Source organism: Aythya ferina (assembly GCF_964211825.1).
Source record: "Aythya ferina genome assembly, chromosome: Z".
Classification (NCBI taxonomy): domain Eukaryota; kingdom Metazoa; phylum Chordata; class Aves; order Anseriformes; family Anatidae; genus Aythya; species Aythya ferina.
This window is the reverse complement of record NC_140299.1, coordinates 54,083,353-54,227,531: the sequence shown is the minus strand read 5'-3', so window position 1 is coordinate 54,227,531 and position 144,179 is coordinate 54,083,353. Positions and strand designations below refer to the sequence as shown.

Sequence of the window (144,179 nt, the reverse complement as noted above, 5' to 3'; positions counted from 1 at the left end):
ATTTTCATTTATTTTGCCAAACAGACTCTTCCCCTATGACATCACATATGTAAAGAACTTAAAGTAGTTGGCTTGTCCCAGGCTATGACATAACTCAGTTCTTGTTACAGACTTTGTAGTCACACCCTTTATTATTAATTACATGTCTCAATTAAAAAGTTAGCAACTATCAAGACAAATTCTTCCAAGTACACAAATTGTTTCTTTCTGATTCAAAGTTCTCAGTCCACGAAAAAGTATCCATATATGACTGCTGACAAGAAAGGACAAAAGCTGTGGCAAATTATTATTCTTTTGGAGTCTCTGGAGACTATATTTTTGATTCCAGCAGTAATTTGGTAGGAAGTGCTTTTCTGCTATACCTTCATTGCTACAAAAGCTGCTAGGTAGGTAAGCACTGAGATCCTAATTTATACAACTTCAATCATCACAAGTTTAATGACTTCATTTTTCTAGGACTTCCAATATGCAGTGGCTGACTTATCAGCACAGAGACATACATTTAGTCTGGAAAGGGTGTTATGTGATATTCATGTTTCACTCTGCCTTTTCTGACTGAAGACTGCATATGGACATTTCCTTTCTACATGGACTTTCAGAACTTTCAAAAGAAAATATATTCCTTGCTGTGCTGTCACTCAGCAAAAGGAGTAGAAGGAGAAATAGAGTTATATGCTTCTCACTGTGGAGTTTTGTTTTGTCAGGGCAGGAGGAGTGTTTGCCTCACATTCTGTCTCTGCCAACACAGAAGATCTTTTTAGTCCAGAGAAAAAGATACTTTTTTTTTTTTTTCCTTAATTATTTTATTTTATTTTTTGAAATTGTTGTGGTACAATGCAAAGTCATGTAGTATACAGTCAAATGTTCAGTCACAAAATTGGTGCTATCTCTCAGGGAAAAAGGTGAAGACAAAGTGTTGGAGAGTACAGTTTCTTAGCTGAGATTTGAAAAATGAAACAAGGAATTAGATGTGATTCGTGTCCTCCTGATGCCACCTGCTGGGTAGGTAGTGAAGCAGTTAACTGCAGTCCTACAGACACCACCTCCGTGGGACTGCACGTCTCTTCATACATCAGTTCTACTCACTCCTTATTCAAAGTGTGTCTTTCTTTGGCTTTCATAAACCTGGCTTCTGTAATTTTTCTTTCTTGGCCTCTTTCTCCACCTTAGAATGTTTCAAGAGGCTTTGAGAACATCTTCATTCCCTCTAGTCTTCTCTGTGGATTGCCAACAGCAATATAACGTCACATAGCTCTGCTGGCCTATCATAAAATTCATCTCCATCCTCCAGGTCAATTTCCTTTGGTCTGAATCATAGTCTTAAGCTCTGGAATTTCCTCATGTTTGCCTCATCATCTCTTTGATAAAGCAGCAGTCTACCCTTTCCTTTCCCTCCCTCCCTCCTCCTCCTATCTCTACCCTACTACTTCCTTTGCTGCTCCATGTGAGTAATAACTTGCCATTGATCCGGACCTTAATCTGTATTTTCTCTTCAGCATTGGATTTTTTTATTATTTTTATTTTTAGACGCATATCTTATAAGGTATATTTATGTCTTTCTGATTCTTTTTCCTTAGGATCTTTGAAATGAAGTAATTTCTTTCTACCTACACATTTCATATCCTCTGGTACCTCAGCATTGTTTCTTTTCATGGGCTTGATGAATATTATCTCTGAGGACAGCAAAGAAAATTACTGCGACATTCCTATGCAAGACAAGGTATAATTATGAAGAAAAGGTGATAATAGAATTTTTAAAGGAAATAAGCTGTTTTCTGATTTTTTTCCTACAAACTAAATTTCTTGCGCTTATTTCCCACACATATCATATTTCAAATGGAATACAATTTCCTGAAGGGAAAGCAAAACAGAACAAAAAGATATTACTGAGTCATGGTTCTATATGTTTTTAAAATCCCTCTCTATCTGTTAAGCCTCCTCAGATGATAATGTCTGCTCCTGCCTCAGTAAAATGTATAGCTTTTATCCAGTGATTTGGGATTTTCAGCTTTATGTTGCCTACACTTTCCTATTGTAGATCATCCAAACCAAATCACAAATCTAATGTGAAAAGAGAAATGGTTTGAGGGAAGTTCCAGTGGACTATGGTCTCCAAAGCTAACATGTTCTGGTAGCGGTCACATTGCGTGATGCAGTTCATTCTTCAATTAGACAGAAAAGAAATGGGAATCTGAACACTCCTTCTGGAATGATTTGTGCATTTGCACATAGTAGCCTTAGCAAAATCTTGTGCTCTTCTGTGCATCTGTTAGTTGTTTAGCTTCATCTATTCTTACCTTCATTTTAGAGGCCCTGTAGACAGAACCTTGAAGAGGTGCTGTAAAGCTATTTGGTGACAAAGACGTAATATTCCTCTTCTAGGGCAGAAATTTGATCCTAAGGCATTTACATTACCTGCAATTTGGAAAGATTGAAATGTAAAAATTACATAATAGAATGGTGTGTTTCTTGAGACACTTTTATCACTCACCTAATTTTAAAAAATATGGACCAGAAATTTCCACTGATATTAAGCTCTCTAGTCGAATTTGCTTCACTGTGATCTATTGCCATCAGAAGGCCATAAAGTGGATTAGCAAATGAAATGTTGGTTGCTTCACCACATTTCAGAGAAGATGGCTGTCTGAGACTGTATTAATAAGAACTGAGGCTGAGGATCCTTAGTCGGTAATGTTGAAGATCACACGTACAAACAATATAAGGAAGTCAGAGCCCTCTGCTAAGTAAAGAAACTTGTCCAGTCAAATGGCTTTTATAATGAAAGTTTCTGTCCTGTCTTTAAAACCTACTGGTAGCCATCGTTCCTATACCGATAGCCATCTTCTCTCGTATTTATATTTGTCAAACTTTTAATTTTCAAGATCTTATTGAAATTTGACATGGAGACATCCAGTCTCTTCTGGACCACAATGTTGAAAAAATTCATCTTAACATTACTCTGTCCCCTCGCCCCTGGAATAAAAAAGCTGGCAGTATCACTGCAAACACATGGGTGGGTCATGTTGGTGATCCTGCCTCAATAAAAAGGTCCTCTATGGCTCTTCATGCAGTTTCTTATGTGGTACAAATGAGATGCACAACATTTGCGCATGTAGGCTGGAGTAAATACTGTCAAATATAAACTTGCCAATAAGTTACATAATTGAATGCAATAACTCAGCTTTTCATGACTAAAATAAATTCTGGAAGAAATAAATCATGTAAGATAAAGTGAGTACTTGTGCAGCACTAATTTTTTATCTTGTTGGTTCAACCTATTTGATCATGTTACAGTACAAATCCACAGCTCTTGCCCCCACACACATAGGCCTGCATGTTCTTGAAAACATTTCCACTTTTTCAGGGACAGAATATGGCTTATTGATGCATCTCTGCAACTTACGACCATATTTCAGGCTTTTATTTATTTTTCTATTCTATTCTATTCTATTCTATTCTATTCTATTCTATTCTATTCTATTCTATTCTATTCTATTCTATTCTATTCTATTCTATTCTATTCTATTCTATTCTATTCTATTCTATTCTATTCTATTCCAAAAGCTTTCTAACAAAACTGGCATCTCCAAGAAGCTGCTTTGCTGTTGCCTAGTCAGGCTTAAGAGTTGGAATTTAAAAAAAAAAAAAAAAAAGTGACAGAACATTAAAAAACAGTGTCTTAACTGACACAAACATCCATATTTTAAGTGATTTCATGTAAAGTGATTTATCACAAATGCTTGCTGAAGATAGAGATCCATTTTTATTTATTTAATTTCACACTTCATCTGAATTTATTTATATATACACACATATATACATACATATACACAGTATACATATATATATTATATACATTATATATATTCTATCTATATATGTGTGTGTGTATATGTATACATATATATGTATATATGCTTTTAGGATATTTGGAAGCCAAGGAACAGCTCTCTTCCTGAGGAAAATGAAGGATACTATATACAGCAAGACAGCAGATGTGCAAACAGGGAAAAAGTTCAGGCTCTACTGCTTCATAAAAGCATGAATGGAATTACAGTCATCAATCACCTCTATGGGTTTTAATTAATCTATGCAGACATTTCAAAGGCAAACTACCTAAGCTGTTTTGTCACCAGCAGAATAGTCATTATGGTTTTCTAATAATGAAATTTCAGGCAAGTCACAGTAGTTTTGAATAAGTAGTTTAATTTCTTGAGACAATCTATTAAAGTTTTCATGAATTGCTTATTGTGCTTGACACAAAGGAGAAAATAAATAAGCCATTTTCCATATTGAAAATTATGGAGTTAGTCTTTTATACAAGTTCTTTAAGACATTTTAAAAACTAAATAGGCTTATGTGAAAAAATAAAGGTCATCCTAATAACACTGGCAGAATTGTGAGAAATGCAATAAGCAAGGCAAACAAGTAACCTCATCTTATATTAAGTTTCACAGTTGGTGTATATATAAAAATAATAGCAGTATGTACTTTATGAACTGGAAAAATATTCAGTTCATAATATAAGCATATATTTTTCGAGTAAGAAGTCTTAAAAAAATAAATGTAAGAAGCCTTAAAAAAATAAATGCACAGCTACATATATTTTCAAAGGATCTTTTACAGTCCCTGATTTCTATTGTCCTCAGTTTTATAAAATGAGTATTGTTAACCGTATTACCAATTAAAAGTTATGCCTTCCCTTTGGCTTATAATGACATTTTCTGACTGAAAAGGTTTGCTTACTTTTCAGATGCTGGTTATAATTTTTTCTTAAGACATTATGTCAGTACATTCCCAAATGACTGCTGATTTGGAACACAAAATTGGGACTGGGTGCACATCAATCAAAGTGTAAGACAGTTTGAAAATGTTATGTATGAAAATGAATCAAAATGTGACAAGCCAAAATATAACAAACATCATTGCATATCATGTGCATTTAATTTTTTTAGGCTACATTTTTTGTTCTTTCTTAATACTAGAAATTAGACAGGGAAGTAAACCAAAAGGTTACAGCTTGCTCTGAAAGTCTGTGAAGTTCTGGAAGACTGCATATCTGAGTGAGGCTAGTCAGACATGCTAAATGTCAATACTCAATTTCTTTTAAGTTCAAAGGTATTCTTCATGGGGATTCTGATCCAGGAACATCCATTTCATAAATAAATATAGTGTGGTGAGAAGAACACCTTTCATTTAAAATGGTTAGCAGTTATTTTGTTTGAGGAAAAAAGAAATATGAGTTTTGCAGTGAAAGGTGTTGGTAGACACAAACAGAACACTAAATGTAAAGATGCTTGACCAGTAAGAAATAGAGGAAAGTAATGAACAATGTTGAACAGCTTATTCAGCATGTAAAACATCGCAAGTCAAGGTAAGAACTGGTGGTTTAGAAAAACTTCTATACTCCAGAAATATATGCATTCTCTAAGGAGTCAGAAGTTTTAACTCCAGCCTACAGAGCTTGGATAGCTTCATCCAGATCTTTCTGAGCATCAACAGATATTGTTTGAGTCTCTTCTGCTTTCACTTTAGCAGTAGCTTCATCTTCCTGAACAACAGCACAAATGTTAAAATAAATGTGCTGTCAAATGTTTTCATAATGCAGTATATTTCAAAACATTTGATTCTTCGCTGTTAACATTCATCACTACACTTAGAGTGTACAGAGAGAAATGGGAAACCATAGTTTTCTTTCCATCACATGCACAGAGACTGTGAATTAGGATTCTAATTCTAATTCTAATTCTAATTCTAATTCTAATTCTAATTCTAATTCTAATTCTAATTCTAATTCGGATTGTGAACTCTCCAGACCACTGGAGAATTAGGATACAATGCTGTTATTTTGCAACATTAGCTGCTCTCATCTGGTTAGCTGGTCGTGAATTTTGTTTTACTCTTTATGTGAGTGGGTCTGCAAATATAAGATCATAGAAATATAAGAGAACATTATTACATGAAAAAAAAAAAAAAAAGACAAAAAGACAATGCAGGCTACTCATTTGAAGATGGTATTAATGCATGGAAGGCTACGCGAATTGTTCAGGAAAGCAGCATGCTGATTCTGTTGTTCTTTCAGACCAACAGTTGTGTGGATAGAAATGGCAGCACAGAAAGGGGTGATCTGGCTGCCTTTCCCTGCCGGACTCCCATTCCAATGTTTTTCCTGCTTTGTTGACTTTCTCTTCTACCATGTTGCACAAAGAAAAACATATTGACTAAAATTAGTGTTCCTTAAATATAAGGTTTCAACTGTTAAATACTGAGCACATTTCTATTCACATATCTGTTCCTGAAATTTAATTGAAAGTACATCAGTAAATTATGAGTGAAAATATTTCAAAACCTTTAGATTTTTCTCACTCATTGGTACCAAATATGTTGAAATCTAGTTTTGTAACTTTACAAGCTCCATCAGTATGCATGGTATGTAGCAATTTCTGATTTGTATAATAACCTGCTATTATAAAACTTCAAGAGATGTATTCACTATTGGACATTGTGATGCATTTACTTTAGTATTCATTCTATTAAATGTTTTATAATGACTGTTACTAGGGATTCTTTTACATTAGCACTCATTCTGTTAAATGTTTTATAATGACTAATACTGGAGAGAGCTTTGTGTTAAGTTCAAAAAGTCAAAATTGGGTTTTGCTTCTTTATCTGATTTAGAATTTGAACTTCTGTTCTAGGGCTGTACTTTAAAGTTTTAGACCATAGGACAAAACATAACAGACATTAAAAAGGACTGTATTTTTCTACTAATAGTTGCTGACACATAAAAATAAATAAATATATAAATAGATAGATAGAAAGTTACTTAACTATATTACAAAACTGTAGTCATTTTTGATATTTCATTTATGGGTACCTCTTTTCAAATTGCAGCAATGCAACTGAAGAATAGTAAAAAAACTGTACAGAAACAAAACAGAGAATTATATTCAGTAAAATTACACTTACCAAAAACAATTGCTACTTTTCCTCCTTCAACATTGGCTAGTAGAGATCGATTAATTCTAAATATGAAGTAGGAGCCATGTAATATTTTCATCAGATTTCTGTATAATATCATTCTATCATTTCAGTTACACTCATATGGATATCCACAAATATTAAAAAAAGTTTCATATTATTATTTCTTAACATCAGCATTTATCTAAAATTTCATTGATACAGAAAAAAAATGCTTTTCTTGACCACTAAAGGGAAGAAAATATCTCAAGAACAGCTCTTGTCATGTGCATAAGCTCAGAGAATACTTGGTTTTCATGACATTTCTTAGAGAGAACAAGATTCATAAATTAAAAATCAACTGTCAGAAAAATAAAATACAGTTTCTTAAGACATTCTCATTAATCAGCTTGCAAGAAATGAGTAGGTGAAGAATATGACATATTATGGCTGACATCTTGGGTCCAAATATTTATTTATTCTGTTATAAACACAAATGCATATATAATTTAAATGTTAGCTGTTTGGACAACTCAAACATTGTTGGATCACAGTAACCACATATCTGCATGAACCCATCTACTGCACAGCCTAGTTCCAAGGGGTGAAAACGTTTGACATCGTGCAAGGACAGTGCCTAATAGTGCAAGGACATATTGGCCTAATATGCAGAGCCAGGTTATAAGTCTGAAAAATTGTATTAATAACGAATTGAAATACATGTTCAAAAGCAAGCAGAAATGTTCATGGACAAAACAGGATGGTAATAATTGTCTGATCTGCTCAGATTAAATCCTGTCCAGCCACACACAGCAACGAGTAGTAGCATGCTGACTCATTGTCTAATGAGCTGCTTATTATTGTCAACATTTAGGATGGACTTAGATCCCACCTGTGAACTACTGTTCACCACTTAATTCATATAAGGTATGATGAATAAATTCCGAACAGACAATGTTTGATCATGATTTTTCCTGTCCAGAAGAAAATTGTCAACATTTGGTGACAGACAGACAGGAATGACATTTAAAGAAGTTTTATAGTTCTATCATATTAAAAAAATAATACATAAAAAGAAAACATCAGCTGCACTTTTCCTATCATGACTTAGACAGCCATGAAAAGTTTTGTTCTAACATTTTATGCCTAGTAGAATGAAAAACAGGATAGCACATCTCTGAGAGAATATTCAACTCCTTCCAAGCTTCAGTGTACACAGACACGAACAACGCAATTTTCTCTTCTGTGGGTGATTGTTTAGACATGGAAAAACTATTTATATTATTTCCATGCAGGACAAAATCTTTGGTCTTCACCACAGATGAGCTCTGTCAAAAATGAGTTTGGTTTTCAATCTGTATCAATAACTCATTCAATGAAAAAAAAAAAAAAAAAAAAAGAATTCTGTCCCCTCAAGTACTTTTAAAGGAAGATGTGGAAAATACTTCTGTAATGAACTACTCTTTTGGTGTAGTGTGCCTTGTAATAATAATATGAATGTATATGATATGATCATACTTGGACTACTGTCATGGAGAAGCTGACATCATAAGTAGAAATTTTACTTTTTCATTAACTTAGGAACCAGTCTAACAATTCTTTTCATAATACACTCCTATATGCTTTCCTGATCCAACAGACTTTATAGTAACAATGACGATAGTTCTGATTTTTTATATATATATGTTTATTGGTGTATTTGTCAACAGATATTTAGCCAAATCAGAATCTGCTTGATGGTGTAAGCCCTGGCCTCACCTACTAAAGACCAAGTTCTCTGGATCCTGGTTTTAAAGACTTCAGATTTCAAAGTGTGCCACAACAACAACAGCCTTCTAGATTTTCCTAGCTGGCTTATATCAGACATTTCACACAATACAAGATGGATCTTACTCCAGAATATATATATTTTTTTTCTCTTGACTGACTATCAAATGATAATGCAAAAGAGAGGCAGATAAAATACGGACACCTAATTTTAGAAATCCTAATTTCACCACAATGTCTTAAATGTAGCCTGGCTCTCACCCACAGTAAGCCTGCAGTCAGCAATTTTTACCAAGGACAAATAATTATTGATCATTGGAATTGATAGGGAAAAATAATAAAAATTGGGTTGCATTTCAAAAAACAAAAACAAACAAACAAACTAACAAAACAAAAAAAAAAAAACATTACAATAAGAACAGGCAAGAGAAGAAAAAGAAGTATGTGGTTTTATTTTCATTAAGTGCACCATTCAAAGTTTATACGCAATGGTTCTCAGCCTCGCTGCACAAAACAAATTTATTTAAACAGTTTGGAATGTTTAAATTTTTGAAGAGTCAGAGGCAATTTGTAACATTTTGCTGCATTTCAGTGCATGGTAGGGGTATTTTTGATTCTGTACTATAAGTTACACAGTCCCCACTATGAACAGAAATCTCACATCACAGGAAAATAATGATTTTGAAACTGAGAATTTCAAGCAATCTAGTCTCTTTAATATTAAATGAGAGAACAGATTGTGGCATACTTATGTGATAGTTCTGCCCCTATGCTGAGGTTTTGACTAGTTTTTTAGTTTCAGCATAGAAAACAAAGTTTAAAAATGAAGACCAAGAAGCTGAGCAATGAGATCCTTGTTATTCCTCCAAAGGTATTCCTAACATTTCAACCATCAGAAGAGGAAGCAAACAGATATGTTCCTAGGGAGGATGCATACTTTGTTTGGTTTATCAAAGTAAAAGACACTTCTTTGATGAATAACAATAGTTTGGAAGCTTAACTCCACAGAAAAGGGTGGCACATATTGAACTTGTCTAATCATTTTAGTTTTTTTAGATTTAGTGTTGTTCAATGTGACATGTACTAATAAATCTGCTTGTATAGTTTTAACATCTTCCCTATCTTTCTTCTCAATGTTTCCATTCCAAAACCTGGCTTGACAAAATTAGCAATGGTTCGTGCCTAAGTAGGTTCAGATCTCTACATCTACTTTTCTCACAAAGGTTCTCCTTCATGATCCCTGCATACCTCTTCCCAGGGATGCTGCATGTCCTTGATTCCCTGTGCAGGGGCTAAACTGGCTAGATCTCACTGATCCAGATTAATTCAGATGTCTCAGCAACATGTACTTTTGCATCCAGTAAATCAAGAAATATATTAAAGATTCACAGTGACCCTTTTACTTAACATCTGTTAGGCAGAGATAATTATCTTGAGTTCCTGGAGAAGGATCGTTAGAAAAGTAAAGCAATGGCTAAACCACATATTTGGGAAGAAGAATGTTTCTTTCCAGCTCAAAACGTATTTATTCTAATCCTGTTTTGAGTTACTTGCTGCTCACTTAAATGGTAGCTTTTTTTATCTGCACATTCTTATGCCACATGTCATACGTGCACAGGTATACACATAAATTTATATTAAGTTGCATTTGATTTTTAATGTACTCCTGTGACTTTTCCTCTCTCTCTCTCTCTCTCTCTCTCTCTTTTTTTTTTTTTTTTTTAAGTAGTCGAATTGCTTTGTGAAGAGATGGATATATATATCCTCCAATTCCTTTTTTTCTTCCTTAGTTAAGAGCACTGATTCTGACATGGTAAAGTGAGTTTGAGGTTATTTGACTCCACCATAAAGTTTCAGAAGTTCATCCTTTCCAAATGATTAGTAATCATTCCTTTGATGATAACAGCAAGTAATTCAGTTTTGATCACACACCTGGTTGACCTTTCTGAAACACTTACATAGCCATTGAACTCCTCTCACTAAAAACTGGTTATGAATATTCTGAATATTCTGTCCACATTTCCGAGAACAGTGTACTCATCAGAAAACCTAGAAAGTGGTCTTTTCAGCTCTAAATCAAACATCAGCCTCTTTTCAAATTAATTAAATGAAACATGAATATAAGACACAATTTGACTTTTAATTTCTTTCAAGATGAGTATCTTGACTCCCATGGGAAATCCTATCTAGTATAATCCATTACACACACACAGAATCACACAGAATTTCTAGGTTGGAAGAGACCTCAAGATCATTGAGTCCAACCTCTGCCTTAGGTGATCTCTGCACGCTTCTGGTACTTCTATTTCTCTGCCTTTAGGCTTGTTAGCTGCCGGTATTTGATCTAATACATGATCCTTTTAAAACAGATTAGGTAATTCCCCAGAACTGAGAATACTGTTTTTGCCTTCCAAGGACTCCTCAATAACAATCTATTTGCAAGACTGTACATACATCAAATTAACACTTCAAACTCTGTTTACAATAGAAATAGGGAAAGCGATCTCAAAAATAAGAGCCAAATTGTTTAAACACCATAATCATCACTTTATAAACAAACTGAAGAGCAATTTAAAAAGCTGCTGTTAAATATTAGAAAAGCATTTCAATCTATAAAAAAGAAAAAACAATAACAACAACAACAAACAAATAAACACATTTTCAGTTTCCTTTTCATGTCTGCATTTTCCTCTTCTCTGCACAGGAGAAGAATTTTTTTTGCTTGACTGACATGTGCAAGTGACAACTCTTTAGAAATTCTTTTCTACCTAGTTACAGGAGATGCCTTATTATGGAGGTAGCTAGTTAAGGAGAATTAATTTGCCATGCAAGTGAAAATTGAGTATGAAAGGCAGCACAGGTGAGAGGTACAACAGCTGAATTATTTAGCTGCACTGGAAGAGTGATTTGGCAGAAAATGAGGCATGAAACACAGCTTAATTGTAACTGCTTATTTTGGTCTTATGTTAAAAAAATGTGGAGGTGGAGGAGGATATACATTGAATGAGTTGAAAATCTAAACTGAAAGGGAGATAAAGGTGTAAACCCAGTGGAAAAATAAAACACATATTAGACATGCATTTTTGGCACATAAAAATAAATATCTTTGTAAGCTTGTCATTAAATTTAAAATCTGAAAATATGAACTAGTATATTGTAGGAAAATGTAGGACTGTGCTGAATTACATACATTTATTGTACAAAGTTTTATTTTCTTTATATGAATCCTCTCAGTTTTGAACAGAAAAAGATGATAGAGTATCTGAAGATCTGACTGACATGTACTTTATGTGATGGATAGCTGGCTAACATTCATATTTGTCCTCTCACATAACTACATCCTGCTCTCTGATCAACTTAAGTAATGGCATAGCTGAAATTCCTTTTTAGTGTAATTGTTTGGCTAAAATCCTTGGCTTTCAAAACCAAAGGCAATGTCTTTTATTAAATCAGTCAGCATTGCTGAAAGATAAGTAAACCTCCAGGGGCAGGATACCTACTTTGTGCTCTCCTTTCATGCCTAGAAACATAACTGAGTTTTAACTAAAACGTAAATTGGTATAATAAAATGACACCCATCTTTTCTGACAAATTCTGCCCCGTTTATATCCTTACACTGTGGGTAGGCAGGCAGGCATGTTTAATCTGCATGTTATTTCAGCTTATGGCATTCCCCACACTAGCTCTGCTTCCTTCCTACTGTGAAGACTGTGTGTTATGCTACAGATGATATCAGGAAATAGGCATGCTTTAACAAAACAACCATCAAGCAAACAAGTAAACCAGTAGCAGCAACAACAACAACACATAGCAGAATGGGTAAGAACTGTTGGGGAGATGGGATGTGTAAGGTCAGCATTGCTGCTGGAGGAGATGCAGCATCAAACCCTTGCCATTACTGCTACAAATGCATTAAAACTACTAACACCACAAAAGCATTAGCAGCTTCCTCTATGAACAGATCAGATCCTGCTCTGAAAAACAGAATTTCAAACAGGAGATAAACTTCTACTTCCCTCTTCATTTCCAGGATTTTTGAGAGATAAAAGTGGGTCTTCTTAAGTCTTTAGATCCCTACGGCTACAATTACTACAGTTTTATATGTAGTTCAGTTTATTTACAAGGAACTTACTCTTTCATGGTGTATGACCAAACTTGGGCAAACCACACTTTTTCTGATGCAAGCATTTCATGAATGTGTTAAAGAATAATTTCCCTTCTAAATGTAATGCACAGGGCTGTGTCCCATTGTTTTGTAAGCAAATGTGGCTTCACTCACTTCTATTTTCCATTATTTCCACTTAATCAGATGTTTTAAAAGAACTGTTTTTATGATATGTTTACTGTAAGAAAACCACCAAATATAATTGGCTTAAATGTAAAATATTCTACTTCGAGAGGGATTCCAAAACACTTGGTTACAGATCAACATGCAAAGTTCAACAAGTGGGCCCAGGACATACTTGTATATAGGGTGTAATACAAATAAAATGAGCTGATTTCCTTACTGGTCATTTCAGACACCATGGGATGGAAATACTGTTGGTCTCCACAGTTGATGAAGTGGTTGTAGAAAACTCTTTGGCTTTCATTGCAACACAGTCTACATTTGGGCCCTTCCTACTGCAGAATCATGCTGGAGACCACTTATGTGCAAAAATGAGTGTTTTTCTGTTGTTGTTGTAATCAGAATATTTAATTCTACATTAACATGGCCTCTAAAAATCTTTAAAAGTGGGAAATGAATTTTTCAGGGCCATTTAGCAGTCCTTACTGGCAGCAAAGACTATTCAATAATCCAACAGAATCAAAGATAAGAATAAAAAAAAAAAAAAAAAAAAAAATGAAAAGTGAGACCTTATACAAAATTACAATGCCTGCAAAGGCATGTGGCATAAAACACAGGGAGGATAATGCTAAAGGAGGAAGAAAAGCAAGAGTGTGAAATGTTAGTATATTAGGAATATGTAAAATTCAAAATCAGAGATGAAATACTTATTCCTTCTTTTCTCCTGGAATGGAGTGAAGAACTGAGATGGGATGGCAGAGAAATTGTAACTGCACAAAGTGACCTGTTATCTGCAGCAATCATGTGAAGATAAATGTTCTGTCTAAACATCAAGAAGCATTTCACTGTGTGAGTGATGGAACAGTGGCACCAGAGAGGTAGTAAAGACTCCCTCCTTGTGGAGATCTTCAAAAGCTGGCTGGACGTGGGCCTGGGCAGCCTGCTCTAAGTGAAAACAAGGAAAAGGAAACAGCAATGTTGATGCATTATCGACATTATTAACATTTCAATATTACAGTGTGTGTTATGTTATTGACAAATATGTTCAGCTTACCTAATAAGAAATGTTATTTAAAATTTTTATAATGCTTATAAAAATACATGTAGTTCACAAACATAGGCAGGGAGGAAAAATCTATAATAATAAGTTTGGTCATGTAAATTGGATGTTTACTAAAATTTATTTATTTTTTAATAATTCTAGCCAGGGACAGATTCAAAGGAGCAGTAAGTTCCCACAAAGTATATTTATACGATACTTTAAAAATATATCCTTCTTAATTTCTACAACCAGTCTTTGAATGGCAAGAATTAAAACTAGATTATTTTAATTAGTTTGGTTTAGAGAACTAACCATGTTACTTGCAGTAATAAAACTGGTTTGTCATGACAGTATATGATGACTGGCTCCACTGTGAATACCACAGGTAGGTCATGGTCTGAATGAAATATTATTAGTTACAAAATATTTCCCATTTTGTTCTTTTATGACCACTCTTCTTTTAGCAATGAGACAAGGAGAAAACAAATAAATGATCTTTTTTTTTTTTTTTTTTTTTTTTTTTTTTTTTTTCAGTGTGACATTCAGAATTATGGGAAATTCAACTAATTTACACTGAGTGCTCTCATTTATCAACTAGATAAACCTTGTCCCTGCTAGCTAATATGCTATATGTAAATATAATCACATCACTTTCAGTATTCATTGTCTTTCTCTGGCATTTACCAGTCTGTACCACATAAGGATATTTTGAATTATATTATCCTTATGAATAAGGAACAAACTGAAGAGGCAGAATTAACTACAAAGGCAAAAAGGAGACAGATTCAGAAAAGGAAGCCCATGCCTTCCGTTTAAAGGCGTATTTGTTATTCCATTTACTCTGTGTGTATTCAGAGTGAATTTCTATTCACTCTGTGTGTACTATGTGGATAAACCCAGCAAGCAGCTAAGCGCCTCCCAGTGGAATGTGGGAGAGCACAAAGAAAAGAGAAAATAAATAAATAAATAAATGAAATTAAAAAATAATAATAAATAAACCTTGTGGTCTGAGATAAAGACAGTTTAATAGAACCACCTGTCATACCAGAGGGCAGAGAACTGGACACAGCACTCCAGGTGAGGCCTTACTTCACATTACCACTAGTAATGACTGCTAATAAAAAGATCTTAGAACCAGTTCCATCCTGGAAAACTCCTAAAATACAAGCACCTATATGTATGCATGCAAAAGACAGTATGACTTAAGTTCCTGAAGGAGTGCAAAACTAGTAGGAGTATTTCATGAAACACTACAAATAAAAATAAATAAATAAATAAATAAATAAATAAGGACACCGAGCAAGTGGAAAAAACACAGATTTAGAGAATTATTATCCAAATTCCACAATAATTGAAATAAAAATTTCAATGAACATCAGGGAGTGGTCCCTTTACCCAACTATATATTTAATTATATTGAATATGACATCACATTTTTAAGACCATTTTCTCCACCTTAAAGTAAAAGGTAAGTTGCTGCCAAACTGAAAAACTTGTTTCAGGTTATGCTCTGAAAGTGTTAAAAAGCACAGCAAAGTGCTGTAATAATACACGGATTTACAGAATTACAGCCACCACCTGGAGGGACAGAAGGTGGTGCCATTCTTACATACAAGAGGAAGAAACATCAGTCACAGTGTTAGTCAGGAAGCACTCTTCAGTAGTTACATGCAAACTGTTACTGTCATTGTAAGAATGATTCAAGAGAAGGCAGGTGGGAATTAAACATCACAGGCATCTTAAGCAAAAATCACTATGGTTGAGTGTACTTGTACTTGCTTTTTAAAGATAGTTAAAATAGCATAAGGACCCTGATAATTTTTCAGATCAATCTTTTGTTTGCTGCCAATGGTTTTACAATATGCTAAACTCATAACTTAATGAGTTAATGCTCAGATTGAATGACTGCACAAAGAGAAAGGTCCATTCATTTACATTAAGAACAAGGCAGAAATCAGAGAGAAAAAATCAACACCCTCGTTGATTACCCACTTCAGCTCTCAGTTTGGCAATAAGGTTACCCCTTCTCAAAATGAATTTCAAGCATTCCTCCACATCAGAAAGACGTAAAGCTCTCTTGTTATAGGAAAATTCTGAAAAACAGCTCCTGCACTTTAGCTTCAGCCTCATGTTACTTGTGTTATGAAAAAGAAAAAGCAGCTGATCGCTCACACTCTGCACAGCAGAGTGTGTTTTTCTGTCCTTGAAATTGTTACAGCATTTTTTACCAATCTTAACATTAAGCTTAGAAACAATAGAAAGCAGTAACCCCATAACTGCATAACAGTAAGGAATCCAAACATCCTCATCAGATTCAACACATGAATAATTTAGATGCTAAGGTGACCTTCATTTATTTCCAAACCCACTTATCCCTGTCATAGATACCTCCAAAATTGGGGGACTGTCAAAGCAGTTCAAGAGGAGGCTCAAAGGCATAATGATCCAATTTATGCATTTTTAAATCATTCACAATACATACATACATATATATATATATATATATATATATTATTTTCTGGGGTATCTGGGAAAGAAAGAAAGCAAAGAAAGAATGGATAGAGACATGTAATTTGGTAACATTTTGATTCATGAAATTAAAATTACAGCTATGGAGTAACACTTAACATTTTTTCTCTGGAACCCATGTGTTTTCATTGAAGAAGACAAATTTTATTAACAATGTATTTTTTTATCTTTGTATCACCTTTGTTTCCAGAATGTGACAAGGTGTGGTTTCAGACCAAGGGAATAACACCTGGCAATTCTTGTCATGAGGCAAGGATCCAGGTAACAGTTTTATTCACAGTCTCATGCTATGAAACTCGAGAGCAATATACTGGTCAATCGAAAAACACAAGGTACAACTGAAAGCATAGATTAAGAGCAGATAGGAGAAAGAAATCTGGATTTCATGGTATTTTATCTAAAAGCTGAAAGAGATGGTAACTAATTATATCAAACAATTAATTTACATCAATCAATCAAAATCATAGATAACCTGATGAATACTTTTGATGAATACTTTTTTTTTTTTTTTTTCCCAGCATTTCCTGCAATATCTGGTTTAGTTTTAGTAAATCAATTATTATGCCAGACATTTCAACTGTAGCCTAGCAATGTTGAACAAAACAAAAGCAGTTTCAGCTTTTGTTAAAAATAAATAAATAAATAAATAAATAAATAAATAATAATAATAATTTAATTTTACTATCAGGGTTGGCAGACCAGGAAGAATGTAAGAGGCAAGATGATTTGCCGAATTCTGGGAAACAAAACTCACCAACATACAAAGTTTATCACTTCTTTTATTCTGCTGCACACTTCTATTTTTTGTATATGTGTTCCTTGGCAACCTTAAAATGTTAGTTACTGTCACTTACCTGTTTATTGTATGCCAACGTATTTTTTGTGGGTAGGTATTTGTTCTTTCAATTATGCAGTGACTATACTTTGTGAAGAATTGGATGCTGCATTGCAGGCAAAAACATTTGAAATTAAAAACCAGACTAAAATTGTAAGATTATTAGTAACAACTATAGCACATTTCCAGCTGTGTATAGTTACACACATAAGCTTCATGCTTCATTACATGACAGTGTGCATAATATACACAGCTGAATGAAATTATTCAAAGGAACAAGTAAACCAGATGCCAGTCTTTCTTTTCAGCTCACCTTGCAACAGGCTGCTCTGACATTCCTCTCCACTCCCATCAGCTACTGTGCTGAATATTTTTCACGTTGCACCTGCTGGTGCCTGTTGCTTAGGAGCTATGAAATTCCACTTAAACTCAGTTTTTTAACAGAAACATGAAATCCAGAGGAAATAAAGCTGAGAAAGAGGTCTAAAGAATAAATTCTCCAAGTAATTTTCTTTTTTAAATTAAAAGAATTTGGATGTTTTTTCTACTTTAACATTTTTTCTTTTTGGTGTATCCTAAAATCATGTTCAGTCACACCATGGTGCCAAAGCCCCTTTCTCCAAGAGGCGTTCAAAGCAAGATGCATGAATAGAGAAAAACGTTGTAACAGATAGTGCTGTTCAGTATGTGTCAGCACTGCATTTCCTTTGGCATCATGTTACACTTTCCTAAGAATTGTAAATTCCTGTTTACAACTCTCCGGCGTAGTTTCTTTACTCAGTCCTCTCTAATTTTACTACACAGAAATCTGAACAACTATTTTCCCTTCAACTTCTAAGATCATTAATAAAAGTATTGAAGTTCAATGCCTGACAATTTCAAAGGACTGTGCTGTAAAATAAACTAATTTTGCAAGAGGTTTTTGTCTCACAGACAGTTTCTACCAATCACAGACTTATTTGTGTACCTCTTCACCAATAAACATCCCTTAACAGAACAACATCAGATAATTTCCCTGAACCATCAGGAAGCCTGGCTGCTAGAAACAGGACTGCAGGGGATGAAGAAGTCTCACTGCTATGGATGTTCTTCTGGAAAGTCTCTCTCAGACAGCATAAGGAGTGTGCAGCTGCAACCCAGCTTCATGGGCCATTGAGTCACTTTCCCCTGGCAGAGAAAGGATTCCGGTGTAGGGCAGGTGGTTCATAAACGTGCTCCCCAGAAGCTGCAGAATCACCACAGCTTGTTTTCTGGCCTATTTCCCTACTATCATAAATGCAGAGACTAGTGCTGTTGTGCTCTGCCAACAAGATAGGTGAGATGAAGTTAGGCAGGAGTCCTGGGTGCACATGTGGAGGAGGAGATAAACAATTCCACACTGTTATGACTTGTGCAGCTATATTGGAGTGCAAAAATAATGACATACATCAGCAGACCTTCCTACACCTATGAGATAGTCTGAGCAGGGTTTCAAAACAGATGAAAGAATCATGTCCTAGGGAAAAGATACATCCTAGAGGCGTATAGGGATCCATAAAAACACCACACATTGTACTGGTGCATAGAATCACCTTTGTCATATCATGACAGCCATCTAGCAGTACAAGCATAGGCATATGCAAAATGAATTACAGATAATCATAAGGTGACTGCACACCAAGTAAGAGTTCTCAAAAACAAAAATCACAACAGTAGACTGATAGGCCACTGCTCTACAATTTTGATTAATCATTTAACACCTGAAATGTGAAGTTGCAAATGTTGATATAAACTGTGCTTTTATAAATTGGCATTTGCATAGTGAAAGTGAATACACACCACACAGGCAATAAAGAACCAGTATGTGAGGGTTAAACAGAATACACGTCTCTAATGACTCAGGTACCTGAGGAATGGTATTTCAGTGAGAAAATACTCTTGGTCTGCATTCACAATTATTATTTTGACCTCCCAGAGTTCCAGTCTAACATATCACCTGTGTTCTTTATATTGGCATCGTTTCTTTCCTCTGGCAGTTGTCTCACAAATATGTCATTGAGTTTATTTTCCACCTACTGACCAAAAAAAGCAAAAAAGTCATGTAGGTTATACTATGCCTTTTTGAGCACAACAGTAAGATATAAATATTAGTAAAAAGTATTTTCAGTATTCTGCAGAGTAGCATTTGGAAAAGGTTCATCTATCATGAATAAAGTACTCACTTTTATCTACAAAGCAAATAAATTATGCAAATCCTCAAAGCCCAGGGCTGATGAAATCAAAATCATAAAGAAAACTACTGATTTATTTCTATGAATATTTTCAGTAAAATTGCAAAATACGATGTACAGATTTGCTCAGCAAGATACACTTTGTTTCCTTGATGCCTTGGAGGGGATTACATGCCAGCAAAAGCCTGTCTGGAGTGACTTTTGAAAACCTACACAGACCAAAAATTTGAAATTGACAAATGCCTCTACTTGTACTATAATCTTCCTTCTTGTGATTGAAGGACAATAACTATAATTCTAGTCTACCCTTAAATGTTAAAATCAACAGGAAAACATTTCTCTGAAATGAAAGCACAAACATGGCAGGCAAAGGAAATAGATTTCCACCATAGTTCTCCAACAAGTGGAAGATTTGTGTCCTTCTCCCTTAGATACCAAGACAGTTTTATCTCAGCTGACATGAAAGAAGGCACCACCAGGCAGTGTAATCCTTTCCTGACCACAATCTCTTCTGCAGGAGCATTTCAGAAAGTGCAGGAGCTACACTTTCAAGAACTGTTGACTCACCTCCTTCCAGCTGTAAAAGCATACACAGAGGTGCAATTCAGACACCTGTTTGCAACCCTCAGTGCTCTCACTGCAGAGGCTGGTGAGTAGGTTTGGATGTTGGAGTGTAACAGGCTGCTGGGGGAGGCTGCTGTCAGCTCCCTTTCCTCCAGCTGTTCTAACTGCATGTGCAAAATCTGAAATTCATTCTGACCTGAGGAGAAACCGCTAGTATCTCTCCAAGCAGTGCTATTTTGAAAATTTTCTTCTGTCTGAAACTAAATTCACAATAGATGAATTTAAGTACTCTTAAAATGAGAAAACTGTGATATTTATCTTAATTTTGATTGTCAACAGTTTTAGGAAGAAAATGGGCAAGATAGCAACAGATTCCAAGTCACCTGAGACACAGACTAGAGTTTTATCCATGTTTCTGCATCCCTGTTTTCATACCAGCCTTTCGAGTCCTAAAATGAAGTAGTTAGAATCCAGTCTTCTATTCACAGAAGTATATTGGTGCCTTTATGAACACTGCAGAACTTCAAATCAGATTAAGTCAGGAAAGGTTTTTTGAAGCAGTGGATAATCATGGTACCATGAAAACTGATGCAATGCACAAGCAAATATAGTCAAAATTAAGTAACAAAACTAACTCATTCATTTATTATCTTTTCAATGTGTGCGTTCTCTTAAAATCTTTCACTTATTTTTGTAGTGAGAGATTTTTTTTGTGTATGTTGTGTTTTTTCTTAAATAAATTGGAGAAAAAATCATGTGCAATTGTGAATTTTTTCTTACTTTATACAACATTCTAGTGAGTGGCAAAAAGTGGTAAAATGTTAGTCTTGACAATACACTTCAAACTACTTACATAGGAATGCAGCTTTGTGTATGACACTGTCAAGCGCACAGACCCAACTCTTTGAATCTCTTTGGTAACAGAGACTAAAAGCAGATATAGGTCAGGAGGAAACCTCCTTGCTATCACATTACAAAAAAACTAGGCCTTCAGTCAGTTGCTGAATGAGGCTGGGAGAGGAAGAAGGAAAGTTATACCTTCGCTTAAGTATGCAGGGATGTTGTGAAAAATAATTAGGCAATAGATGTACTAACATCCAAGCAACAGGAGAGATAAAGTCATTTTGTCCCTTTTTTCTAAACCATAAGCCTATTTGGTTTAAAAAATAAAATAAAACAAAACAAAATAAAACTGTATTTAAAAGGTAAAGAAATCTGCCTCTCGCATATAAACGATTTTCAGAAAATTGCGATGCAAACAATTTTAGCTAGACTGTTTTTTTAATGGTCAACAAAACCACACTTCCTTGATATAAAATTATATCAAAGATGAATTTGAAAATTTTGAACCAAACTAACAGTGCAGAAAAAAAGCTGGAAGAGTATCCATCCTTAATAAAACAACAACAATTTTTTTTGTTGTCGTTGTTTTAGTTTTTGTCACAAATAACTTGTTATTCAAAAGTTCTAAAATAATAAAAAAGATCTCAGAATCCAAAGATGAAAAAATACAGACCAAAATGACTGAACGGAGTTTTCCAAAGTTGTAACCAATAGATAAGAGTGTCAGACAGGGCTCTGTGAGATTAAATTTAACTCTCTTACTACCCATCACAGAAGTTAAACTGAACTATGAAACAAGTTAAACAAAACTCACAGTAACAGATTTAGTGTTGTTATGCTATGGTAACATTCATATCACAATTATATAATTTTAATTAAAGAATTATAATTTTGAAAGGGATAAATAACAGTATACCATCTGCAAGAAGCCTTTTAATTTTGGAGTCTCTTAAGGCCTTTGCTAACATTATGTCTTCTTGCAGCTCTGGACTTTCCCTCTTCAGTTATCTAGAAACACAGAAAAATAAATAATGAAAAAAGATGACTTAATTTTATTAAATCATTTGTTAACTAGGTGCACTATATTCATAAACATACAGTGGACTACTTGTCAAGAGAATGCATAAAATATCCAAAAAATGCATTTTATTTGAAATTTTACTTTATTTTCTTCACATACCTCCGTAATTATGCTGCAAATAGCCAGAAAACTACTTATATTTGACAAATTCCCATTTTTTACTCATAAGTGTTGTCTGTTGCTTAGTTCCTAATGTTAATGAACAAGCAAAGTTAGCTAACCTTGTCAGCAAAGCAAATCACAGCAACCTACCAGAATGCTGGGATTTCCACTAAGGTAAATGCTATTGATCTTTCCATTGGCTTCTAATTTTCTTCTCCTTTCTGATTATAGGAAATTGTATCATTTAACAAACAATCAGTGTCTGAGTTGGAAACATATTCAGAGATTTTCATGAAGTTATTACAAACTGCAGAGTATGGAGAAACTTATCATTGCTAATACAGACTTAGCTGCTTTCTTTTGATAGAAAAGTTCACTGCAGAGTTTCTATGTCTGGTTCATCTTCCTTGCAAGAGTTTAGCTAGATTTAAATTCTTCAGAATATGGGGGAAAGCATGCATCATTCTCTTTACATTTGAAACTTTTTGTAGCTGTAGATGGTGTGCTTTTCACAGTTTACCCTAAACAGAGCAAAATGTCAAATGAGGTAGATGAATATTTATACAGTAGCTGGAGATTTCACAGTTATTCATTCCAAAGGCATTTTTAACAACCATTAGTTATTCTTACATGTAGACGTACTAGGGTCGACAATAAAAAAAAATTATTTAATATTTTCTGCAAGAAAGCTGATTAATATTTAAACTTGAAAGTCAGGAAGTTACATGTACGTTTCAGGTTATCGTACCTAATAAATAAATAAATAAATAAATAAATAAATAAATAAAAAGAGTGTCAAAATTGTCAAAAGTGAAGGTAAATGTCCCAAAGTGCAACTGCAGAAGACAGAACAGTAAAAATAAGTCCTAATGCATTATAGGACAAAACAAACAGAAAACTTTTGGACGTGTATTTCTAAACTATATTTAATGCATTTTGTGCTCACAGGAAAATGGATTTTCTGAAGAACTAGGTCAGTTGGTTTTAACAAGTATCTTCAACTTTGAAGCAAATAGTAAGGAGATGATTATGGATAAGTGTAAATTCATGAACAGCACTTGTAAGTGTATAAAAATATACATGGAGAAGTAGGGAATAGTTTCAACACTTTGAGTAAATAATTAAAACTAAAAAACAATATTAACAAAAAATGATCTTGCAAAGTCCTTATTGTAGATATTTAGAGATACCTTAGGAGTTAAGGCACATTTTGGAACAACCATTTAAAAGAGTTTAGAAAGAGCTTTTGTGCTGCCAGGTAATCTTCTGGACACCAAATTCAGGCAGACACTAAGCTGACCATAAGCTAGAAATGAGCCTTTGTGAGAATGGTGGTCAGCAGTATCCTGGTCTTCATGATGACAAGAACTACCAGCAGTCAGGAAGATTATCCTTTTCCTCTGCTCATCACAGGTCAGACCACATCTGGGGTCCTGTGCCCAATTCTGGGCCACCAGTAGAAGACAGACATGGACATACTGGAGTAGATCCAGTTAAAGGTCACAAGGTGATTAAGACAATTGAGCATTTCATACACGGAGGGACTGAGAGACTTGGGAATATTTACTGTGGAAAAGAGAAGGCTCAATCAGTGTGTGTAATACCTGATGGGGGAGACAGGGAATAAAGACATGACCAGACTTTTCTTCAGTGGTGTCAAGTGAAAGGACTAGAGTCAGTCAGCACAAACTGGAAGAGATTAATTTTCCTGTACACACAAGAAACATATATATATATATATATATGTATATATATATATATATATATATATATATTTCACTGTGAAGTGGGTTTAATTCTGGACAAGGCTGTTCAAAGATGTTGTGGAGTCTCTGTCCTTGAAGATATTTGAAAACTCAACTGGACGAGGTCCTGAACAATATATGAAGACAGTTTTTATTTTGTTAGTGATAACAAATCAGCACAGAAAAAGAGGTCATGTATTTCTCCCTCAAGTGACAACATTGCTACAATAGCATTTTTGAAAACTTTTTCCTTTTCCCCCCTAGCTGGTACTGTCTTGAAGCTGAATCTGGACTGCCAGAAAATTAAGAATTTCAGCCAAAACTTCTAGTTCATTATTTGATTAAAAATAAAATCTGTTTGGTAAAAGATAAACTTCGGATAAAAAATATAGTAAGATAGAACATTCTCATACTGTCTTAGAATATTGCACTTAGAATGAATTTCAAAATACAATTGTATCATATAATATACTTACAAAGTTTGGGGAACCCCACATAGTCCTGATGACACTGAAAGAAAAATCAAGGAAAAAACAAGGGAAAATAATTTTCACATTACTAGTATACACCAACTCCCACTAACCTGAGAGAGCACTAGAAATGCAGGAAAGAAGTCAAAAATACATAGTGTAACAAAAAAAAAAAAAAAAAAAAAAAAAAAAAAGAGGAATGGCTGTAAGGCAAGAAAAGGAAGGAATCTGAATATACATGCAGTCATGCAGCAATGCTTATGAAAAAATAAAATAAAATAAAATAAATTAAAATACCACTTGGAAAAGAAATGGTGTTGTGAGATGAGTGAAGTATAGCAAATCAAATGTAAAAGTGAAATAATGAAAAAGATGATTGAAAATGCATGGTAACCAAAGACAAGTAACAATGAACAACATGCATTCCCTGCTCTCAGCTATGAAAAAAAAAATACTGTCATAAACAAAATGCACGATGGGTTTTTCATCCCTGATTTGTTCAGTCTGAAGGGTTATAGATTTTGAGTAAAGGTGAACACAACCTGCTTATATAAAGCACCCACCGGTATGTCATGCTACTGTTTTACACCAGGCTGAACAACAGCATGATGAAACTTTGGTAGATGAAAAACTGTCCACATTATCTCCTTCCAAGTTGTACCCATGTGTAAGAATATTTTTGCCTCTTCAGGAAGCTTGCTTTGAATATTAGGAGGATTAAAAATATCTTCTAAGCAGAGCCATTTTCTCTGACAGCTCTACCACTTTTCCTGAGGAAGGTTGAAAGAAGAAAAAGAAAGGGCAATTATTTCCTTTTTTTTTTTTTCTTTTTTTTTTTTTTTTCTGTCTTATGAAGAAAAACCTGAAAATAGAACTTGATTTCTGTATTTCTAGTATTAAGCATAAATTCTTTGTAGTGTTTCTGACAACTGATAGTGATGGGAGGCCTGCTAAAGCCCCCCAAACACACACACACACACACATAATAAAATAATAATAAAAACAAAAGTTTTGTATTTTCCTACATTAAAAATGTTTATTTTCCTCACCAACATTTTTTTTTCCATCACAGATCCTTCCAACTGCAAAATTCAGATTCACGGAACTGTTTTATTGTTCAGAACACAAAGTCCCTGAATACTCTTCTATCTGAGATATCTCTTGCAAAGCAGAATGTTTTTCTACTTTCTACTTTACTAACTCACTACTTTCCTATATAAATATTATGTGTTCAAACCACTTAACTTCCAAGAATCCCACACTTGAAAAACCTCTGTACCATGAAGCACTTAGTTCTTCATACTATCGAGTTTTTCATGGTCCACATCTCAACCATTGTTCAGTAAGACACCATTCTTAAAATACTTACATACTGTATTTTCAATTCAGCAGACAAGCCTAGCAATCAATTTCTGCACTCAAAAAGAGAAATGCACAGCATTTCTGCCTCCACAACCAGCGCATGCACCAGGTTCCCCCTGCCATTGGTTCCCACTTGCTTGCCAAGTACGAAAATTTTGTAAGATAAAATTTAACAGTAAATAATCTTTACATTATTTCATATGAACACATGCTATTAAAAGCATATTTTAAATGATGATTTGCTTTCTCCAGATGAAGCGGTTTCTTATGACCTGGAGCTTAGATGTAATACTCTATCAGCAAAAAAGAAAGTGCTGTCTTTTTCAGCCATCTCAATGAAGCTGGTTTTATGAACAAAGATGAACACAAGAGCACAGGAATCAAGAAGAGGGAGAAAGAGCAGATCAATTTCCTGGCCTTGGAATGACTCTGACCAGTTGGAAAGAAGCACCAACAGTGGGTCTGTGTCAGGGTCAGACTGAGCAGGACCAAATTTTAGCTGTCTCATAGGGGGCTTTAAGCCATCAAACTGCTTCTTGTTTTCCTTAGTGCAAATGTTACACAATAGTCATTACATTTCTCTTTGACTACAAAAAATGTCATATTGTGATAAGCAGTACAACCATTAATAAAGCAGCAGGACATGTGCAGAAATAAGTTTTGCCATAAGAAAATAATTTGTCATCATATAGTTATCAGAAAACACATGCATTTAAACATTGCATGTGACATTTTTCATCTCAGAAAATTTTTGCTAATGTTGTTACTGGATTATACAGCAATGTAATAATTACCACTGCTACTTTCATCTGACCTACTCTGAATGCAAGTTTTAAGTAAAACCATTTATTTACTTCAATATCATTGTGCCACCAATGATTAAGACATCTTCAGAAAAATGGCAAGGAAGAAAAAATCAGTTCTTTTCTAAGAATGTTCCACCTAGCAGACATCCCTTATAGGATCTCTAAATCTATTTAGAGTCTTTAAATGTTTAATTTTACAAATTATATATAAATTATTATATAGTTTTTTATTATAAAGTATTATATATAAATAACAAAATATCATTTTGATGACTGAAGCACTCCCTTTTTATCTAAACTGGCACTAAAAAGATTGCTATGCTTTCTCTTGTCAGAACACACAGTGGAAAATTACTGCTACCTTTGTTCTCTTTGACTGGGTAAGTACCTCATTGTTTTCTCATTTGCAAATGAAAGAAATTGCATGTGCTTTGTTTTTGTCTAATTGCAATAAAGTCAATTAATATTGGAAGTTCCTAGCCCAAAATGCAACTTTGACTTAGGCTTAGATGTACTATGGTGGTTTTGCTGCTCTAACAACTGCAGGAAACTCTGTTAATTAGTGTGCACTGCTAATTACACTGCACAACTACAAATTCAATTTGGGCTCTAGTAAGTCTCAAAATTTCTCTCCTAACAGCTTTGAGTACAGTAACACAGTGTGTCTTTTGTTTTCTATCTATTTAGCTAGAAAATCATAATATCAATGCAGTATTAACATTTTATAATCCAAAAAAGTGAAAATTCTAAAGATCAAAACCAAAGGTCTCTCTGCTAAAACTACTTTTTTTTTGAGAACTGTCTCTAGAAGGTCTTTTCCAGACACTTCCACAGAAATGTCCTCAATTACAAAAACTGAGCAAGTTTGTAAACCTTGAGTTCAACAAGCTGAGTTAAAGATATGACATTTTTTGAGAGCAAAGTGTTGTCCTATTTTTATTTTATTTTATTTTATTTTATTTTATTTTATTTTATTTTATTTTATTTTATTTTATTTCATTTCATTTTTGAGAGAGAGAGAGGGAGGAGTGGTGGTGGTGGTTTTTGTTGTTGTTGTTTTTAATTTTGGATCTAAATTACAAAAAAATGGCTTTCGAAATCTGACAAGTTGACAGGCCCGATTTTATAAGTCCTTGGAAAAGTTACATGCAAAAAGAAAAATCCAAAAATTCTTTAAATTACATTTATGTTAGTACATTTAAAAATACATTGTTCTCTTAATGATTTAAATTTCTATTTTCCATTTATTTTTCTTGAATCTTTTCTACCCTTGCTTTGAGCTGCAGCACTATGTGACAACCCTAGGTAGCACCATTGTAGGTAGTGTGAAAGCAGCTGATTCACAAATTTAGTGTATTTGGAAAATAAGGAATTTAGTTGTTCTGGATCCATGCTTTCAGACTTACACTGTGAAAATCAAACACATACATGAGCATATTCATTAATGGCCAATAAATAAAAATCACAACTTCAAATGGAAACTTTACTCACCAGAAAACAATAGATATCAATGCAATTACTCACAAAATGTGGTATGAGCAGGCTAAGAGTACCAGAAGTTGAAATTAGATGAATACAATATTTGTGATTCTGAGCCAGGACCTGAAATTCATAGAATCACAGAATGATTTGGGTTGGAAGGGATCTTAAAGACCATCTAGATCCAACCCCCCTGCCATGGTGTGGTGGTTTTACCTTGCTAGGCAGCTGAACTCCACCACCATTCTCTCATTCCCCCTCCTCAGAAGAGGAGGAGGAGAAGAAAAGAAAAAAAAAAAAAGAAAGAAAAAAAGAAGAAGAAGAAGAAGAAGAAGAAGAAGAAGAAGAAGAAGAAGAAGAAGAAGAAGAAGAAGAAGAAGAAGAAGAAGAAGAAGAAGAAGAAGAAGAAGAAGAAGAAGAAGAAGAAGAAGAAGAAGAAGAAGAAGAAGAAGAAGAAGAAGAAGAAGAAAAATAAAAACACAACTATTAACGTGTTGCAATAATGATAATTTAGTTAAAGGAAAAATATTATTAAGATAAAATTATTATTAAGAGAAAATTAAATAATTTAACTAAAGGGAGAAGGAAAGGGAGAAAAAAGGAAACAAAAATGAAAAGAAGTGTCCTGGTTTCAGTTAGGACAGAGTTGATTTTCCTCCTATTAGCTGGTAGGGTGCTATGTTTTGGCTTTTGATGAGATGTTTTAATTTTTTTTTATGCCGATGTTTTAATTGTTGCAGTGCAGTGCTCACACCAAGCTGAGGACGTTTCACAGCAGGCAGGCTGGGGGTGCAGCAGGACCTGAGACAGCTGACCCAAACTGGCCAAAGGGGCATTCCGTACCGTATGGGGTCATGCTGAGCAATATATAGGGATGGTTAGACTGGGTGGGGGGGCCAGGCTGCTCAGGGTTAGGCTGGGCATCGGTCAGTGCGTGGTGAGCATTGTGCATCACTTGTTTCGTACCCATTATTGTTAGTAGTACTATTATCATCATTACTGTTATTATTATTTTCCCGTCTTAATAAACTGTCTGTATCTCAACCCACAGGCTTCACTTTCCCGTTTCTCTCTCCCATCCCAAGAGAGGGATTGGGGGAGGGTGAGCGAATGGCTGTGTGGTGTTTAGCTGCTGGTCGGGTTAAACCACAGCAACAAGCAAATGCAATGCGGAAGCACAAAGAGAGAAGAAATAAATTCCTCTCTACTTCCCATCAACAAGCGATGTTTGACCATGTCCCTGAGGCAAGACCTCAACATGCACAGCCTTTGCTTAGGAGGATAGATGTTTTCAAAACTCACTGCTGCAGAAGCTTGGTCTTTCAAAATGCACAATGGGACAAAAGGGAGCCAGAAGATATTACAGTGGAACAACTTATTACTTTAGAGTACAATTGAGGGAAAGCCACCCTTACAAAAGTAAAACGCATGCTACAGGTTTCATACATTTCTCCCCTAGAGGTATGAAGTACCGAGTTATCAAGAAACACTGGACTGACACACTGAACTTACAATGTAAACAGCTGGAATAAATACCGCTTCTCCTCGACACTTAATTTACAGCAATATATAGGTGCCTCTCAAAGTTTTATATGGGTATGAATATGGTTTTGTGTTTTTCTTAATGACTGGGATGATGAGAGAAGCATTTTTAGCCAGTCTGTGGATGGCTGCTAACTGTCAGATGTGTATCTGATAGACTCAAAGACAAAGCTGTATTTTAGAGGGATCCTGGAAAGATGGAATTTTAGAGGGATGGAAAGATGGAATGACAGCAATCCCATGAAGTTCAAAAACTGCAAATGATAAACTCTGCACATGGGACAGAACACCTCGTGTGAAAAGACAGGATGGGTACTAGAAAATATCAGCAGAAAAGGATCTGGGGGCCTTGGTGCACAACAACTTGTGCATGAGTCAGCTGTGTGCCCTTTCAGCAGTAAAAATGAACTCCAACCGGGCTGTGCAGAGTGCAGACAGATGCAAGGGATATGATTGTTCTGCTCCGTTCATGCTTGTAAGACCACATCTGGGCTGCTGCTTCCAGTCAGGGCCTCCTCAATATAAGACAAATTTGATATACCAGAGAAAGTCCAGTGGAGGCCAACAGTGTGATGGGTCTGCAGAACACACAACGTGTAAGGAAAGGTTAAGACAGCTGTGTTTGCTCAGCCTGGCAAAGGGGAGGGTTTGGGGCTCTTCAGCTCCCTAATTGGGGAAGTAGAGGTGCAGAGTAATAGGTAACAGATAAAGGGCAAAACTGCAGAAAAAGCAGTATGTAGTTAGGGGAACAAAATATTTTATGGAAAAGATAGCCAAACTTTGCATTAGTACACCAGAGAGCCTGTGGACCACCATCCCTCAAAGTATTCAAAACTTGTACAAGTTCCTAGGTAACCTTCAAAGTTGACCCTCTGTGAAGAAGGGAGTGGGAACAGAGAACCTCCAATACAATGGCCTAAATTATTCTATGATACCAACCAGGCTTTAGCTATATTGATTAGTTCATGGAGAGAACCCAAGGAACATTTCTGGAAAGGTAGCATTTATTTTGCTTGGTAACGCAAAACCTTTAATAACATCGTACTAACACAGACTGGTGAGCCTCATGTCTGTGCCTGGGAAATTCATGGAACAGATCCTCCTGGAAGATGTGTTGTGGGATATGCAAGACAAAGAGGTGATCCGAGATGACCACTGTGGCTTCACCAAGGGTAAATCATGCCGGACCAGTCTGGTGGCTTTCTATAATGGAGTGAAGGACTTATGCAGTCCTTTGACATGAGTCCTCTACATGAGCCAGTAGTGTGTGCTTGCAGCCCAGAAGACCAACTGCATCCTGGGCTGCATCAACAGAGCGGTGGCCAGCAGGAGAGGGAGGTGGTTGTGCCCCTCTGCTCTGCCCTCATGAGGCCCCACCTGGAGCACTGCATCCAGGTGTGGGGCCCCAGCACAAGAAGGATGTGGGGCTGTTAGAGCAAGCCCAGAGGAGGGCCACAAAGATGATCAGAGGGCTGAAGCACCTCTCCTATGAAGACAAGTTGAGAGAACTGGGGACTTTCAGCCTGGAGAAGAGAAAGCTCTGGGGAGACCTTATTGCATCCTCTAAATACTTAAAGAGGACTTACAAAAAACATGGAGAGCAACTTTTTACTTGGGCAGATAGTGATAGGACAAGAGGAATGGTTTAAAACTAAAAAAGGGTCGATTTAGATTAGATTTTAGGAAGAAGTGCTTTACTTGGAGGGTGCTGAGGCACTGGCACCGGCTGCCCAGAGAACCTGTGAATGCCCCATTCCTGGAGGTGTTCAAGGCCAGGCTGGATGGGGCTTTGGGCAACCTGGTCTGGTGGGAGGTGTCCCTGCCCATGGCAGGGCGGTTGGTGCTAGGGGATCTTTAAGGTTTCTTTAGTCCAAACCATTCTATGATTCTGTGATTTTATGATCTTTGGAAAAAGAAGACATCCGTTTTTCACTTTTAAAGTAGAGCATAATTTTATATTACTAACTTCATTATACATTTTACATAATATTTCACTTAGGAATCATTGAAATTAATCAAGCTCTGTCCATTCCATGGAGTGCTCCCTACTCAGTAAGAGAATTCCAAGGCATAAGTTTCAGTTTCAGCTCTGCACATACTTTCTCTAAAGCATTCCAGCATCTCTTGAATCCGGACATACAATGGGAAGCATCACCAACTGGGCAAGTAAACTTCTTTAAGATAGGAAGGTTTAATATAATAATATTAATTTAATAATCTTACATTTAATAACGTAAGATTGTGCGCTAATGAACATGTCACTGAAATACAGAAAATAGAACTATTTATTTCAGTTTCTTAACTATAATATCAACTATTATGTTTATTTAAGTGAAGAATCACATCAAACTGGAATTAAAGCAGAAAACAGACACATGTAGTTCACAATAAACCAACTGGGCATTGTGACCTAGTAATAAATGAACACATCAAAACACAAGTTTGAAAAACTTCAGAAGCTTTAAGCTGTGGAAAAGTGTGAAAGGAAATCACATATATTAAAGGATAGAAACCCACACTTATTGCACCCTTTATTTTGGAACATACCCAAGCCATTCTATGACTCTGTGATTCTGTGATTCCGTGGTTCTATGAATCTATCATATGAGCTAAACTCTGCTCAGTGGCAATATTGTACACCAGAGATGTCCAACCTTACTGTTCCTGTGAGCTGCACACCATGGTCAAGAGGACTCATATAACTTATAGCATTTCAAGGAGACCAGTGGTGCGACTGAATGAAACCTGAGAAGACTCTGAGCCTCCATAGGAAAATACACACAGCCAGGTGGTTGCAACCCAGCAAAGCCCAGCTGCTCATGGTCATTTCCTTATACAGAAGGGACCCGTCACAGCCACCCAGCACTGGCAGAGGATCCATGTTAAAACTCCTATGCATCTGGAGAAAATTCATTTAGCTGGAGACCCTGAGCCCTAGCAGAACTGACATGCATTTTCTGTGCAGTTAGAAACAGAAACACAGGGCTCCAGAAGTCATCCAATCATACTCTGAAGCAGCCTGAGAAAAGCCAAACCATCTGAACATTTGTCTAGTATGTCAATAACAACAACAACATTAATAATGACATCAACAACTTTGGGGAACAAACATTCCATACTTTCCTGTGTGGAATTTCATCACCATCTCCACAAGGAAGATTTTTTCCTGGTAAATCAAGAGTTTCACTTTTTTAATTAAGCTGATTTCTTCTTATCTTTTCCCTAGCAATGCAGAGAATCATCTTTCACCATCCCCTCAACACAAGAAGGCTGACAGAAGACATCTGCCAGCTTTTGTGGCTTTATAAAAGATTACATTGATATTTACAGAAAAAGAAGAAGAAAAGTTTATTCTCTCATTTTTCCCTTGACTATGAAATTACTGCTGTGGGTCTTTATTCTCCTGCAGAGAGAGGCATGGCAGGACACTGGAGCACTGCATGAATTGGCATCAAGCACATTTTTCATGATAGTGTATTAGGATGATGGGAACAGGAGAGCTAAAAAGACAAGAATAGTTGTAAAAGGAGAAGGAGGAGAGCTGAGCTCAGCTACAATTTTTCACAGAATTTACAGAATTTTCTAGGTTGGAAGAGACCTCAAGGTCATCGAGTCCAACCTCCAACCTAACGCTAACAGCCCTCCACTAAACCATATCCCTAAGCTCTACATCTAAACGTCTTTTGAAGACTTCCAGGGATGGTGACTCCACCACTTCCCTGGGCAGCCTGTTCCAATGCCTCACAACCCTTTCTGTAAAGAAGTTCTTCCTAACATCTAACCTAAAACTCCCCTGGCTCAACTTAAGCCCATTCCCCCTCGTCCTGTCACCAGGCACGTGGGAGAACAGGCCAACCCCCACCTCGCTACAGCCTCCCTTGAGGTACCTAAAAAGAGCGATAAGGTCACCCCTGAGCCTCCTCTTCTCCAGGCTGAACAAGCCCAGCTCCCTCAGCCGCTCCTCGTAGGACTTGTTCTCCAGGCCCCTCACCAGCTTCGTCGCCCTTCTCTGCACCCGCTCAAGCACCTCGATGTCCTTCTTGTAGCGAGGGGCCCAAAACTGAACACAGTACTCGAGGTGCGGCCTCACCAGAGCTGAGTACAGGGGGACGATCACCTCCCTAGCCCTGCTGGTCACGCTGTTCCTAATACAAGCCAGGATGCCGTTGGCCTTCTTGGCCACCTGAGCACACTGCTGGCTCATATTCAGCCGACTGTCCACCATCACTCCCAGGTCCTTCTCTGCCTGGCAGCTTTCCAACCATTCCTCTCCCAGTCTGTAGCTCTGCTTGGGGTTATTGCGCCCCAGGTGCAGGACCCGGCACTTGGCCTTGTTAAACTTCATGCAGTTGACCTCAGCCCATGGGTCCAGCCTATCCAGATCCTCCTGCAGAGCTTTCCTACCCTCAAGCAGATCGACACATGCGCATAGCTTGGTGTCATCTGCGAACTTACTGAGGGTGCACTCGATGCCCTCGTCCAGATCATCGATGAAGATATTAAAGAGGACCGGCCCCAGCACCGAGCTCTGGGGGACGCCACTAGTGACTGGCCTCCAACTGGACTTGGCTCCATTCACCACGACTCTTTGGGCCCGGCTATCCAGCCAGTTTCTAACCCAACGAAGCGTGCGCCAGTCCAAGCCAAGAGCAGCCAGTTTCTTGAGGAGAATGCTGTGGGAGACGGTGTCAAAAGCCTTGCTGAAGTCAAGGTAGACCACATCCACAGCCTTTCCCTCATCCACCCAGCGCGTCACTCTGTCATAGAAGGAGATCAGGTTTGTCAAGCATGACCTGCCTTTCATAAAGCCATGCTGACTGGGCCTGATCGCCTGCTTCCCCTTCAAGTGCTGCATGATGACTCTCAGGAGGATCTGCTCCATGAGCTTTCCTGGCACTGAGGTCAAACTGACAGGCCTGTAGTTTCCTGGGTCTGCCCTCCGGCCCTTCTTGTAGATGGGCGTCACGTTTGCTAGCCGCCAGTCGATTGGGACCTCCCCCGATAGCCAGGACTGTTGATAAATGATGGACAGTGGCTTGGCCAGCTCCTCTGCCAGTTCCCTCAGTATCCTTGGGTGGATCCCATCTGGCCCCATCGACTTGTGCACATCTAAGTGCCGTAGTAGGTCACCAACCAGTTCTTCATGGATAATGAGGGTCACATCCTGCTCCCCATCCCCTTCCACCAGCTCAGGGTACTGAGTATCCAGAGAACATCCGGTATTGCCGCTAAAGACTGAGGCAAAGAAGGCATTGAGCACCTCCGCCTTTTCCTCATCTCTTGTAACTAAGTTTCCCCCCGCATCCAGTAAAGGATGGAGATTCTCCTTAGTCCTCCTTTTTGTGTTGATGTATTTATAGAAACGTTTTTTGTTATCTTTAACGGCAGTAGCCAGATTGAGCTCCAGATGAGCTTTGGCCTTCCTAATTTTGTCCCTGCACAGCCTCGCTACTTCTTTAAAGTCCTCCTTAGTGGCCTGCCCACTTTTCCAAAGCTTATAAACCCTCTTTTTCCTCCTAAGATCAAGCCACAATTCTCTGTTGAGCCAGGCCGGTCTTCTTCCCCGCCAGCTCGTCTTTGGGCACGTGGGAACAGACCGTTCCTGCGCCATTAAGACTTCCCTCTTGAAGAGCGCCCAGCCTTCCTGGACCCCTCTGCCCTTCAGAACCGCCTCCCAAGGGACTCCACCAACCAGTGTCCTGAGCAGCTCAAAGTCAGCCCTCCGAAAGTCCAATACAGCGGTTTTACTGGTCCCCTTCCTGGCCTCGCCAAGAATAGTGAACTCCACCATTGCGTGGTCACTCTGCCCTAGACAGCTCCCGACGATCACGTCCTCCACCAGTCCTTCTCTGTTTGTGAAGAGAAGGTCTAGCGGGGCACCTCCCCTGGTAGGCTCACTAACCAGCTGCGTCAGGAAGCTATCTTCCACGCTCTCCAGAAACCTCCTAGACTGCTTTCTCAGGGCTGTGTTGTGCTTCCAGGATATGTCAGGGAAGTTGAAGTCCCCCACGAGTACAAGAGCTGATGATTTTGCAACCTCTGTCAGCTGCCTGTAGAATTCCTCATCCGTCTCCTCATCCTGGTTCGGCGGTCTATAGCAGACCCCGACCAGGACACTAGCCTTGTTGTCCCTGCTGATCCTAACCCAAAGGGACTCGACCTTGTCATTCCCAACCTCGAGTTCTACAACCTCGAAAGACTCTCTAATATAGAGAGCCACACCACCACCCCTTCTATGCTGCCTGTCCCTTCTATAGAGCTTATAGCCAGGCATTGCAGCACTCCAGTCATGAGACTGGTCCCACCACGTCTCCGTGATGGCAACCAAGTCGTAGCCTGCCTGCCGCACGATGGCTTCCAGCTCCTCCTGTTTGTTACCCATGCTGCGTGCATTGGTGTAGATGCACTTCAGCTGGGCCATTGCCTTATCCTCCGGCCTTGCCATTGTTCCCCCTGGCACAGCCCCAACAATCCTAGCCTCAGCCCCATCCCCCTTCCTACCTAGTTTAAAGCCCTCTCAATGAGCCCTGCCAGTTCCTGGCCCAGGATCCTTTTTCCCCTAAAAGATAGGGACCCGTCTGCGGCCATCAGGCCAGGTGCTGAGTAAAGTGCCCCATGATCAAAAAACCCAAGATTTCTGCGTTGGCACCAGCCCCGGAGCCACGTGTTTAACAGGTGGGCTTTCCGTGTCCTCTCTGAACTCCTCCCTGCCACCATAGGGATGGACGAAAACACCACCTGCACTCCCGCTCCATCCACTAACCGACCCAGCCCCCTAAAGTCCCTTTTGATAGCCTTGAGGCTTCTCTCTTCGATGTTATCACTGCCCGCCTGGACTATCAAAAGGGGGTAATAGTCAGAGGGGCGTACCAGGTTAGGAAGCTTCCTGGCAACGTCCCTGACCCTGGCCCCAGGGAGACAGCAGACTTCCCTACGGGTAGGGTCCGGCCGACAAATAGGGCCCTCTGTTCCCCTAAGAATCGAGTCACCAACAACAATAACCCTCCTGTCTTTTTTGGTGGAGGCAGTCCTGAGGCGCGGAGTCGACCTCCTCGCTCCAGGCATCCTCCTGGGAACATTTGCTACCTCTTCCTCACACACCGGCCTCTCAATCTCTAGGGCCTCAAACCTGTTGTGTAAGGGCACCTGGGAAGGTGGGGCCGGAAGGGGAGAGCATCGCCTGCGATGTCGAGCAGGGACCTGTTTCCATTCCTCCTCAGCTCCCAGATCCCCTCCCTCTGCCCGACGGGGACAGGGCAGGGGGTCCGCCCCCATTTGGGGAGTCTCACCTCGGCACCTCCCCTTGAGGCCCTGCAGGGAGTTACTCCAGAAGTCTATCTCCCGCTCACACTCCCTGATGGCCCTCAACCTCTCCACCTCCTCCTTGAGCTCCGCCACCATGCGGACCAGGTCATCCACCTGCTCGCACCTCACGCACGCAGTTTCCCTGCCTCCCGCCGATGGCAGCAACAGGCTCAGACACTCCTTGCATCCGGTGACCTGAACTGCGGCATTTTTTAACGGGTAGTCGGTCTGCGTGTGTACTGACTTTCTGGAGAGCGCGCCGTGCCTGGTGGCGACCATTATCGCCTAGTTACGGCTGTTGTTAACGAGGTGTTGCTTGTGTGTAGGGGGAGCGCTCTGCCCTTCCTGCGCGAACTGCCGCGCGAACTGCCGCGCCACTCCCTTCTGACGCGCCACGCCCTGTTTGCCCGCCCTGGTCGCCGCGCTCCTGGTCGCTCGCGCTCCCTAGGGGCGGCTTTTGAACGGCTGGGGAGGGGGCGCTGCTGGCTCCGCCTTCGCCTCGTCAGCCTCCCTCACGAGGGCTGCCGGGTCCTGGCGGCTCCCTCAAGTAGGCTCGATGCCGGAAAAATTAGCCCTGCCTGGCCCGATCCCCCGCTCCGCTGCAGAACGCGTCTGCCCCGGAGCCGATCGCCTCGGCAAATGGCCTAGGTCTTTCTAGGTCTTTTTTTTTTTTTTTTTCTAGGTCTTTCTTAAAGTTAGAAGTTATGTAAGAAATGCTGGTGAAATGTCAGGGAGCACTTTTATTTTGTGGTTATACAGTACTGGTATTCAGTTTGGAAAAAGTGATTTTATGCATCTTGCAGTAGTAATGATTCACTGAGCCTGGCAGTCCCTTGCTGCAAACATGCAAACAAACAAGCAAACTGAAAGGTCATCAGTTTCAGAGTTCAGAGACAGGTAAAATTGTATACTGAAGAGTAATACAATACAAAAAGGTGGAGGTAGGAGACATTCCATTAGTTTATGGCTATATTATGCCATGTTATGGATTCATGAAAAAAATACATATATCCTACTACGAACTGGTCTGATATGGGCCTTCCATATGCAAGAGACTGGATGGAAGCTGATTTCCCTCTGGGTGACTCAAGAGTAGTAGCTAGCTAGTGAACTGCTATCATGCAATATAGAATGCGTCAAGTAAAAAGCATTGTACAATGTACACAATTCTCTAAGCCATTCTGAAGAGAGCAATTCCAGATGCAGTTTGGTTTCATATTAGTTTCACCATATCAGCATTAGCACATATGAGCCTATTATACCTTTTTGGATTGGGAAGTCATTTCTAATTCCATTCTTTCTACAGCACTGATCTTTATCCCATATTTGAAAAGAAGAATAAAGCAAATTATTAAAAATATGCTGTAGATTACCCTGCTCCTAAAGCAAGCTTCAACATTAGCTGAGGAAATTACTTGTAGGTTGATTTCTTGAAGTATGATAGCAGATCTCTTAAAACTTTTATATAGAGAGAGTTATGTATATGTATATTTATATGTATGCATATACACATACACAGTATTATTATGCATTTATTATATGTATATATTGGGCAATAAAGCCGCATTAAAACATTGGGGACTGAGGTATCATATTTGTGAATAACCACCAATAATCATCTACTGACCAGATGCATTTAGATGGGCAAGTAATCTTTAGATTTAGACTATGCCAATATTATTATTTCCTTAAGATATCAAAGATAAAACATTTCTAACCTGTATACCTACATTTTTAACAGGAGAAAAATAATAACAAAAAAACACCATAAAACAACAAGTTATCCAAAAGAATTGCCACTGGAAGTATAAACCCTTACCTCCAAGGGCTTGTTAACAGAAGTGGAAACTCTCACTGATTTCTCAGCAATCGTGTGTTATTACAGTGCTATGCCACTGCCTCCCAGGCAGGCACCCTCACTAGAAGAACCTCTGAGCACAGCTCTGAACAGCATTCCTCCTTCAGGATACCCTTCAAGAGGGTAAAGAGGACAGTTGCCTTAGCAGGCTTCCACATCCTTCTCTCAGAATCTCAGGATTCTGGCTACAGGGAAGAGCGGATTTTGGCATCCATTAAGATGACACATCTCAAGGAATAACTTTCACCATGTCATAAATAACTGCTCTTTGGGAGGGTTTAAATGGATTCCTCTGCTACCGACTAGTAAGCAGTTGTCTTCAGGCCCGAAAGTGAGATGTGGAAGTCAAACATAGAAAACAGCTGTAGGATCCAAAAAAGATAAATATTTAGTTAACCCTCTGTGAAAACTGACCTTCTATATAAGATTTGAACATACTTTTAAGGTGTAGACAAGAGGACTAAACACTGAAGGTATAACCCCATGGAAGCCAAAACTTCCATGTATTTCTGAATGGAAATGTGGATTTAGGAGAAAACTTTAGGAGAAACTTTAGGAGATTTCTAACAGACTTCAGTTAAAGAGGGAAAGATAAATGACAACTCTACTGCAGCCAAAAAAATTATGATTTTTTTTCCAGTGTGTTAAATTGGATCTAAATCATATTCAGAAGATTCTGCCTGAGACAGCAGCAATTTTGCTATGCTTTGCTGCCATCCAGAGACTTGTTTCACAAAAGTCAGTACAAGAGTCTCCTTTGGTTTTCCAGAAAAGATTGTGACAGATGTAGCACAAAAACAAAATATCTAGAAGACAAGTTTCTTGGGAAAAAAAAAAAAAAAAAAAAAGAGAGAGAGAGAGACAGAAAAAAAAAAAAGAGAGAGACAGAAAAAAAAAAAAAAAAAAAAAAAGGAAAAAAAAAAGGAAAAAAAAAAAGAAAGAAAACAAAACCAAAAACATTTCAATCCAGAATGCAAGAATTCTTCCATTCTTTGAGCTCAAGCACATATTTTTTTTAGAAAATTTTCATATGGCACATGTGATCTTCAAATACAACAGCAGAATGGGGAGGGAAAGTAAAATTTCAAATGTGAATTAAGTCTCAAAGCTTTCACACGGGCTAAATAATCCTGTCCATTTGATTCAATATCAAGCACTAGAGCAAATACACATACAAGTGAAAGATATACTGTAACTTAGCAAACACACCAGCAAAAAATTTCTCTGCAGAAACATTAATCAATATAGTCAGTGTCTTTTTGAACTTATGACTAAGGTGGATCAAAAGAGTAATGAATAATGATAGAGTTCATTATTATGATATTTATTTCACTAAATGAAACAAACAAACAAACAAACAAACAAAAAGCAAAAGTCATAAAGGCAAATCTGAAGCTATTTCACTTTTTTTTTTTTTTTTTTTTTATGAGCTTGAAAATTCTCAGTACTGAGCATACACTGATAGCATTGAATTTGAACTGCACTTGGTAGACTGAGATTTTGGCTGTTTGTGCAAAATAGCATAAAGAATGGAAACAGCATTTTCTATGCAGTCGGCAATTCTTGAGAAGTTTAACCTTACTTGATAAAAGTAGATTTAAGATAGTAGATATTAATATATGTATTATTGAGATGGCAAACATTTGAACACTTAAAATGTAATGTAAATAATAATATATAATTCGCTCACAGAATTCTGTGGTAAAATGAAGAAATAAAGTAAAAATTCCTCTGCAACTATGAGCTCAGTTAACAGCAATGTCAATGTGTTTTAGAATCTTGTTTCTTAACTGAGGAGATCAGGATGTAGTTTTCTCTCATTTACACCAGATTTGAAGAATAGGTTAAACATATGATGGGAGAATCTTTATGCTCTTTGATAAATCAAAAAAAATGAACATTCCCAGGTATTCAGTACTCAGTCTTTCCAGAGATTAATTTGATGTGTAGTTTGATGTACTATACATATTTAATTTATAAGTAATTATCTCAGCAGATACAATTCCAGTATTTATCAAGAACACTATGTTTACAATTCACTGATAATGAAATAGTTGAGGAGGAAGCACAATTATATACATAGAAATCATATGAAAAAGGAGAAGTATCAAATAAGTCTATATAATGAACTTCAGGATTGTAATTAGGCTTTTCAATCCATTAGACCACCACAAAATCTGTAAATCTCTGATTGACAATATGAGAGAGGAGTTTAGGAGCTTAGGGTATAATCGCTGTGGATATCACTGTTTGGAATAAGTCTTGATCAGCCAGATGTGGCAATTCAGGTGAGAGAACAGCAATGATATTCTCAGAAGTTTGTAAACACTCTACAGTGTCAATTTATTAGCACAGATGATGATGACTCTTGGTTTGTGAAGAAATCCCAGGTTTACCCCAACGGACACTTACTGACTGCAGCACTAATGACTGCAGCTCACAAACCCAAAGATAGATTGCTTGCCTAATTTTGTTTAAGTGGTTAAGTAAGCTAGAGTAGAAAAGAAGAAGCAAATTTCCCATGTCCTTTGGGGGGTGGGGGGAGAGGAGGAGGGGTGGAAAGGAGGGATAAGAAGCATTTAGTATTTGACATTTTTTTCCTTGAAACACACACACACACAAAAAGCTCTGAAAGCACAAAGTCACAAAGACCCCACCAACAGCTTTGAGGAAGCTCGCTAATTATCTTTTTAAAATCATTAGTACACCACTAGAATTTTCCAGAGAAGGAAAGCCTCTGTATCATAAAAAGGTGCACTGTTTGAAATCTGTAGCACTGCAGCTTAATGCAGTGAAGAAAAAAGACTTAGAATGTATCTGTTGAAGATAATATAGATTGGCCTGACTTTATCCTCTCTGTTTTTATCTACCTACCTCCTTTGTTCTCAGGCTTTCTTTAATCTTTCTGACTTTAATCTTACCAATTAACATTTCTCCTCACGTCAAATCACTCAGTTCCTTAGGGAGAAGCTAACTGAACTGAAGGAATGAATTTATTTTCCTTTAGTTTCTCTGGGTTTGCAATACAATACTCCAATGTGTCAAGGTTTTCAGCGGGACTGTAACTTACACAGCAACATACATCTTGGGACGTGAAGACCAACACTTTGATCAATTTGGGGTGAGGTTTAATTAAAATACAATTAATTGCAGTATATTATTAACATTTAATGACTAAAATGTTGTTGCTTAATCTCAAGATCTATTACAGCGTACATAAATGGGAAACTGTAAACTTCTGTTTTGTTTAGAAAATAACATTATTTTTGAGTTTGATAAAGAGACAGTGGGGAATGAAAAACCTTTAAATCACAGCACAAACATTTACTGCTTATATCAAGAGAGAGTTGCAAACATGGTCCTCTGTATGCACTAGGCAGTAGAGGAGGATGTGACACTTTGCTATGTTATACAGGTGTCCATGAGTTCAGTGTTCAGACCTAGAATTGTTTGTTTGTTTGTTTGTTTGTTTTGTTTTGTTTGTTTTGTTTTGTTTTGTTTTGAATTAAGCCTGTTCTTTTATTCTGGAAGTGCTTATCACTAATTGAATTTCTCCAATCTGCAACATTACAGACCTCTACCAGGTTTTTTTCTTGTTACTTACGCTTAAAGATGTTTTGTCTGTTGATGGGTCATGGCGTGTCTAAAGAAGGATTTTGCAGCACCTGGCTGTGTATAATGAAGTGAAAATATTGTTCGAGGGCTGTGCAGGAGGTAGAAAAGAGAGTGAACAGTCTGTTCTGGCTTTGGTGGCCCTTGTAGTGCAGAAACTACTAAAGGACATTAAATACCCAGAAGCATAGGATAGATCCAGCTTTTTATATCATCCCAGCTGCCAACAAGGTTAGGTCTTCAACCTTTTTTTTCTGAACATGATATTGTTTTTGTATACTTTTCTGAACCTCTGATAGATTTAGCTTCCGTAAATTTGTTCAACCTTTCTCTGAACCCTTGTCAGCTTAGCACCTGCAATATGTTTTGGCCAATTTTTCCACAAATCTACTTCCTCCTGTGTGAAAAAAACATAGTCTCTCATTTATTTTTAACCAGGCTCTTGATGTCTTCATCATATGCCTTAGAAATAGTTGAACTGTTTTCAAATTAAAATTTTCACAAGTAATTTCAGCTAGGGCAAAGAAAAAATGTAGGATATGCTCTGAAAGCAGTGTACCATGTTAACTTTGGAAATATTACAGCATTTGTTGGTAGAGTCTAATGGAGCGACATTAGAAATTTGACTATAATAAGTCAGAAGTTAGCAATGGTTAATTGTCAAATATTTGCCCTAACTCTTATTTTTCATTTGAAACTTGGATCTGTGCTGCTGCCAGTATCTGACCTTTTAACTCAGTCTCATAGAATTATTCATACAGTGCTACTCAAGCTTAAATATCTCCAAGGTAATGGTAAAGGTATAAAACCAAAAATTTACTATGGAAGTCTTAAACAGTATTGACTGAAGCTTTCATTATCAATTCTACTTCCTTATGTTTCTACCATTTGTAATGCTTACTATTTTTTAAATTTTATTATTATTAATAATATTTATTTATTAATGTTTTACAAAACCAACCTGTTTTCTTCATGCTGTACCTGAAATATTTTTGCTTGTTCCTTGCTTACCTAAGAAAGCAGTGTCTTCAGTGGGTCAGAATTTCAAGTTGTCACTGTAGGTCTTGTATGTATTCAAACAAGTAACACAGGCTGCAAGTTCTACCAAATAAAAGGGTCTACAAGCACAGAGGGTGGAGATGGTACCAGGAGATAGGCATTTATATCAAGAATTTAAAATTACTAGCTCCCAGAAATTAAATATGGATACATTATTTTGTTACCTTTTTTCTTTTCTTTTCTTTTTTTTTTTTTTTTTTCTCCTTTGTATAGTCTGACAGTTTTGCAAAATTTCTTCAGTTCAACTTAATCTTCATCTTCCTGTGTATTTTTTCCTCCTTCTAGCCTGCATTAAAAGACTGTTGGCATCATGAGCAGCCTGGATCCATATATCAAAGGCAGACAGAGCAGCTATTAGCCTGTGGGCTAGTACAGCCATCATCAGATAAAACATGGTATGCTCCTTTCAAACCATTGATTGGCCTATTATGCTCCTTTAGCTGAGCTTCCAGATGAGAGAAAAGTAGTTATCACATTACAATTGAGTCATTAACTATGATGGATTCCTGGTCTATATATTGTATCAGCATAGCTTTGCTGGAAGTAGGGAACAGAGAATAGGGTAGGAGACTATAATGGGAAGATTTATGCTCATCTTTGATAATTTTAAAGGAAATAGTGGAAGGTAACTGGGAATAGATGGATACAATGCTCATTTGGAAGGAACTGAGACCTGTGAAAATTTATAGTAAGGGGTGAAAAGGATGGAGGGTGTAATGGGAGATGGAAGGAAAAGACCTGTAGGAATAACACTTCAAAACAGGTAAAACAGGATGTTTACTAGAAGTCTGTTCCCAGATGACATGTAATACCTTAGAATCTGGTGAGAGCTGTGTCGTGTTACTTTGTTACTAGTAGTATATTATGGAAAATGAGCTCTTAGTATCCTGTAAAATATATTCTTTAGTGGCATATTAAATCAGAAACTATTTCAAATGAAATAAAAATGTCTTTTGCATACAAACACGACAGGCCCAGTTGAAAATTCCATTACGTAGTGGGTTTACATGGCAAGGATTTGGTAGTGGAGGGCTGTGAGAAGAATCTAGCAGCTGCCCCATGGCCAGTTTCAGATGGCTCCAAAGGTACGTGCTGCTGGCCAGAGTCAGGCCAATAAGTGAGGTTGTTTGTACCTCTATGAGAGCAAATTTAAGAAAGGGAAAAAAAATGCCAGGCAACAGCTGCTGGGAGAGCAAGGATTCAGAAAGCGCAAGAGAAGCAGCCCTGCAGCCACCAAGTGAGTGCCGCAGGAGGGCAGGAGGTGTTGCAGGCAGGCAGCAGCAGTTCCCCTGCGGGCTGTGCAGGGAGAGGCCCCTGGTGGAGCAGGCTGTCCCCCTGCAGCCCATGGGTCCCACATGGAGCAGATCTCCACGCTGCAGCCCCCCCATGGGTGGAGGAGCCCCCGGTGGAGCAGGTGGATGTGGCCTGGAGGAGGCTGCGGCCCATGGAGAGTCCCCGCAGGAGCAGGGGGTCTGGGGGGAGCTGCCGCCCAACCGTGGGGGACCCGTGCTGGAGCAGTTTGCTCCTGGGGGATGGATGGACCCCATGGGATGGAGGCATGTGGGAGCAGTGCTTGAAGCTTCAGAGACGAAGCATCAGGGACTGACCACAGCCCCCATTCCCCATGCCCCTGTACCACTCTGGAGGAGGAGGTAGAAGAGGGTGGGTGGGGGTTAGGTGTTTTTAGTTAGCTTTAGTTTCTCACTGCTGTAGTCTGCTAGTGATAGGCAATAAATTACATTAATCTTCCAATGTTGTGTCTCTTTTGCCCATCAAGGCACAGGAAATAAAAGCACCTGGGTAATGTCCATAAGTGGGCTGCAAGAGTGCAAGTTGCGTATGGCAGGGCCATTGGTGTGGGAGAGCCTCCCTGCCAAAGCACAAAGGAAAAGATATGCGGCAGCTCCTGAGGCAACTCTCTGGGGACTCCAGTTGGGTCTCTCATGGCAGGAGCAACACCACCTGCTTTGTGAGGGGCCTGGGCCACCTGTCTGCCCCACGGCGGCTGACTCTACATTACCTCGATCACACGTGGCAAGGATGTGTGGCAACAGTGTCTGGCATGTCCCTACAGCCTTTTCAGAGGGTCTGCTATCCTACAGCAACAGGAATGAAATGGTGGGCAGCACTTGTCAGTACCCAGAATGGTGGCAGCCCTGCAGAGCAAGGTGAAGGCCTTCACCACGAATGGTGGGTGGCTGCGGGCAAAGGCTAGTGAAGAAATAATTGCTGGCCACCACCAAAATGAGCAGAGTAGATCCTGCACATGCTGGCTGAGCAGAAACAGTTAAAAGGTGCATCCAAGCAAAGATCTGAAAAAATTCAACCACATCCACTTTCCTGTCCCAGAGAGAAAAATGTGACAAACAGAACAACAGACACAGCACAAAATTGTTCTCTGTGGTTTACAAAATAATGAGTATATTTTGGAGGCTTAGTACAAATTTAAACATATTGTCCTAAAGTGTACACCTAAGGTGTACGTATTTCCACCCTGCATAGCACTGCTTGGTAACAAATGACAAAGTAAATATTTTTAAAAGATTATTAAGAATTTCCTTCCAAATCACCATTCAGATGGGACTAGCCTGAAGAATAACAGAAGAAAAAGAAGAAATAGTTGCCAAATAAAATGAGGCAGAGAGATATTTTTACTGCTGACTGAAATAATTCTGGAATAAGATAGCAGTAGCTTGTGTATTGGTTAGGTGTTCCCCGTGTTCTAAAGCCCTAAAGCAAACTGCTTCCTTTGTCGTGATGATTGCCAGTTTCTAAAGCACATGGGCAACATCTAGTGTTAGCTGATGGATACTGCATATTCTGGAGTCCATGAATGGTTAAATATTTGAATCTTGCAAAACCAACGACTATGAAAGAGTTTCTATGAAAATCAGGCCCTCTTACCCCATGTCAAGATGGTATCCCAGAGATCAGTTAGACGTTACTACAAAAGGCATGCTGTATATTTACTTGCTTTTTCTCAAAGCCTGAATTCTGGTAATGGTCAGCTCTATCGGCATCCTGTTTAGACCTAGTAATAAATAAACAATCAGAAGCCTTGGGAAAACAGGTCAAAGAATGGGGATCAACTCAAAATGGATCTCTTTTAGATGAAGAAATTTCTTATCCACACAAGTAATACCATGTTGGATAAGCTAGAATGAATGGCAAAGATACTGTCTTTCAGTCTGCAAATTCTAGAAAGTCTAGGTAGAGGAATGCCTCCTGCCTTTCTGGAGAGGGTTATTATTGGCCATATCCCAGTCTGCTATCCAGTGTGGGTCCAGCCTTTTCCTTGTGTTCCAGAACAATCAGTTGTCTAAGATTGTGAGAAACTTTTCCTTGCTCCAGCTGGGGGCAAAGAACTAACACTAGGGGTAATATTTGCGACCCCAGAACTTTTACCCAGGCCTCAATACTGAGGCCATTTGTTCTGTCAGCAGCACATTATACTGTCAGTGCTGACCCAACAATGCAGTCAGGCCAAACACCTTGTTTGCTAGTTTTATATTGCAGCTCTCTACACAAATACAGAAAAACATGACCTTTGCTGTTTCCAGGAGAAAATTACTGGGGATGGAGGAGGCAGGATGCGATCAATTGGTATAATTTTCCCCAGCAACAAAATGTGTTTGTATGGCCGGAGACTAGCAGGTCCTGATGTCTACAGTCTATGGAGATGCCTGGTCCCAGCTCGCACATCCCATATGCTGCCTGTGGGGCACCTGCACTTGCTCCATGTCCCTAGGGAGATTTATCCCTATGTCTGTTCTGGGATCCAGCCAGCAGCCACACTTATAGCAAGCCAGAGATGCTTTGCAAGCTGAAAATAAACTAAATTTGAGTTCCTGAGATACCATCAGCCTCCTGCTTCATACCACCTTAATGCAGCCCCTTTGGAACACTGGAAGATGCTGGTAGCTGCAGCCACTGAAGGAGGTCAGATAACCTAACACTGTCAAGTGTCACGCTAGTCATCTCTACAGCATCACCTGTGGTTTGCTGCATTTCTAAAGACAAAGATACAGTTTTATTTCTTGTTTTTAGCACCATGGACTTGCTTTCAGCAATGGAAGCTTTAAAGGCTGAGTATGTTTTGCCCTGGACTTTGTTCTTGCTGTGACACAAATACGAACTGCCAGCATAAAAGTCACTTGTCAGACTGTCATCTGCCATTCTGTTTAGAGAATGTCCTGTGTAGTAGGAGTTGTATGGGTATTTTTGTCTGTGTGCTTCATGAATGTAATTTGCTTAAGGACTTTTTCACTGCAAAGGAGGTAGTGATTAAAAGGGGAAGTGGTAAGTAAGAACACACAAAGACACAAACATGTCAGGCAACACATAAAAGAGGTGATACCAATGATCAAAACTATCCAGTTACTAATTGATGGACAATTAAAAGAAACTCCAGGGACAGTTTTGTAGAGAGCCACCTGGACTTTGTAACTGATAAGAGAGGGAAAACAAGAGAAACAAGAGGATTTGGGGGATTCTGTAGGACTATGCAAAATTTACAAAGGAACATTTAGCAGAAAGGGACTGGGGAAGAACAAAAGATGAGATATGCATAAAAGGGCATAAAAGGGGATGGTCACTTGAAAAGCATTGCCAACCATTATGCCTGTCTGACTGAGCCCTGGGCCCAGTCACTGCATTCTGTCCTATCTCCTCATTAAATCCTTTCATGACAATCTTTCTGCATGATCTTACTCTTACCTCATGTGTGTGTTCATGTGTTGCAAGGACTAAATGTAAGCTGCTGGAGAGACCACGGTGAGAGGAGGCAAGGCCATCTGCTGAGGACAGGCCAGCCTGTGGTGCCAGTAACTGGAGCAAGTGGGAGTGAAAACTACTGGAGTGGGTAGGGGTTTGTCCACCAGCCACTGGGATGAAAACAGCGTGTTTGTCCTGAAAACCAGCTACCAGGAGGGACTGGGGAGAAGGAAGCAAGTGAGGGACTCATCTCCAGAGGCTGGCATGGGACTGTGCATCTCAGGTACACGTGCGTGGCACCAGCTGCTGTGAAACAAGTAGAGTGCCTGTACCATCTTCACCAAAATTGGTGTGTGGGTGTGTGGGGTCTGTGTGTGCAATTAGTTGGCAAATTTCAGGCTGGACCAGCTGGTGAGTGGAAGGCCCTGGTTCTGATTCTCCAAGCTCTGGATCTTTCTAGAGGTAGTGGCCACTCGTAACACCCTTTAATGCATGTCAGTAGATTTTAAGCCTAAACTCTTAACCCACCTGTTTATTTGGCTATTTGAAGGCTGATCTCAACATATCAGAGGAAATAAAACTCACTGAAACTTCCTTGATCTTTAATTTGCTAGTCTGGATTGAACCTTCATTCTTGCATATAGGAGGGGTCATGGAGTAATAGTTTCCCCAGGGAGATCTGGCAGGATATTTGCAGCAAGATGCAGGTGTTGTATGCATTATATTTTACTTAATGCATCATGTTTTACCACATAAAGAGCAGAGTGTCTTTAAACATCTTGGATTCTACAGTACACTTATTCTGAATTAGAAAGCAGAACCAATGTATCAAGAAATGCATATCCCCAAATTGCAAGAATGAAGAAATTTCAATACAAATTTGAGTTTTAATGAAGTTCAGGTATAGGAAACTGAGTCAGATCTTGAAAAAATTACCAAAGGAAATGGTCAAGACTAAACAAGTAAAAATTTCATTAAAGAACTGGATATTTGGAGAATATTTAGCATGTTGCAACTAATCACCACTGGAATGTTGGAAAGGATATTAGAGTCTTTTTTAAAGCTGTAAACCAATCTCTGTATGTAGTTCATCATGACACAGGTTCCTGAGAAGATTACTGTATATTTCTTCACTGTACAAACCTAACATTTTCCTGGATTACCTGCTCCTGTGTCCCAGGTGCTGAACTGTTGAGACAGAGTTGTCTGTTCTTCCATGGACAGCTTCATTTGCCTAATTTTCTCAATACACATTGAGTTCTTTGACTGATCACACGCAACATTTTTAGTATTCCTAATACAACTGATTTCCCTCAAATCTGAGTTTTACTATGTAAAACAACTCCAAGATTATGGCTTTATCCCCCAGGCAGATAATGGACAACTGCATTCACAATAATCAATACATGAGAAATGTTGTGAGTGCAGTCAAATGGAGTACTTTTATTCTGTTTAAGCCCCACACATCTAGGTAATTCAAGCTTCAGGCTTGAAGAAACCCAATCAAACTTGAAGAGGCTCTCCTGCTGTGCATTTTCTGTCAGACTGTCAAAAAAAAAAAGTGAATTGATCCTAAATCGTGTTTGGCAATTTTGAGTGGCAAAGACTTCGTATTTTCTTGCATCATTATGAATATGAAAAAACTTCTCACTGGTCCTGTGTCATCTTCTGGGGAAGAGTATCCCTGCAAAGCTGTATAAAAATGATCATATTCCCATGTCCCAAGCAGCACAGCTGTGACAGTGAGCCATGTAATCTAAAGAGGGAGTACATACTGCTGCAGAAAAGTAACAGGAAGTGCTGATGATATTTAAGAGAGTAACATTTCAGCATTCAGTCTAACATGTAGGGAAAACAGCCTGTGGACATGCATGTCTCACAGTAGCCTGTATGTGGGTTGTCTTCAATGGAAATTCCTGAGTACCTCAGAGTGTGTGGGCGGTTTGCACAGTAGCAAAGTGTTTAAGAACTTTACAGACCCATGACAGATGGCTGTTTTACATGCCCTGCTAAATTACAGATGTGTAACATCTTTCCACCTTTCATGACAGGGTTGGAGCCTGATATTCAAGATTCTTGTTTCTTACAGCATTTCTGCTCCAGTTCTTTACAAGGCATTGTCAGTTTGATCCACTTAGCATAAAAGCTTATCTGCTTGGTTGCAGATAATTACCCAGTATGTTATCAATGTTCAGCACAAAGCTGAACATACCACTTAATCTTCCATATGGAGCTGAGGCCAGGTACCCACCATCAGAAGGTCTGAGAAAGTTGCCTTGCCTGCTAGCAAGCTCTGGGGTGTGTCACTAGTTCATAATAATTTATAATATTACACTATGTTCAAATCAGATGTACTCCTGCTATGTTTTCAAATACCATGTTCCAGATGGACTTGGCAGGTCACCACAATAACATAATGTGTGCCTGCAAGCAGCAGCACATCTATTGCAATGTAGCCTGAAAAGACAGGGGCATGTTTTCTTCTGTTGCTCACCTGAACATAATCAAAATATCCGATTTCTTCCATTTTTTTAGTAGAGACTGCCTCCTCTCACTGAACTCTACACAAATGTTGATAAGACTATAGTCAATATTCACTAAATTAATCAGGGGCTTTAAATATGCATTCAAAGCTTTGGTTTCTAGAAGGTGGAAGAAGGAGATAAGCACTTTTATTTTAATTATTTATTTATTTATATTGACATGTCCACTACAGCCTGGTTAACAGCATAATTTCCCCATTAATCACAGGGCCAGAGCTGCTTTTTCTGTCTGTCTGTGTCTATACCACCTGGTGCAATTCCACAAAGGAAGCACTAGCACTTCCTCCTCCAGGAATCTGGCTGCACCAGCAGCCTTCAGCCTGTATCTGTGCATCCCACAGTGCTGTCCTGAGACGATGTACAGTCAGCAGAACTACCTCAGATAGAGAAGATACTCCACAGTGTACGCTGCATCGTGTGTGCTAGTCCTGAACACTAGTCACTGTGAGCATGCAAGGTTTCAGTCATTCAGAGGGATGATTGTCTGTATTGCATGCATCTTTTGAGATACTCTGCCACTACTTGATAGCTTTAAACATGCCTCAGGAGTGTTTACATGTTGGATGTTTACAATGGCTATCAAATGCACAGTACAGAAATGTCTGCAGGAAGGCATCGGTTCCACAGTTGGGTGAGCTGTCCCAGGCAGATGCTGGTAACCACAGTCCTCTTAAGTCCTGTTTGCCCTTTGCTTACAAAGTGTTTTAGTATTCCATGTACCCTAAACAGGTAAGGAGTATCTCCCCTCATTTAAATTCCACTGCGTGCTAGGGCCTGGTGGAGCTGTGGATTCAAATCACTTCCAGGAGAGTGCTGAAAATGAATACTCTTAGCTCCAGAGCTACCTGGCAACAAAAGGGTGCTAGCTCTGCTTCTTGTTTGCGGGGGACCCCAGAAGTAGCTCCCACAGTGGGTGCCTACATCTCGAAGGCAGTTGCCCTGACCTTGTGCTGAAACTGCCTAAAATTCCACAAACTAATTCAGAGCTGGGGGGGGGGGGGGGAGAGGTGGGGGAGGAAGGGACTGGCAGAGGGAAGAAGAGGATTAAAGAGAAACATGATGTTGCACATACAGCGACATTTGTCAGGAAACAAAGGCAAAATACATTTGTGTTTTTGTGTTGTAGGTTTTGTTGTTGTTGTTGTTGTTGTCAGCTGCATAAACATATAGTGACTTGAAGGGAGCGGTGCTAAAACAAAAAAAAAATGAAAAGAGATAATGCACAAACCACCTGTAGTCATTTGTCACAAGCATCAGACAGGAAGCTGTGAGCACACTGTATTTGTCATCCCGGCTATCCAATTACTTATGCACCTACTGACAAATGATATGAAGACACACACAAACAACGTTTTAAAATTCAAAGCTCTGCTTTTGTTTCATTTTGTTTTGCTTTTCAGTGTAGAAGGAGGGAATTAACTCTTCATTTTGTTTGTTTGTTTGTTTTTTTACCTGTAGGATTAAGTGACTTCAGATACAAGTTGTATGATTAAGGGTAATAATAAAAAGCAAATTCCTTTCCTTTTATCAATTAACATGGATTAGGTATTTTATTGCGATAAAGCCAGGTAAGGGTAAGTGACATGATTTGTCCGAATTTTCTAGAGAACAAGCCACTGGAGAAATAACATCTTCTAAAGCACATCCCTTGGTTATTCATGTGAGAGATGTCAGCGTGATTTCTACACACTGACTGTGCTGCAGTGTTTTAAATAGCTGATTAAAAAGGGCTACAACAACCCACTGAACTATGCCAGTTACACGTGGAGTAATGGCAGTTTAAACTCTACAGAGAAGAGAACAGGACAGTCGTAATACTAGCCTAGTGTCTGAAGACAAGTTTCTTCTCTTGCATTGCCCTGCTCTTATGCCCTGACTGAGGAGCACTGTATCTTCCCCTTAAGCTCTGTTGCAGAGGGTACAAAACTAGCACAGAAAAAAAAAGAAAAAAAAAAAAAAAGAAAAAAAAATTGGAAGTATGATTTTGCTATATTAATGATTTCAAACAGGAAAAACAAACAAACAAACAAACAAAAAAAACACAAGCAAGCAAACAACCACAAGCAAACAAACAAACAAAACAAGCAAACAAACAAAAGCCCAACCACTGCCACCACCAAAAAACTTTGTAAAGTTTCAGTGAAAAAAAGAAATGTGAATCACTGAGCAAGGTGTTCTTTTCTTTGTTCTTTCTCTTTTCTTTTTTTTTTTTTTTTCCCCCCATTAATTTGTGATCTTTTATGCCACCGCACCTTTAAAATAACCAAACCATGCAAGATTCTTAAGAAGTGTCAGAGGTTAGAGTGAGGTAATCCGCACAGCTCACACATCTCCTCTCACATTGTTAACACTAGCACCTAGGAGTGATGTGTACAGTATTTTTAGACCTTATCTGACGAACAATAATTTCATTTCTTTTATTTCTGTAATTTTGTTTTTCAAATCCTACCCTGAAAGGGTATGAAAATAAACTAGCACCGGATCCCCAGCTCGCTAAGGGGCATTCACAGCTCAGAGAAAAGCTGTGTCATAAAGGAGCACATTAACTTTTAAAAAAGCGCACGGAATGAAGTCCTGCCTCCCACAATGCTTCACAAGAAGTCCAAGTTGCTAATCAAATATCATACCAGAAAATAAAGCCTCTATGTGTTAAAAGCTACAAGGAGCAGAAAAGAAAAGCTGTGAAATTGCAGGAGGTGGTTGTTGGAAGGTGAACCAAGTTCAGAACAAATGGTGTTTAACGCATGGTCCATTTCACCAAAAAGTAGAGATAAAGTGCAAACGCCGACTATCTAAGGAAACACAAGAATTTATGGGCAAGGCCTTTTCCCAGAAAGGATGTTTGTCTGCCTTTTCCTCCTAGCTATGTACGTAAATGTGAAGTTTTATAATGATTAAATAGCATACCTGTCATAACACAGTAGTCCATTAGCAAAGCTTAGTCAAGCAACAAATATTCACAAGAAATCATAGTATGCTGTTGAACATCAGTGATGATTATAACTACTTAGGAGCACAGCAACTGCCAAAATAAAGAGAAGCCCTATATTTGCCAAGGCTACAATTTAATCCAAAGGGAAATATATTATCAAACCAGTACATTTTGAACCGAGTGGGTTTTCAAATTCTGTTAATAACTTCACAGATACCAACCTCCCAGCTGACAAAGAGATCTTGACCACGAGGAACCCATGGCAACAGTCTCCGTCACCTAAAAACAGCTTCAGGAAGGAAGGAGAGATCAGAGTGCACAGGTTAATTACTAAATACAACGGAAAGCAAATGGGGAAGGGAGAGTTGGATGTTCAGACATTAGAAAGTATGCCTAGAAGATGTGGAGGCATGTGGTTCAGGAGACAGCAGATTTCATTTCCTGTACTGAAGAAGGATGCACCTGTAGTTTCACAGTGATTTCTGAATCAAGTCTGCTACTCACCATAATCCTGAAAGAACCTCAGGAGAAACTGAAAGGCAACCAAAGCTACCTCAGATGGTTTGGAGGCACAGATAGTGAAGTTGTCTGGGGACATGATGGGAATGCTTGCTTTCCTAATGCTCTACAGAGAAAGTTGGCCACTTAGCAGGCCTTGGCCATTAGGATGGTAGCTCGGGCTGTCCCAGCTTCTAGCAAACTTTTCTCATTTTGGAACTGGAGAGAAACAGCTGGAGCCAAACCTAGCACTCCACAGTGGCCTCTGTTAGCATTGTTAGCAGCATGTGCAGTCGTCAGTCTGCTTTCCACACCTCTCACAGTTTCAAGACTTTAGTCAGCAACAATTGCTCTGGAAGAAAAGGTGAGGGGTATGAACCACTAGTCTAGACCATGGATGTCAAGTCAAGCCCATAAGGCCCTCAAAAATACTTTGAATGAATTTGGTTGCTTTACAGAAAGACTGTTAGGATGCAGCCTTTGTAAGTAAGTTGTCTGCCACAGTTTAAGGATATCTCTAGTAGTGAAGAAAAGACAGAATCGCTCCCTCAGTCCCTTCTTCCAGTGCTTCCAGAGCACTCTGAATACATCACACAATATCATGCACTTCTGAAGGACAAAGGACATAGGGAGGAGAAGCAATGCCAATGCATGGGCTAGCACGTGGCAGAACGCACTCTGACATCATGTTTTTGGTGGCCCCTCAGATACGCTGGTAAACACACAAGTATTTGCTCAGTTTGTTGGCCTTGCAGTGCATCATTGTAACTAAACTATCCAAACTCTCATCTGATCTGCTCAGCCCAAGGAAAACAGATGCAGACCGACTAACTCTATGCAAGTTTGTACCACTCAGCCAAAGAGAGAAAGAGAGGAGCACATCACCAGCCTGGCTGCTTTGTAATGCCAAGGAAAGCAGAATGTCTCTAGCATTCTGAGGCCTTGTGGTATTTCTATAAGAAGGAGTATGCAATGAGTTGGTGCTGTCTGCTACTCAAGCCCACATAAACTTATTTTCCCACTGTTCTGCTGCAAACTTCAATGTTCAGCTTCTGATTTTCTCCATTGCCTCAGCAAACTGAGGCTTTGTTTAGGTCCAGTCCTCCTGGAGCTGGACTCGAATTTGGGATCTGGGGGATGAAAAGTCTTTTAGGAAAGGCAGAACTTTCTGTACTCCTCCAGTGTATGCAGTAGAAGGATGAGGAAAAGAGGTTCTTTTTAGGGGCAATAAAAAGTAGTGAAGCACTTGTACATACATTGGAAGAGAAACTTGAAAAAATCATATCCTTTGTTGTCTCACTGGGGCAGGTGATTCTTGTGCATGCAAGACACCAGTCCCAAATTTGTTCTAAGCCCTTTTTACGTCATGGGTGAGGCAAAAACTCTCATGAGACCTTCCCAGGCTATGAAACCCTCCTAAAAAGAGGGAGAGATATGTTGCTCATAAAATGAGTCATTGTGGTCACAAGAAAATGTCCCGGACAGAGACAGAAAAGCATACATCACTACTTCCAATGCTCCTAGAACCACGAGTCAACGGCATGCCCTTTGCAAACAGACAGCAGAAGACTTAAAGCAATTTCAAAAGTCTGACAACAGAGATTTCCATTGTAATCAGTAGAAAATTTGCATGAATTTCCTGGAGTGGAGTCTAACTGTGCAGAAAAGTGGTACAAAGGATTTTTTTTTTCCTGAAGAAAGTGAATCCAACCGTAAAATAACAATATAATCTTGATTTAGAAAGATAGGGGAAACCTGAATCTGGTGTTCTCAAATCACCTCTCGAGAATTTATTATTTTGGAAGCAAACAGTGGTTTGCAGAATGTGAAGATCCCCAGGCAATTATTTTTCCTTGTATATGTGTTAGTGTTTAAGAGACTGGTCTGGCCATTGGAGGTTCAGGCGTACCCATCTTATAACAGCACTAAACAGACACAGCAGAAGCATTCTGTTCACAAGTCTTTACTGTTTTATTCTACTGTAGAAGGTGTTGTTGTAAACCTTTATATATAATCTGGAGCCCTAATAAGCAAGAATTAAAAGCGTTACCAGTAGAGACATAAAGTACCAAACTTTCTCCCAGCTGTGCTCATATGACCAATATACACCATTCTAATAAACAAGTTAGTGGTGTGTAAATCTTCACACAAGGCAACAAAGGTGAAAAAACTGTAATTCAGTCGGGCTCATACAGCTAAACAACAGCTATGTTATAGCGACATTATAAACTTCCCCAAAGCATTATGGGATAACATGAAATCATTCTTCTGCAAGAGAAGGATAAATAACACTTTCATTAAAATATCTTCTCCTGTATTGGGCAGGTCAAACCAGTTAACAGTGTTAATGATCCAGACTCAGGAAAAGGAGGCAGTATAAGAACACCCCGAAGAACAGGTGTCCCTCTCAGAAAGTCTTCTCTGTTTATTTTGTCACAAAAGTTCCTTTTCTGCTTCCTAAGGCGAGAGCCCTGCCGCTCGGCTCCCCCTGCGTCTCAATGCAGCCTTATCACATGCACTGCTGAAGTCAGTAGCGAGGCCAAGAGAGGGCAGAAAAGCCGGTGAGCGCCGCTGGTGTCCGTGCGAGCATGGCTGAACCGCCCGTGGCCCCGGGGCTGGGGTTCGACGGTGATGTACCCGTTGATGATACGGATCCGCGGAGGAGGGTCGGTAGTGCTGCAAGGCAAGCAGAGAAGGACATCAGCCCAGGTTGAGCACAGAAATGGCTGGTGCACACAGAGCAGGATATCTCCACCCTCTGCTCCTCAATTCCCACCTACCAGGATCCTGAGACACTGGGCATGGTCTCTTGTGCTGTCTTGGTGCTCACCAAAGGACTGTGTCACTCCGTGTCAGCGCTGCCTCTCCCCTGCCCCAAGAAGGACTCCCCAGTCAGCCTGCCCACCACTCCCACACAGTCATCAGGTGGGTAAGCACTCCCAGCACCCTGCAGCATGCCTCTCAGCTGAGCAGGAAGGAAGAAGGACAAAACCACCTGTACAGCAGAGCAGAGTCACTGCAGCAGCACTTTCTCTACAGGAGGAGGCACCTGCTTTCAGCTGAATCCATATTTCACAGACATACTTCTGTACACGCAGCTTAGCCTGGACCAGACTTGCTCTTATGCTGTGTATTCCCTTCCACAGGTCAGGAATTACAAAGCGTTTAAATAAAATGCTTTCAGGAGAGGAAGAGTTGCTGCCAGAAGCACTCCCTAGCGCCCAAGACAGAAAAGTCACAGGGAAAAAAGATCACTGCATCCCCGAGCATCTCTGGTAGTACTGAGGGCTCTGAGGCAGTAATAAACAAGAAACTACATTCTTGTTTAAACCCCATGTACTGCTACATTCCCACCATGACAGCACATGGGGGAGGAGGAGAATTTTACACTTTATGCTGCTGATACCAACTGCCTTGAGCCAGGTGAGCTCCGACAGTGTTGTGCTACAGGTCACGACTCAGAAGGGCTGGGTACTAAACAGGTGTTTTTCTCTTTGATCAATGGATTAAAGCCTTGTATTACCCCACATCTATAAGGCTGGCGTACATCCCGGGGCCTTGTGGTGCTATTTGGAAGCTGAAGACAACGTCTGACAAAGTTAAAAGCAAACCTGCCTGCCAAACACAAAGGAGTCATCTCTCCTGCACACAGTCCCTAGCTGCTGTGCTCCATTCCTGCCTTATTTTGGCTGACTGTTTAAAGCAAAAAAATGCTTTGGGAAATTGAAGGCAACTAGTACCCTCTTCAAAAACTCTTGCCCTTCCATATGCAAACGTCCCCACAGGAGGTTTGAACAGCACCAGCAGAGAAGCCAGCTGGCGGCACAACAAAGAAATACAGCTGTCAGCTGATACATGCATACAGGAGCACGGACCAAAGCCATTCAGCCAAGCCCACTACAAGATTGCATTAAATCACTCCAGCTACGCCTTTCACGTTTCCATGAGGAGAAGCCTGAAGTTACAAGCGACCCAGGCCCATGCATCAGAAGCCTGAGCACACTACCTAGCTGTGTCAGGGCAGCCAGGGCAGTGTGAGTAGGGCTGAGACCCGTGTCTGGATTTCCGTGGGGACACGGGGCGGCAGTGCCAGCAGATGGGGCTCTCAGCCCAGCCCAGGGCTGCACAGGCAGACGATGCAGCAAGGGCTGCCTGCACCCCTGGGATCTGGGGGCAGAGAGCCTGCCGATGCTCCCTGCTTTACAAAGAGCTGTGTCTAAGTGACAGCTGCCTCGCTGCCATCTAGCACCTGGGTATATTTCTAGCTCAAAGGATGACAGCTAGTAGGGGAAGATAGGAAACATCACAAGCAAACAGGAAGGGAGGTGTTTGCTGCTCCTGTATTTATGCCATAGTTTCCTAAACTGTCATCATTAGCTCTGCTTTTATGTTGCTATTGTCTTGCAGTACTTGCAGTCCACTATATTCCCTTAAAACACCTCTGATTTAGTCACAGTAACTCATCCTCCCATATTCTGTCACCTGAAGGCACCAATGCTCACATCAGGGCACCCATAGATGCTGCTGAACATCATAGGAATACCTGCATGTGAAAAACTGAACATGCTGGTGTGCAGGTAGGATGAGAGATTGAATTCAGAAAGACTAAACCATTATTTACTGTTTCAGCTAAACAAATTGTCAACAGAAGCTCCAAAAACCTATTCATTAATACCTGGTATCAGCTACATTAACAGAAATTAAATGTTAAACACTAAATCAGATGTGGTCAATATAATGATTCATTGTATCGGTGAATTTTGGACTGTGTATAGGTCTGCCAGTGAGCATGCAAATCTCCGTGTGCACTTGTCTCCCTTTCTCTCCAAACTGCTCACACTTAGGTTGCAAGGAGGAACAGAGAGAAAGTGCACAAAATTACTCTAGAAAAGAGGGAATGGAGTCTGGTCTAAAAAGTTTGACAGTGTTTGAATGCTTGGATCAGAAAAAAAACAGCTGCTGCACTTGTTTGCAGCCAGTCTGAGAAATTTTATTACTCAAGGCAGTGGTAGAGCTGGGACCAAGGGATAAGATATAACACAGCATAGGAGATATACTCAGCACCTTGGGGAACAGGAATACACTTTTGAGGGAGAATAAAATGAATATAAAAACTTCAGTCCCAGAACTGTAGGCTCTTCTCCATCATCCTGACCTCCTTGGTTATTTACAGCACCACAAAAATAAAATGTTTTCAACCTGAATGTGGCAGAGATATAAAAAGAGCCGAAATCAGGCCTGTGTGTTATCCAACAGGAGGGAAACATTAAGGTATACATTTAGCCACAGGCCTAAGTATAGCTTGTGAAGGAGAAGTAGACTTTTTTTCTTTTTTTTTTTCCCAGGCTGCTATAGTTCCTGTAGGTGAGTAAGCTCTTTGGAGTGAAAAGTAGGGGGAAGGTGTGAACCTTCTCCCCACAGCATACTCCATTTTTCATCTTAACTCAATCATGCATTGGGTTGTCATCCCCCTTTCCAGATCTCCAGTAATGCCATGGGGATTGCACATTCTTTAGCACTGGAAGAATACAGAGACTGTAAATGTTGAATAACAATCAAATAGATCACATAGCACAGCATGGATTGGAAGGGACCTTAAAGTTAACCTAGTTCCAATCCCCCTGCCATGGGCATGGATGCCACCCACTAGATCAGGTTGTCCAGGGCCTTCTCCAACCTGGTCTTGAACACGTCCAGGGATGGGGCAATATTTAAGGGGCATAAATATTGCACAAATGCAAGGATCACATACAACAGCTGTAAGAGTTTCCACATATGCAGCAGCTCTTGGATAGAGGTCCAAGACTGCAGGCTGTACCATCTACCAGCGGGCCCGGCCATGTGTGATGAAGCATACTGCCATATGCTCACAATCTCTCAAGCTCAAAGAGAAAATGGTTCAGGCAAGGCTTCCACCTGTATTATGGATAATTTTCCACAAACCTAACCATGCGTGAAAAAGCTATTTAATCACTAAAACCACAAGCAACCTTAAGTAAATGTCTCAGCAGGAATCATGGTGAGGGAAATGATCAGATCCTGTCCTCATCGTGTACCTAGCCTTTGCAGAAGCTTGGCCTACTCAGTCCAAGTTAAAATCAAATTGGTTTGACAAGCCCGCCTTCCCTGCCCCATTAGCTACCTTTCTTCAATGCGAACCCAGAGGTCATTAAACTGCCGCAGCCTTTGCTTCTTCTGCTGCTTCTTCTTCTTCTTTTTGTACTTCCTGTCCACCTTCTCCAGCACATCGATGCCGTCAGGGAGCAGCAGGTGAGGCAAAAGCTCTTCCTCCTCCTCTTTCTGGGGGTGCAACGGTGGAGGTAGCTCCTGCGACTCTACATAGGGGCTGTGTGCTGGTGAGGACGATGAGAAGGCTAACAAGCTTTTGGGTGGTTTTACGCTGGAAGAAGAAGGAAACATGGATAATGTTTGAAAGGGCTTTGAGGCAGAATACTTGTAAAGATACCATATATGAAACAAGTGTTTCTCCCTGCCATACAGACTGGGTGATTATTTCTTTGTGTTGTATTCCGACCCCCCTCTTCCTAAAGTAAATATTCTGATCAAAATGATTCTCTAAAATAAAAATCTTTGGAAATAGTTAAGCTGGACCTGAGTAAAGGATGCAGTCTGGCTCAAAGTAGAATAACGGTTGGGAATAACATTGCATATCTAGAAAGACAAGAGAGCAATCACCTTTTAAGTCAGAGAAGATCAAATCTTTCTCCTCTAGTTTGACCTCCTGCAGAATACATCCCAGACTATTCCTTTCAGCAGTTCCTGCACAGACCCAACTAACTTGGTGGGGAGAGGAAGGGGCAGGATGAGAAGGCAAGCAATGAGCTAGCAGAGACTGTGGTGGTCATGGTACAGAAATGCACCCTGCAAATGATTATCTTAGAAGGAAATATCTCAATATACCATTAAACAATCCTCTGAACCATCTAGTCTGCAAGTAACTGGCTGTAGACTAGCTACAGCAGTGCCAAAATTGCATTTTCTCTCCTATGAAGCCAGGTAGCATAGAGTAGTGAATACAAAGCATTTATAAAGCATCAGGTCAGGGGGCATGTCTGAGGCATAAGTGATCAGACTTCAACTCACTATTGCAGCATTTACTTCTAGTGTAAATATTGTCGCCATGCTGATCTGCAGAAAGAAATAATGCTATTCGGATAAGCTTACTGAGGAGCATGAACACGTGTCTTTTAAAGGGCTGTTTCAGAAAAGTATGGAGGTCCAAATGGGGTGTGGAGAGGAAGGAGGTAGAGCAATCACAGCTCTACCACAACGCAGAAGGAAGCTTTGCATGCATTTATATTAAGTAGTGAGGGAGTAGAAGTCAGGGCTTCAGCTTTCTAGCAGCATAGGTCCTAGACTTAAAAGTGTCTGGTTCGAGCTGGCAGTTTTATCTGGAAATTCACAGCAGCTACAGCATGCTACAGTGAGACTATATGCATACACAAGCTCTCTCACACAGGAAGTCTGTGAAGCCCAAGAGAGCACTCAGTCAAGCCTCCAGGAAAGGCTGTCGGGGCTGTTCTAACCCAGCTTAGTGTGAAGGTGATATGTCAAAGAAACAATCAGCTCCACCATTATTACTCCAGCTCTGTCTCATTATACTTTAAGCAGGCAACATCTCCCCATCCATACTCTGAGACATGCAGTCTGCATGCAGTCTCCTCTCCGGTCCTGGCTTTGCTGGCCCACGTCTCATTGTCGCTTGGAGTAAAGTGATTCCACCTCTTTGCTAATTTACAAGCTTCCTGATCAAACTCACATGCTCTATCCACTCCATAGATACACAGTTCACAACACCAATATCTGACTGATCTGTAGGCTATTTCATAAAGAGAAAAACTGCAGCAGTTTTCTGTAAGAGGACAAGGCTGGAGACTGGCTTGAACTGAAATCTGGAAAAGTAACAAAAGAGCAGAGGCCGCTGTGCAGAAGCATGGCTTCAATCACTGAAGCCTTTCCAAAATTATAAGCTGTGTTTCTTTTCTGCCCTGCAATGTAATGGACAGGAGGAAATCCTGCACACATTTCAGCATGGCTGAGTTTTAAAGCTAGCCCATCCCTGTGGACACATCTCTTTTATGGACAGTAAAGAGGGTTCATCCTGAAAGAGGATAAATGAGGTTGTGGACTAGACCACAAGGGAGTGAGCAGATGGAAAATGAAGAGAATCTGATCTTATTTCCTGCGAGGAGAATCACAGACAGATCATATGGTGAGCTTTATGTGACAAAGATCACTGCAGAATGGGTTGTGGGCTACTGATCTCTCAGAATCTTTGTGATTGTCACAGTTTCACTTTACCACCTCTGAGGTGTCACAACACTTCAGCTCTCCTCCACAACATCCTCATATCCCCCAGCTCCCCCTACTGAGTGACGCCCATACAGTTCTAGGGATGTACTTTGATCGCTTTAAAGGTCCTCTGCATATGGTTCCCTTTTATCTGATTTCTCTTCCCTGTATCTCTGTCCTTTGCTGGTGAAAATCTCCAGGTGGGCTCCACTGCACCTCCTCTGTTCACAGAATCACAGAATCACAGAATTTCTAGGTTGGAAGAGACCTCAAGATCATCGAGTCCAACCTCTGACCTAACGCTAACAATCCCCACTAAACCATATCCCTAAGCTCTACATCTAAACGTCTTTTAAAGACTTCCAGGGATGGTGACTCCACCACTTCCCTGGGCAGCCTGTTCCAGTGTCTAACAACCCTTTCAGTAAAGAAGTTCTTCCTAACATCTAACCTAAAACTCCCCCGTTGATAAGACTGCCTTACTGTCTGCATCATCCCTAACAAAATTTGTGGCCATGAGATGCTGGAGCTCAGCACTGCTATAAGCAGAGCAAGAATGACCTCCAAAATGCATGGCCAGACATTTATTCTGATACCTGCAGCCTCAGAGCACTATGAACAATGGACACTCAGGTACATAACCTCCTCTTCAACTCTTTCTACAGGTGATTCTTCCAGAGACCCTTTAAGCAACTGCAGGAAAAGGCACACAGATACAGAAGATACAGACACAGATACATCTTTCCCCCAAGGACTCTGACATACTCTTGGCACAGGTCCTACCCCAACCACAAATGTCCTCCTTCAGAACTCACATTTTTCTTGAAACTCCTTGCATATTCTTAAATCTGTTTCCAAGTCATCCAGAAGTACTAAAACCTTTTCTCAGAGAAAACACTCCAGGAAAGAGCTTCTGCCCAGTATTGCTGATATGCAATCAGTGCCAGAGTCCTGTCAAAGGCACAGCAGCAACTAGTTGGACAGGGAACTCGTAGGGTGCTGTCAGAGGACCTGGGTGCCTACTTACCCTAAGAATCATTGATCACCCGTGTTCCTGATGGGTGAATAAGCTTGCCCTCCTCTCCACAGTTGCCTGCCCTTAATTTCCTTACAGCTACTCCTTTACAGAGCAGCAGAAGATTCTGTTCATTCTCAATTACCTATTGAACTGTCTTTCATTAAGCTTTTAGAAGCTGCTATGGCTGTTTTAAGGACTATCTAAGCTAAGACTCTTAAAAACAAACAAAAGAACATCAAAAAATGAGTGCAGGTTTTTGATTATCCCCGTAAACACTGATATACTGGGCTGCCTAGCATGACTTCAGTCACTATTACAGGATTGTTATGTCTTGTGGGTAAGCACAGAGGGTTTCTCTATGTCAGATTGCCTACCCATTGGTGGCAACGGGGTTAGGGGAAGTGCTGATGTACTTATAGGGATGGATCTTGGCTAGACACTGTTTCAGTGCAAGTAGCCTTAATGATGTATGTCCACATCAGGAATCACAGCAAAAACCTGACCTGGCAGAGTTTGAGTATCATGGTCTGAAACAGGCAGCAAAAGTGCTGCAAAGAGAAGGGTGAAGCAACCAGAGCAGGAGAAAAATATCTGATATTATTTTGCACCACATCTTTCTGGAGCCTTTGGCATAGACCAAGACTCTGAATGTGCCCCCTGAACAATCCACATAGGAGTTAAGGGTCATCATTTTTCCTAAAAGCCCTGTATCAGAAGTGTGGGGAAGGAGGAACAGAGAGGCAAGAAGTGAGGGCACTATAACTGCAATCAAAACTTTCTTCCACTGTGGTCTTTTAACAGTGACTACAGTGAAGAATGAAGGTATCTGAGAGATGCCAAGGGCACATGTTTGGAAAAAGACCATAGAAGGGGGAGAAAATCATTGCAGATCCTAAGCTGGTGGCAAGATGTCCAGGAAGAGGTAAGTTGAGAGCACATGTAATTTTCTGCAGAGTGTGGAGGAGGAGATTTTTTGGCATTCTGTAGTAACTGAAACCATGGAGACAGATGAAGGCACCCAGTGAGAGAAAGAGAGGCACTAAGGGGGTAACCTGAAGGAGCTGCAAGATGAACCAGAGCAGCAAGTAGCTTGGCTTAAAAATGCAGAAAAGAGCAGGGGACTTGTGAGCAGTCATTTTTGGGGACAGCTTGGAAAGAGACTAGGTGGACTCTGGGCAGTCAGATTCAAAGCTGAGAGACAGCAATCAGAAAGAATGGAAAATGGCAGTGTAAGAGAAAGTGTTGAAAGGTAGGGCAACTGAGCACTTAAAAGCAATGGAGGAGAAGCCTCTCTCATACCAATGTGGTGTGAGACAGCATCCAGGTCTGCTACATCAAGCATGAGTGCTCTACAGCTGTTAGTTTAAGAGTTAAAAACTTACAAGGAAAAATATTTATTTTATCAAAAAGCACACAAGCCAAGCCCAATAAAATCTTGTTCCCAAATCTGCTTATGGGGGAGAAAAGTAAACTGCTTGGGAGCACAGAGAGAGCCTGGCTCACTGTTTGGTATAGTTTCAGCTGCCACTACCTCTTCGTGACTGTTTACAAACCCACCCTCCCCATGGCTGCTCAGCTACAATAAAAGCATGCATTACTTGTTGATGGCTTGTCCAGCTGGAGTATGTTCTACCTCGTACCCTTCTCTCCTCAAAACATCAATCACTGTGTTGTTGCCCATGAAGTGACCTGCAGTTAAGAAAAAAATGACATCAGAACTCAAGGAGCAAAGGGGAAGAGAGAGGACAGCAACAAAGTCCTTCCTGATCACAGGACCCATGCTGCACCCAGGGCAGGCAGTGCTTTATCACTCCCTGCGAGCACGTACCAGAAACACAGGATCTGCAATGAGTGATTACTGCACTTTCCCAAGGTCTTTTCAGTTACCACATTCTGCCATTTTAAATTGCAGATGTGATTGAAATGTCTCCCATCCAGCAGGCTGTTGCACTGTCAGGCCACTGTGGATTTCTTGGTACAATAAAGGATTAAGTTGTGAGAGACCTGGTCAGGAGCCACAGTCAGCCTACGACTGGGATGGTGCAAAGTAGGTCAGCATCTGGCCGCAATGTGTGCGCCATTTTAACATCCTCAGGCATCAGGAAGGCACTAACTGAGATGTCAGTCAACATCACTGACAATTTTTAATTGATTAAGAAGAGTATAACCGCAGCAAAGAGAAAACAGCTCTGAAAGCCCATGACTTGGGTCAACCCTTTTTCATTTTTTTCAGTGTAAGCCACTGGGGACAAAAACTTCACTTCAGTTGTGTTGACAAAAATTTGTGAAGGATTTAGCTAGCTCTGCTCTAATTCCATGATTTATGGCTCCATTCCACTTTCAGCCAGATGTGGTGGCTGGTCAGCCTGTGATTTGGCATCATCGTGAATAAATGATTACTAAAAAGGGTGTAGGGATTCTGAAGGACTGTGCGCTCTGCATGCTGACTGACTTTCACAATCACAATCAAACAAGGCTGCTGAGAAGCAACAGAGGGCTGGCACGGGCCCTCATAAATCTAGCATTTTGAAAGCATTTGTTCATTTAACAGCCTGCATTAATTAAAGCTAGGCTTGAGCAAATGACTTATTAAAGAGCTCCCTTGCCTTTGCAGATACAGGCAGCACTAAAGTTGGTAATTTCAGAAAAACTGTTTTTTTGCTAATATTCTTCAAAAATAAGTGGGAAAAAAAAAAGACCAGAATGATTCTAGTGGGCAGAAAAAGCAAGGATTTAAGAAAAAAGTCCAGTGGTGATGAAATTAACAGGTACTAAGCTCAAAGAATGTATGATTTTCAGTCCAAAACAGGTTGAATGAACTGAAGCATAAAATTCCAGTTTCTCATGCCACAACAGTAAAGGACTTATGAAATGTCAGCTTAATACATGGTATTTGGATGGTATAATTTGAGCACGTATTTTCTAAACAAGCCTAAGAAATCAAGCAGATCTAGCTCAAATGAGACGATTTAATGAGGCAATGTAAATTCCACCAATAGGTAGCATATCTTCTCATTAATAACTCCATTTTCCTCCAACCCCTCAATCTACCTTCAGAAAGAGGAAAGCTTGACTAGGATGTGGACTTAACCTAACACTGCTGCTATCTGTTGCTTGCTAATGTTTCAGCCTCAGGTCCGGTTAACATGTGGAAAGTGAGAGTTTCCTCATGTCAGTGAAGAGACCTGATGCACTAGGGAACAGGAATGATTGTAATTAAACGTCATAATCAAGTAAGAGTAGCCATTGGAAGGTCAACATCAGGCAAATAGGGTGCCAAACCTAGTTGTTATCTCTTACTTTTAACACAGGGGAGACACAAGCATCAGGAGGGAGGGAGGGGATTAATTTACTGATCTCCAGGCTCCCCTGCCTCCAAGCAGCAGAAGAATGGGCATCTCCAAAGAGTGATTCACCCTCTTGTAAAAGAATGGGAAAACAAAACAAAACAAACAAACAAACAAAAAACACAACAGCCCTTAGAGGAGTGTGTCCCTGTTGGTGAGGACAGAGGCAATGTACATAGCAACCTCAGAATAGGTACCCATCTCATGCAGTAGCAGTAGACAAAATAAATAAATAAATAAATAAATAAATGAATAAATAAAGTGCTAAGGCTCTGAACTCTTATTTTCCTAACCCAAGCCCTCGAGGAGGAAGGAGACAAGATGCAAAAATAAGCAATCTAAATGACAATCTCTAGTGTTAAAATAATTTTCCTTGTGCCAGTTTAAGCGCTTAGGATCTCACGCATTTCAAGATCAAGCTGCTCACATCACACCATCAAATTCACTGCCTCCTCTTGATCTTCAGTTACCCTTGCTCAGAGTAATAATTTAGATCAATATTTAGGAAATGAATGTAGCACGTGGGTGAATCCCATTTCAATCCGTCAACATGCTCTAGCGATTTCCTGAAGCAAGGCCTTAATCTTTTTAATTTGATGGAGTGATAAGAATATCTTCTATATCATACTCATGTAGGGACTTCACAGAAAGCCTTCGCAATGCAAGGTTATGCCTGCTTGTTCAAGAAAAATTGAGTGCTAATGTGTGTAAAAGAGAGCAGACCAAACGAACAGACTCTGTAAAACATGTATGCATGTATATACATACAGGTATGTGACACAAGATTGCTCAGAAGACGTGATCAATCAGGAACGGCTCAGGCTGGGCACATAAAAGGATTACGAGATGTCAGTGTTTTTCCAGCCGAAAGACAGGCCATGCACACTCCATTAGACAGATCTGGCCTGGGGCCCAGGGGACTTACAGGCTCAACCCGAGTTTGGTGTAAAATGAAAACACAACAGATGGCTGAGGGTTTCAGGTACAGGACGACACCAGGATCCTCTCTGATTTGAGGTAGCACTTCCACCCCTTTTCTGGGCCCTGGCATAAAAAGAGCTTGGTGGTGTGTGAGAGATGTGATCACCAAAAGAAACTGGAAGAAACATGAGAGAGATTCACTCTCCAAGGTTTAAGATCAAGCAGCTATGCTGTAAGGGAGAATTAGCCCAAAGCCATGTGATAGGGAGTAGGCCTCTTTCACCTGTTTTCTATTTTAGCCTAGCACACTTGAATGCCCCCCAAAAGAAAAGCCCCAGGCCCTGTCCCATCAGAGAGCCTGCTCTTTTCTTTCTGTACACAGCCCTGCATTATCCTCACACCACTAGGTGAAGAGATGCCTCTGAGAGGTCAATTTAGTCTGGCAGGGGGTGGGGAGCCATGAATCTCTATTCTTCTGTGTTCAAGCTCAAAGAGAGACTAAGAAGCTGTTGTGTGCACCAGCTCAGCCATGCACTCTACTGGAGAGTAAATAAGACCCCAGCCTTTAATCTGCACTGAAAGGAGATGGCATGCAGGGACCGCAACAGGCAACGTGCTCAAACAGCTATGCTGACTGACTATAGTGCGCTTGCAGCCGGGTCCACACACTCCAATGTGCATGGAGTGCTCCTGACCTCTGTGAGAAGCAATACCTGATCTTGCAGAACACAGGCTATGATTGTTGCTGAAGGTTACTAATGAAGCCCACGTCTTCTGGTTGCAGGTTTTACTGCCAGTGCACACGGAGGTGTTTTCATCTAGCTAACTCTGCAAGGTTTATTGGTTTCAGCAGAGACTCCTGAAGTCAAATTTCACTGGTTGTAAGGCTGTAAGTTCTCCAAATCTAGCCAAATGAACAAGGAAAGACTGTGCAACAGATGTTTTGTTTCTGTTTTTATTTTTCATATAAAGCAAGATTTTAAAACTCAAGAAAGCTGTTCTTGTCTGCATTTCAACCAAATGCATTATTTCAAGCTGATGCACAAACTTCCTTGTCCTTCTTTTAGAGTCATGTAAAAAGGAAACCCCCAGGCCCACGTAATTCTTTGTTTGATGTGTTTTCCTTAGTAGAAACACAGCATTTCCCATATGCCCCACAACTGGACTTGGGAACTAATACCCCAAGACAGTAAATCACTTGAAAAACGTGTGAAGAAACAAAAATGTTTGTTAGGAAACCTGATCTAGATTGCTGCTCTGCAAGAAGTGGTGGGAACAGCTACAGCACATGATTATAACAGTGCAACCACAAACTGGTACAAATTATTCAAGCCACTGGGGACACCCTAAAGCAGGATGTTTATCTCTCTGACTGGACTGGGAGTTTTCAGATGGTCTTATGCTGCCAGAGTCTCTCTGGGTCACTGAAACAAACATTTTCAAGGCTGTTTTAGAGGTGCAGATCTTACAGTTATTTTGGCATAATTTATAATATTTTGGAATAAACTTCCTAGAAATGCCTGTGGGAAGGATCATCTGCTAGCATTCCTACTAGACTGCTTCCAAAAATGATACATATAAATGCATATAATCTGCCCCAGAAGGGTGAACTAGACACCTGTAGGTGGCTGGATTAAAGTTACTGGCCTGTAAATAAAGGCATGACATGAGGCTGCTGACTAAGCTACATGTGAACAAAAAAAAAAGGAGAAACTTCAGCAGAAATTATCACTTGACTGTGAGTCACAAAGGAGAGCAGCTTGTTCATCTATCTGTGCGCCTCCCATCCAAGTGTTCTTCTCTTACTCTTTAGTAACCTACATGTCCTCCAACAGCAGTTTGTAAACCAATAAATGCATGGTGAAGGGTCCAAAAATATCAGAGCTCCCTCAAACAAAAGCAAAAGAGCAATGTTGATGGCCTGAAGAAGAGGGACATGTATGACCCCAGTCAGTCCCACAGGCTGCTGCTGTGAAGAGTTGGAAGTTCACCATACAGCAGACCTGGCCAAGGACCTCAAGAATGCAGAACCGTTTCACTGAATGGAAGCCAAACCACAAAACAGACACCCCACTCCTACAGGTCCAGACCACTTTACCAGCCAGTTAGGTCCATCAGCCCAGGAGATGGAAACTGTGATCCCTATTGACATCAGCACCTTACAAAGTTAACAGGAGTTCCCAGAGGACACAGCTCTTAGGACAACAACTGAGTAGAAAGACACAGAAAGTAGGTTTTCAGTCAAATAGTAGAAGAATGGTGTCCCCACAGGCTAGAACCTTTACAGGGTAACTTTCTTTAACCCACTCCATGGCCTGTTATTCCCTGACAGGAGCTGAACAGGGTGAAACAGAAACAAATCATCAGAAAGAAAAGGTTGGTCCCCAGATCTTTACTGATACTAACCTTTTGGGCACACAAAGGACAGCTCATGCTCTGTGAGTGACAGGCAAAGCCCATTTTTCAAACATATCACCAAATGGCCTCGCTCAGCTTTCATCAGACTAAGTGAGCAAAGAAGGGAAACCCCAGCCATGTCTTACTGACAGAGCTTAGCATGCCATACCTGAGGCAGTCATATCATTGCAGCAAGCAGAGGGAGTCCTCGGCTTTGTATAACCACATTACTGTGAAACTTTGTTCCTAAAAATCCTGTGCAAAGCTGGAAGAGGCTTCCTACATGGGCTGGTAACACCAGCAGTGGCAAACATTCCCAGCTGAGCACCCTGATGTAGTGGAAAAGAATGCTGTTATCCACTTAGCAGAGATGGGAAAATTAACCTTGAATGATTTACAGACTGAAAGACATGGTGCCTTGCCAGGACCAAACCAGCAAAATGCACACTGAGGGGGATGTTCAGCTCTTTCATGGTCTAAGAGTTACACTTCCTTGTTTTATCCTTACATAATATAGGAACCTTGTCTGAGCCAGTAAAATACTCTCCCTAGTTGGACAGAGTTTTCCCTAGGACAATTCAAACTGGCCCAGAAGAAGTATGAGAAAAAGAAACCTATCTTTGGGGCTCAGGGGCAAATGTCACCACTTTGCCTCACACATACACATGGGCATACCTTTTAAATACTAGCTGGGATGCAGAACATCAAGTCATTTTAAAACATGCAGTTGTCTCTCTAATGGACAAGCCTAGAAATAACACTTCTTGATCATTCTAGCAGTACTTTCCAAGTCATGAAAAGCTCAGGTACAGGAACAGAAACCAAGATACCAAAATCATGGTACTTTTCAATGTGTAATGCTGCCAGGAAAAGGAAATGAGAAATGAGAAAAATTAAAAATGGGGGTTCAGTCCTAGGGGCGTTTAAGTTGACTGAAAGACTCCTCAGTTCATGTCAGGTGCAGGTATACAAGTATGTTGCATCACAAGACCTCTGCATATGTGTAGATCAAATTCCCCCCAGATGCCATCTTGCTGAGTCTGCACAATTCCAAAAGTGCTTGTCCCTATGGTTATCTATAAGCTGAAATATTACTCCATAAATGTTCACTTGAGGTTTAACTCCACTAAGGCTGGGCCAAGAAGGTTTTGTTTGTTTGTTTTGTTTTGTTTTGTTTTGCCTTTTTTTTTTTTTTTTCCAAAAAATGCTATTTCTTTCACATTCCTTTTTAAGTATAAAATCTTAGTGGATTATACTTCATTACTCTGAAACCAAAGGGGAAATTCTGGCAGGCAGGAAAACATTCACCTACAGAAAATATTTTCACTAGAAATGGAGAAACTTAAAGAAAGCACCTCAAACCTACATTCATCCAGGAGGAAATAAAAAATAAAACAATAAAACCTTCAATTTCGTTTAAAAAGTGATGTCCTTTGCTAAGTAGTTCATATATATGCAATTACTAGGATTTACTTTCCACATTTGCTTGTAATAGAATCATGTAAACAAGAAACACTTTATGATGTAGGCTTTGCACAACATGGGAAAATTTGCCTAATTGAATAAAAAATAACCTTTAAAGTTACGATTTCATAAGATAACATAAAACCATTTTTTCTTAGTGCAAGACAAGAAGACACCATTCTATGATTCTATGATTAAATATTCTCATCTACCAGACAAAAGTTTTCTGTCAAATCTTTGTCTCTTAAATGTGTGACTTGACTACATTTGGTTCCCTGGATTCCTATTTTCACTTTTGGACAAAGTCAAACCTCCTGATAACGACGAAAACTGAAGCTGGAAAAAAAAAGTTTTCCACTGTTTATAAGGCCAAATTTGTAGCAAAGTTAACATAAGGAAAAAGTTTACAGCCTCATATGGTATGTTTTAGAAAAACCGAGTTAAAAGAAATGGCTTCTGTTCAGGCAGGCTTAGCCACCAAGGCTCCATCTGTACTGACATTTACTGAGAGTTTTCCACTGCTGAAGCCCCAGCTTCATTGGGCAAGGATACACTTACGTAGGTGACTATGCTAGCAGCCAGCATTACATTACACAACGAGGGAAGGAAATACCAGTGCTACATCTGAACTGTGACTCTCACAGTTAGCTTTGCCACTGGACCTGCTGCTATTCCACACCAGTGATTTCCACCCCCCCTCCCCCCCCAAAAAAAAGGTATTAGGGACTTGAAATTCCACAAGCTTAAAAATGTATTACAAGATGAAAGTCTCCCTGCCGTTGCTGCCTAGTAGAGCTAGCAAAGGGTAAACCCTAGCATAACAAGAAGCTGACAGTCACCAGACTGAAGCAGAAACAACACACAGCTGTTTCACCTGGTTGATTTTGACAGTTCCACTAATAAGCTGGAACAGAGGTTTCTGCCTCTAATGCAGAAATGCAAAGCTTTCCTCATTTCATGTGTCAGAGATGTCAGGACAAGTGCCCTTCATGTGAACCCTGGGGCTTTCGATGTGGGCCCTGCCTTCACACAACACTATCTATTCCCTTTGGGGTTGTTGTTCTAATAAACCCTGTCATTAGCATTCTGCAGACTCAAAGAAGCTACTAAGGAAAACAGTCTCAAAGCTGCTGGCTTGTATCTGGCATTCTCAGATTACAGAGGTACGGGCACACCTTCAGGGATTCAGCTTTTCTTCCCACCCAAAGAGCCTAAAACGATGCTGCATTCCAGAGACAGACGGAGGCAGGCAATCAGCAAGCCCTTTGTGCCTAGGGAGAAGCAAGGTGGCCCCACAGGACTCAATCTGTTTTATCGTTATGTCAGCTACCTGACCCTGCCCCCATTTTTGCCCTCTTCTAGGATCTGCCAAGGTACAGCTTTGCCCAGATTGTTCCTGAACTTCCTCATTACACATTTCAAATCCCTTATGAAAGACATATATATGTTTATATTCCCTGTGCACATCCTCATCTCCAGTTCCAAATGGGCTGAGGTCAGGTTTAAAGCTTCCATGTTGGTCTCTGAATTCCCAATGAATTTCACAGGCCAACCATCTCATTTACCTGGGTAACTTCCATATTCCCATGGCAGCTTTTTTGTTTGGCTTTGTTTTATGGGTATAAACAGTTGTTTAGCTGGACAGAGACATCCTGGGAATAGCACTGTTGATTATTTTTTATAAACTGTTAACAGGTCCTTTCTCTGATCTTTTATTTTTCGGATATCATAAATATAGCTCCTCTTGCATAATTTCCCATGCAAAAATGCCAGAGTGAACAAATTTCAAGAAATAACAGCAAACAGCTTTATATGGAAATGACACCACCTTACACAACATTCAAGGCAGAGACTCAGCACAATTCCAATTCCTCCCATGGCAATTTTTTTTCCAGGATTATTTTGTTTGTTACGAAGTAAGGGGCAAGGGAAAAAGTTACACATATGTCTGTGTGTCCAATGTACTTGGCACCTGAGGATGACACAACCCAAGGACTGCCTCAAAACCTAGACAAATCAGAGGAAGCCATTTGGTAGACTATGATAGACTATGGGGTCACATATTCTCTCTTTTCCTTGTCCAGATGGCTAGGAAGATGGGTTATGTAGCCATCTTCAGCTCAGGGGCAATTACTCTTCTACAATGGTGCAAAAATCCTTAGAGGAGACTGATGGGTGGTCAGGCACTGGAACTGGCTCCCTAAGGAAGTCATCAGTGCCCCAAACATGCTGGTGTTCAGGAAGCAGGGTTTAACTCTTAGGTTCCCCTGTGTAGAGTCAGAAGTTAGACTTGATGATCCTCATGGGTCCCTTCCAACTCCGGATATGCTATGATTCTATTTTAGATTCTATGTTTCTTTTGCATGTTGTTGGATTACTTGTCAACCATCTGAGAGTTAGTTTTAGTTTAGAGAGTATCAGTTGACTCAACTGCTGAGAGTAAGACAACTAAGATCCTGGAGTGTTTTAAGTGAATTAACAACTTGCTGAATTGCTAATTCAGGCATTGGTTAATCAGCCTGCTCATAACAACTCTTTCGGGAGGTCTTGGGATAAAAGAGAAAAAAAAAAGGAAAATAACAGCTAGTCCCTGGAGGTTTGAATCCATACAAACCTGGGTAACACCAAGTAAATACTTTCATTATTTCCTTCAGTAATTAGAAGAAATGGTTGCTGAAGAAGCTTTCATCGTCATCTTTCTTTTCTTAGCATTAATGGTGGTTTGCTGATATCCAGCACACTTTAAAGTGTCAAAATGATGCATTTTTTTCAGGAGCGGCAAAATAACAATAATAATAAAAAAGAGCTCTGAGACAAAAGGGATTTTGACAGTGTTTAAAAGATTAAGAGGGCCGACTTCTGAAGTTCATACATCAGCCAGCATATCTCAGTAAAGTCTTTCATTTCATCAACAGGGATATAAGGTAGCTTAGATCCCTCTATACTGCTTATTCATGAGCTGGCAGTTCTGGAGTTTCTCAGCTGTTCAAAGAAGTAGGAGAGACTAGAGGAATTTAAACGCAGCTCCTAGAGACTCAACTCAGCTCCTAGAGACTCTGGCTTCACCTGAGGCCTTACCTATCAAAAAGTCAGTGTCTCATGCCACTAAGTATGCTTCCACCTGCATAATAATAATAAAAAAAGGATATGTACATATATATTAAAATCAAGGTATTCTTTTATCTTATTCTTTAGCCTCTTCAACAGGAGCCACATTCATCCTGGAATAAAAGTGACCATGTGGAAAGTCCATCTAGAGTTGAGCATGATCAGAAATATCAAGGGAAACAAAGAATGTGTCTATTGGTACTGCAGCAGTAAAATGTAGACTATATAAAATGTGCTGAAAGGGGCAGGAGACCTGGCAACAAAGGACATGGAAAAGGCCAAGGTACTCAGTCCATACCTGCCTTCTTTACTGGTAAAACCAGTCTTCAGGACTCTTAGGGTCCTGTGACCACAGGGAAAGCTCTGTGCAAGGAAGGCTGAGTGTTGAGTAAGGATTACCTGGTTAAGGAACACATACAAACCGGACATGCACAAGTCCTCACAGGATGCATACACAGGAACTGAGGAAGCTTTGCAATGTTACTGCAAGGCCAGTCTTGATTGGTTTTAAAAGGCTTCAATAATTGGTGAAGGTCCCTTAGGGCTGGAAGAATGCAAGTGTCACTCTTATCTTCAAGAAGGGCAAGAAGGAGGATCTGGGGAACTACAGACTGGTAAAGCCTTACATCTCTGCCTGGGGAAGGTGATGGAGCACATCATTCTGAAAAACATGTCCAAATGTGTTAAGCACAAACAGCTGATTGGGAGTGGTTAGCACGGATGGTGCAACCTTGGTTCTTGAAGTTCAGCAAACAAAGTCCTGTACCTGGGAAAGAAGAGCTCTAGGCACCAGGATAGGCTGGGAAACAGCTGTCTGAAGGCCATCTTGGCAGAAAAGGACCTGGGGTGTCCTACTGGACATCAAACTGACCTTCAGCCAGCATTGTGCCCTTTGTGGCAAAGGCCCATGGCCTCCGGAGATGCATTAGGAGTAGCAATACAAGCAGCCTGAGGAAGGAGATCCCTCCTTGCTCCATAGCACTAATGAGACACATCCAATTATAGACTCCCAAGTCCAAGAGAGACAGGGAAAAAGCAAGTCCAGAAAGGGGCAACAAATATGATAAATGATAAAAGCATCCCTTGAGGAGAAGCTGAGGACACTTGGGTTGTTTAGTTTGGAGAAAAAGAGGCTGCTAAGAGGCGACTCCATTGTTCTCTACAGCTTCCTGAGGAGGGGAAATGGACAGGGAGCTGCTGGACTCTTCTCCCTACTAACTAATGACAGAAAATGTGGGAAAGGCACAACGCTGCACCAGGGGAGGTTCAAACTGGACACTAGAGAAAACTTCTTTACTGTGAGGGTTGCCAAATGCTGTAAAAGGCTTCCTAGTGAGGTCGTTGGTGTCCCATGCCTGTCAGTAATTCAAAAGGCATTTGCCTAATGTCCTCAATAATATGCTTTAACTTTTAGCCCTGAAGTGGTCAGGCAGTAGGACTAGATGACATTTGTCCTTTTTCCTAATATCCCACTGAACTATTCTGTTCTGTTCTATCATATTTTATCATACCAGGAGAGGCTGAAAGAGCTGGAACTGTTCAGCCTGGAGAAAAGAAGTCTCATGTGGGTATTATCTATGTATAAAAACATGACAGGAGGTTGTAAAACAGATGGAGCAGGACTTCTCTCGGTGGTGCACATGAAAGGACAAGAGGCAACGAACACAAGTTGACACACAAGAAATTTCAGTTGGGCATAAGAAAAAGCTTCTTTACTATGAGAGTGGTTAAAGACTAGAGAGCCCAGAGAGGCTGTGGAGTCTCTGTCTCTGGGATACTCAGAACCTGATCATACACAGGCAACCTACTCTGGATGACCCTGTTCTGTGCATGGGAGTTGGACCAGATGATCTGCCAGCCTCAGCTATTTTCTGACTCTGCGATGGTTCAGCAAGCAGGCAGCACCCTTGTAACAGACCGGTACAAGTGATCAAAATCCACACCACAGTAGCACAGTGCAGCCCTCTCTACTTCAATTTGCATCTGCTGGATAAACCAGAAACCTATACTGCTACTGACATGGCTGTCTCTGGATTAAAAAACTCCATCAGTCACTTTGGCTTAGCATTCAGATCTTGAACACTGCACGTACAGTTCTGAGAAATTAACAATGAATACAGAAGGAAGACTGCTTGTAGAAGATTAGAGCTGGCTTTGTCCCCAAGTTCTTCCACAGACAACAGTAAGTAGATCTAACTTGTAACTCTAAGTGCTGCTACATAAAAAGGCCTGTCCATAATTAAGACAAAATCTTTACTGAACCTAGTGGAATGTCACTGGCATTACCATCTCTCTCTTTCCGTAAGTTTTTGTAATTCCCTCCAACAGACTTCCTTTGGGTTGAGACTTTCCATGTTTGCACTTTGGCCAAAAACAAAGCTTTTTGGATAGTTTCAGCAGAATCTTTTTTTTTTTTTTTTTTTTTTTTTTTCCCTCTCTACTTTTGTGCAAGCTTAAATTACTTCTAAACAAAAAACAGTTCCAGAAATGAGATCTGACTGTGAAGCGTTTTCAACAGAATACAGGGTGAATGTGTACGATCTGTTAAAATGTTGTAAAAGCATAAAATACACTGGATCTAACCATCAAATCTATTTCTGAGCAAATTACCACATATAATTCTATGTAAGAAGTCAAAATCTATAGCCATGCAGCTACATTAAGACCTGAAAAGATACATGAGCTTTTTGTGCAAAATGCATTACACATCTCTAAACTATATCAATCCACTTGGGAAGATAAAATAAATAACTAATCTTTTCTGCTTTTCTCCCATTTAAAATACAAATGCAAACAGTATTTTATATAACAAGAGAGTGTATTTGTAATATCTCAGCCATCCACAAACCATGACCTTCTTTGGATATAATTGATGATAAAAGTGTTTTTTTTTTTCAATGATGTTTGGTTAATGGAGAATATTGAACTTCCCTTTAAAAAATGTAGCTCTTTTAAAAATAAAAGGCACACTGTGGAAAAATCTGAAAAGAAACAACTAAAAGTCCTTTCTCCCTTCTATCCTGGAACCCTTTGATAACCTACTACCATTTTAATGCAATCTTGTCCTGCAATTTACCAATCACTGCTGCGAGAAAATTTTACACTGGTGGCCAAGAGAGGGAAAGCTACAATGCAATGATGATTTAGTCCCACTCCTATAGGCTTTCTCTTTCCTCTTTTCTGCTACTTTCTGCTGCAGCTCATTATAATGTGCCCTGTACTATCACTTTCTTGGGGCCCTATTCGAGTAATTGAACAAGAGAACAATATTCAAGCGATGCAAAGAATTGTGCCCAAGTTATTAGTTCATCTTCACTACTTGCTGGCATCAAAATAAATCTTGTGCAGAATCACCTGTCATACAGGAATCTGGATAAGCAAAAGGCTCAATTAGCTCTCTGGAAAACAATCAAAGCCTGCACTCAAATTTGCATTGTGCACTAAGAAAACCTCAGAACTGTACAGAAATTGATCTGTTTTCTGCATTATGCACTGTGATGTTACTTATCTAATTTAGGCAATTAATGCAAAACAAATAAAGAAGTCCCCATGCAGACAAACAAGGGGATAATGAGGAATTCTGCTGTTAAAAAAATGGGTTCCTGCTATATATCTTTTGCTCACAAGTATCTCTGCATACTGCTGTTTAATTCCCTATTGCATAAGGGGCAGGGGGAGGCTGACACTGTATTTTATGCAGAGCTATTTGGAAGAGCAGATGAGAATGGAGGCCAGCCTGGTAGCAAAGCCAGAGTAAAATAAGAGGTAGTTTCAGAGTGGATCTAGTGTCCCCAGAGAAGTGAATGAACCTGTCTGGATTCAAAAGCATGATGGAAAAGGTTGCATGGTGGTTGGAAAGCAAGACATGTGCACATAAGCCACTCATTAAGCGTGTTCACATGGGCCCAGGGCTCTAGGCAGCACTGCAACAGCGAAGTGCTGTGTGAATCTTAACTCTGCTTTACTGAAAGAGGCAACTGGGACAAAGAAGGGGGCAGCTGAGAAAGGGAAAATAATAGAAAGGAGTAAAGCAAGAATGCAGGAAGCCTGGGATGGGTTTTGGGTTGTCATGATGGTAGAGAAGGATTTGGAAGGACACGGGAGAAAAGAGAAAAGGGCAAGAAGCAGTGGGTGCTAACAGCCACACATCTGTCCATCTGTCCTGCTCCTGCAGTGCTTCTGGACTGTGGGAAGTGTACTGTGCATGCTAATTACAGTGAAGGAAGTCTGGGGGATAAGAGTAGGAAGACAAGGAAATTGACTGGAAGGGAGACAAATGATACAAAAGAACCTTGAAGCTAGGTGATTTATCCAGCACAGCTACTGGGATGCAACTGGGATGCAGTGTGTGTGTGCAAGGAGATGGAGAGGCTCTCCTTTCTCCAGCTCTTGGGACAGGACTAACTCAGAGCGACACTGGCATGCATGTCTGCCCATTTGCATCTGAGCCTGGGCTGCTCGTTCCTCTGTTGTGATCCAGTTACTGGAGCCCTGACAACACGGAATGGCTACCTGCAACTGATGCAGCTGGCACTCAGGGCAGATGTATCAGGAACTTCAGACCAGCCAGGACAAGTGTGGTCAGAATCACATCAGCTACTGGAGTACAGCCAAGCTCTTGTCTTAGCTTAGAGACCAAAATCTATACAAACTGTACCTGCTTCACCTTCCTTCCTGACAGGGAGCTGCATGGAGCAGAGTGATATGGCAAGGAGATAGCAAATCTTCATGCATGCCTGAACAGACGCTATCAGCCACCATTCATTACCTCTCTGCCCTCACACACAGGACCCTTGTTATGTTAAGTCTGTAACCACAGCTCCCTGCTGCAAGTGAGGAGGTTGTCACAGACTTCAAATACTAATGCTTTTACACTGTTTAAGTAAATATTTTCCTTTCCTTGTCTAGATCTTCCATCCTCACTAAAGCAGTAGCCATGGAGAACAGAAAACATCACATGGGTCCTGGCAGTGCTTTCAGTTCTTCCTCTCTCACAAGGCCCACATGGTTCATGGTGGACAGTATGAACTGCTTCTGTGGGAATTAGCACCTGCACTCATTCTCACTTTTTCCCTTCCCTGGAGCTAGAACAAAGCACAGGAGTCAAGGCAAAACAATCTTGTTTACACAAACAATCTTGTTTACACTCTCCACCCACTGACTTGGATATGCACACTAGATGTGCCTATGGATTCCTGCTGGCTGCTAAGGAGCAGATGAGGTAGTTTTTCCCTTTCTGGGAAAAATACTCTGCTCCAAAATAGGGACAGACAAAATTCCCTTGTAGTTGTGAAAGTGCAGTGGAAGAGACAGTGATCTGCCGCAGAAAGGTGAAAGTGTGCCTTGCATCTCCCCTTACATTTAGAAGGTCTCTTAGATTCACACACTTCGGAATGTTATTCTTTTGGATGTGTTCTTGAAAGGTTTGTTCAAATGCTGATGCAAGCTCTTGTTACCTTTCATTTCAGCTCTGTGCTTCTGCCCTTCTACCCTGGCTGGCAAGAGCATAACCATGTTTGTGTAAGTGTGTATTTCTTTTATGTATGCACTACCATTGGTTCAGTATCTGTGACTATGTGCATATGAAATAGAAGAAACAAGTCTGTAACTAATAAATATTATAATCAATACATATGTTGTGAGCTCTTTGCATACTGCAGAAAGTTTTTCCAGTATGGTGCAATTACCAGACCACAGCTGTGTTCTGTGTCCACCAAGGTGAAAGTACTGACCCTTCTCTAAACTGAGGCAACCACTTGTCCAAAGCTTCTAAGGGATGTGGAAAGAATGTGTTCAGGTCGAAGAACACCTCAGTCACATACCAGCTCCAAATGCAAAGAAGAAGCTCTTGTCTGGGTACTCTTCCAGCAGGTCCTTCACTCTCCTTCCCATTCGCTCATTTCGCTTGTAGATGAGCTCCTGACGGAAGTAGCTGTCTATCTCTTGGGCAGTAATACGTTCATGGGCTGGCAGTGTAGCATTAATGAAATTTGGGACCTAAGATAAAAAGAAAAAAAAAAAGTCCTCAAAAAGGGCCACTTATTTCAGGCAGACATCATGCACAGGCTTTTTGCTCCATCACTGAATGTGGCAATTGCCCTGCCTTTCAACACACATTCAGTAGGACAAAACCCAAAGAAAGCCAAAAATGACTTAACAAACTGCTAATAATGCATAGTGTTCCATTTCTCTCAACACATCATTTCATAAGCCAGCCAGATTATTATTATTTTTAAAGGCGAAGTCAACAAATATTCTCAGTTTGCCACACCATAGATCCCAAATCCTGATTGCTTGGCTGAAGAAAGTAAATATTTGCCCCTGGCCATCTTTAACTACATACTTCTTCCTTAAATTGTCATGGGTATGACATGACTATAATTATAATTACACTCTTCTTGGAGAGTTTGACTAGTATCAAACCCTTGGGGCTGTCTAAGAGTAAGTGCACACTCTGAACTAGTTAACAAAAACATTCCCAAACTTTCTGAAAAAAAGGAGAGCCAAATTTTGTCAAGAAAGAAAGTTTTACCAGGTGTAGTTCTGTCTTCAAGGTATTTTTTCAAATACTGAGTACATCTCCTGGGGCCCCCAAGACTGCTGTGGCTGCATACTACCCCGACCTCTTACAACTGGAGAGAATCATGGGTTTGGAGTCACAGCCACCATGCCTTCTTCCATAAGTAGCTCTGGACATTGCAGCTACAGGGACTGCTAAGAACAGGGTCTGCAAGAGACATTTTCTGGGAAGCAGGGTCACTAAGCCAGGTGCTTTCCCTTGCAAGGATACAGCACCTGGAGAGGCTCTGAAGTGACTCAGACTATCACCGCCTGTTGCAAAAGGGTGTTTAGCTCACAGTGGGTCAAGCACAGGGTCATATACAATTCACAGATAAGTTCTCCTTAAAAATGTAAGCTGTTCAACTTGCAGGCTATTCAGCTTTGCTGTGATGGGGACTGCCCTGCGGAGGAGCTGCTTGTCTAAGTAAAGGGCGCTTGCTCCCTTGGAGAGCATGTCTTGGCAAGAGCTGTTCTTTCCAAGGCCCCCAAGGCAACATCAGCTCTGCAGTCTGCAACACCTCAGCAGAACAGCAGTGCAGCATCTGTATGCCGTTACAGTGCTGGCCTCCTTTGAGAAGCCCTTTCAAATCTATGAATGAAACACACTGTGTAAGAGCTAAGCATTATTAACAACCAGGTTGCCAGCACTGGCAGGCTGAAGGGTGTACAGGACAGGAAGGTAACACGCGCACAAAGCTCAGTGCCAGAGAAGCAAGGGTTAGTATGACAGTATTTCCAGATCTGCAGCACTGCGCTGTATGTATCAAAAGGCCATATGAAAACTGTTACTCAGCAGGGAAAGCCCAGGTACCAACACACGCTTGTTCAGCACTGCGAGGCTAGAGTCACATTTTCATTGAAGTGCACAAATTGCCAGGCAGTACCTCACACACAAGAATAAAGAGAGGCCTGATGTCTCAGTCTGAGGTTAGCTATCTAACAGCCCAAACAGGCCAAATTGGTCCCTGCTGGGCATTTTCTTGTGGTTTAAAGATCAGAGCATTGCATTCCACTGTGCTGCTTGGGAAACCGTCTCCATAAACGAAGTCTGTGAGGCCTCTGAGGTTTTCTTTTCCTTGACATTCAGTCTAAATCTATCTTTTTCTTTGTTTCACTCCATTTCTCTTCTTTGCGCCTTGCCCACAGTGCAGAATCATACTGATATGAGAAACTAAAAAGCTTGCAACTTGCCTAGCCTTACACAAGTGTCAAAGTCAAGACAGCATTTCTCTATCACTGTTTGCACAAAAGAGCCTGCTTCTACCCTCTGTTGGCACTACATTCGCTCCTACCCAAGTTAGCGCAATTCCACAGGATCCTTAAGAAAATAAAGGATTAACTCATAGAGCTTTGATGCTAAAGCAAACACGGCATTCGTCCAAAAGGGAAAGCCAGGTGCGCCTTTGCTGCTTGTGTGCAGTAAGAGGGCGGTGAGCTAGCGCAGACTCCTGGAAGAGCAGGCACAGGAAAAAGACAGGTTAGCTGTCTTTGGCCCCTGCCTGAGGAGAGACAAGCGTGAGACAGGGGTTAGAGCTACCGGGACGTGTGCGTAGCACAAGGGCTGCGGTGGCAAGACTCACTTGAGAAGTGTCATGGTTGAAGATGATGGAGCTGAGGTCCCCACAGTTGTAATGCTTGATAAGGTCTTCTGTCGTATAGGGGATCTGGAAACTGCCTGCTCGGAGGCTCTCCTGCTGCAAGAGAGTCTGATTCAAAGCAAAGATCACCTGGGGGAGGGGAGAAGGAGGAAAAGACAGAGTTCCTTGTGAGTTCTTGACTCGCTCCTCGAGGAGGTCACAAACACGCAACCGCCCTCAGAGGACTCGCTGAAGCTGCTCCCACTCCGAGTACCCTACTCCACGTTTCACCAACCCAGGCCTCCTCCAGGTCTGCAGCTAATTACTTGCCATGTCCCACAGACCTGAGTATAGGAAATCACCTTGCAACACGCAACTCTGTGTGGCTTTCCCTGTGATGTGATTCATGCAGAAGAGGAGTTTCTTTATTTAAACAGTCTTTTGAAAGACTCTTGCTCCACTAGACAGCAGCCTACCAGTCATCATAGAGCCTAGGCCTGACTGGCTCTGATCCCCCCACCTCAAACAAGCTTGTCCACCCCTTCTTCCTCATCCACACAGAAGATTTCACCCTGGGGCTTCCTGCATTGTGCTCCCCTGGCTCCCCCACTTATTTCCAGCACAAATCCTTTCCAGGAGCTGCCTGCAGGCCAAGTGGCTGGCAGGGCCCCAGGCTGCTACCTTCCCCATGGGCAGAGCAGCCCCTGACGCACGCTCCCTCCTCCTCAGCATTCACCTTGGAAAATAAACGCTCCCACTCTCTCTGCCTTAAACTGTGCATACACTAGAACAACCACCAGAGTGGTGGCTGAGCAGATCCTACCCCTAGGAGAGATCAGCAGAGATCCTCTACAGGTTTTCTTGTGTCAGTGTTTCTTGGTAATGGCCTCAGGGTCTGAGCCAACGATCTGCCACCCCACTGGCTTCTGGCACAGGCATCCCCACAGATGACCTGTTTGAAAGGCACAAGAAAGCAACAAGTTCTCCTATAATCTACTGCCTGATTATTCTTTATTTCTAAAGAAAGTAACCTGAGGGATGTCTGCTGAGGTCTTCAAACGCATTTCAGAATTACTCTTATGAGGGCTTATTTTCCTAGCTCTTGTTTCCAAGATGGCACTGTGCAGGTTGACAAGGTCTCTGTGGAGTTAACTCCTGGACACCAACAAAAGCATTCTGAAACTAGAGGTATTTGTCAATAACATGAAACTCACACACGAGTCTTCATGTACTCAAGTTGTGTGAACCAAGTCTTGGGTTTCCAAGACAGGATGGATATAGGAACAAACAGGCATAATTTGCCCTTCCCCAGGACAACAATCCAGAAAAGTGCACAGAGCTTGAAATCATGCTGTCCCCACTACAGTGCCCACCTGGATCCAAACCACTGTGTATGTAACTGAATATGAGAACACAAAATTTATCTTTAGTTCTGGAAGGGTGTTCATGAATAGCAACACTCACTCCCATCTCATGTGTTTAAAAGGGGCAAAAAGTCACAAACTGCACCTGATAAAAAGAATACCTGCAGGTGGACACTCAGGAAAATTATATCAAACTAACCACTCAGGAAAGTTACATCAGACTATCTGAGGAGATTTAACAAAGGATATTTGCTTTATTTGGAAGTAAATTAAACAAAAACAAATTGAAACCACTTTATTTCTGCACAAAAGTTTGCATGGAAGCTGGGGTTTATTGCATTCTGAAGCCATTGTTTTCCATTTGTTTGGCTTCACTTCCCACACAGAGAAGCTCTAATGGATGTTAATGACCAGATGAGATTCACTGAGACAGAAGCCAAATCTGTGCTGAAAATGTGAGGTTTCTACAGGCAGGGCTGCTAAGTTATGCCAGGAAAAGTTCGTATATACAACCAGTGCAGCCAAAAACATTTCCATGGGTATGGATTCTTTTGTAGGTTATTTGGACTACCATAGCAGCACCCACTGGGACAATGTACCACTAAAACAATATGGTCCTTACTAAACTCTGCAGCCTTTAAAACAACAACCAGATTGACCCTGCCCACGGAGCAGCAGTAAGATCTGTGAGGGGTTCCTGAGCTGGTCAGGTAGCTCTGCCTCGATGCAGAGTATGCACATCACAAAGGCTTTTCAATCTCTACAGTTCAATTTTTATCCAAACACAAACCAGCAGAGGTAGCCATCTTCTGTAGAGAAAACACCAGCCTGCTGGATGAGACATGAAAACAAAGCAAACCTTCCTGTGCTCTCACAGCCTGCACTCCTGCTGTTGCTTTATCTGGGCTGGCTCTCCGTCTGCAGGCTACTTTCTGCTCCACATACACCTTTTCCCTCCAGCCTTGCAGCATGTTTCAGGGAAACGGATTCAGTCTCTCCCACAAACAGGCTCACACACCTGGCCTGGACTGTAGCAACCAGGCTGACCCACACAGGCTTCTTCCCTTCCTCATGCCCACACACCAGCAGTAAAAAACTAGCGCAAAATAAACTGCAAACAGCTAAATAAACCTGCCTTAGCGGCACAATCTAAAACTGAAATAACTACCTGCAGTTATGAAGAGTTACTGCACATGTTTACACAGGAATAATAACAACCCACTCCCACTCCTTTCGTATTTCCAGACATACTGCTGGCATGACACAAAGACGTTGTGGCGAGGCAGCTTTGGCAGCTGTCTGGACCATGGTAAGGGTGTCTCTTTCTGGTGTGCAGATGGAAGAGTTGGTACTGAACACACAGAGAAGTCTCAAGATGGTGGCAGCTGAAGGATGTGTCTGCCCAGCTGGAGAAGCACAGTAGACTTTTCATAATGAGGTGGTTCATGTTTCACCTCAAAGAACAAAATGTCCAAGCTCACTACCCGAGATTTGTACACAGTCCTGATCACCGTTACCTCTGTACGTAGCAGGCTATCTTGGACTTCTCAGCTCTGTCATCTGGCTTGTGTGGTGCTGTGTGGGTTGTTTTTCCTTGGCATGGAGGAGTACAGAGGGCTGTTCCCTGCAAGTCAGGCTTCCCTGTGAGCAATATATTTCCCCATTTGGCTCTTGTCCAGCACCCTATCACTGTGTGGCACCTGAGAGTGAAACCTCACAAGAACCACCTGAAGCCCACCTGGGGAGGTGACTTTCACCCTGGAGGTGTGTGAGGGACCGGGGTGGTCTCAGCTCCCTTGCTGACAGCAGCAGCAGCAGACAAAGTCCCTCAGCACCATTCTCAACCACATTTAAAGCACTGGGAGCTGGAAAAGTCAAGGAATGACAAATGGCCAGTAATCAAAGTAGCACCAATTGCCTTCCAAGTCTTTCCCAATGAGTTATAGTAACTCATGTCAGCAGGCATTTCAAAGCTGGAAGGTAGGAGATGCTGTTGCCAAAATACTCTCCACATCAGCTGGTCTGAATTGGATGGTGGCATCTGTTGGAGGGGGACCCTGGCGCTCCCACTGAACAACTACACAGGATTACAGCTTGGCATCAGTGTGTGTAGAGCCTGTCAAGGAATGTGATGTCTTCTCCTTATTTCTGCATCGCTTGTACCTTCCTGGGGGAAGGATAAGTCCTGGGTAGAAAGAAAAGGGACGTGTGGGGATAAAGAAGGAGAAGCTGTTAGCAGCACCAGGTGTTGGTTAAAGCTGTGCCCCGGTGTGAAGGTTATCTTTGGTAAACAGTACTGGATAAATGCTGTCAGGATCTCAAAAGAAAGAAGATCCCTGAACCTTCTGTTCTTAAATGATTTAATTTGCTGAGGTGGGTCTCGCTTAGATGTCGATAACTCTTATCTGTCATTATTTCTAAAAGAAAACATTAGACTTGGTACAAAGTGGTACTTAAGGAAGACTGCAGTCATCAAACTTTGGGGATTCGATCCCAGTCTTGTTTACCAGATGTGAAAAGCTGGAAGAGAGTTGACAGAGCATGAGAGGGAGAATCAGGAATCAGATCAGCAGCAGATCTGCAACTGGTGTATTTGCTCGGCACAAATAGCACTTGCCTTCCCAGATCCCCTCTTAGACCTGAAGTGCTTTAATTTGTAATCAGTCCAGGAAGTTAAGAGAACAGAAAAAGAAGGAAGGTTTGAAGAAAAGTTTTCAATTTTGCCCAGAAATCAAACCCAAGAACTTGTACTGATCTGAATTCCTCAAACAAATGTTACACAAACTATGTGTCTACTTTCTGGGTGTCTTTTGCATTTCACTGTGCTTTATTAATTCCAAAATCTTTCCTGTTTTGGAATCCACCGAAATCACTCTACATTTGTCCTCCCTGCAAGACTACTCTTCCTTACTTCACACCTCCCCCGCCCCAGCAACTCTACCCTACCCCGCTCCATTAAGTGTATTCATACTAGCATCAAAGCATCTCCTGAAAAGATGTATTTGGAGAACAAAAGTAACAAGTTTATTATAAAGGGATTTTTTTTCCTCCCACCTCCCATTTCCACTGTGATCTCTCTGTCTTCCCCCAGCCCTTTCCCTTTTTGTACTGTGGAAAAAATCGATTAAGCTCTCTGGTATACATATTGCTGCAAACCTCATTCTCCTCCTGGAGATTTCTTCAGCTGTCAGGAGACACTTGTCCCCTTTGCTAGCATTGTTGGAGTGGCCTGCTAGGCTAAGGGGGTGGAGAAAAGGGGGTTAGAGCCCGGCAGATGCCTTTTTTGTCAAAGACAAAAGACCCCCTGCCATCCTCTCCACTTTTCAGCACTTTCATCCACACTGGATCAAAGTGCTGTTCTGCATATGAAAGGAACCTGGCATTATGCGCCTCAAATTAGCCTATCGCCATCCCGCTAGCCTCCAAGTCTTGCCAACAAAAGCACTCACATCTGTTCCATCATTTGCCTCATCCTCTGTTTTTTTTTCTTTCTTTTTTTTTTTTTTCTTTTTTCTTTTTTTTTCCTTTCCCCTCTCTCCTCTCAATTTTTGAGGGCCATTCAGCCCCTTGAATTATAGTCTGGGGGAGCATCTTCCTTGCCCTGCGATCATTCAGCCAGACAATTTGCTTTTAATTGTCTTAAGGAATCACAGTCTGCTTTTGGGCCCTTCCCAGAGACTAACAGCACCCATTATAGCTTCCATTCAGCCTCTTCGGCTAGTTCTTTCCTTCTTCCTCCTCCTTCTCAAAAATGTGTTTCTATCCTTGCTCTTCACCTGGAGGAGACCATCACTTCTCTGGGCCAGTGAACCCTACTGCCCCAAATCAAAGCGAGCCTCAAATCAAAGGCATCATGGCTATGAAAGTCAATAATCCTCCTTTGTCATGGTAATGGTCCAGCAGGCTGAGTGCTGAGAAGAAAGTGGGATTCCTTAGACACAGCTCCTTAGATGTCTGGTGCCCATGCCTCAGTTGCCTTTGAGGCAGAACGATGGGACTGGCCTCAGACTCTGAGACCCTGAACCCACCTGTCGTGAGGAACCTTGCAGACACCAGCCTGCACATGCAGGCAGAAGTCCGATTTTGGCAGGGGCTGAGAATAACAGTGGGAGATTTAATCCACTGCCTGCAACCTTCAGAGACACCTAAGTCACTTTCAGGGCTATTGCACCAGACGAGATGCTCCTGGTCACCCCCGCAATGAGCTTTTGCAAAGAACAGATAAAAAGATGTATCTTCCAAAATCAGGACCATTTTTTTGTGAGAAAACTGGATTCAGGTGTCTAGAACAGAAAAGTGATCAGAGGGCTCACCTGGAGGACAAGAAATGAGCAGTTTAAATCATGAAAACACAAGGACACAGAAACTACTCTACAAGTTTCAAGGTTCCCATGGTCTTGTTTTTGTGTATGCAGTTTGTTCTCAGAAGACAGTACAAGTTCTGGGAGTACCTCTTCCCTAGCATCACCATCTAAGGCAGTTAGATGACACTTTGTTTGCCTCAAGTCAGACAATGTAGATGGTGGTAGAGATAATGGCGTCAAAGAGTTTGGTCTTTGGTCTGCTAACCATGAATTCACCCTGGCAAATCCTGTTGCCAGAATCTTGCTGTATCTCTTTGGAGAACTGAACAACAAGAGGCTCTGAACAATTTTGATTGTTAATTGGAGTATCTAAATCTCTGACAACAGTATTTTGGACTGTAATATCTGAGATTTACGGCAATACACAAACCAACCATTCTCCAACTAGGAGCTCAGAAATCAAGGGACTTCCAAAGATTTATCAGGCACTGCTGAAGCAGTGAATGAATTTATCCTCCCCCTCCTGATGCAGGAAAATGGTAGATGATGTTGAATTGGGGGAATGCTGTTTACAGTGCTGCTGGAAGAAATGCAACTCTGGACTGTAGCAGATTGCATTAATATACCTTTTGTCTGAGCAATTTACATGGACTTAGAGGCTTTTATGTTTCCACTGACAGTAGGAGAAATAAACGCCCCGTTATGTGCTGAATGTGGAATGAGACCAGCAGTGGAACAGATCATTGCCATTTTGCAGGTCAGCTTGCAGTTCACATGGACACTTCCATGACCTTGCTGGGACTTGCTTCTTTCTTTCTGGAGAGCTAAAAATGTGTCTGTGAGCCCACAGAGTGGCTGCTGCTTCTCCTCCCTGACAGCTCTGCATCCAGGTGCTCATTAGGGTTCCTCCTCATGCTGCGGGAATGCACCAGGCTTTCATGAAGTTCATCCAGTTCATCCCAGAGAATCTTCACTCTGTGCTAGAAATGACCTGATGGTGCATGTTTGCATGTTTCTAGAGAAGCATTAAACTTTTCTTATTATTATTATTGCCATCTTTGTAAAGGATTTTGTAAACATTAGGAAAGATTGTTTTTAAAACCTTCATCAAACACATTTTTAGCACATCGATTGGAACTAGAGACCATGCCTTTGTATAATTTTCACATTTCTACAGTTCCGTGCCACAATTCAAAGCAAAAAATTGATTTTCCATACTTTACACTTAGAACTCCTGCCTGTTTCCTGTCCAGCACTTCTTCAGTTAACAATGCCTAGCCTGTTTTGTGTTAGTATTGCCATGTATCTCCCAAACTCAGGTTAACATCAATCTTGGGAACAATTAGAAAAGTGAAGAAGACTTGCTTGTGATTCAGATTTCTCTCAGGGTGCCTTCACGTTCCAATTCACAGGACACTAGTAACCAGTACACTAGTAGAAAGTGTTTCTTTCATAGTAACCAATGTGCCAATCTTTCCACTTTTTTTTTTTTTTTTTTTTTGTCCTGATCTAAATCATGAGACAGAATTTCCAACCCTAGGTGAAACGAATCTCCCAAAGCAAACAGACAAAATAGCAAATGCTAAGATGATGTTGAATTTGAGACTACATGTTCTTCTTATAGGGAAAAAAATCATTAAGATAGTGTAACTAAACTCAACAAAACCCTGGCAGACCTAGGATATTTGCAGAAGAGGATACACAGGCCTTCACAAAGGTAAGCTACAGGTCAGGCACTGTTTTTACTTTCATTTCTGCAGAGTCTAATCCATAACTGGCTTCTGTTGATGCTACAGTACTAACCATCACAGAAACAACCCTACTTTTAAACAAATTTACAGAAAAGTTCCCTTAGAAGGGAAATAATTTGGATTTCCAAACTGCAGCCATTACTGTAGCTACCACTCTAAGTAGAGTCAGCAGCATTGCTAAAGCCTAACCTATCCACATAGCTTTAAGGGAAGCATTTATTGTAGTTTTTATCACCCTAAAACACAATTAATGTAATTTAATAAACATGATGATTGAGATTTGGCCTCTAGTTTTCTTCCACTCAATCACAGTTGTTTTTTTGGAGTGCTGCAGGATGAAAGAAAAGGGTCTTACAGGTCCCCTCCTGAGTGGATTATTTTATCATTTTTTCTGCCTAGCACAGGTTTAGGACTAAACTTGAGAACCATCTAAAAGCTTGCTAGAACAGTTGCATGTCTCAGAAATGCAGCATACTGAAGTTTTAAACAGTTATCACTGTTTCTGTATACCTTTTCTAGTGGTAAAAATGGAATAATTCAGAAAATAAACTTTACATCGGGTTGAGTTCTTCTTCCTGTTTCTGTAAAACAGATGTACGTTCCTTGCATAATTCATGTACGCATGAGCAAATCAAGACCATAAAGCTAACAGAGTAAATAACCTACCCTTACAATGTGAGGAACAAGCCTAGACAGTTATCATATGCCTTCCAGTAACCATGCAACAAGATACTTTGGATATTCTTGAAGTTCTGCCAGCTGGGGAAAGCATGTTCCATATAAAACACTCAGCATTGATAAAATATTTTTCCACTCAACAGAACAATTACGTTTGGGGACTCTGGCTGCTGTTCCAAACAGAGCTAGGACTTTGAACCAGTGTTTATGGCAGAAGCAACTCGGAGCATCTCTAAGAGAAGCTTCTGGCTTCCAAATGGAGCACAACAGAGCAAGACGACCTTTTCAAGCTACATAGGTGAAATAGACAGTTTATATTAGTGGTAGACTTGCCAAGAAAAACCACAAACAAGAACCACTGAAATGGTCCCTAGCTGTTCTTGGGCAGAGATCTCAGTGCAGAAGCTTTCCAAGAGGAACTGCTCACAAAAAATTCTACACAGTGAAATACAGGCCTAAAACTATGCTCTTCATAGTAATTGTGCACTCAGTCCCATGGAAATATTAGTGTATTCCAAGGTAGATTTGGAATTCAAAAGCCACCAGCTGTGCTGTGCTGCCTCCTTGAGTGGATCTTCTTGGGATGAGGCAGTTGACTCCACTGCCACGCAGCAAGTACTTATATATTGTTGGCTGTCCACATCAGTACGTGACCAGCAGTCCCACTTCAGTCAACACACCAAGCTCACACTGTGAAAAAATCTGAAATGTTCTGATTTTCAGACCCATGAAAACTCACCTGCTGTCAATGCAATCAGGGAACAGCTGGGCGCTCGGCACTTCTGAAAGACACTGCTTAATGTTAAAATAAAAATATAAATTAAAAAAAAAAAAAGTAAAAAGCATCTGGTTTAGTATTTTTTCTTGTCTTACAGTTTTATTCTTGAAAGGGATTACTATATGCTAGCAACTGTGGTGTGGTTGACACACTGGAGGGAAGGGATGCCATCCAGAGGGATCTTGACAGGCTTGAGAGATGAGCCCATGAGAACCTCATGAAGTTCAACAAGGCCAAGTGCAAGGTCCTGCATCTGAGCTGAGGCAATCCCAAGCACAAACACATGCTGGGTGGAGAATGGGTTGAGAGCAGCCCTGAGCAGAAGAACTTGGCAGCATTAGCTAATGAGAAACTCATCATGAGCCAGCAATGTGTGCTTGAAGCCCAGAAAGGCAACCATATCCTTGGCAGCATCAACAGAAGCATGCCTAACAGGACAAGGAATATGATTCTCCTCCTTTACTCTCTTCTCGTGAGACCCCACCTGGAGCACTGTGTTCTGCTCTGGGGCCCCCAGCACCAGAAGGACACAGATGTGTTAAAACAAGTATAGAGGAGGGCCCCAAGGATGATCAAAGGGCTGGAGCACCTCTCCTGCAAGGACAGGCTGAGGGAGTTGGGGTTGTTCAGCCAGGAGACGAGACCTTACAGCGGCCTTCCAGTGCCTAAGGGAAGTCTAATGGAAAGTTGGGGAGGGACTTGTCAGAAAGTGTAGTGATAGGACAAGGAGTATTAACTTTAAGAATCAATTACAAGGGTAGATTTAGATTAGGTAGATTTAGATTTATTTTTTTTTTATTATGAGGGTGGTGAGGCACTGGAACAGGTTGTTCAGAGAAGCTGTGGATGCCCCATCCCTGGAAGCGTTCAAGGCCAGGCTGGATGGGGCTTTGAGCAACCTGGTCTGGTGGGAGGTGTCCCTGCACGTGACAGGGGGGTTGGAATTAGATGATCTTTAAGGTCCCTTCCTACTGAATCCATTCTATGATTCTACAATTCTAAGAACAATGTTGCCTGTATCAGTTCTAAGAGAACACTTAATTTCAACTGATTTGCAAGAAACCTCAGAGATTAGGTAAACTATTGCTCTTCAAGTATATTTTTAACCTGTGGACTGCTGTGCCAGTTTCAATGTATCTAGAGCCAGAAGAAAGCATACTTATTTCCCATGTTAGCCCTGTTAGATGATTTATCTGCTGTATCACATGACTTTATTATTTCCCTTCCCCCCCACTAAATGTCTTATACAGGTGTATTATTTTACTAAACAGTTACTGCAGTCCATTAACTTATGAAGTCAGAACAATGTTAGCTCAAATTAGATTGCCATAGCTTTTTAATAGGCATGTACCAACATTGTCACTTGGAATGGACTGGAACAAAAAGCATCACAGACAAATTATCTGGAGATTTTGTCAAGCATGAAAACCATGGAGTATCTCTGAACTCATACCCTTCAAAGTAACTGAACAGAGATTTCTTAATTAGCTCAGTGAAAAGGGTAGGCAGCAATCCCTTCAATGAGCTAGCCCAGTCTTCTTTCACCCTTTTGAGGCCTAGACAGTCAAATCATTTTGCTAAAGGCTAGGGAAGTTCACCTTCCCTTCAGCAGTTCCAGCACATGGCCAAACACACTCACTGTCAGGGTTAAGTGTCCCAGATAAACATTTGCTCAAAGACCCCTGAGAAAAGGAGAGGTATCTGCCAAGAGCCCATCATTTTCACGCAGACATCAAGATGACAAAAGTCTGTTAAGATTAAAATGAACTATGAGGAGGATGGCTTTAGGGTGTGATGAAACATGATGGTAAAACATGAACAAAGAGCAGCCAGATTTATCTCATGGGCATGTTGTACTTTGGCTTTGGAGGAGAACCCTTTAATAGTTATCCTGTACTAGGAAGGGCAATGTTTTCACTGAAGTTATGTGAAAAAGCTGCAGTGCAACCAATAGTAAATCAACGATTGTTCCATGTGTAGAAAAATGCAAAAATACATTAGCTTAAGATTTCTAATTTTCAATACCAAAGCAAAAATTTCCAGTGCACTGAGAATTGTGCAAAGCTCAGAGGACATATTCCCACCATAAAGCTCCTTGAGGTTTTTTTGTTTGTTTGTCTGTTTGTTGAATATTCATATGAAAGGATTAAAATGATATTCCAAACTAACATACAAGGAAAATAAAGGAGAAACTTGTGTCAAAATGCAACAAATAGAAAAAAAAAATCTTATAATTCTTGAACTACAAATTCCTCCCTTGATCACCTTGGAAAAGAATGCTGTCCTGTTGGTATTTCTGATTAGTCTTTCTAACTTTAGAAGTTAGAAAGGCTAAAGCCCCCTTTAGCCTTTCTAACTAGAAACAAATCTTGAAATGAAATTGTCTCCTACTCATTACTCATCTAAGATTTTCTACCCTGTGATATAGGATCCCCAGATAGTGAGGTAAGGAACACCCTTTTACCAAAGTCATTAATAACAAAGTGACATTAATGGGGACTCCACTGGACTAGCTCATGTCCCTCTAACTGGCAGATCAACCTAGCATTTCTCAGAGACAAATCAGTATCATACAATGCACAATGCTCAGTTTTGTTGCTGTGTTTTGCTGCTGCACCCTACTAGGACTCTGTTTCCACATTGGTGCTCACTCACCCTTCAAAGCATCCCAGACCTCCTCATCTTTTCCAGTAGTTACTGTTTTCCCAGGAGGAGGACAGGGAACTCAGTGAAGACCAGGAAATACTAGTATTACCTCTTCCCTAATTCTTCTAGATTCAGTAGCATTTCAGCTTGGAAGAAAAGTCCACAAGAACCCTGTTGGCATTAAGAGTCTTCATAGACATTGTTCTAATGACACTCAGCCAAAAACATCAGCCAACAGCAGGCACGAGTTACTCTCAGTGAGACCAGATTTTGGGCCAAAAATTCATCATTCATGATTGAATACAACTAAGTAAAAACCTAGCAGGACAACAGAGACTCTGTTCAAAGCAAGTTGTACTTTTTAAGTTAGTAAATATGTTGTGGTGTTGAATGCTAAATCCGTATCAAACAAACAGAAAGAGAGAAAGAAAGAAAGAAGGAGAGAGAGAGAGAAAGAGAGAAAGACAGAAAGAAAGAGAGAGGGAAAGAGAGAGAGAAAGAGAGAAAGACAGAAAGACAGAAAGAGGAAGGACTGAAATCACCATCCCTGTGAACAGCATTTCAAGGCCTGTATATATCTAAAAAACCTGCAATGGGGTCAAACCTTCAGGACCCACTGAGCAATTTGGAGTCAATGCAAGAACGAAATTTAAGATTCCCAAGAAGTTTCAGAAGCCCTTGGAAGTTTTGTACATCGACCACATTGGGATCTATGTGAGCCCAGTGAAGATCTGTGAACTACTGTGGCTACACAGATGAAGTATGGGCAAAATACTGCTAAAAGCTAAGTAGGTGAACCTGGGTTTCCCTTTTAATCTACCCAGAAATAGCCAACAAATTATTCATCAGCCCTTCACTTGTCCCTACTGATACATTACCGATATATGAGAAGGAATCTAAGTAGTTCCACAGTTAGCTCCATAATTCAAAATTACACAGCAAACTCAAGTGACTAATACTTCCTCTCAGCTTTTAGGAACTTGTTTTGTTTGGATATATTAGCTACAAGGATAATTTTTCAAACCTTGATAAGGTCTGCAGAGCACAAGGAAGAAGGGTTCTGTTGCAAATTTAGATATAATACATGTTTATTCATCCTCTGTAACAAAAGCTATAAAGTGTCTCTAAAATAGGCTGTTTCAGAGTCTACTTCTTCATAAAATATCTTTGCTAAAACAAACTTGAAAAGCAGAAAAATGAGTCCATGTTTTAATTAAAAGTGAAATTGCTCAAAATAAAGACAAAAAAAAAAAAAAGTTGAACTATACTCAGCAGCTCAATAAAATTCTACAGTCAAAGCTCATGTATAAAGCTCTCCATCTGAACAAGACAAATTTAGGTTCTTACTGCTAATTTTCCAGGTGCAACTCAATGCCCAGAATATCAGACTTGTTTATCAATTATGTTTCTAGATGTAACCTTGCAGAAAGTGTAGTGGGTTTACATGGCAAGATTTTAGTAGTGAGGGGATGCAGGGGTGGCTTCTGTGAGAAGGATCTAGATGCTGCCCCATGTTTGGTAAGGGCCCCACTGCTGATCAGAGCCGAGCCGATAAGTGATGTTGTTTTGTGCCTCTGTGAGAGCAGATTTAAGCCAGGGAAAACAAACAAACAAACAAATGCTGGGCCACACAGCAGCTGGGAGAGAGAGAGGAGTGAGAAGCAGCCCTGCAGCCGCCAGGTGAGTGCCGCAGGAGGGCAGGAGGTGCTGCAGGCAGGCAGCAGCAGTTCCCCCACAGCCTGTGCAGGGAGAGGCCCCTGGTGGAGCAGGCTGTCCCCCTGCAGCCCATGGGTCCCACATGGAGCAGATCTCCACGCTGCAGCCCCCCCATGGGTGGAGGAGCCCCCGGTGGAGCAGGTGGATGTGGCCTGGAGGAGGCTGCGGCCCATGGAGAGGCCCCGCAGGAGCAGGCCCCGGGCCGGAGCTGCAGCCCGTGGAGAGGAGCCCACGTGGAGCAGGGGGTCTGGGGGGAGCTGCCGCCCACCCGTGGGGGACCCGTGCTGGAGCAGTTTGCTCCTGGGGGATGGATGGATGGACCCCCTGGTACGGACCCATATCTGGAGCAGTTCTGGAAGAGCTGCTGCCTGTGGGAAGCCCACGCTGGATCAGTTCATCAAGGACTGCATCCTGTGGGTGGGACCCCACAGCACAGGGGACGAGAGTGACTGAGAAGGAGCGGCAGAGAAGAAGTGCTGTAGACTGACCATAACCCCCATTCCCCCGTTCCCCTGCGCCGCTCAGAGGGAGGAGGTGTAAGAGAGCAGATGGGGTGGAAGGTGCTTTAGGTTTCTTTCCTTTGTTTCTCACTTCTCTAGCTTGTTAGTAATAGGTAATAAATCTTACTATCTCCCTATGCCTAGTCTGTTTTGCATATCACAATAATTACTGCATGATCTCCCTGTCCTTATCTCAACCCTTGAGCCCTTTTCATCATATTTTTTCCCCGTTCCACTTTGAGGAGGGGGAGTGAGAGAGCAGTTGTGATGGAGCTCAGCTGCCCACCCGAGTAAAACCACCACATATATTCTCTTTTAATCGTGCTGTACACACACACACAAAAGAAGGGATCCACAGATCAGTACTAAACAAGCCCTCTGGATTTTAATGCATATTCCTGACAAAATAAAAGTTTCAAACTGCAAAATACCTCAGTACTCTGTGACTGAATCACTGCCCAAAACATCAGTCCTAACTAGCCACAATCTTCCAACAGAGCAGTGCTGCAAATTAAGGATAACACTCCTGCTAGTGTCTTGCTTCATTGCTTGTACTCTCCTTCCTGCACTCAGAAGTAGATTTCAGAAAATACCCACACAACTCTCCTTCCTGCATGCAGAAGTAGGATTTTACAATATACCAGCACATTGACCTGGTTCTGACACATTGTCTGAAGCCCATCACCCTACAAAGCTCTACACAAATCTTCCTTCCTTACCACTTCAAGCCCTCTTTTCCAGACTTAGTCTCCTTCCTCTGCTGGTTAGTGTGTGACCTGCTGTCATGATTGCCCAAATAAGCCCCAGTTACTTAAGCTGCTATTGATGGACTGAAGAGCTGACCAGCTTAGCCAGCACTCACTCAGCTCAACACTTCCCATTTTTGCTGTTCCAAAGGTGAGCAGAAGGGTAGGGTTCATTTCTGATTGTCACGTGCTTAGCACTTGACTTCATGTGCTAACTATTGTCAAATTTGCTTCTTATAATCGAGTTGTTCATACCTTCCAGACTCAGTGGTAATACGTGTCCATGTTTCAGTATTGATTTCAGATGAGTCGCAATGGTGACGTGCCAGATTGTTTTAGCATGACAGTACTGATGCCCTGACAGATGACAAGAAGCACTGAGGAAGGAAGCACTTCCACACCGAGCCTTAAATGGTGAGAGTGAGATCCAAGAGAGACAACTGACTCCCTTGGTATGTCCTCTGGGTGGCATCAATGCTTAGCACCAAATTCAGAACCCTGATCCCTTGCAGTCTTTACTGAAACCTGTTGTACAATTCCTTCCAGGAGGAGTAAATTCTTGGAGACCTTTCAGATGTAAGAGACAGCACCACTATCAGACAAGTGTCCAGCTTGTCTAATGTGCATGCCAGGGAACTGTGAGTTTACAAATGTAAAAATAGCAGCACTATTGGTTCAGAGGTGCAAATCTGAGTCACCAAGCCCACAGCTAGTATGTCTGATTGTATATAGGCTTCCAAACATTTGAAACCAAGTAAAACAAAACCTGAAGGCTTCACACCCTGGCAAAGTATTCCCTCATTCCTTGTCTTTGGCTATGGACACTGGCAAGTCATCCACACTCTGGGACACTGGACCTCTCCCAGATTCTCTAATTGCAAGAAAGATAATCAAATAAACACAAACCCAAATCATGATAACTGCCTTCTGAGTCTATCTATATCCAGTCTCTGCTGGGGCTATATCACTCCTCTGTAGAGACTTTAAAAATATTATCAGCACATTTATTTTAGATCCAGGCAGGAAGAGACAGACAATTTTATTTATGGTCCAGTTAATCCAGTCCCACGTGTTCAGTTTATTTGGAGGCCATCAAAGCTTTGTCAGCACAATTTTTTATCTTGAATGAACCCATGTTACTCAAAAGCCACTGGGTCAACCCTAAGGAGACATTGTGTCAAGGATGTATTGGTGCAGTTCAGTGTTTGTTCAACTTGTGGTCAGACAGACCAGTCATCCAAGGACATTCAACGATGGTCCATGAAAAGACTACACATTTTAAAAACCATCATCTAAAAACAGATCCAAGCAATCAGAAAGTAAAAATAATTAACACTTTAAGGCCGGAATGATTTTCCTCTGCTCTGATGGAATTCTTGCAACAGCATGGTACAAGACGCCCAGCGTTTTGCACCACCAGAAAGGGTTAATTCAAGTTCAATTTAAAATAGTTGAAAAATGTGCTGACGTGGTTGACCTTTTGTTATTTTTGAGATTTTATTTTTTTAATTCATATAGTCTGATTAACAATTTCCTAGGGTATCTTTTTGTCTTGTTAAAAGTTATTACTACACTTACCTACTCCAGTTTTATTGAAACTTACCTGCTATTCATGAACTTTCAAACATGCTGGCTACCAGTCCATGATATTCTGTGCTAGTTCCTTTAAAAGCCTTTGCTGTGCATCATCACATTCTGTTGGTTTTGAAATACTTAGTTTAAACATTACCTGCTCACCTTCCCCCATCAATAAGTTCTGCTGGTTAAATCTATATTCATTTCATTATTGTCCTTAACTGCATTATTTTTTAACTAAAATGTTTGTTTGCTTCAGACTGTCCACCATCCCCAGATATTCCAAAGCTGTATTTTTTTTTTTGTGAGCTTCTCTTTTTTTTTACTTTTTTTCCTACCTCCACAATGTCTTTTTTTTTTTTTTTTTTATTTTCCTGCTGAAAAATGGTGCAACGAGTATTTCTGCATCACAAAGGACTTCACACCAGTGCAGACCTCCTAGTGTGGAAGGTTCTCAAAAATCTGGTCAATGGAAGATCTATTTTAAAACACTTTTTGCTTCTGCCCACTCTATTTTCTTATCACAACCATTAGACTGCATAGCTTTATCTACCCTTGAAGGAAATTCTGCATTTAACAGGTCAAGTAAAAGTACTGGATACAAATAAGCACAAATACATACAGTCAATTTCCTTCATGTTGTAGGAAACACGAAGCATCAACTTCAGCAGTATCTGTTTTGGCTGGCCCCAGAAAACTCCTCTGAGACTTTTCCATGGTTACACGTGGCAGCTAGACACCTACAGACTCCTCAGAGTGTGCGTGGGAGCCTGAGCTGAGCAGGAGAAGGAGAAGGGAAGTTCTATGTGTACTTCTGTAATGTTTTTTGGTAATTTCATTGAAGAAGAGAAGACTGGGCCCAATTTGGTGAATTCCTGACTGCTGACACAAGATGACACCTCTGCTTTTGTCATGAGGGCCTTCTTCCTCAGTCCTTTTCTCATTAAAAGCCCCTTGATGGAGAATTGGATGTTTTTCAAAGGTGTTGGCAAGCACTACAGCCAACGCATGAAAGAAGGCTTTGCAGTAAGCACACAGTCTACAGCAGAAAAATAAAACAAAAACCACTGCACAACAAACAGATTAAAACACTACTGTCAGCTTTCCCTTTCACACACATTGACTGGACTGATGCACCAGGTCAGATGAAACATCTTACCAGGAACTACCAGAAAGCTGGTCCACGGGCTGCTAGCACTGCCACTTCTAACTGCACAGATCTGTTCTCTGCACGTGTGAAACACCATGATCTCAAACACACTGATACAGCTCATTTAGAATACCCATCCCAAACCATTTGCTTCTCCTCTTTTCATAGAGTGACACGTATCAAACAGTCTTTAGCCAGAGCTCATGAATAATTGCAATTTGTTTGCAACGTTTATGACAAATTTGGGTCTGACGTCCATCAGAATGCTTGAGCTTTCAAAGCAAAGAGGAAACTTTATCAAAGGACTTTTCACGCTCACAAACAGTCAACATGTTTAAGCAAAGTGATTCATAAGGTCTTCTCAGGACAAGGGCTCTCACTGCAAACTGAACGTACCTTTCTGTAATAGGCTAAGGAGCTCAAAATTAATTGTGCACTCTTGTCTCTCTATCTCAGTACAAAGAGATTTATTATGAAAAATACTTTTTTGTTTTCCCTTGTTTTTAATTCCAGGGTCAAAAAGGTCCTCTGGAAAGAGAAATATTTCACAACAATTATGATAAAATAATTGAATACTCTCAGATGGATCAAACAATAACCTAGGAAGGAGAAAAAAAATAGTACACAAATAAAAGTGATAAATAATTGGGAAAGCAGCCATACTATCAGACAGGATCTGGGGGTGGCAGTGCACCATAAAATGTACAAGTAAACAACATGATGCTTTTGCAAAAGGCAGTTTCTAAGAGTGTCATATGCAAATATCGAGAAGTAATTATTTTGTCCTACCCAGTCCTGTCAAGGCCTCTGCCAGAGTCCTGTGTCCGATTCTGGACACTGCTGAGGCAGAAACAAAGTTAGAGTTCAGAGGAGACAAGCAAGACTATTCATCAGTCTGCAAACATGAGCTACAGGAAAGGATGAAGAAACTGGTTTAATTGGTTTAGAAAAGGGAAGCCTGAGGAAGGAGAGAGGCATAACCACAATTCACTCTACCTGCAACAGTGGTTACAATGGAAAATGTAGTGAGTTGTGATCCATAGCTAGTGGGTGGCAAGAAGACAGTTCAGTTTGCAACAGTGAGTGTTTTGGGTACTGGGGGAAGCTGAGATAGGAAGGGATGAAGCAGTGACAGATTCTCCAGGGTCACTGAATGTCTCCATCTCTGGATTTAACATACCATTAGCTTCATTTCCCAGTCATCCTTTTGGTGTACTTCTCCTGCATTGGGACAAGAAGATGAATTAGATGGTCTCCACATCTTCTGCACATCTTTTCACTCTCACACCCAAATGCCCACGCACTACAAGTAACTGCTTCTTCAAAAAGAAGCAAATAACTGCAGACTGGAAGATAGATGTATTGCTGTTAGGAAAGGCTGAATGTACTCAGCAGAGACTGGATGTGGGATGCACTTGGTCCTCCTGCCTCTGAGCTCCGAGACACACCTTGTAGGTCTCTGTGAGCTGCATCAACAACTTCCACAGGAAGCCACCAGGTTACTGCTCCTGGCTGTCTCCTGCCTTTAGCTGCCACAGCATCAGGAACGCCTTGATGTGGCCTGCTAACACTGCCTGCTGTACAGCTCTGTGTGGCAAGGCATGCGTGATGGTTTTTTTCAGCCTCTGAACATCTAACCTAAACCATCATCTACTTATCATCTACCTCAGGCTACATCCTTCAGGATAGCATTTCAGACAGTGAGCTGATTAAAATACAGGTACTACCTGTGTCCATCCAAGCAAGTTCTGTTTTTATTAATTGTATTAGAAGGCATGAGCAAGATCAAGGAAGGTGCCTCAAATTGCATTTTCTACTATAATAGGATCAAATGAATGGCTCAAACCATTCTTCATTTTGAATTGACACAACACTCAAAGATTTTCTCTTTTGTAAATGTTTATTGCTTTATCTTCCCAGCTAAGTCTGTAACGTTCCCCATATTCTAGGCCTAAGTTCTTCGCCCAGAACTTTCTTGTCTCAACCAATACCAGAATATTTTATTTCTCTAGCACTTGAAAACTGAGCACTGAGACAAAGCCAACAGTCGTATTGATTGGTAGGCTGTTCCAATCTGTAGTCTTTTTTTTTTTGTACATTTGTGCCTCCTTATTTAAAAAGTTCCAGATGCTGCTGTAATGTGAAACTGAAATTGGCTAAAGAACACAGTATTATATGCACAATAATCAATTTAGAGCCATCTAGTGTGGGGGAAATAACTGTATGTGGAGAGGCAGTGTAGAAGTTAATACAATAATCTTCCCAGAGAATAACTTCAGAGAAGAAAGTCTCTGTAAAAGTATACCTTTCCTAGTAAAACTGTTTAAACTTGACATACCCATAAGATCAGAAATGTTTCTATTTGTTACATGGAAGAATTATTTCATCTTGGAGTTTACCTAGACAGTGGTGGTTAGTATCTTCCCGGCATGGTGACATCTGATGACCAAGAAAACCAGCCGTATCACCTGAGCTGGATACCCACAGAAGCTGCCTGCAAACCAGCTCAGTTACAAGTTTTAATAACTGGCAACTAGAGGCAGTTAACAGGCCCTTCAAATTATACATTTTGATTTTATTAAATTACTTAAATAGATCAAACTGGTTTATTTATACATCTACTTCACATACCAAATGGCATTGTTAAATAAGCCATTAATTTAGCCACATAACAGAAAGCATTCACACATATCCACAGAGCTCATGGGCCCCTCAACTTGCTCTTATAGCAGAGACAGATTTCTGACACGTTTCTAGCAACCAGAAAGGGTTGCTAAAAGTGTGAATTCAGCCAAGAGACTACCTTGGTGTCTACTACGCACCACCACAGGCTGCCTGACTGCTCTACCTGGAGATAGCTGGAAAGCAGGACGAGAATATGTCACCACACACATGCCTGGATATCAGTGCTTTCTTGTGACGTGGAGACTGGCTGAGGGATAAACAAGAACCAGCAGTTTGTCATCATATTGCCATGTTGCCACAAAGCCAGCTCCCACATCCAAAGAACTTGGCGGTTGGAGGATTGACATTGTCAGCAGCAACCAGAAGGCTGCAGGAGAAAAGGCTGCTGCTGGAGAGGACTGGCAGGAAGGACTGTGGAGAAGAGGCAAAAGCCAAGTTTAATTCTTGGCCGAAGATAGGATTTGCTGCCAAGGTGTTGCAACATGCACAGTCTAACCATGCGTGCATGTTTCCCTTGATTGGGATGACATCAGCCCTGAATTGTACAAGCTCACAGGATTACAGAATAGGAAAGCAGACATAAAAGGATTCTGTCCCATGGCATTCACACAGACCTCAAAGTCTCCAAGGAATTGCTTGCAACTTCCAAAAATCTGCAGATGTCTTCTTTCAGTGTAGAGGATACATCTTTTATCTCCTTCCACAGTACTGACTTCCAGAATAATCCTCTGGCAAGAAACTTGTCTTTCCTTGCTGCCTTACACAAGCACTGACTTGGAAGCCCAGAAGAAATGTGCATTCACAGTTGGATCTTTTAATGCCAGCCAAGACAGCAAGCAAACAGGTGATCTGGAAAATGCCCAACAGGCAGAAGGAAATCAAACCTTACTACAGTTATAGAACAATCCCAGGAAGTCAGCACAAGGCACATGCTGCCAGTTTCCTCAAAGGTATAGTGAGTATTTTCCAATCTGCTTCTCCAAAGTCAACCTAAGCTCCAGTGTCTGTATGTAAGTACCCTACATTTGAAAAAAAAAAAACTTCAGCCCTCTAGGCCAAGTTCAAATCACTAGGAGTCAGTAGATCTGAAACAAAAATTAACTTTTACAAACAAATATAATGGTGTAATAATTTTTAAAATAAGTCATTTTGGAGCTATCAAAGGGATTTTAAGCTAAGTCAAAGTACTTCTATGTCTTTAGTTCCCATAACATCAAGATTAATTGCCACGAAAAAATAAACCCTTTCCTACCCGCTTTTACTTGTAATATTCAAAGGCATACCTCAGAAAATACCATTCCTTGGCTTTGGGCTATAAACAATGCAGTAGAGAGAGAGAATAAGCATCAGCTACTGGAACTCTGCTGGCAGGGAACATGCTGATGGACCATTTAAGCTGTAGAACTCAAGGACGTGGCTTGTCTTCCCCAAGTCAGGCACCCTTGGCTTTTACTCCCTCTTAGTATAATGCTGTACCCTAATGGAAGTCTTGAACTGTATATGCAAAAGGTCAAAATTGCCTTTGTTCTGTGCTGCACCAATCCCATGCTTCCAAGAAGTCAAAGAGTCACCCAAGATCACTTGGAGATTATTGTTTGCACCTGTCTTTGACTACACTGTTCTCTCTTCTGCAACCATATTCCATGGAAAGGACGCTCAGGAAAGCATTTGAAAGCAAGCCAAAACCTTCACCTCCACCTCAAACCAAAAAGCATGGAGATGCCTTTCCTTTGCATCCTTGTAGTACAGCAATGCACCTGAGAGCAAAGCCAAATCAACAGGAAACAGACAGTCTCCTCCTCACCCCCAGCACATGCAGTGCACTTTTCTAACAGCTGGAAAAATCACTTGTCCACAGCTTCTTCAATGACACCAAAGATGGGGCTGTCACAACACAAAGTACCTGTGAAGAGATTCAAACATAACATCCTCATACGAACTGTGTCACTGAAAAGAACAAGAGCACTTTAAATAGCTCCTTCAAAACACGGTACTGTGCAGACTGGTTTATCCCAGACAGCCTAATGAGCAAATATTTTCAGATGCTGACAGGGGAGTTAGAAGCCTAAATCCTATTAAGACTAAAAGGACACGTTCTTCTAAATCCTTCAACATTTTCCAAAATCTGCTTTAGGCAACACATTTTGTTACCTGGAAAGCACCAAAACTAAGAGCAAAGGCCGTGTTCTGCTTTCACACTACAAGAAGCCTATAGGAAAACATTTAGGTACTTCAGAAACACTTTCAAATCATTTTTCAGGTTACTTAAGCAATCTGATTTGCTAGGCAGTGTTCAGCATGTTGCCAAATGATCTCTTCAGCTTTGCACTTGCAGTCACTGGGCACCATTCCCTGCAGACAGCACAAACCCAGCATCAGCATCTGAAGGCTTGAATTAAAACTTACTATGATCTAGCATCATTCATTTGACTATGAAAGAGAATGCACTCAGGAACGTGAAATTCAGGACACATATGAAAGCATCTTCCAGAAAACCACTTAACTTCTTTTGTATTCGGAAGGGTTATACATGTATCCTCATGTTGCTTTTCAACATGACTGTTGGTGACAAAACTGTGAAATGCTGTTCCAGCCTCCACAAAAGTGTTTAATTTACCATGATTAGAGCCCTGAAAATAGAGAAAATCTGAGATATTACCTAATTCCCTCCCCAAAACAGTATGCAGACAGTCACTCTGGTGATTCTGGTACAGCATTATACTCTAACATAACAATGTTTTAGAAGATAATCTTCTCAAAAGTGACAATTTAATCCCTATTAGAGGAACAGAGATCTATAAAGGGGCAAAATACAATGAACACATGCTACAGCTCAATCTCTGCAATGTTCAGGTCCACTGTCAATCCTAATAAATTAATTGCTAAAAATATACCACCATAAATCAACAGAATTCAGCTTCACTAAATCATTTAAGGCGGAAACATCTTCTAAAATAGAAAACAGTACAAACAAGAGCAGCATCACCTGAGGTTAATAAACCCATTAACTAAATAGTGGAGAGCATAAGCAAAACAGCTCTGCTCTGGTACTTCCTTTTCTCCTAAGCAATTATTTGGTTGTTACTTACAAAACCAATTTTGTATCCATCTACAAAGCACATCTGCAAGCACGTCTTGATTCATGTTTTCTACTTTTCTCCAGACCAAAGAGACATTCCTAGATCTTGAAGTAAAACATTTGAAATCTCTTTTGCTCACATAGTTCCAGTGCATGTGAAAAATCCAGATTTACTGGGGGACTAACTCCATCTTCACTCAGAGCCTTGCAGTAACAACCCCACTTCCACCTGTCTAAAAGATGACCAGAATGGCTTGTAATTGCTTGGGAAAATGGATTCTCAGGAAAGAAAAGGATCAACTTCTCAGGATTCCTCAAAAAAATGAACCTAGAGTGTGACTAAACCATGTGCACACACTGTACCCACTTTGACTAGCCAACAGCAGGATGCTGCTACCACCCGTCTGCTTCCTGTAAGCAGTTTTTGCTACTGCTATTTCCAGCTACTGGATGGGTCTATTTATTGCAATACCTTCGTAACAGTTCTACTGAGTATTGTTAATCCTGATGTTTTGCAGGCTGAGACATGGCAGGAGAGCTATGGCAGGGTTGGGAATTAAAACAAAACAAAACAAAACAAAAAAAAATTGTCCTAGAAAATGTCTCTTTCAAACCATCATCAAGACTACATTTGACAGGTTTCCTTCGAACTGAGGACTCCCTAAGTTTTTGACAAAATTTTTGGTAGAAAACAGTTCACCTCAAATCCTTGGAGCAAACTATATGACCTCTACAGAACTGTTGCTGAGGAATTACACTGCTGCCACAAAGGTGGCCCCAGAAAACAGGGGTGGGTGAGGTGGGAACACCACACCATGCTGCCATCCTAGACAAGATATACTGGAGTCAGCAGTAGCTCTACAGTGTCTGCTTTCTCTCCAGCCCATGAGCCCTGTTTATAGCAGCTTGCCTTCAGCCACCACTAGCAAGTGAGGATCTCCATCTTCTTATCCTGATTACCAAAGCCTGCCTCTCCTCTAGCTCTTGTCTTGCAAGCTCTGCTTGGCATCCTAGTACATGTTCTTTGGGCTCAGCCTCCTTTCGTTATCTGGTGGCATTTCTCTGGTATGTGTCAGAATGTGTTATTTGGGGGAGACAGAGAAACGGGTAAGGAAGAAAAGACCATGCAACCTGGTGTTCTGACACACCAAGTATGCATTTGGAGCATCTGATCCCTTCCCTCCCTCCTCACACAGCCCAGCTCTACAACTGTACAGTTGTTCCATGCTCTCCATTTTTCAAAGGAAGATGCATTTGGAAAGGTAGGACACTTGCAAAATGTTCTTCGCTGCAGTGCCGGGCTCAGGACAGATCAAATTATACAGAGTCACTAAAGCTGGACACTTCAGCTTGCTGTTCCTTTGAGCAGCAAGCTCCTTATCTGATAGCATTTATTACGCTGCATTTCATTCCAATATGGGATCATATCTCATTCAACTCTCTCTCTCATGCAAACCAGGACAAGATGCTAGCCAGGCCCCAGCGGGATGTCCCAGCTGTGCTACCGGCTCTCCTGCTGCTGGGAGTTCAAAGCCTACCCCACTGTCTGCTCTTGTGCAATCACATCAAGTTCCAGCTGCCTAGTAAAACGCTACAGTGCTTGCCCACAGCAGACAAAGTAAAAGCTAGAAAACAGTGACCTTAGAGGATCCTAAACCTGGAAGAAATTTAAGTAGAGGCCAACACTTATTTAATTCAGCTGACTCAATTCACATGTTTTGAACATGCTTTGTTTAATCAGCCAACACTATTTATCAGCAGGTCCAGACAAACACCCATAAAAATCACACTAAAAGGAAGACAGTTGAATAGATACTCTTCTCTCAAACATGTACCAAACCAGACCCATTTCCTGGACTGGTTTCTCGCTTCTAGTGAATTTTTCCACTTCCAGTTTGAAAGATTAACAGAAGCGACAGATGAAAGGCTTAGTCTGTTACACACGCAGTGCTCCTGTAGAAGATACGGAGATCTATTTTAACAGTACACCACTGATACGGTATTATCTGGCTTCTCCCTTCATTCCCTCTGTCCTTCCTTGCTCCCAAGTGCATTTCCCCCCATACTGTCTCTGTCCATACATTTGGGAGTGACGAGCCAGCGAGGACTTCAAGGTTGTGACAGATTTCCCTGCATCCCAGCTGTACTCCCCAGTGAACGGTTTTCTGCTGGGTCCACATACTGTACTCTGCCTACAGCCTCCTCTCAGCAGTTCTCCTCTGGCTAAGGAGCCCACTACGTGTTTTGTACCTCCAAACTCGGAATGATTTTGATATGCAGCTCCAGAAAAGTTACCTGCTCATGCCTTGCGAATGTTGGTTAGTGTCCTCTAATTGTATTACAGCAGAACAGCTATAATGCATTCACTGTCTCATCAGTAACAAAACTCCAGCTCAGAAAGTCCCTAAGTTGCTTTCAAGCAGAAAATAGGAGATCAAGCACTGAGAAGAAAATTTATGCACATTGTGTTTCTCAGGCCCATTCCCCAGGTACCCAGTGGGTGATATCCAGCTAGAACCACAGCTACTCATTTTTATAGCTGAGCAGTAAACACAAAGCTGTCATTAAGAAGTTGGGACAGTGAGCATGACCATGTTCACTGTATGTCCAAGAATTTCACATTTCACTGCTCTCTCCGTCTCACTGGAAGGAATGTAAGTGAATGAAATTAGTCTGGTTGTACATTTTGCAGTTGAAAACACTCCCAGCCCAGGCAGAGGCAACTGATCTGCAGAGCGGAGCTGGAGCCTTCCCTAAGATATCTGATTTGGTGGAAAGTAAAGCTGCACATTAAATTCAGCAGAGTCCACAGAGTAGCATGCTGCAAATCAGGGGCAGCCTGACAGGTTGTTTTAAGAACGAAACAAGGGAGTGAAAAGGTGAGAAAGACTTTCACCAACTACACAATAAGAGGACTCTGCTGTCATACGACACACTGCTAAAAATTATTGACACAACACTAGGCAATCTTTGGCACACTTCTCCAGACAGCTTGCTGTACAGCATTATAAGCCGGCACTCAAAATGCAAACCACAACGGGCTGCCTTTGTATCTATTTCTGCGCTATGCCCCATCTCTGCCTCTCATCACTGCTGGACTGCTCCTGCCCGGCACACTTCTCTTGTAAGGCACTCAGCCTGAAAACCTCTGCCCAGCTACATGTTAGCACAGGGAGCCACTGGCCAGCTAAGCCACTTGGTATCCTTACTGCCCCTCCAGGAGAAATTGTCAGGGTCTCTGCAGGGGCCCAGACACCTGAAACCCCAAGGGATACAGAATGATGGAGAATGCTAGCAGTTGTACCCTCTGTCTTTAGTTCTGCAGTTAAGCACTGCTTTCTCTAGTTGCCACTACATTTGCCAGATGATATACAGCACAGCAGCTACGTGACTCACCTCTATTTCTACATAGAAAGTACAGTAGGCCGGAGTAGGCCAAGGCCAGCCACATTGAAGAGTCTCAGAGTCAAATTCAGCTAAGTTTCAACTTTATTGAAAATCAAAATAAAACAATATGAGCATATATGCATGAAGCATAAACACTTAAAAGCAAACAGGCCTACAAAGTACATACCAGACACGCAACTGGCATAGCCTGCAGACTGGAGGGGTAGATGGGAAAGCAGAGGTACCAAACCTGGGAGCTGGTCTCTTGTGCTATTTTCCCTGCACACACGCTCACTCAATGACTCTGCAACATATCTAAGGCTCAGCAGCCTCTGTCCTTGAAGGATTTGACTTCTCTGCTCCAGCACTAACCATTTCACAACCCATTTTCTCATTGCTCATGCTGTGCAGTTTTGAAGCCTAACCGAGCAATCCCTGTGCTGTTCGACTCATGTTGAGACAGAGCTGTTTACCAGAATAGTTGTGCTGTTCAATAAAAAATAACTTAAATAAGATCAGCTAAGGTTGACAAACAGATTGGCTTCAGGCACTACTATCTAAGAGCTCAGGATTTTACCTGATTCTTATTCCTGTGAGTCTTGGCAACAATTTTCCCTGCACCCCAAATTAGAAATCATATCAGAGATACAGGACTATTGCTTTTACCCAAATCAGCATGAAGCAAATAGTTTCTGCCCCCATTAAAAGCAGATGCACCACAACTTTCAGAAAGAGGCCTTCCCAAACAGCTTAAACTATCAGCTATGACAGACCATCAATAAAACCACTGCTGGAACCTTCTGCAGCAAAGATAAGGATGTTGTTATCACCTAACTAATCTGCAATTACTTTCCCCTAGGGACCGAAGTGGATGGAGGAAAACATCTTGACCAGGGCGAATGCAGTTAGAAACAATGTGAGTTATCTACAGGATGTTTAAAGCCCTGCATAATACAATACCTGAGGTAAAGACTCATATATTGGTGAGTCTCCAGGTTTCCATTACCTGACCCATGACTGGACTCTGGATGATAAATTGGCTGGACTAGGAATCACTGGGAAGAGAAAACAAACCAGGATTCAAGCAGGCTGGCAGGCCCGAAGCACACACTCACGCTCTGGCAATGTAGAGGCAGGCATTTGCAAGCAGAGGTGCTGTGGTTGAAGAGGATCTTGTTCAAACAGGTGCGAGATCCCAGCTTCAAAGCAGATGTTCCTCCTAATTCAGCAAATCTGCACCTCTGCCTGGCATGGGTGACACAAGAAGGGAGGAAAGTACTTTTTACCGAAAGCCTCAAGACAGGCTCCGGACCAATAACAAGAACGTAAGTATGGCCTTGTCCTCTGGGACAAAAAAAAAAAAAGTGAAATGGGCTATCTCTGGTTCATTCTGGAAGTCCTTAAGAAAGGCAGGTGAGCACAAAAAACAGAAATATCAGCTTGATAGGGAATGCCACAGGACCAAAGCAACTACTTTCTGCCCAACCTTGGAACAAGTTACTTTTGTGCTCCCCCCACCAGGTGGAAGGTAGAGGTGCCTGCACAGCTGCCACCACTGCAGACCCTGGAAAGCTCTTTGACTCTCTAAAGAACAGCATGGTCTATGTACAGCACATGCCCTGCTGAGCCCAGGTCTCAGCACTCATGCTCTCATGTGTTTCACATCTGGAGGAAACAGCATTTCTTTATGCATGAGTGGTCAGCAAGTGGAAACCTGAGCCATATCCCATAGACAATGTCCTGGCATAGTCAGAGATCGCAGTGGCAGGGGACCTGAACTTGGTTATTTCCTGGCAAGCAGGACCTACACATGGAGCACACACACTGTGGGTAGGAATGCAGCAGGAAGACCTGCTGTCCCTAGCTCTCCAGCCCTCTGCCAGCACCTCAGATGTGCCTCTGCCAAATGCTGGCAGAGGAAAACCCTGACAGGTATCAACTCTCAGCCGGCGTGCAGTGCTCCAACATGCGGCTGAAGCATCTTAGTGCCAGCAGAAGTGCTTTTGTGGAGCAGACCCCTAACGTGGTGGTCCAGGGATGTTTGCTTAATGCCTGACCTTGTTTTTACATATGAGCCCTGCTGGAGGCTGAAGTGCCTGCCTGGAGTTATTCCTTAGGCACACCACCGGTTTGCATTAGACCTGTCTAATTGCCTTGGGAATAAATGTGTCTGCATTTTCCAGGGAAAAAAAATAAAAATTAAAAAAAAAAAAAAAAAGAAGAAGAAAAGGAAACGAAAAACAAATACTCTGGTGAATTGCAATATTGAACTGGAAAAAGGAGCCAGGGAGGAACACGGTTAAAACTCAGTTCTAGCTCTGCCCCCTTGTGCTTACTCCAAAAAAGGGCATGAGCCCGGTATTCAGGGGAGAGAAAAAAAAAGAAGAAAAAAAAAAAAAAAAAAGGAAGAGAAAGTGCTCTCCCTGAAGGGGAACAGGAATATATTTCCCAATGCCCATGGAGTTCAGAGAAAGAGGGGAAAGCAGCGACACAGCAGGAACATGCATACTGCACTGGTACCAGGGTGCCAGGAGAGACAGAGCCAACCAAGAATTTCTGAGAAGCAGAGCCCTGGAGGAGGAGAACAACAGCGCAAGGAAGAGCAGGAATAACACAGATCCCGGTCCCTTTCCCTCTCGCTGCACGCAGCACACATGGCTCAGGGACTGGCGCTGCGAAGTAGCATTTAGCTTCTGCATCAGCAGCAAAGCTGCCCCAGACCACATTTATACTGAGATGGGGAGAGGGGGAGAGGAGGAGGGAGAAAACATGAGTCAAGGAAAGAGGAACGGTAGAACGTTTTTCTTAAACCTAGGTCTGAATGAGGCTCTTCACCACATGAACCGGTGAAATTGTGAAGTTTTAGGGGAAGCTGATTGATCTGACAGAGTTGGAAACAGGAGGATCACTTTTCTGACAAGCTGAGATTATTTGTGCCCATCCAAATCTCAGGCATGGGTACTGATACAAAGACTATAAAGTGAGAGTGGAAAACTCATATATTTCTAATAAAAACAAACAACAAAAAAAAATCAATGCTGATTTGCAACCACTGAGTGTTGACCTAGTAAACAGTTTTCAGGATGTGAATCTGTGTGACCAAGGCACTACCACATGATAGCACCAGGACCCTGCAAACAGGAGTTTCTTGATAGGGGAAATGGGTGCCTCCCCTCTCACACACATAGCAGGGAAGCAGTCTGCAGGGAGGGTCAAGAAGCAAGGGTCAGGCCCACCACCTGCACAGAGGAGCAGATACAAGCTCACTGGATTCCACTGAGGCTGGTCACAGAGAAAGAAAAGGGAAATGTCACCATAGGTTATGGCAGCTTCCCTGCAAAATTTAAAGCAGCTCTGAAGCAGCTGACATTTTTAGGCTACACAGGTCCCTCCAGGTACCACTCAGGAGCTGCAGGACTCCTTTTGTGCAGTCCTTCCTAAGCCCGGACTGTTCTGGCTTGGCAGGCACGTTGTGGATCCACCACTCTGGCTTCACATCACATGGCAAACCACCTTATTTAGGGCAATATTGCACCATGTAGCAGCTCTGCAGACATTTTACCATTCTACGCAGACGTGGACAAACATGATCTCTCCAGAGATCTCTAGCACATAGCTTAAGTGCCAGGCACAGGAGTTCGCAACTGCGTAGCTAAGCAGATAACAGAAAGTCACCATGACCACTTCACTGCATTGCCTGGGGAACCCAATAGCATAAGATAACCACCAAATTTTAGGCAAAGGAAACAGGATTACACTCAGAGGAATCATTACAACACTACTGTGCAGGCATGGCTGCAGCTTTCCCAGACAGCATGAACAAGAAGAGAGGCTCCTGCTATTTATTAGCATCACTGATGCTACGTTTTCCCACCTGCACCCATCAGCATCTGCCTGTCCCTGTCACTATCCCAGTAAGCACCACAAAATGCTCTGAGGACTGACTCAAGCCCTTTTCACAGGAACATCTGGGAAAGGCTCTTGTGTTCCAGAACAGCCTTGGACAAAAGGGGACCCAGCTGCTTGTTTCTGGTGCCACCAGTCAACAGCAAGCCAACAGAGCCCACAGCAAGGGCTCTGTGTTCACATACCAAAACCCCAGCCCTCAACTTGACAGCACAGGGGTAAGGCAGGGGTGTTTGTGAAGAAGAGGGGAGTGGTGCTGTGCTGCTTGTTCTCAGGGAGCTCAGTGCCCACCAGCCATGCTTTCCCATGGCAGCATGCCCTGGGGACCTGCCTCTCCCCATGCCCTGCTCTGCCCCAGATGGGGACAGATGGGGACAGCAGCATGGCTCCACAAAGGGTCCTCCTCTGCAGGTGTTGCAACACTGAACAAAGCTCAGCAAGTCTTTTGGTCCTGTTCCTACATGCACATGCATCTGCTTGATGCTCGAGGGTATTTGCAGTGGGATAGCACAGGCTTCCAGTAGGTCAAGCACACACAAGACCCCTCCACTTTGTGCCATTGTTCCAGTGCTGCTGAAATCTCAGCCCCTGTGCAGCAGATATGCAGCAGAAGGCACTCAGCTTTGAGCAACAGCTGCCCTCCCTCCACTTGCTCCCATGCTCGAGTCACAGTACCTCTCTTCCATAATAATTTCTTCTCCTACCTGTCATTGACAAAAGAAAATACAGGCTGGCTTCAGGTCAGCATGAAAACAGTCACAGCAGCACAGAAAACAAACTTACAAAGCTCTAAACCGAAAGATAAAGAACTACAAAAATAAATAAATAAGTAAGCACAAAAGATCAAGAATCTGGAGGCTGCTTGAAACTGCTTGTCTAGCCTTAATTGCAGATGTCTAAATGTCCAAATTAGTATTTTATAAGACAGAATGAAATGTACATTGATTCCATGTATGAATCAGCAGCCCTTGAACTCTACCTAGCAATCTTTTCTCTTTGGGCAAAATATTACTTTACAGAGAGCTATTTGGTGGTGATTTAAAGCCTGAATGATGGCAATTCCACCAGGGCCTGAGGAAAGTTGTTCAACTGGCTAATTGCCTCCACTAAAAATCAATTATATTTTCCAGCCTGATAGTGTGAATCCTCAGCAGATGGGCCACTAGGTCTGGGTCTCTTGCTGCTTTGTCCTCCCTCAGACAGACACCCAGCCAAGCTCTTGAAATGGCTTGCCAGTTTCTCTACAACAAACTTTACAGGTCAAGTTTCTATATTGTCCTTTTGTACTGGCGTCCTTCAGACCACAAATTGATTTTGTAGCTCTTCCCTGACCCTGTTTGAGTCCTTCCGTACTCCCTGAAGTGATGGCACCAGGACTGGGCTCCCTAGCACATTTCTCCCCTGCTTCCACCACTCACCCTTCCGAGGACTGCAATCTCCCTCCCAGCTGTGGCACTGCATTTGGTGCTCATGTTGGATAGATGTCTTCCAAGCCCCCGTGCGTTTCATATACGGCCCCCAGACATGCTAGCTTGACCTCCATGCTTTACTCCTAGATGTACAACCTTGTGTTGTGGCAGCATTAGAGAAGCCCTGCTTTCCAGGTGGCTCAGCACTGCTCACACATCTGACCTGCTCTTGTTTACCTCCCCTCCATCTCCTGCAGGACCTGCATCTCTTGGCAAACAATTATTTGTTGTTCACAGCACTCACAAAGCCACTGGGTAATGAACAGGCACCTTTGGTACTTCTGTATGAACAGCCTCCAACTTCTCTCCTTCCTGGTGGAGGATGACTCCCAGTTTGCAGCCACTTCATGAGAATGGTCACGTTTCCTGGGCCATTTGCAATAGGTCGCTTTGATTTGTATAGTGTCTACTCCTACGCTGGAGTACCACTGTGAACTAAGTCAGAAACCTTCAAATCAACGTATAATTATGTCAGCATGATGACTTCTGTCATCAAAACTCGTATCAAAAAGTGGGGTCACAAGCCAGACAAGGTCCAGTTCCCTTACAAGGCAAACTGGATATCATCATGCTGCCTTTGTTCAGCTCTTCACCAGCTCCAGTGCCTATCAGCCTTTTCATGCATTGACCAAATGGGTTTGGTTGGCCTGATGAGCTACCCACTCACTGCCCCAGAATAGTGCTGGCGCAGTGGCTTTTTTCTATTCCCCTGATTTTTTTTTCAAGCTCTTATATTAATGATTAAAAGAGTTTCTTGGCTTACCCTCTAAATATTCTGGACTGTAAGTTAACCATTGTTAATGTTTTGTACATTTAAAAACACTGACATTTAACATTTTTCCTAATTACTGGAAGTAATTTCTTACTGGAGCAGAAAACACTCCCTTATGACCATGCCATGAATGCACAGTCCTCTTCTTTCCAAACACCAAGAAACAGTTACTGGTTATTTCTGACTTTTCTACTTCATAAGCAACAATTCTGCAACCCTATTCAGTATGGAGCCCCTACCACTGCTAGGATTTCATGAGTCCCTGATACATTTAAAGAATCCCTTCTTATTGTTCCAAACCCACTGCCCAAAGGCTCTCCATTGGTTCTCTCCAGTTCTCTCATCAATTGTCTGCATTTCCTTGCAGATTACTTGTCTACTTTGCTTCCTCTATTTTTCCATTCATTGTATTTTGGGGTTTTTATTGCTGCTTTCATCTCCTCTGTTAACCAAAACAGCTTTTTTTAACTAAAGAAATAATCTCTGCAAATGCAGAATTGTGGTTTCTCAGGGATCTAATATAGGATTCTTGAACAACTACCAATTATCATTCACATTTTTATGCTCAAGTTTTTCCTCCCACTTTATTTGGCCTATAATTATTTTCAGCTTGGGGAAATTGGGCCCCTTTAAAGCATCAATCATACATATTACTGGTTGGGACTATATATTCTCTTTTCACATTGCAAATTAAGTTCAGTCACAATTACTTGTACCTAAGCAAACATCCTTTCAGTTCAGTTCCTAATTCACTTTTTTTTTTTTTTTTTTTTTTTTTTTAAGTTGGATGGGGTCTAAAATTGCATTACTCCAAGCCAGTTGTGATACCTTCTGGACAGAGCACTATTCACCTATGCTTTTTAGGATGTCAGGAGAAAGTTTCTTCCAGTGCTGCAAAAACCTGCTTGAAAAACCCAAAAGGAAGTACATTTTTTCCTCTTTCTTTTTCTCTGCCACAAGTTTAAGGAGCTGCTCGCATAAACGTGTGCAATACTGCTAACAAGTAGATCTATCCCCTGCGGTGGTGTTGATCAGCTACAACCCTGAGCTCTCTGGGTCATCATCTCTTGGGTTGCCAACAGCTTCACAGCAAATAAAGATACAGAGTGTAACCCTCTCCTCTTTCTCCATTTTGAACTTCCTAGAAAGCATGGCTGTAGATGCTTTATTTTTAAACATCCCAAATATGCAGCTCATCCCACCAGACCCCATCTGCAACAATAGCCCATTTATCTTAATAAACAGGCCTTATAAATCCACACAAGGCTGAAACTTGCGATCAAATTACCCTAGCTTAACAAGTTAGTGTACGCTGCCTGCACAGTAGACACTGTCCAGGAGTGCAGACTTAGGCTGTATTGTATGATTTTTTATTATTATTATTACTTTTTAGCAATAATGGCTGTATTAGCAGCTCCCAGCCACTCCTCCCGTCACTGCACTTTGCAGGATCAAGCCTTTGTGAAGGTATGTGGGAGACTGGAGATGTGTCCTATGCAATTTGTTCAAACACTCAGGTTGTCACAGAGCACAAACTGGTGAGGGGCTGGGAGCAAGACACCAGACTGGAAGGAACGGGGATGCACACTCACAGGCTTCTCACCAAGGCAAGACACCATGTGGCCAACAGGTACATGCCAGAGTCCCAAGGACTGTACATACACATCTCAGCTCAGGATGTCTGCAGTCACTTGGGTAAGGAAGCCTCAGCCCTTAAAATCCTCAGAGACCATTCTACTACATGTCTCAACAGCAAGAGGACTTCAACTACTCTCTCAAAGAACTACAGAGGAATTTGGCACACTTATACTTTAGCGTATACCCCAATTCTTCATGGTCAGAAATCTCCCCAGGCACATACGGAAGTCAGGAAGAATTCTTGTAAGATTATAGGCATGGGATATCACAAAGCTGAAGTAAACCAACACATACGGGTGGTCATAGTGCTGCAAATTCCCAGCAGAATGAGTTGGTTTGGCCAGAGTAAGGCAAAAGCTCCAAAACTGAGCTCAGTCCATCAGCAGAAAACCTTTTTGTCCAGTGCTGGCTGAGAGCTGGTCTTCCCTGCTGAGACAGCCCTGCTCAAGCATGCTAGCAGCTACAACATACAACCTCCAAAAGCTCCACAGCCCCAGGACGTACAGCAAAAGACCTGGGACAGTTAGTTTTGTGCTGAACCAGTGCCACTGTGGAGAGCTATGCTGCTTTAGCCTTTTTTTTTAACCACTGATTTTGATATAACTTATATGTCCTTCTGGATGCAAAGCAGAAGGGTAAAACTGCAGGAAGATACCAGTGGTTTTTGAGTGCCTGAGTGATTTAGGCAGCCCTCCCCTGCACAGCAAGGAGAAAGGAAGCCTAAAGCAAAAGAAAAGAGTTGACTTCCACCCTGTATCTTCAGGTGTGCCAGGGAGCCAGATCTCAATGGTGTGATGAAAGGTTTGCAGGTAGAGAAGCAGGGAGTTGCTTCAGACAACATCTGGACAAACGTTCAAATTTTTGCAGCAGTGAAAATCTTCAAGTAGGTAATCCAGCACTCCCAGCAGGAGTTGAGTTTCTATGTGAAATCACTGAAACTTCTGCCTATACTGAGTCAGAGGATGGAGGGCTGTAGCATCAGTATCAGGGTCCTCAACACCCAGCCCTGGGACACATCCAGCAGCATGCATGCATCGCTGCGGGGCTACAGCCCTGCTGCTGATTCGGAGTTCCTTTACTTATTTATACAGTTGGTTTCCACAAGAAGGCCAAGCCCTTTACTTATTTATACAGTTGGTTTCCACAAGAAGTCCAAGCCTTTCCTCTGAATCTGTGGGAAGCTCATCAAAATGCCACAAGGTGCCCATTGGGGAAGTAAAGCCAGGGTGCAGCAGTAATGCAGACCCATGCTGTCTTCCCTCAAGCCTGAGGCTTGGTCTTGTCTTCTTGTATTTGACCTCTGTATGTTCAAAAAAAATAAACCTAATGAAGAGGAGTGAAATGTGGATTTCTGAGCACTCCTGCTCCTTAGCAAGGGCACTGCCCAACTTGGATCAGCTGGCCTGTTTGTCATCAACTTCCAAGCTCATCTCCTGCTCTCAGTAAGCCTGTGGAGCTTGGAAGCTGTTATGTCTGAGTACCAACTTTTACACTGCCTAGCATCAGCTTGTGTTTCCACCAACTCAATCCACTATGCAGAGATCACATTTGGAAAGGTGCACTGAAGCATCCCACTCATTCACTCCCACTCAGCTCAGTCTCTGAGCATCCATCCTCTTGAACCAGCACATAAACTGGCACTGCATGCTGCATTAGCCAAGTTCACACTGCTGGCTCTCTAGGAGGACAGCAGGGAATGCACATGCATGCCGTGGTCAGGCTTTGGAAGGAAAAAAGGCACTGTACCAGCCAGGTACTGTCTGGTCTCCTGGAAAGACAAGCCGCTGCTTTCCTGGGGCACAGCACATTCAGGGGGGTGGGGAATAGCAATGCAAAGCCCACCCAGCCTTCCGTGGTGTTTCTGGTCTGGAAATGAGCAGGAGGACCAGGAGGAAGACGGGTGCTTGCCTGCAGCGCGTTGTGGGCAGCCAGTGGCCAGCACTCCCAGCAGAGCCCAGCTGCAGGAATAGCACCAGGTGAGCACAGTGCAAGACACCTGGCAGAGCCCAGGGGCTGCACATGCACTGTCCCCACCAGCACTACATGAATTGCTCCAGAGCTGTCAGGTCCTTCACTTCAGCTGCTCACCACTGCCACCCCTCCGGAAAACATGCCTCAGTTATGTTTTGGGAACAACCTCCCAGTGCCTGCCCAGAAGTGCGCAAGCCCTGAATTTTAATGAGGGACCCAATCTTTCCTGCTGCCAAAACCAGTGAAGAATTATTTGTGTTGCTCCCTCTCTGTTAGGCCAGATAAAGCATCAGATATCTGGAGATCGTGTTTCAGGCTCCTCATCCTACTTGCGAATCAACCTTCCTAATGAAGCGGGGCTCATGAAAAGCCTCCATAAAGATTGTAGGAAATAATTATAGGATTACAGAAAATTGTGAGTCAACAAGGACAGATGGAAACCATACTCCATCTACAAATCTTGATAGCTTTTTACGAGCTTGCAGGCTCACTTAGTAATGGCAATAGCATAAACGAACAGACTTCTGAATAGAGCGTATGGCAGTAGGAATTTAGAGAAATTCAAAACCAACAAATCATATGCTGAAGATGGGGAAAACAGAAATGGTAGACAAAAGAACTGAAGATGTAATGGCAGATGAGAAACAACTGTGTAATCTACTGATGATCTTTGCAGAGGAAGTCCTTTGTCCTCCCGTATTCAACATACATATCAACATCCCAGTGTGTGTGTGTGTGTGTGTGTGTGGAATGGACGCAACACACAGAAAAAACAACCATCATTAGTGGATTTTGCAAATAAAGCAAAGCTTGGGGAGCAAAATAATTGGGAGAACAGAGCAGAGGTACTGCGCAGTCCAGATCTCTTGTTAAAACAGATTGTCTGCTGGCTTGCAGCTCATCTTGGCAAGGGAGCAGAACGGGGACTGCAGCATGATAATAAGGGTAGCACTCTCTCTTTCCTAGGAAGCAGTCAGAGTGAAAAGGACTTTGAATCATCCAAGCATAAGCTCTCATAAAACTACTGTGTCTGAGTGAGCCACTGAAAATATTGACATGCATACAGAAGTAAAGATGAGGGCAGGGACATTAGCACTGGGCACACACGACTGCCACAATGCAAGACAGATGCTGCTCAACCATGGAAAGCCTGGGAAGAGCTGAGAGAACAGTTAATGCATAGAAAACGTGTGCTGCTGGGAAAGGATCAAGGAATTGGGATGGCTCCAAAGGCTGAAGTGTTGTAATGAAATGATACAGGCTCTTTGGAAGAGACAGGCTGGGGAGATGAAGAGGGGTGTTGCTCTTTTATGCAAGAGAGCAGCTAGAGTAGCTCTGCCTGAGCTACTCTATTTCTCATCTCCTGATGAGGAGCCAACAGAGTTTATGGGTTAGAGGTAAAGGGAGGACAGAGCTGGGTGACTTTATAACAGGTGCTTGCTGCAGGCCACCTGCCCAGGTAGAATAAACAGATCAGACCCTCTTCAGACAGACAGGAGCAGCCTCACATTCATAAGCCCTGGTTCTCACTTCAGCCGCGCCAGTCTCTATCAGAGGGACAACACAGGAGAATATGAGCAATCCAAAAGATTCTTGCAGAGCATTAATGGTAACTTTTTCCTCCAAGTGAAAGAAAAATTATCAAGGAGAGGTGATCTGCTAGACTTCCTCCTCACCAACAGTGAGAAGCGTGTTGGGAATACGCTTGTCAAAGGCAGCCTTTGTGGCAGTAACCATCAGATAATGGAATTCAGCATCCTGAAGGCAGGAAGAAGGGTGAAAAGCAAGCTCACAACCCTGGACTTTTGGAGAGCAGACTTTGGCCTCTTCAAGGACCTGCTTGGAAGAATCCCACGGACTAAGTCCCTGGAGGGCAGAGGGGCCCACAAAACCTGGTTAATATTCAAAGATCACCTGCTCCAAGCTCAGAGGTCCATCATCCACCCCAACAATGACAAAATCAGGCAAAAATGCCCTAAGGCCTACATGGATGAAAAGCGAGCTCCTGGTCAAGCTCAAACACAAAAAGGAAGCATACAGAACATGGAAGCAAGGACAGGTAACCTGAGAGAAATACAGAGACATTGTCCAAACATCCAGGGATAACGGTAGGGAAGCCAACACCCAAATGGAATTGAATCTGGCCAAGGATGTCAGAGACAGCAAGAAGGGCTCCTACAAAAATATTAGTGACAAAAGGAAAACAGGTAAAATGTTAAGGAGATGGCTGATCACTGTACATGTGCACCAAGACGCAAGAATGTGCAGGCCAAAGCTCAGCAGAAGGGCATCTGACCGCCTGACCACACAGCAAGGCACCAAGCACACATCCCCTCCCCGCTTCCCACTCAGCGTGGTGCTGACTTGTCAGAGGAGACCAGGACAACTCAGTCATGAGTGCTCTCGGGGCTGTATACACTACTCATCTACCCAGCCCTTCCTAGCTGGGGAAAAGTAAAAAGTGCATTGGCACGCTCACCTTACAACACTGGGAGGCAGCCACTGGCAAGGGATTATCTGTGGGAGCTGAGAGAGAGAAAGCCACATTTCCTGCCTCATGTGTTCTGTTTCCACTGAGTAATCAGTTGTGCAAATGGCACTTTTAATGGAAAAATCCAGGTAGCTGACATGCATGCAGAGTGCAAATGCAAGGAGCTTGTAATAGCACATGTGACCAGTACAAAGCTGTGCCAGAATGAAATTTGCAGTTGGGATTTTCAAAGCTCCACTGCAGAGCCCTGAATTACTGAAACAAAGTCTCTACCTTTCCAAATGCACAGGCAGCTGATCAGCAGATTATTTCCCCTTTTACTCTTGCAGAGCAAAGAACCCCGAACTCCTCCTGTAGTTAATAAGATCTTAACCAAACTCTAATTACAACAATACAAATGCAAAGCCTTAGCTATTTCAGTGCCCACCAGAGAGCCTAATCCCCTTTCCCGATGCCAAGACAGGCTGCAGGTGTGTTTATACACAAACTGGGGAAAAAAAAAATCTAGGTCACAGACTGCAAAAAACAAGATGCAAACAGGCTGAATTCAGTTGTTTCAGTTCCAGTTTACATGCAGAAAACCCTGATCTGCCCTGAGGAGTGAGGACTGTGCCTGACAAATAGATCCTGAAGCTATACCCCTGGGGCCAAAGATACAATCAAGTAACCACAAATAGTTTCTGTCCAGCTTGTTCTCCCATTCAGCAGTGAGTGCTCCTCTCTTGAGAGTCTCTTTCATCAAGCCACTGCTCTGCTCATTGCTTCAAGTTTGGATCTGAACTGCTCCTTGCACAGCTCCTACTGTGTGTCCTCCCTTGCATTTCCTTTCTCTGAGACGCTCTGTTACTTCTGTTGTCAAATATGATACTGAAGAGGGATCTTATGAATGGAAACACAAAAAGATTTGACCTCCTCACCCCTCAAGTTAAAGAGAGACATTGTAATTTATCAACTCAACGCAGCAAAAAAAAAAAAAAGCCTTTGGTTTGTAAACAGAGGACAATTCTCTCCAATCCTTTTTTTTTTTTTTTTTTTTTTTTTTTTTTTAAGTGAAGGCCAAATTCCAAGCCATCGCTGCTGTTTCTCTACCTTCCTTATAAAGGCAAAGGGAACAACAACAACAACAACAACAAAAACACGAACCACCAAACCAAACAACAAGAACAACCAAAAAACAACTCCCTGCTCCATGCCTAACAAGGCAGGGGTGTCTTGGCTGCCAACTTTCCACTGAGATGTGGGCTGCTCCTAAACGATAGTTTTATACCACTGGCTACTGAGGGGGATCCTTGCACTCAAGGGTGCATAAATTAAACAAGAAAAATGACTTATGTCAGGAGGTTTATATTTACTAAGCAGTCTACTAAGCAGACTAAGGAGTCTACAGCTCTAAATGTTTTATCAGTGATCCAGAACTTGAAAGACATGGAAATCCTTGAGAGAAAGACAGGCACCTCTCAGTGTTTTTTGTTTGTTTGTTTTGGCTTGTTTTTGCTTGCAGAGGTTACTTTGAGTAGAGATATGAGCAATTAATGTCCTAATTAATGCAAGATGATCAACCTTTCTGGTTTCTGCTTCTTTTTCTTTCTACAACCAACTATACAAGGGAAGAGTTTGAAAGATGTAAGATGACTTTCAAGTGCTCAGTCCCAGAGCTGGAGCCAGCATTTCAGGAACATTCAGTCCTTAGGGGCTCCATGAGTTCTGCTGCCAACTAGCAAAAGCCAAGCACCTTTGAAGATGAAACCACGCACCCTGATGCTCAGGTAGGATCAGAAAACTGTGGCAAGGTCCAGACATAGACAGCAACATTGAGAAAACACTTACCAAATCAAGAACTGTTAGGAGGTCAGGTCTTCCATGAATAGTGTCTCAATCCTACAGAAGCCAGACTGGCCAGACCTTGGCTGAGAAGGTGTGGTGGCTGGGCAGTGTCTACATGCTTATGCCTTGGTCCCATGCAGATGACAGACACAAGAAGTCCAAACTTTCAGTGTTCCAGCTCAAACCTGAAGAGAAAAAGCCTGGGCACCACCCAAGCATGCCAAAGCACAACTCCAAGCTCATGGCACAGCACAGGCCAAGGCCAGCTCATTTTCTGAGCCAGTACCACAAACTGATGCTCACAACACTACAGCTGAAAACAAAAGCAAAGCTCCAGAGCCTTTACGCTGGAGCAGTAACACCTCCAACCCAGCAAACACACAGCATACGCGTAACTTTAAAGGAGCAGTTGGGAGGTCTGAGGGACTCATTCCAGGGCTGAGAGCCACTATGTAGCAGGTTACTTTTAGGCACAAAAAACTGCTAGGATCCCTGATGGAACTAGGAAAGAAACCTGCATCCTTGGAGGGTATTGCAACAAGAGAGGCACTGCCACAGAAGGAAGGTGGGGTGGGAGAAGAAAGTCTGATACAAACCACCCTAACATCAGCATGGAATAGAACAATAAAAAACATGACCCTACCATGGAGACATACTCATCCTTCGGTATTCCCAAAAGTGCCTAGATCTTGGAACAAGAGAGAGGGATTGAGGAGGCAGTAAAATATTGCATGGGTTGTGCACACAACATGATGTACCACATAGAAATGATACTTTTACATCCTAGCTATGTGGGCAGCCAGCCCAAATTGCGCAATAACAGACAGACTTGGCAGGTAAAATAAGAGAGTCGTAAAACAAAAGATAAAGAGGAAATTGGAATAAGTACAGCCAAAGAGAAAGAGCTCCATGACAGGGAGTGCTAACTCCCTCTTCCACACTGGGAGAAGAGGGAAGTTGCTAGCTTGGGTTTGTGTGGACCCTACAGTTACTGGGAGTCGTGCAACCCCAGGGAGGTAATTAATGCTAAACTGCTTCAGACTTTCATCTGCACTTATGAAACCAGACCAACAAGGCCTTCTCAGATCATACAGGTACAAAAAGGGACCTAGCTAATAGCAACATAATGCTTACAAGTCCTCATCACCAGGTAGCACAACCAGCTGTCAGAGCACATCACAAGTCAAAGAACGAGCAAGCCTTGTGCAAAAATGTAAATTGAGAGCACTAAACTTGTGACTCTGCCAAGTAAATCATCTCTCTGTGACTCTGCTGCAACAAAAAGCATTGCTTTCAAAGGATTAGACCACTCTATATGGTTTTGCATCCTCATTCTCCTATGAGTTTTGTAAGTCATCCCTGTGTATTTGTTGTTCACTTGACAGGAAGACACAGAAGTGGTCTGATACTGGGGGTTCCCAAATAGTGGCATAAAAACAAAGGAAATCAATTTCAAAGAGCCTATTTCAAAGTCTTTGTTTGATTTATATTAAACACATAATTAACTCAACTGCTTGAACAAACTGAGAAGAAAGCTCTTAAATCAAGGATTTACAGAATTGCCAACCATAGCAGTTCACAAGTCAGGATGTGAAACAACCATGAAATTGGCTTAGAAACATTAAAAAAAAAAAAAAAAAAAGAAAAAAAAAAAAGCCTGTGGTTCTTTTTCCTCAAGCTTGCCTGCACGGGAAAGTTAGTAGTGGGCAGAAGGAAGGGAGTGAATTTACGGTGCATTAGTTGCTCCAGACCTGCTCCCACACAGTATAGCATGCTCCTTCTCCCTGCGGGTCAGCTGCTTTGCCCAAACAGCAGGCATGGGAGGAGCGGCATCTCACATGCACACCCCCACTTAGCGGGGTAATCACAGGCTGTGGTTTTCACAATAGCTATGTTTCCTCTGCAGTGCTGGTTACCCTGACCCCCTCAGCTGGGCTCTGACGTCTCACAAGGCTTTCAGTAAACATCACAAGGTTGGGCAACTCTCTGTGTGCTGCAGGTCTGTGTCCCCACCCCACGTGGCTTCCCAGCTGATATTTTTCCTGCCTGGAAAACGCCACGCCAACAGACCCTCTTTGAAAAAGGCTGTGTGAAGGCCCGAAGTAAATGTCAACAGTTGCGTAGGCTTAACCAGGCCGTGATTTGCAACCTACGTTTTCCAGCCTCCCTGCCACCGCCTTGTAAGGCAGTGGAGACAGCACACAGCCCCCCCTTTCTAATGTGCTGAACCACAGGGGCACTGCCAGCCAAAGAAAAACACAGGGAATGGTGTTAATAAAGCCTCAGTCTGATAGGAGGTGGAGTAAATGGGAATGCCCGGCCTGCTCCTGGGACAACAGCAGCAGCTGAGAGTGGACAGTGAGAGCACAGGGACTTGGAGCAGAGATAAGCAAGGCTGAAGACTTGCAGAGGGGCTGCCCAGCTCCAAATGATGGAGATGAAAGTGATTCACCCACGACTAAGGACTGTAAAAGTGATGCACCCACCGCTTCCTGAACTGTTGGGCCCAGGGAAGACTGGCCATGGTGGCAGCACCCCTGATGCTTGTCCCTGCCCTTGTTGGGCTGCACTTCCCCTTCTGCTCCTTCCATTCCAGCGTGGGGGACTGCAGCAGTGACAGGACAGGCTTCAGGATGCCGGGAGAAGGGTCAGGCATCAGTCAGTGCTCCCCAGCTGCCAGACAAAAGGTCCTTCCAGCCCGGGCTAACAGGGTATGCTACAACACCAGGCCCCATCTGTCCCTAAGCACATTGCTGCTTCTCTCCCTCAAATGGCACCTTCCTGTAGCAAAGATAACCCAGGCCAGAAAATGACCTTCTGGATGCTTCTGATCCCACCAAACAGGCTGGGGCTGCAGCACACACTGCTCCCTGGTATAGTTAGTGCAGACTGGAGACCCCATGACTGGCTTGGGGTTGTTCAGCTTGCCTGGCATGACACTGCATGAACACCTGTGTTAAAATGCAGCTGGTCTGCACACACCTTCACAAAAGCCTGCACTAACCCACGGAGCCCCCCCACAGGAGGGAAATGCTGACCCTCACCTGGCTTCAAAGGAGAAAGAAAAAAAAAAGAAAGAAGAAAAAAAAACACTTTTTCCAATAAAGAGGGTGGGCCCCTATTCCTCAGGGCACTGAGAGGTCCACTGAGCTACTTTTGCAACCAGCAGTTCGCCCCAGATTTACTCAGGGTGCCCCCTCTCCCCCCAGGCGATTACACCTTTCTCCTTAACTAGCTATTACAAAAGCAAGTTTGAACACCAAGTCCCAGCCTGCCCCAGGCTGCTGCTGTGAATGCGCCTGGCAGGGTCAGAGAGCAGACAGCCAAAGGTCCAGTGTCACTCCGGGTGGAGCTTGCCCGAGGCTTCCCAGGGGAGAGGAGAGGGATTTCCCCAGGCCAGCTCTGAATGAATTTAGGATGTGGCCTGTACTCCTACGGTTAGGAAACTCTCCCAAGGGCAGCGGGAGAGGCGTGGGCTGCGGGGAGCAAGTGCAAGTCTCCAGGTTCCATGTGTGGAGAGCACTTTCCCCTCGACCCAGCCCTGTGCCCTTGCTGCAGGGATGTCCTCCACAGCAGCCAGCCTGGTGCCCCGTGCCACCCTGCAGGTGTCTCACCTGGGAGAAGTTCAGCCCATTCAGCGGGTGGCACTGCTCCTCCACTTTCTCCACAGCACCCGTTTGCTTCCTCAGTCGCTCCGCTTCCTGGGCCAGGTACAGATCCAGGACGGGAACGCCTCGCGACTTGATGTCTACCTCCGTCAGAGAGTTCACCATCAGCATCACCCACACCGGCCTCTTCCGCTCCCAGTTGCCAGCGATGGCATTGAAGAGGTAGTCAGCGTACAGCCCTTTGCCCCGCTGGTCTGGGGTCATCCAGGACGGCATCATGAGCTTGACATACTCCAGGTGCCGCTTGAGCCGGCGGTAGATGTCCCGGGGCAGCACGTCCTGCAGGTTCTCCCCCTGCGGCAGGAGCTGGCAGCTGGTGAGGGCAGAGATGGTGTAGGGGTCGGTGAGGTCCAGCTCGAAGTACACGATGTGGCTCTGCTGGAAGGCCTTCTTGGAGTTCTCTGGGATGAAGTCCCAGACACGGGTGTACGGGACGTGGATGGTGCCAAAGAAGTAAGATGGGGGATCTCTCTTGATGGTCCACAGGAAGGAGTTCAGCTCGCTCTGCCGGGGTAGAGGGAGACACAGCTGAGTACAGACAGACATTCATACCAGGCCCCTGGCATACAAGGCTCAAGGGAGACATAGTGCCAAACCTGGCTCTACAGCTTGTCAGCATGTACTTTCCCTGAAGAGGCTTTGCTCATACAAACAGAGTCCTTTTGACTACCCTTCTCAGGCCTTGAGACCTAAAATCAATTTTCATTAATTAAAAGCATGAAAAGCATGGCCTCAGCTTTTTCCTTCTGAAAAGCAGCATCACGGTTGCTCAACAGAAACAGCATCCCAACTCACCACCCCAGTGTATGCCAAAACTAGCAACAGGGAACAGCCCAAGCAGGCCATGCTCTTGGCAAGACGCTTATCCAGCTTGCACCTTTTATCAAGTCAAAAGCTGCCATCACTTTGCTGAAGCAGAGCAGGACATCAAGGTTTCAGTCACCTTCACCTAGGCACCTCTCACTTCAGCACAGCAAGGCTTCCCTCAAAGAAGCTGCTGTGACACCCGCTCAGAGGGTGCCGCAGCATCTCGGGAGAGCTTTCCACTCTGAACAAGGCTCTAAACAAATCAGTAACACAAGACATAATTTGGCAGACAGTCTTGCTGCAGCAGGTAGCAATACAGTTTTACAAGCATGTGGCACATGGCGGATAAACACAAAGATAAGACCCGTTGGCCCAATTCTCCTTCTTGTTAAGGAGGAGAGAAGCATATGTAATAGCTTGGAAAATAATGGAAGGAACTCCACAGGCCAAATCTAGCCTGTGGTTCCAGGGCATACGCTTTAAAAACAGGGGACAAAAAAAGCTTATTTATTTAGATTTGTCTTTTTTTTTTTTTTTTTTTCAAAAAAGTGTCTCAAAACCCTCATGAAGTCAAAATCAGATGCTGTTTGTTCTGTTGCAAAATATGCCTCACACCACCCTCAAGACCACCAGTGTGGTGTGGGCTTAGGCCCTAAGCAGTCCCCCAGGAAAGGAGAGCAGACGGGACAAAACAGATCCTGCAAGTTGCATTACACCAGCAGCGGGCACGACACCCATCACTGGTGCAAGAGTCCCTGCTAGAGTGATGGACACAGTTTCTATCTCTCTGCGCAGACGAGAGCCTAAGCTCATTTAAGGAAGAGGACAGGCTTCCAGATGCACTCAAACATCTGGTCAGTCTTTAGCCAGCAGATAACTCTAACCTCAGCTCCAAGGCTAACTGTGCATGTGTGCTGATCTAAGATACCTGCCTGACTGCCAAAAGCAGAACAGGCTGCTTGGAGGAATTTATTAGAAACACATTGCTTATAAATTTCTGCTGAAGAACCAGGGTCAGAAAGGTTAATCTTAAAGATCGGTCTGCAATGGTTCATCCTGGACAACCCTCTCCCAGAGCTCTCTACACCGAGCGCAAGCCACAGATCAGGCAGAAATTGAGCGAAGTGAGCAGTGTAGATCACCAGCACAGACTGACAAACCAAGTAAATACCAGAGGTCTTCAGACACTTCTGTGGCACTTCAAAGGTCTGAAGGATATCTCAGAGACCCAAGTTTTGGTAACACTGTGCTACATCTTTGCATCCTATCAGATGGTCCTGAAACACTCTTCTAAATTGCAGGCCATAAAAACATTCCTGAAGACCATGGGAGGAAGAGAATGAATATAATGCAGCAGTGAGAGGGAAGGAAGATACAGGACAAAAGACTAGTATGAATCTGACATAGGCTGAGAAAGAACATGAGAAAACAAATATAGACAGGAAAGCGAGAAGGAAAACCAGACTGGGTTCCCTCTTGCACTTAGCCAGCAGGGAAAATGTAAAGACACACCTTTGTTGTGAGAAACAAACTGGATGCAGACAGCAGCCAGCAAGCAAAAAGACAGAAGAGGCACCTGGGACCAGTATGAGGTTAGGAGGTCAACACTCCTTCACTTCACGCAGGTCTGATCATGCACATGCAGGAGCAGGCATAACCACAGGAATTGTAAGGAACAAGTGGTCACCGGCCCTCTTACATTCTCAGTTCAGCTCCTGTATAAGGCTACCCAGCAGACTCAAGCCCAAGTGGATGGTACCAGGCAGTGACAGCACTGCTCCAGACCACTGTACACAGCCCAGCTAGAAAGGTGTTTGGCACTGCACCCTCATGCTTTTTTTGCTCTGTAAATTCCCACACCTTTTGCAATCTGATACCAAAAGCAGAGTAATACTGCTAGCTATTAGTGGTACCACTGTCAGACCACACAGACCACCATGCACAGAGCAAACCAGTCACACTTCAGAGCCTACAGCACAGGTAGTGAAAGAAAGCAGGCTGAGACCCAGCAGAACTTCTCACTCATCTTGTAGTGACTGTGAGCTTGCACAACAGTGTCTTGGCACTTTGCAGGAACTTCCACACCAACAGCTGCAGCCTGTCCCAAAAGCAATGGAAGTCTCTTCTCAGACTGCCCAGGGTCTCACACATTGCCCAGAGCTGGTGCGAGGGCCAGAGGACAGGTCTGTTTCCAACCTGGGAAACCTCCCCCATCCCAGCGCACCTCCTGGAGCTCACATATGTTTCAGTCCAGCTTCAGAGAGGGAAAGGCATGGGCATAATCTCTCCCCAAGACCGTAAAAGGGGAGCTGTTAAACAATGTGCTAGGTGACTGTGAGATAGCACAGGAGCAGTGCCAAGGCTTGCTCAGCACCGCAGCATGTGCCATGACTGGCAGCCCCTCTCTCTCACCTCATTTCCCTAGGAACGTGCAGCAGATAAAGGTGCTACAACCCTATTTCCCGTTGTAGCAGGATCCTTCTACATAGCTCTTACCTCAGCAAAGGGGTGCTTTAAAACCAGCATAAACTGCTGTGAAAGTGGTGTCCTGGAGGCTGAAGGGAGAGTTGGGCGGCTCCAGGAATTTCACTTTCAGTAGTGTACTAACAAAAAAGGCAGGTTCACATATATGCCATGCATATTTCTGTCTCTGCTCCCCAGTTTACAGGTGGTACACATTGCACAACACATTCTAGCAACAATATGGATCAAGGGAAGAACTGGAGGGACAGCTTAAGGAAGAGAGCGGCAGTCTTGAATGAGGTCTCTCATTTTGCTATTGCAACAAGATTTGAAGTCACACTGCACAACACACAGCACACATCCTCTGCCACAGTGCATCTCCTCTGCACCTAACCTTAACTGACTGCTAAGGAGTCCTACATCAAGTTATTTCTGGCTGCTCAGTATGATCGCATAGTGCCTTCTCCTACTTCATCTCCCCAGGAAAACAAGAGTTTACTGTGGACTGGTTAGGGAACCAGCAGAGCCGCAAATTGCTTGGAACAAAAACAAAACAAAACAAAAAACAAATGAGGAAGAAAAAGGCTTTTCTTCATCCAGTTCAGTTTCTTAAGATTGACACCACATGAAGCAATCTGAAGTGGCAGTGGAATAAGGGAGAAGGAAAAGAAGCTGCTTCAGATAATACTGTCAAAGGGACATATGGACCTATGGGACCCACCCCCTGCCATGAGATGGCAGCGAGCTCCCTTTCTTACTTCCCCAGAGCTGCACTGTCACTCCCTCCAAAAATGGATGGGGGCATGTACGGATAGATAACGCTTCCTCACAATGAGAGGACAACAGCATCAGGCTTTGCAGAAACCCTAGAAAAATGTGGTGCCCATCACGGGATTGTTCCCCTGCAGCTGAAGGAGGATCAATGAAAGAACAAGAAAGCTTCAAGGATGGGAGAGTACAGTGACACACTGTAGAGTGGTAGCTCAGCCCACAGCATGGTAGTTCCTATCCCAACATCTCTCCCAAATCAGGAAACTGATTGTCCATAGGTGGCCTTGGAAACTCCTGTGATGCCTTGCTTTCCTTTTATCTGTTTCAGCAGAGCAAAGGCTGTGACTGAGCGGTATTTTCTTTATCTTTCCAGAATGTTTCTTTTTTAGAGATTTCAGAAAAAAAGCACTAAGACTCAGATTCAGTTCACTATAATTACTCCCAGTAGCTTACTTTTCCAGCAGCATTTCTAGGACCACTGGGGAAAGTAACCTGTGGACTTCAGGTACACAAATTCTACTGCATTTGTCAGACAGCACAAATCATTTCAGGTAACACAGCAGTAATTCTGCTGGAAGAGTAGTGCCAAACAGGATCTGTCTTCTTTATTATGAGAAACTAGCTCAAAGTGGGCCAAATGATGTACTGACCATAAAATAGTGGTAAACATCCAGAAAATAATTCTATGAAAAACAGGAGAAACAAAAAATGCATCTAGTGACAATACCCTGAACATCTAGAAAAGGAGCAACAGAGTCATGAGAATTAATAATAATATTAATGAAAAGTTGCAAGAGGAAAAGGGTGTGGGGATACCAGGAGTGAAGGCTCTGACGGGAAGGACAGCTGCTATCCAAAGAGTTAGGAAGTGGATATGAACTGCAGGCACAGGAAACCTGGCCAAGGTCTGCCCACATGACTGAGCAAGGCACATCACTTCTGCTGGCTTCTATCTTCTGTCTCGCATTTATGTTGCCTGTAATTTTTTCAGCTCAAAGTACATCACACGCTGTGTAGATAGGTGCCTTCTTCTGCTTCAGTGTCTTTCAGGACCCTGAACACTCATACTCAGCTCCACTGCCAAGTCCTCCACACATCAGCCCAAGATTGCCCTGTTTCTCAATCCACAATATGCTCTTAATTTTTATTTTTTTTCTTGCTACAGAAGCCAGAGCATGTGGCGTGCAGTATTTCAGCCAGGCAGAGAGCCCTATAGCCCTCCCTATATGGCTCTCTCCCTTCTTCTTATCTGTCCTGGTGTCGTATCTTGTCATGTTCATTTATACCTAACTGAGGCAAAGACCGTGCCACATAAAGTGCCCCATGCAGCTACAGCAATGCATGCAGAAATGCTAGGCTCGCTTTTAACAGTTGTTCTCTTGAGCTTTTGCCCATTCACATTACTGACACTCTAAAACTCAGCTGAGACTGTAAGCAGAACTCACCCATGGATAAACACTGCGCTGACTACAGCTATTCAGAGAACACAAATTCAGTCTCCACTTGCCAGAAACGAATAATAAAACACAAGTTTTTAACTAATAAGTTGAGGACTGACAGCAGACATCACTTACTCTACTAAAGTAAATATATGGGGGAGAAGCAGCCATTTAAATTAACTGGCCCCTTATCAGAAACAACGCATCATAAAATATTAACCAGCTACAACCACAAGCATTCTGCTGTAAATCTCTGGATTCTGGCTCTAAACTTACCAATACACTCCAACATTAAGCTAAACGAAAGTACCACCAGACTGCATTACTTCGTAACTGGAATATACTCCAAGCAATTCCAACATACTTTATTTTAGGTTGTTTTCAAAGTCTTTTTTTTTTTTTGTCTTTGAAAGAAAGAATGATGGGGCTCATTATAGATTGCAGCTTTAATTATAATATGGAATGATGATGAAAAGGCCTCTAAAGAATTGTATGCTCACTCTTTAAAACAGCAATTTGTCTCTTTCAGACACTGATGCACATATTTCTTTCACAATAGGAGCTTTAGGTGACTGACAACAAGAAGGCATCCCTGTAATCTAGAGAGGTAAGAAAATGCACAGAAGTTCCTATCAAGAATTTGGATAAAAACAAGAAGGAAAAAAAAAAAAAAAAAAAAAGCCTTCCTTCATAATGCAGAGGCAAAGAAGAACATTTTGTTTTCAGGGGTGGTATAAACACTTCTAAGGACGTGTTCAACACCTTTGCAGATAAGGCAGATGCTGTCATTCCTAGGTGACATGGTTACCACCGCTCTCCTAATGACCCCAGGAAACAGCCTGCCAATACCAGAACTACAGGTGGCCTCGCATTTTAATGGCAGAATAACCAGCAGGTAATGAGGTGCCATTAACATATTTCACCTCCAGTTTTGCCAGTAACCAACACAGGTTCCACCACTGGCTCCTAAGGAAAACCCCCTGCATTGTCCTACCAAATTAATGAATTAGCCATGTCTGTAACAACAACTTTTTCTGCACAGTTTCTCCCTTTCTTTTCCTGTTCCCTCAGGCAGAGTCACACTAGCCCAAGCTGTTAAACTTCATGCCCTGAAGAGGAAGGGGGCACCTGCTCCAGAGGTTTGATCTGGGCCATGACTGTCACAGCTGGCCACCTACAAAGCCAGTTGACAGAGTGGTTCCAGGCACAAACAAGGTGCCAAGGCATCCTCCCCAAGGCAGGAGTCAGGCTCTACCCAACCCAAGTCCAGGCAGATGCTGCTGGTGAGGCACACGCAGATTGATAAACAGTTGAGTCACTGTGCCCTGACTCTTGGGTCACCAGAGTTACTTCTTGTTCCCTGTGCCGGTGCAGGTCACCCTGCCCGGGGAGGAGAACAGAAGTGATGAGATAATACATCCCTCACCGCTGGTCAGGCTGCTTCCAGGTCCAAGCAGATGCCACCAGAGAGCACGGATGTTGTGTCAACTCTTAACAGATGCATTAAGGCAAAATGAGTCCAGGAAGACTTTTCCTACACAATTTCATATGCTGTCAGTTCAGAAACTTCAGTGAAAAGTTATAAATCTATGAAAACTGTTTGTTTGTTTGTTTGTTTTTTGCCCTCTCTGCCTGACTTTCAGTGGAAATGACACCCTACCCACAGGACTCACACTGGCCAGAGCATCACTGCTAACTTGCAGCACAGAGCCCTTGGCTCTGCTTTCTGTCCACCTGGGCTGGTTACAGCAGTCAGGTTCATCAAATGTGAGCACAAACAAAACCCAACACAGCTTCTAATTGCATTTCTGTCTAAAGGCCACTGTCACTCGCTGCTCTGAACCTGCTCCACCGTGCTCAGAGTAAAGCAGTCAGCCAACACGCTACCCTGAGAAGGAAGCTGGCAGCAAATCACGCAAAAAAAAAAAATAAAATAAAATAAAAAAATAAATAAAAAAAAAAAAGGCCAGCTCGGGCTCTCGGGCTCCTCCCGGGATCTCCCTCTCTCCCACCGAGCCGGGGAGGCTCCCCACGGGCGGAAAGCGAAGCAGGGGGGCGCAGATTCAGGTGCAAAGGCAGCGCCGCGCCCCTCTCCATCACTCCGCTCCCCGCAGCCCCGCGGCACCCCGACCCCCGGCGCCCCCATGCCCGCAGCCCCGGCGGCTCCGCGCCCCCCTGGGCCCACCCGGGGCTCCTCGGGGCCGGTCCCCCCCCGGTTACCTTTCCGCCGAGCGGGCAGGCGCCGCGGCTCTGCCGCGCTCTGGCCAGCAGGAGGAGGGAGCTGTGCAGCAAGCAGACCCAGCCGGGGTGCACCATCCTTGCTCGCTCGGAGTTGGCACAGTTTTGGGGACAGCTTTCCTTTCCTTTCCTTTTTTTTTTTTTCTTTTTTTTTCCCCTCTTCGCCTGCTTCCACTTTATTTTTTTTTTAAATTCCCTTTCTGCTTCTTTTTTTTTTTTAATGTTTTTTTTTTTTTTTTTTTTTTATTTTCTCTTTTTATTTTCTTTTTTTCTTTCTTTTTTTTTTTTTTTTTTTTTTTTTTTTCCTTCCTTTTGCCCGGGCGACCCAATCCCGGAGCCCTCGCAGGAGCGGCCCCGTCCCCTGGCCAAACCCTCCAGCCGCTGCCCCCTCCTCTTAAAGGGTCCCGTTCCGGGCGGGCGGGGGGGGGAGGAAGGGGAGGGCGCGGGGCCCGCCGCACCGGGGGCGGGCGATGGGGCTGCGGTGCCGGGGGGGGCTCCCTTACCCTCGCTCCCCGCCGCCCGCATCGCGGAGAGACCCCGCTCCGGCCCCGGACCGGCCCCGGGGGGCTGCGGTGGCTGCGCCCCCCGTCCCGTCCCGTCCCGTCCCGCCCCGGCCTCTGCCCTGCCCTGCTCCTGCCTGCATTTCCCCCAAAGAGAAGACACTACTGGGTGTTGGGGTTCTTCCCCCAAAGCCCCCCTTCACTGTCCGCCCGGATTCAGGTTGACCCTGGCATTGCTTCCGACTCGTTTTCTCGCCTCGGGGTACCTGTGCCATCGTCTGATTCGGGTTATCCAGCAAAACTGTGCCCGGTGTGCTTTGCACAAACGGTGTGGTCTATTAGCGATAAAAAATGCACCGAAATGCACTACCTGCAAAGTCTGCCCACACTGATGGGCATATTGCCATCGCTATTTGTAAAGTACCCCCATAATATCTGAGACTGGTGTTTAAAACACTGAAAAGCCCATATTGCTATTAATCAGAGCCTTAAAAATAATGACTGAATCTGGAATCTGCCAGCTTTGTGTGTGTGTACGTGTCAGGTGTGAATGATAATAGTGAGCTTTCACACCTCTCAAAATATTTATGGTAGGATCTTCCTGGCAATTTTAATATAGCACCTATAATTCACATTTAGGGAAACTGTTACCACTTCCAGGGCTTATCGCAAGTAGACCTGTAAAGTTAGAAAACTGCCCACCAAGGTGTATGGAGGTATTGTATAGAGCACAGTGCTTCCCTCCTGCACCACCCCCAGTTGTTTTAATTAAATGCCATGCACAAAGCAGTGAGCAAACTGCTGACTAATTGTTTCATGCTATTTGCAGACTCAGGAAGTCATTGTTTCTTTAGCTTTATCCTATTCCTACTTTCAAGCTCATCCTTTTCAATCCCAGAGATCTGAATCTCTGTCCCTAGGGTTAAATCCTGGTTCAGAATCAATGGCAAACTTCCCACCAGCTCAAAGAGAGTGAAGATGCCCGTTTTTACTTTTGCTTGACAGCCCGGTTTTGCAGTACAAAGCAAATTCCTCCCGAAGAAGGTAGCAAGAGCCAAAATCCCTCATTGTTTTGCCTTTTATGTGCATTACTGTATTTCTGCCTTTGATGAGGAGAATGATACTGATAATATATTAAATGCATCTTCTTTCATTAGGTCATGCTAGCCATTTAGAACAAAAAACATTATCTGGCAAAGAATATTGCATTTATGCAATATATGATGGTTGTAATCCATAAATCCATACCTATTTTATTTTTTATTTTATTTATTTATTTTTTTTTTTTTTACAGGGATGGAGAATACTGTGTGCCATTTGCCAGCCCTGCAGAAAAATCTGTACCTATCAGAGCAAGAATTGAGTTTGTGACTTCTTTTTTCATCATCTTCTCAGATTTGATCAATGGGGGTTCAAACAATGAGTTTGCCCAGCAGACAGGTAGCCTTTCCAAACAACTCCAGCTCTCAGCAGACAGGTGTAAAACACAGCAACAAAATGTTTCTGCCCTGGAATGCAATAAACCAGACCCATGTTTAGTTGTATGTATTTCTGGGCATGGAAGCTAGATAGCATTTATTCTTAAAGTGCCCAGATCAAGTTGCAAAGAATAAATCTTCCATGGCACAGAGATGTGCTGCCAAGCTGATTAGGTACCTTCTGTCTGGCTATTTTTAGTTTCTTTCAGATCTAAAGTGGAAAATAGTAGCAACACTTTCTGAAACACACGGCTCGCAGGCATACAGACAATGCAGATTAAGATGCTGCTTGGCTGTATTTTCAAATTGGTGGGAAATGCATTCTTTGTGGTGAATTGCTGATGGAAAATAGCAAAAGAGGAAGGACAAAGGGAATGTTTCATAAAGACTTTTGAAGTAATTTATACTTTCACTGAAATATTTCAGTAGAAAACCACATCCTAGACCTATTAACAGAGACCTAAGAGATAAAAACTGCATTTTTATTTAATGAAGTTCTGTTTGTAGAGTTGCTGGGTTTGTTCCCATCCCTTGCAAAATGATTTCAACAGAAGTTCAGCATGTGATTCATGTTAAGATCATGCTTCTGTACTTTGCACAGAAAAGGCAAACTGAAGCATATCCTTCATGCTTTCCTGGATCAGGGCCTTAAGGTCACGGAGGGCTCACAACCTGAGCTGTCTGGTTGGCAGTACCATCAAGGTAACCGTGTGGACAGGCTCTGTGACCACCTCTCTTACAATGGTGTGCTGGTTCAAGCAGCCGCCGTGCACAGGCAGTTGCTCATACTGGCATTGCAGCCCTTGGCTGCAGCACACCTGAGGCCAAGCAGTGGACTGGGCTGTACACAAAATTAGCTACTTTTTGTCTTTTTGGGGAGACAGCTGATGTTTAATCTGAATCAGTTTCGCAAGCCATAGGAACAGTTACATGGAGATGGCCAACAGGATGTCAGAGGAAGGAGACTTCTGGAGTGGGTGTTCCTGCCAGCACATCTTCAGAGTACAGCCCAGAGCTCTCACATCCATCTGTGCATGCAGCACAGCCTGCGTACAGTATGAACACTTCTGAGAGACCTCTAGAGCTTGTTCATGTGCCTTTGCTACCCAGTATTAACTAGCAATGTGAAACAAAGCCACCTCGTACAGCCAAACACAGTTACAGCTTTGTACTAGCTTCTTTCGTTAGTGAAAGAAGCTAGTACAAAGGAAATTTGCACAGATTTTTTGGGGGGCAGAATATATTCAATTCTGTTAACAGGCAGTTCAGCTGATTCACCCACTATCAAACACAATTAGACTACTTTTCAATTCAACACACATTTTAAATATCATGAGAGATAACACAAGGATTTCTCACCACTTAAAATTATGAAACAGATATCATAAAGCAGATAAGAAAGAAGGCAAAGGAGCTTTCTTCATTGAGTTGAGAAAAAGTACTCTACTTTATCTGCATTTGAAAGGAAGTTTGCTTAGAAGGATTGATGTGGACTTCAGAGATTCAGAAACACAGAGCCCCAATTATGCCTCAAGATAAAAAGGGTTAGTGAACTTTGTAGTATGTTACTGTATGAAAGTGTTAGGTCAGCTGGAAGGGAAATATGGGGAATATATTACAAAGTGAAGTGGTTACATGTAATTATCAAGCATAGTCAGCCAGAAGCCAAAAATAAAGAGTAAAGAGTGGAATTCTGTTCTCTAAACACATCTTAATAATAGCAATCTCAATTTGAATGGAGAGAGAAAGCTAAACAAAAATAAATCTCTAGGGCACTGAAAGGAGGCAAAGAGAAACTACATGACCAGAACAGGGGGCTCTGAATTGCACTAGGCCCCAGCACTTCAGAAATAAAGCAGAGGATCATTTGAAGCCCGTCTGGAAAGAGTTAAAGGGCAGCTTACAAACCCATTTCTCTCATAAAATGAGGGAATAAAGTGAACTGTTCAGAAGGTGTTAACAAAATAGCATACACGGACTGAATTATTCAGATATTAACTCATGATTTTAGGAGGAAAAAATACAGGTGACTGTCTAAATAAATATTGATGCATTATTTTATGAAATGCAGTAAATAAGGACCCCACATCTTATGCAGATAGAAAGTATTATGTATATGGAGCATTTTAAATGAGTGAGCAGTTCACGTAGTCATAATACTGCAGCTGAGGAAGCAGAAACAGAGTACAGCTCTGTGTAAAGCTCAAGTGGTCTGAGTGAATTTAACTGATTTTCTGCAACAGAACGCATGCCTGTCCCATCCTGGTCAGTCCATGGCTTAGCCTCTCACCCACTCCTCTGCATTCAGCATGGCTGTATTATTACATCACACCCTGGACAGTGAGTGACGTGCCAAATCGCTCTGCAGTGTTGGAGGGGAAACACAGGTTTCCAAAGGGTAATTTGGCTCTTCCTCTGAGAACCACAGCACCACCACTAGCCCATGCACAGCCCTCAGCCCTGCTGGCTGAAAAACAGCTGCTGAGGCAATGGAAAGGGGGGGGGGGGGGGGGGTGCAGCAGTCCCTCTTCTCATCCCACTTCCTTCTCAAGCCATTCTCTGGGCTAGAAGGAAAGATGCAGGAACAGTCAGTCTTGGAAACACCAGGTGGATCCTGGTGCTGTGTACATAGGCATCGGTCCAGGAAGCAGCTGGGAAGTCTGATCCCCCCAGGAGAGATGCACAATGTGTAAAACCTTCTGTTTACAGAGGTAGATGTCTGATGTCTTCCAGGGAATATTGGGAGAATTTGCCTGTGGTATAACTGAAGAAAATCTGAAATGGGTAGAAATGTGTTGAATTCAGCTTATCCACTACAGTAGTGTGATTTCTTCCAGGACATCTTTGGGAAGGGAGGGGGAGGGGGCTAGAAGTGGAAAAAAAAAAAAAGCTGTGCTGATTTTTTTTTTTCAGCTGTAATTTTTTTGCAGCTGTAATTAAAGACTTCTGAAAAGAGGGAAGGAATTTTCTGAGTGAAAACACTTATTTTGTCCTAGTTTTCTAATTGGCTCTGAAAAACATTAGCAAAGCTGTCAGGTTGAAGACACCATGTAGGCAATGCTGTAACTTGTTATAAAATGTAATCTTAGCATTGCGTAAGGTGGATTTATTTATTTATTTATTTATTGTACAAACAGATAAATATGTGGTGAACATCTCCCTGCAGTTACTAAGGCAGAAACAGACTCACAGGGGGCATGATGGAAGTGAAGCTTCAGGATACCAGCTTCAGTGAGGCTGGGATTTTTCTTGCAGTGGTGGTCAGCCGTCAGCTCAGGCAATTTGTAGCATCAGAGAGTTCCCCTGTATGTGCAAAAACACTCACACCTGACTTCTGAGAAGTACCTGAATGTGTCCTCCTCGTGGCCATTGATTTGCACGGCAGTAAGCCACTGATGATCCTCCCAGCTTATTTGCTATACACACCTGCCCAGAAGATGACTGTCCCTGCTTCAGGACACTTAGAGCTCAGATGACGCAAAGATTTACATAGTCAGCTTGCTTCACATACTGCAAATTGTCCCAGGAAAAATAAGGAAACAACATGGTGAAAATGTTTCAAGCAATTTGGGTTTAGCCTTGAGCTCTCTCAGGAGACCACATAGCTGGATATGAGCCTGTCAGTGATTATCCTCTGTGCGACTGTAAAGATACTTCTTTCATGACAGCCCATCAGTGCAGCAGAGCTGAAATTAAGTTTCTATTCCAGCTTTATTTTCATTGGTAATTTTAAGTCAGTACTTGCTTTACTTTCAGCCAAGTGGGAATTTTCTTTCTCCCCACTAAATATTGAGGAAAATTACTTCAGTTTCTCACCACAGGGAAAAAAAAAAAAAAAAAAAGATCAGGTAATCTTGAGAAGCTAGAAGAGGTAGGGTAACAATTTCTTTCTACTGAGTATGCTGTGTAACTTTCCTAACTAATCCAGACCTGATTTGCACTCTCCACTTAGAGCTCTGTCTAGTACTTCAGTGACTCCTAAATCCTGTGTAAATGTTGTGTCTACGTTAAAGTCAAGTCTTTTTAGAGAATGAGTTTCCAGGGTCATGAAAGTAGCAGGAACATGTACAGGAGGGTTCTTGAATGCATGCTCAGCTTGAAGGAGATGGGCAGTACCACATCCACACCACATCTCCTCTTCAAGGCTGAGATCTAGCCAAACAGGTTGTTGTGCAGAAAACAAACACACAGCAATCAAAGGAAGCTGGAACCGCCATACCTCCATGTGGCTAACTCTGAATATAAATGTAAAACCATTTAGGAGGGAAGTTCGTGGGTAGACACTTCTTCCCCAGGGATCTCTCCTCGTCATGTGAAGGCAATGGTTCCAAGCCATCTGTACCAAAACATTAGCAAGCAAGCAAGCCCATTCTGGCCCCCAGGCCCTTAAAGCTTCCCCTAAAGCTACTTCACCCTGGTTCTTCATCTTGCAGCACTGGACAGGACTCTTATTTCAACTATTTCACTGTTACTATTTCAACTATTGGCTATCTGCAACTATTTCAAATGAAAACCTCTTTTAAACGTCAGAGGCATTTGCTAGGATGAGCCACGGGCTTACACACTTCCTACTGTGAAAAGCCCAATTTTGACATAGGAAACAGAAGCAGGAGGAGCTGTGGGTCTGATATAACTCTTCTTTCAGCCAGGCAGGAACACATGCCCATAGTTAAATAATGCAAGAAGTTTTAATGAAAGACTTCCCTGAATTTCCCAGGCGTCCTCATCTCCTCAGTGAGTAGTTAAGCTAGCTGCTGCTCCTGTCATACACAGTCCTTGTTCTCCCTGTGCCACTGAGTGTTGGCTTTTATCAGTGACAGGAGCCAACCCAGAGGCTTATCTCATGTGGTTTCGTGAAACAGCACACAAAGGGTCAGAGTCACTTTCCTGATTCAGACTGCACAGGATTGCATCCTAAGTACACAGCCACGTGAAAGCCAGATCTGCACAAGATAATGAGGGGGACTTTAAAAGAGCACTCCACATTGACTCCAGTCTCCCTTCTCTGAGCCCAATAGTCATTTGCAGAAAAGGAGATTTGGGATATGTTGTTCTTTGCCCCTGCTCCTCTTCTGATACACATGGACAGCCTGAGCAGAACATGGCATTGTGATTTCTGTGGGTGCTTTCTAAAAGACAGATCATACTTTTCCCAGGCTGGTATTTTCACCCCTATCCATCATCGTGAGAATCAGGCCATTTCAGCAGGCTGCAGACTGAGTGGCCCAGTATCTTGAAGACATTATGAACCACCTACCCCTGGGTCCTCCTGCTCAGTAGCTGCCAACATCCCAGGCCGACAGCAGGGCAAGGCATAGAGTCTGCACAAAGCATGCAGAGGGGAAGCAAGCATTCAGTGCCACAGAGAGCTGGCTCTCACAGCTCTGCAAAGAAAGGAAGGAGGGCCATATGCTCAAGTGAAACCAATCCAGTGCAGCATGGGAAGCAATCTTGCCATAATTGATTAGAAGGAGTAAGAAATATACTAGGTTTTTATTCTGGTCCTATATGCTCCCATTAATAAATGCCAGACTTCAGTACAGAGCATGTAGAAAGGTTGCAGATAGAATTTTGAAACCTGTAAGAGAATGTTTAATTCCTCAGTTCTCTTCCTGATTGTATCTCTTTTCATTGCCAAAACAATATAGAGGCAAAGCAAGAATGATCAGTAACTAGATGTGTCAGGCTGTCTCTGGACAGGTACAGCAATGAGATGGCGTGACATTCATGCAATTGAAGCACCCAGATGGACAGATAATGTTTTAATATCAACAAACAGATATTGTGTTCCAAAGACAGCAAGATTTTGGGAAGACATTGCTATTGTCTGTATCAAAATTTCATTACCATTTCCACAAAGTTGGTTCTCTTAAAGCCATATGCAGGCTGCAGTAGGAAGCCATCTATATAAATAAGAATCCAGGCAAATGCACTGTAGCAGAATTGCAGTTCCTGCTAAGGACAGGAGAATGAGACCAACATACCTGTATTGCACTCTGGGACCAGGGCACAAAAGTTTTCCTATAAGTCACAAAACCTGTGGTGCCAGAACATGGCTTTGTTCTTCCCCTCTTTATTCCCCTAATTGCTGCACACATGGCAGCCTTGCTGCTTCTGCTCTGCCTTTAGTCTTTGCATTGCTTCTCTGCCTTTGCAACACCTGCACAACTTCTCTCCTGGACTGAACTGCCGAGGGAGAAGCTTTCTGTCTCTTTGCACTTAGCATGCTCCCAGGTTACTCTGCTAATAAGGATGTTTTTCTTCCAGCCTCTTGCTCCTTCATCCTGCCTGGCAATTCTGCCAGCATACCAGCTCTGGCCTGGCAGGGCTTGCAAACCCAGCAAAATCACTTCTGGTCCCATGCTAGTCATGCGGGACCCCCTGAAGTGACTGCTTACTGGCAGGGTTTAGCTGCAAACTGACTAAGCCACAGCGGATATTGGAGCATCAGCTTTGTACTGAAAGGACTTTCCTTAGTGTGTGTTGCATCCATCATTTTTTCACAAATTAGTCAACATCTCCGTCTAAGAGAGTTGCTTTCAAAAAGCACCATCATTTAAAGGGCAGGCATCTGGTGGGGAATGAGGGTGAGTGCAGTGCCTTGGGATGGAGCAGGGAGATACCACCACTCTGTTTTTGATGGTGTCTCCTAGGTGTCTCAGGACAGCAAAAGGTGACTGTGTCTATGATGACTTCCTCTCCGAGGAATGTTGGAACCCTCTGAAGTTCCATCTCCATCTCTGAGGTGATGTTGGAAACACAAGGGCTACTTCAGTGGTAGTGGTTCCCAGCCAGTGCTAAAAAACAGCCTGCAAAGAAGCTCCCCCAGCTGGCACACGAGGCACAGCTAGCACGTCTGCAGTGGCAGCCACCACAGGGCTCCGTTTCACCTCGGCTTGTTCTTCCTGTGCTGGCACAGCAAGTTCCCCTACTGGTCTAAAAATGGCCTGCAGGCTGTAACCCGAAACGCAGGGAGGAGATTGCACTTCCACATGAAGCATGCCCCTGGGCCCCCATAAATTACGGAGAGACCCTCAATGGAGGATAGAGGGCTGACTATTTGTGTTTCCTGCAGAGCCTGGGCCAGTGCTGATTCATGACACTTGCTTAGAAGTTTCTTCCATCTGCATGAGCTTGTGGCAGCACATGGGCCCTCGCTGGTATGAATGGCACCACAAGACCTTTCCTAAGCAAACAGGGATATTATTCCTTGGCGAAACCCCAGAGGAGGAAACGAGAGGATTTATACTGTGCTTCCTGGGATTCTCCCCACAGATCCAGAGGACACAATTATAACTTGTTACTTCCTGCCCTATGTATGGGTCAAGTTCTCCTGGCTTTAATAAGCCCTTCTCTCTCCTCAGTCCCTAACCAGGGGCCAGTTTCTCGTTGGACTTCAGAGGACTTGAAGGGCCTGCTCCCTCTGGCCATCTTTGAGGAGCTTTGCAATGTAGGAATGGAGAGTTCATGTGGGTTTACACCTTGTTTTCTAATCATAAGGCAGTGCCTCCACACCCAGAGTGGGCTCAGCTCT

At 42.2% G+C, this 144,179-nt stretch overlaps 1 protein-coding gene across 3 annotated transcripts; it reads right to left on the bottom strand.

The window, feature by feature from the left end:
* Positions 1 to 56,092: 56,092 nt before the first annotated feature.
* LOC311427518 (metalloprotease TIKI1-like) lies at positions 56,093 to 134,892 on the bottom strand. 3 transcript variants are annotated; one of them, XM_084504959.1, is made up of 7 exons: positions 134,650 to 134,892; positions 126,896 to 127,453; positions 82,855 to 83,001; positions 80,536 to 80,710; positions 65,075 to 65,165; positions 60,288 to 60,545; positions 56,093 to 56,821 (listed from the first exon to the last, which is right to left on the bottom strand). In XM_084504959.1, the coding sequence occupies exons 1-7, from the start codon at positions 134,743 to 134,745 to the stop codon at positions 56,641 to 56,643; spliced, it is 1,506 nt and encodes a 501-aa protein (XP_084361085.1). In that variant the 5' UTR covers positions 134,746 to 134,892; the 3' UTR covers positions 56,093 to 56,640. The 3 variants fall into 3 exon arrangements, 2 of the variants coding, with proteins under 2 accessions (XP_084361085.1, XP_084361084.1); XR_014687399.1 differs by lacking the exon at positions 65,075 to 65,165 and having other exon boundaries at positions 134,650 to 134,875; XM_084504958.1 differs by lacking the exon at positions 82,855 to 83,001 and having other exon boundaries at positions 134,650 to 134,875.
* Positions 134,893 to 144,179: the final 9,287 nt, after the last annotated feature.

Coding starts and splice junctions, on each gene's coding strand:
- LOC311427518 (XM_084504959.1), bottom strand. CDS start 134,745: ATGGTGCACCCCGGCTGGGTCTGCTTGCTGCACAGCTCCCTCCTCCTG. Junction 80,711..82,854: donor TCAACCATGACACTTCTCAA/GTGAGTCTTGCC, acceptor TTTTTATCTTAG/GTCCCAAATTTCATTAATGC. Junction 60,546..65,074: donor GCTGGACAAGCCATCAACAA/GTAATGCATGCT, acceptor TTCTTCTTCCAG/CGTAAAACCACCCAAAAGCT.